The 144,179-nt window shown below is 35.3% G+C and overlaps 8 protein-coding genes and 1 long non-coding RNA gene across 9 annotated transcripts; 2 read left to right on the plus strand and 7 right to left on the minus strand.

Annotated features, from left to right (window-relative positions):
• The first annotated feature begins 16,751 nt into the window (after nt 1–16,751).
• LOC145004986 (protein SUPPRESSOR OF GENE SILENCING 3-like) lies at nt 16,752–19,390 on the plus strand. Its single transcript, XM_078964017.1, has 6 exons — nt 16,752–16,864; nt 17,238–17,942; nt 18,015–18,312; nt 18,555–18,799; nt 18,947–19,059; nt 19,129–19,390. Exons 2-6 carry the CDS (start codon nt 17,238–17,240, stop codon nt 19,184–19,186), a joined length of 1,419 nt encoding a protein of 472 aa, XP_078820143.1. The 5' UTR covers nt 16,752–16,864; the 3' UTR covers nt 19,187–19,390.
• A 177-nt stretch (nt 19,391–19,567) lies between these two features.
• Nucleotides 19,568–20,447, minus strand: LOC145004987 (uncharacterized). Its single transcript, XR_013662475.1, has 2 exons — nt 20,161–20,447; nt 19,568–20,083 (listed from the first exon to the last, which is right to left on the minus strand). It is a non-coding gene; the product is annotated as an uncharacterized LOC145004987 (long non-coding RNA).
• A 191-nt stretch (nt 20,448–20,638) lies between these two features.
• On the minus strand, nt 20,639–23,425 carry LOC145005647 (2-alkenal reductase (NADP(+)-dependent)-like). The gene is made up of 5 exons (XM_078964761.1): nt 22,929–23,425; nt 22,415–22,589; nt 21,969–22,135; nt 21,232–21,314; nt 20,639–21,154 (listed from the first exon to the last, which is right to left on the minus strand). The coding sequence occupies exons 1-5, from the start codon at nt 23,142–23,144 to the stop codon at nt 20,776–20,778; spliced, it is 1,020 nt and encodes a 339-aa protein (XP_078820887.1). The 5' UTR covers nt 23,145–23,425; the 3' UTR covers nt 20,639–20,775.
• Nucleotides 23,426–28,088: 4,663 nt separating this feature from the next.
• LOC145006907 (uncharacterized) lies at nt 28,089–30,314 on the minus strand. Its single transcript, XM_078965929.1, has 3 exons — nt 29,163–30,314; nt 28,625–28,854; nt 28,089–28,542 (listed from the first exon to the last, which is right to left on the minus strand). The coding sequence occupies exons 1-3, from the start codon at nt 30,312–30,314 to the stop codon at nt 28,089–28,091; spliced, it is 1,836 nt and encodes a 611-aa protein (XP_078822055.1).
• Nucleotides 30,315–30,818: 504 nt separating this feature from the next.
• On the minus strand, nt 30,819–32,653 carry LOC145004159 (pentatricopeptide repeat-containing protein At5g61800-like). Its single transcript, XM_078963050.1, has one exon. The coding sequence runs from the start codon at nt 32,604–32,606 to the stop codon at nt 30,999–31,001; it is 1,608 nt and encodes a 535-aa protein (XP_078819176.1). The 5' UTR covers nt 32,607–32,653; the 3' UTR covers nt 30,819–30,998.
• A 198-nt stretch (nt 32,654–32,851) lies between these two features.
• On the minus strand, nt 32,852–34,764 carry LOC145006462 (2-alkenal reductase (NADP(+)-dependent)-like). Its single transcript, XM_078965546.1, has 5 exons — nt 34,479–34,764; nt 34,180–34,354; nt 33,639–33,805; nt 33,437–33,519; nt 32,852–33,361 (listed from the first exon to the last, which is right to left on the minus strand). Exons 1-5 carry the CDS (start codon nt 34,710–34,712, stop codon nt 32,983–32,985), a joined length of 1,038 nt encoding a protein of 345 aa, XP_078821672.1. The 5' UTR covers nt 34,713–34,764; the 3' UTR covers nt 32,852–32,982.
• Nucleotides 34,765–43,740: 8,976 nt separating this feature from the next.
• On the plus strand, nt 43,741–45,553 carry LOC145006370 (protein BUNDLE SHEATH DEFECTIVE 2, chloroplastic-like). Its single transcript, XM_078965457.1, has 5 exons — nt 43,741–43,924; nt 44,292–44,392; nt 44,736–44,802; nt 45,025–45,121; nt 45,305–45,553. Exons 1-5 carry the CDS (start codon nt 43,867–43,869, stop codon nt 45,381–45,383), a joined length of 402 nt encoding a protein of 133 aa, XP_078821583.1. The 5' UTR covers nt 43,741–43,866; the 3' UTR covers nt 45,384–45,553.
• A 1,737-nt stretch (nt 45,554–47,290) lies between these two features.
• Nucleotides 47,291–49,475, minus strand: LOC145004996 (heme oxygenase 1, chloroplastic-like). The gene is made up of 4 exons (XM_078964025.1): nt 48,762–49,475; nt 47,928–48,151; nt 47,725–47,832; nt 47,291–47,589 (listed from the first exon to the last, which is right to left on the minus strand). The coding sequence occupies exons 1-4, from the start codon at nt 49,171–49,173 to the stop codon at nt 47,497–47,499; spliced, it is 837 nt and encodes a 278-aa protein (XP_078820151.1). The 5' UTR covers nt 49,174–49,475; the 3' UTR covers nt 47,291–47,496.
• Nucleotides 49,476–123,758: 74,283 nt separating this feature from the next.
• On the minus strand, nt 123,759–125,705 carry LOC145005970 (SPX domain-containing protein 1-like). The gene is made up of 3 exons (XM_078965068.1): nt 125,268–125,705; nt 124,510–124,636; nt 123,759–124,409 (listed from the first exon to the last, which is right to left on the minus strand). Exons 1-3 carry the CDS (start codon nt 125,571–125,573, stop codon nt 123,964–123,966), a joined length of 879 nt encoding a protein of 292 aa, XP_078821194.1. The 5' UTR covers nt 125,574–125,705; the 3' UTR covers nt 123,759–123,963.
• Between the last annotated feature and the right edge of the window lie 18,474 nt (nt 125,706–144,179).

The raw sequence follows: 144,179 nt of genomic DNA on the forward strand, positions 1-144,179 counted from the left end.
GAGAATAAGGAACTTAAATAGTGCCCAAAGTCCCAAATTTAGGGTTTTCTTCACACAGACCAGACTCGCCGAGTCCACTTGGCCGACTCGCCGAGTTGGCCACTTACACCTTGACCCGGATCCCGCTCGGACTCGCCGAGTCGACCCTTAAATTAGGTCTTTTCTTACCTTTCTTGGCCTTTGAAACTTTGGGTGTTACAACTCTCCCCCACTTAAACTAAACTTCGTCCTCGAAGTTTACTATACTCTACTGCCGGCGATCTGCCTCCAAAGCCCCACCATCCATTCTAACACCAGCTGCCTAACTTTGCTGGCCTTCCGTTCAATCATTCAGACCAACGCCAATCCTTACAGATAATAATCTCGGGTCCATCCTGAGCCTAAACATCCTGTAACACAACTTACTCAACCGACAATCTTTTTGGTAATCTCCAAATACTGCACTGACCCCGTAGGGGTTCACCCTTTCTTTCCTTATGCGCTTTCCTTGCCTCTCCCAAGGCAATGCTCCATAACCATATATCCCTTCTGCCGCGGTGAAGACCCTTTCCTCACCAAATCTATTACTCCCGCCACTCCCAGTACGGGCCATCGTTGCCAGTACCCTCTGGGCATTCTTCCTACTATCATTCGGTGTCGAGCACCCCACGATCGACTAACTGAATTCCACCATACTCTGCATCCCCGCACTGCTACTGACTAGAAATCATGCTATTCTTATCTGGCTTCCGAATAAACTGAGACCATCCTGGTCCCTACCATCCTATCAATATCTGGATTACCGACTCTCACCGATTACTGACCCAGCACAACCACTAGTCGCTCCCAGCGACATTCGAAGATACTTCCGCCACCTATACTGCTCAATCTATTCTACCATGCTGGCACTACAATTTCCTGGGATCCCCGATCCCCTTGTCTAGACGCTAAGATCCTTACCAGGTCCCACCTGTGTTGCTAAAACTCACGGGCCTTGCCCACGGGTCTCACCCAACCATACTACTGAGCCACCTTGCTCTCAGGTCTCACCTATACTGCTATCCTCATACGGGCCTCGCCCACGGGTCTCATCCGACTATATCCTAGAGCGGCCTCTTCCAAGGTCTCATCTCTCAAAGGCTATACAGGCAACTCCATACCATTCTCATTCATTCCCTATTCCCGATCCCTATCTGAATGCTAGGATATAAGGGTCTCGCCCCGACTCCGCCAACGAAGCTACTACAAAATCATTGTTTTGAAAACCGGACCGGACCGGCCGGTTGAACCGGTTTAACCGGGAACCGGCTGTGGTACCGGTTTTTTAAGGCCATAAAACCGCTTGTAAGCCAAACCGGAAAAAACCGGCGGTTCAACCAAAAACCGGTGAAAACCGGTGTGGTCTAACCCGAAAAAACCGGTGGTTTTAAAAAGATAGATATAAAACTTGTACTGAGTGAAAACCAAGGGAAGGGTCCCATTTTTATTTGAGAAGTCCACTCTTTGTTTCCATGCATCGTTAGTGCTCGCCTTCTTTATATAGACTCTAAAAGCCCCAGCTTCAGTTTTTTGGCGATGTGGGACGTGGGAGCAAAGTAAATAAACATATAACAATTACAATGGAGTCTCCGTATTCCACTCTACACTCAATACTAGGATAGCTTTTTTCTTTTTTCTTTTTATTTTTTTATTATCTTTATAACAAACATTTAAGAAAGAATCATATAAATTATTAAAACACAAACTTAAAAATGTCTTGTTTTATTTTAAATCGTAATATATATATGACGTCATCCGGTTCATCCGGTTTTTGGGACTGGTTCGACCGGTCGAACCAATTGAACCATCGACCCGGTGGGACGGCCGATTCGACGTCCGGTCCGGTTTTCAAAACATTGTACAAAATGCTACGGCTGCCCCGTAGTCTGACAACACTTCCACCACTGACTGCTAGTGAATTCTACGGCCGCCCCGTAGTCTTACATCACTTTCCACCACTGACTGCTAACACGAAAACATCTCCTGCTATCTGACCTCAAGATCTCCATTCCGACTCACACGAGTCCTACATGCGACCCTTTAACCTGAATCACATACCCACCATTACCCTTTACACACACGCACTAATGGGAAGTTCTCAAACTCCCCACCCTGAACCTCTCAATCCGTCAAACGCTGAACTACCTCCTTTCCTTCTCAGAAATCATCTACCCGATCTGGATTTGCGTGCCCTTACCCTTATGCACTCGGAGGATTCTCCCCCACTTCGATCCCGCTCACGCCTTGATGCTTAATGAAGAGAAATCCCAATCCTTGCTACCATAATCAATCCGCTGAGGAATCCCAAGCTTACCATAGCTAAGGATCTAACCTGTCCATTTTAAAACTTATACGACTCCGAACTAGCAAGACACACCGAGTCTCTCCAAGGCATGCTACAGATACTGCACCCTAAGTAACCTTCTTCGATACAACACACCCCTTAACTACTAACCCAAATATCCAAGGTATGCAAATGGCATATAACTCGATCACAATGAACCCGCTCGAAAATAAAATGCTCAACCGCTAATGATGCAGAACCATAACAATATAATCATGCACAAAATAAAAGAACTGAAAACGAAGTCGCATACCTGCAATGTCCGGCACTGCTCGCATCTCCAGAGTAGCCATCTGAAAAGCCCGGCCTCCTACCGCAGGTGCCTCCGCACGGCCCTGACGGCCGTCTGTGATCCTCAAAGTTGCAGGGGCGGGTGCCATCACCCGTCTTGCTGAAAGCAAACTGGGGCACTGGGCCTTCTTGTGGCCCCGCTGATTGTAGTGAAAACATATCAAGTCTGATCCCTGAGTGATGGTAGCAGTACAATCTCTGCTAAAATGACCAGTCCGACCGCACCTGAAACAACCAGACTCACCACCACTACCACTCCTGCACGCGCCCCCATGCGTCCTGCCACACCTTCCGCATCGACTGCGGTCCTGATAATCCCTCGACCTCGAATCCGATTCCTTGGGCCTTTTTCCCGAACTCGCAGCTACCTGAACCTCATCCGGCTTCCTCTTCCGGATCTGCTCCAAATCAATTTCCCTCTCCCTGGCCCGAGAAATCATATCTTCCAGCGTCTTACAACCGGACCTGCTCACGAACTCCCTGATGTCATCCCTCAGCATCTCGTGATATCGTGCCTTCTTCATCTCCTCATCCGCGACATACTGCGGAACAAGAAGGGCTCTCTCCCTGAACTTGGCGGTGATCTCCGCCACAGTCTCAGTAGTCTGCGTCAAATCCTGAAACTCCCGGGCTAACTGTTGCACCTCAATAATCGGCGAAAACTCCGCTCTAAACCTTGCTGAGAAATCACTCCAAGTCATCGCGTCCAACGCGGCATCATCACCCAAAGCGTGACCAATCTCCTCCCACCAATCCCTCGCTCTGTCCTTCAGAAGACAGGAAGCGAGTCTGACCTTGTCCTCCTCAGGACACCGGCTCGTATGGAATGCGTTGGCAACATCAGCCAACCATCTGCTGCTAGCGATGGGGTCCCTAGCCCCATGATAATCTAGTGCCCCGCAAGCCATGAACTCCCGAAATGTCAAGGTACGCGCTCCCAACAAAGCCATCGTCTCAGTACGGAAGGCTCCCAGTCTCTCATCCAAAATCTCCAATATACCCTCCTTGACCGTGCCAAAGATCACAAGAGTCTGAGCTAGAACACTGCGCGTAACCTCCGCTGATATCAACTCTCTCATCCGCTCCTCGAGCTGCTCAGCCCCTAAACCCGAGCCCAATCCCTCTCCGGCGCCTGATCCGCCTGCTGGTCCCTCTTGCAATGTCACCATACTGAAACATATAACATAACCATTATCAGAATACTCCTCACTGCTGCGAGACCAAACATACCCACTACCAGGTTCCCGGCCTTGTCTCGGCCTTTCCCGAATCGAGTACGAATCCTCTGCTTTCAGTAGTACGGGCCCATAATACCTTCCACATCTATCCGTACTTTCTTCAATAACTGCTTTGACTCCACCAGGTCCCTTTTCTACTTCTACTGCTCCCAGAACTACCTCATCCTAGGCTTACCCTAGGGAGACCTCTGACTCCACTCAAACCAGTCCTCAGCTGCTGAAGGCCTCTTTACAATGCCAATTAGCCATCACCTGGATACCATCACATGTGACGAGGCTCAGATAATCCTTCAAGTAAAAGACTCGTGCCTACAACGGTTGGACTCAAACAAGAGCTGCGCAATAGGACCAAATCCAACACTCTGAGATTATTCAACCCTGATCACATGTGACGTGACGTATCCACCTAATGGCTAACTCCCATCACTTAGAATCCCACAATGCACAAAGCAAGCAGCATTCAGAAAAGGGAAAATCTAACCATAACATACTCAAGCAATCATATCTACATAGCAAGAATCTAAACTAGCATGCAACACAACTCATAAACTCAGGCATAACCTAATCAGGCTATCCTACTACTGACTATTCAGCACTATCATGCAGATCAAAAGCACATATAACACGCACATAAGGCATCCTCCCTAGATCTTTAGTCCTAATCTAGCATGCTGTTCTATTAACTGATAATCAAAACATAGACTTGTATGGTTATTTTGGGGTACTTACTTGAGCTCGGTTGATTTCATGCACCACACCTCTTTTCTCTTTTCAAAGTTTTTATCTTTCCGAATTCTTTTTGCTTTTCTAAAACTATTTTCTTTATCAAAACTCCCTTTTTAAAAAACTGTCTTTTCATTTTGAAAACTTCTTTACCAATTCCTCAGTTTGAGTTCAGACACCCCCGAGGGCATGTCCGAATCGCTCAAACCAAGGCTCTGATACCAACTTGTAACGACCCAAAATTTAAGACCAAAAATTTCTTTTAATAAATCATTACTTAAATAAAGTCATCATTCCAAAACACAATACGAGTATAAGTTTTCAAAACACATGTTCATTATCAGAGTAAACATTCCCAGGCTGTCAAATCTATGGTGTGTGCCATGCGATCACCCCGAGCTCTGCCTTCCGCTACCGGAAGTACCTGAAACCAAAACTGAAAACCGTAAGCACGAAGCTTAGTGAGTTTCCCACCCTACCACATACCATGCATAACCACATACTGCACATACTGGGCCACGCCCACTATCTTGGGTCTCGCCCGCTACAACGGCCCCGCCGCTCCAGGCCCCACCTGGCTTCGAGCCCCGCTCGGATACAGATCTGTTTTACTTAGGCCTCGCCTGTCACAGGGCCTCGCCCGCCAACAAATAATAACACATAGACATTTCACAACACATAACTAACACATGCAACTGGTTCTGTCCTAAGGCCTCGCCTATCCTGGGCCTCGCCCGTGTCCTGCTACTGATGAGTCATGGGACCCCGTCCACGCTCCTAATGGTAGTGAGGTACGGGCCTAGCCCACTCTCACTCCTGTTCTAGTTTGGGCCTCGCCCCTATTCTGCTACTAATGAGATATGGAACCCCATCCACACTCTACTATTGGTGAGATACGGGACCTCGCCCACACTCACCTCCCTACCAGGCACATACATGTATCACACAAACAACAAGTATAACTATCATATAAACAATTCCCTGGGCACCTGCCCGCTATTACTGGAACTCGTCCTGAAAATAATACTAGCATACTGTGCCTAGGGCTAACCCCCGGGTCTTCTACTCATAATTACAAGGGCTGGCATTGTGGCCTTAGACCCATTCACACAAAGGGAAACTCACCTGCACTGGCTGAACTTGCTGATGATCTCACTAGTTGTTGCCTGATAACTCACGAAACTCCTGCTCCCCTTGCTCCCCGAACTACCAATATCAATGCAACACTGAGTCTAACTGACCCCCGAAAGACAACCAAGTCCACCCTGGTCCAAAGTCAAAGTCCTGGTCAAGGTCAACCTTCCAGGTCAACCCTACTCGCCGAGTCACCCTACTGACTCGCCGAGTTCAAAATGATCAGATTCCTTCCATTCGCGACTTGACTCGCCGAGTCAGTCCATGACTCGCCAAGTCTACCGATATCTGAGTCCAGACCTGTCCAACTCACTGAGTCTCCACCCGACTCACTGATTCGAGTCACAACCCGAAGGGTTTGGGGTTTCGCGACCTGACTCGTCGAGTCCAAGAACAGACTCGCCGAGTACAAGGCAATATTCATACAACCCGACGAGTTGTTCATCCCACTCGTCGAGTTTCTCTACAACTTCATGCTACTCGCTGAGTCCACTCAAAGGACTCGCCGAGTCTCTTCAGTTCTCCTTACATGCAGAGGACTTTTGAGTCATGCATGGACCCTAAACTGTAGATCTACCCTTCCCAAGCCTATTCCCTACGTAAAGTTGCAATCTTTACATGTAGAGAAGGAGATCTAGGCAAAACATGCCAATAACTAGGGTTTAAGGCCAAGGGGCTTCAAAATCGACTTAATGGCTGATACTTTATGCTTCTCCAGACCATAACACACTTGGATTTGAAGTAGCAACTCCAGATCCGGCTTCTAACCCATAAGGGTGGCTAATCATGGCTTAAAAGCCCCAAAACTCACAACCAAAATTAGATCTAAGGGAAGGAAATGACTTAATACCTTCAATACTTCAGAAAGGTTCCACAAACTCCAGATCTGAAGCAAATCCTTGAAGCTTCACTGATTCCCCTCCTTCTTCTTCCTTCAAATCACCCAAAAATGGCTTGGAAGCTTGAATGCACAACAATGGAGGCTTAGGCTTCGTTTTCTGAACAAGGGGGGCTCTAAGGAACCCTAATGGAGAGAATAAGGAGCTTAAATAGTGCCCAAAGTCCCAAATTTATGGTTTTCTTCGCACAAACCAGACTCGCCGAGTCCACTTGGCCGACTCGCCGAGTTGGCCACTTACACCTTGACCCGGATCCCGCTCGGACTCGCCGAGTCGACCCTTAAATTAGGGCTTTTCTTTCCTTTCTTGGCCTTTGAAACTTTGGGTGTTACATATGTGGTTGAAGAAGGTTTTATGGGTGTTCTTGAGGCTAAGAGTCCTCCAACCAACCTTTAAATTTAACATTATTTTTCTGTTAGCTCCATTTTAACATCAAATATGAAAGTAAAAAATGAAGCCTCTAAAAAACACTATTTTAGGAATTGGCTGAAGTTCACTAATTATTTCAGTGTTAAAGAATCACTATATTAGTGTTATGTCGTTGGAGAAGCTTTTATGGGTAAGCACAGTGCAGTTTTGGGACCAAACCGAACCACAAACTGAAAGTTGTGGTCTTCAATAGGAAAAAACTAATATGTGTGGTTTTATGGTTTTGATTTGGTGCGGTTTTGTGGTTTCGGGTTTTAACCGAAAAATAAGTTGGTACGGTTTTTCATGTCAAACTAGATTTTTTGGGTAACTTTCTTTTATTTGCATAATTTTGTTGACTTCATTTATTTCTAAATTTTTGTTGCAAATAATCTATCATTTTGGCCCATTTTATTCTTGCAAGTTGTGTTTTATTATATATATAATAAATAAATATTGTGGTTATTTTATGGTGCGGTTATATGGATTAAAACTGAGCCGTACTGAAATTTGTGCTTTTTTTAGTTTAAAATTGTACCATCGGTTTTATGTTTGGCTTCGGTTTTTCAGTTATTTTGCGGTTTTTGGTTTGATTTTCGCTAACCCATATTGATAACTTTATTGAAACTAGCAAGATACGTAACAAACATATAAATTAATATCCAAAATATGATTTTTTTTTAAATCGGAAAACTTATTTAACTTTAAGGCCCCGTTTGATACGCATATTTCCAGATCCAAACAGATCTTTCTGATTGAATGGACCGAAAAGACTGTTTGATTTGCACAAAAGAATGAGTCGTTCTTAGTAAAATATATCTTTTTTCAGAAAGCCCCAAAATCATATTTTTCTGGCTGAATGGGCTGGAAAGACAATTACACACCAAACCTCGTCTCTTTCTTTCTTTATTGGATTATTAATTTTTTTTAACTAACTTTTTTTAAATTTATTTTTTATTGAATTATTACTTTTTTTCATTATTCAGCACAGTCAATCAGATCTCAGTGAGAAACTTTCGCAAACAACACTTTACCAGACAATACTCTTCAAAACAGAAACTATCAAACGGGACCTAAGTCTTACTACTTAATCTTCTCAAAATACAATTAGAACCGATAGCCAATAAATTACGATAGGTCCAAATAAGATAAACGATCATCATACAAACAACATCGAAAGCTTGTTTTTTATAGCCGATAGAAAACTTGTAGCAACCCACATAAACAAACATGTGTAGTCTGAATGACAACCCAAGAAAATAAAATTCACCATCTATCAACCATCTCAATGTTTTTTTGCTCGCCACCTCAGTCGATAAGGTCTCTCAGAACATATCTAAATGTATATAGTCTAGTAGTCTACTACATCATGTAAATTAGTAACATAATATTAATGGTTTAATAATTATTTTTGTAATCATATTTGTGATTTTATTTACTGATTTTTATAAACTTTTTTTTAAATGGAAGTAAAGTAGCATAGAAAAGGACAAAAGGTCAAAGCAACCTTTATGAACTTTCCACATTCGAAGGTATTATTGGAGGCAGGTTTGGAAGGGCCCCATCCACAGGTCACGTGACCTTTACAATCTTCTGCGTATAGCCAAGACTATCACGTGCTTTGTTTTTACTTTCTCTAAATTTTAGTAACTGAAGTATTTATATATGATTTTTAAAGAGAAAAAAAAAACATCTAAACTAGCCAAAAATTTAAATTATTTATCTATTTTTAGCTTAAAAAATATCATTTATTCCAAAGTAGCGACTTAAACCGTAGACGATTAGGATCGTCTATAGTCAACAACCATTTGACTATTGTAAACGAAAAAAAATTAACTGCTCTTTCAAAACAATGAGTTATGAGCTACTTTTTCGTGGTTTGTCTATTCGTTCTTCGTTCTAGATACATCGGACCATAATATATAAAGATATATTTTCCAGCTTATGTCATTTCTCCTATTTTTTTTCTACTCTTTTCTCTCAATGAAACCTTCAAAGAACACCATAATATTGTTGATTATTAATAGGTTTTATACATAGTTTTTTTTTTTTTTTTTTTTTAACAAAAAAAAAAAAGGAAACCGTAAGCTTCGTACGAAACCTACGGTGTACAAGTAGACAATGCACATAAAAAATACGGTTTCGACAAGCAACCTACGGTGTACAAGTAGACAATGCACCATAGGTTTCTTGCCGAAACCGTTTTTTTTATATACCTATAGTTTAGGAAACCGTTGGCCATCGAGAGCATGCCATAGGTTTCTAAAAACCTACTATTTTAATTTCAAAAATGATTTTTTTTATATTAAAACTAAAATCATAGGTTTTAGAGCGAAAGAGTAGGCGATCCCAATCGTCTACTGTTTTGGTGGCTATTTTAGAATAATTGCTAATTTTTAGCTAAAAATAAATAAATAAATAGTGTTTTAGGCTAGCTTAATAATTTTTTCATTTTCAAATAGTTGTTTGTTAAAATAACAATGAGCTAATATATATTCCAATAACCACTTTTTTTAAACAATATTAGAAAATACTATTTATCTTGTTAAATTTACGAATATACGTGGCTATATATATGTCACACCCCCAAACCAGAACGGCGGAAACGTTCGGGGGCGGAGGACGTCATATTCAGTATCATAACAGTTCATAGAAAGGAAAGTACACACCACCATATATATATTAAAAATTCCAAAATGTTTACATAATTGTATTCGTTACATGTTCAAAAGTTAAATACATAAACATCTTTCAAAAGAAGTAATTAACGTCAGTACGTTAATCCCCAAAAGTTGATTTCCAAATCTGCTTAGCGGTTCCCTGAGAATACAAGTTATTTCAAAGAAAAAGTCTCAACAATTAAGTTGGTGAGTTCATGAGTAGTGTTTTGAGAAATGTACGCCATTCGAAAGTTCGTGTATGTTTTCCAGAAAACGCAGTATTTCAAATGTAAAGAGTTGTGATTTGTTGTGTTGAAAGTGAATGTATTAGATCCAGAAAATCCCATATTTTCCCTAATGGTTGAGATATGAATTGTTGTGTTTTCCAAGAAAAACCCTTATTTTCTTATAAAAGTATGAAGTGCATATGAATGTTCGTGTTATAAGTTGTAAATAATTGCACCAGGAAAATCCCTTATTTTCTTATTAGTTGCTTGGTTTGTATACAGGAAAAACCCTTTTTTTCCTAACATAACTAGCAGTCTCTAAGACCGAAAATCGCAAGAAACCGACGTTCTTAAAAGTTGTGTCATAGTTTTATATAATAAAGCTATACGAAGATCGCATTTGTTAGATGAAGAATAGTTTTAATAGCTACTCGTTCATAAAAGCATAATACCATAATAATTGTATATCCGATTAGTTTTATAACCATACTAAACATAATATGCCTGTAGCGACGTTGTTCAGGCGTCGCAGCGTTATGACAACTATCACCCCAAAGGACAGACTGTAGCTAACAGTCAGGGCGCGGGATCATGACTTCCCGTATAGATCTATACACATTTAACACGTTCTCCTAACGGGAGACTCTGGTTATAGACATGACTTGCGGCATTACTTTCTAATAAGAAAGTAGTTTTTGAAGATATACACGACTCATGGATTCTCAACTAAGTCTGTATTAAAGTGATAGTTTTGTATGCAAAGTTTATCCTTTTTCACAATGTTTGACAAGGCATAATCATAAGTTTTTAGAATGTATAAAACGACTTAGCAACGAAGGTACTTTGAAATCACTATATACTTTGTATAGGTCTAATGCACGCAAAGTATGACAAGAGTTTTCCATAGTAGTAAGGAATTACAAGTGATTTATTCGATAAAAACAAGTGAAGTGAAACTTTATAAAATACACGATAATAACCGTATGTTTACTTGTATTCCCCCCTTATAGAGTATAAAAGCATTTAAAATGTATTTAAATTGTGTTTGAAAGGGGTATGAACGCACTTGATTGATTAAAGAAGGTGTGACGAAAATCGAGCAGAACTTTGGCTTGAAAAGGCGGATTTTCTCGGGAGTAAAATCGACCTTCGGGACTTGCACAAAATGACCAGGGCTTCGGGGTAGTGCGAGCACGGAAAACGAGGCAAAACGCAAGAAAAGTGAGAGAGAATGAGCAATTTTTCCGGGAACCCTCGCATCCCTTTTATAGGAGGCTAGAACCGCCTCGGTACGCGGGGCGTACGCGTACGTCACGCATGACCGAGTCCTCGACTGCCTCGGACTTCGGATGGAACGAGGGGGTAGGCTCGCATAGGGGCGACGTGGACGATCCGAGGCCAAGGCCTTGAGTACGCTGGGCGTACTCGTGTACGCGGGGCGTACTTGTGTGACTCAGACTTCGGATAATACCGAAGTTTTGAATAAAAATATATATTAATTATTTATCAAACTTCAAAAATTCATATCTCCTTCATACGAACTCCGTTTTCGACGTTCTTTATTTATTAAAATGACGTGATTAAGGAATTTCTTTAAAAATTCATAACTTTTTCATACGATGTCCGATTTGAGCGTTCTTTTTATGCACGTTTGTAGTTTAACGATATCTATGGCTTTCATTTAGACACCTAAGGTCAGAAAGTGTTTTATTGAAACTTTGCATTTTTACGTAACCTCGTATCGCCGATTTTTGTCGGAAAAACTTAGAATGGTCATAACTTCTTCATTATAACTCGGATTTTTGTGTTATTTATATGTTTGGAAACCTTAAGACGATATTTACTACATAGCGTACTCCAAACAGAGTTTTTGAATACTTCATTTTTCGATGATATTCTAATCCCTTTTTCAAAGAGGTTATAAGACTCGATCTTTGATGACCTGAAATGACGGGTTGTTACAATATATATATATATATATATATATATATATATATATATATATATATATATATATATATATATATATATATATATATATACTTTTCTTTATATAATAGAACGTAAATTTATTGATATTTGTAAATAGAAGTTGGATCAACTAATAATTTGTTTTTTTTTTTCTTTTTATGCTGAAAGATGTGTGTTCGAATCTGCTAAAGTCCAACATAAAAACCAAAGGGTTAACTCAATGGGAGCTTAGAGGGTCACAATTTTCCTATTTTTTGGCTTCCAAAATATCAATATAATATGAATCTAATTCTTAAAAATATCAAAATATCAAAATAGTCGGGTTTCTATTCTAAACAGGTGCGCATCAGAAGACTTCATAAATCGCGTCACGCCAAAGGAAGACGTGTCACGTCCAGGCTTTAATCACAAGGGAGACTTGACTTAATCCATTAAGTCAATGCTCAATCTTCCAGATTTGGTCCTTAGCAAGGTATTAATGGCTAAAGTTTTAACTTTATCCATTAAGACCTTCCAAACATTCAATATCTAAACTTTGATACACCAAAATGATTTAATGATCAATATAACTTGCATGGCTTATTGAGAAGACACAATAACATAACTTTCCTAGTCCCAAAGGTCCAAGAAACATTCTAAATTGCTTAAAAGATGTTGGAGTCCCCAAGACACAATAACATAACTTTCCTAGTCCCTAAGGCCAACTTGAGAGACAAGTTATATCACGAAAATCAGGGTTCATAAGGGAATTCAAAGTTGAAGAACACAATTGGGGCGTTGTTTTGAAAATTGCAGCATGAAAACATCAATTAGTCATCTGGGTTGCTTTAATAAAATGTTTTTCACTTCCTTTTTGGTTTTATTTGCTTTCGCTTAGATGTAGATGTAACCATTAAAACTATGGTTTGATTTGTTAGTTTGGATTTATAAACTTTATTATTAAAAATGTTTATTTGATTTCAAATCCTTATATATTAAAGTTTTGATTTTTATCATCTAAAACTAAGTTTTATATAATTTAGAGGATCAATCTAATTATATTAACTTGTATCTTAACTAAAATTTGAACAATAAACTATTAGGACTAGGGTTAAGTGGTATAATTTATGATCAATCCTAGGGTTAGGTGATATGATTAAGAACTTTAATGTGGGAGATAACATTAGATAATCATTCTATTCTTAAATTGATTTTCATAGCCATTGAGACTAATCATTAGATAAATATTTTATAATTCAAATGTTTAATTAATTATTTAGTTAGCCAATTGCATGATCATTGTGCTAGTTGCTTTATAATTAATGGTATTGGTTAATTGGATCAAGATAGCTAATAATTTGCACATCTAATAAATCAATTATAGAAAAATAAGAGGATTCAGGAATCTAAATGGAAGTAATTTAAAATTACCGATTTAATGAACTTCTTTGCTTTTGTCAGTTTAGTTTGCTAATTAAATTCAAGTTTGAATTTATTTAAACCCCCCTCCCCCCCCCCCCCCCCCCCCCTTTTTTTTTTTTTTTTTACGTTTTTGTTCTTAGTTTAATTATTAGTTTAAAATCATACTCGTTTCTCTTGTGTTTGATACATGGTCTTGTCACAACTATACGACTATACGATTAGGTACACTGCATACTGCATATTGTGTGTTATAGTTCAGTTGCATTAAAATCACTTTTATAAGTTGTAAATCACATATCAGTTATATTTCTAGTATACATACATAAGGTAGAGTATAAAAGTAATTTATGCAAATAAATCGACTTATTACAAGAATTGCACATGTGGAACAAGTTAGTCATAATATCTTACCGTCCCTCACAAGCATATTACTTACTAAGCATACAGTCTTCCAAAGAAAGAACAAGAAATAAAACTTTGCTATTTTGAGATCTTTTATATTTGGCTTTTGCATTCCATACTATCATGCTTTATGATCTAGACACAATCCGGTCTTGATCTCAAGTTAGTTTTTGCTTAGCTTAATAGTTTAGCTTTGTTAGGTCTCGTTTTTGTTAGTTATGTACTTATGTAGCTTGTATCTAGTTTTGCCTTGTAATTTTATTTCATGTAATTTTGTAAAAGTCTTTGGTAAATTAAAAAAAAAAAAAAAAGAGCTTATAGAAAATAAATATATAAATAAATAAAATGAGAAAAAAACGAAAACTACCCTTTTACTATTATCCATGTAAATAAGAATCTTGGTAGTTATTTTTGTGTTTGTTGATCAAAAGCTAAATGTCTCAATGCTTAAGGCCAAATCAAAAAATTTCACCCATGAATAGCAAAATGATGTTGCTTTGATAATTTTTTAGCCATTACAAAACAATGTCTTTTTGACAATTTCGCTTGGTCTTGCCGTATTTACCATGATGCAAGAAATTATTTTTTTATTTTTATTTATTTATTTATTTATTGTAATTTTTGACGTTTTTAATAATAACAAAAATCAATGTTTTGAATTTATCTTTTATTATAATCTTGTTTTGTTCGTATTCGTTCATAAGTTAGCCGAATAAACGAACGAATACCAACAGATAAATGAACAAGTTTTCTTGTTCATGTTTATTCGTTTAACAAATTAAATTATTCATGTTCGCTCGTTTATGTTCATGAACACATTTAATGAATATAAAGTATAAACAATGAAAACGATAAACAAACATAAATGAACATATAATATATTAATGTAATCAAACACAATTAAACATATATGAACATAACATATAAACGAACAACATAAACCAACATTCACGAACATAATTAAACAAACATGACAATTGTTAATATTCGTTCATTTATTAAATAAAAGAACTTTCCGTCGAACAGTTCATAAACAGTTCGGTGAACGTTCACTCAGGATCGGTCCAAAGATATAACGAACCTAGGACAAAAAAGAAAAAATGGGTTCTCAAAATCATAAATATAATAAAAATTGACAAAAAAAAGAAAAAATGGGTTCTCAAAATCATAAATATAATAAAAATTAGAACAAATTACACGAATGGTCCTTTAGCTTTATAGTTTTTCCCTGATATGGTCCCTACGAAACTTTTTTCCCTGAGATGGTCATTACGGAGCAAACCTTGCACGTAAAAGGCCCTTATGACTAACTGTGTTAATGGATTCTGTTAAATAATTGTAAATGATGAAAATACCCTTTGTTTTTTGTACACAAATGCCCCCCCTTTTTTCTCTCTCTCTCTCTCTCTCTCTCTCTCTCTCTCTCTCCTTAGCTCACACATCAATTGTAGATCCACTAGAGGTCCGACACCACAAATGTTGGGGAAATGCTCCTCGTTTAGTCTGATCGGAGATATAGAAAAAGAAACGCGAATGGAAAGCGACGATTGAGAAGCTCCGGTGGTCAAGCAAATCGCGAGGAGGAGCAGCAGACCTCCGACGACCCTTTGTGGTTCTTTTCTTGTCGCCGGCGACTACCAATCGAGGAGAAAATGAAGCAGCTGGATCGAAGGGTCAAGGAGCCGACGAGAAAATGGAAGGAATGGTCGTTGGTGCTTTTGTCGATCAGCGTAGGCAGAGGGAAAGGTGAATTGGTGGTTTTCACATCGATGGCAGTGCTAGCAAGGGGCTGCTCCGGCAGCTCCCTCATCGGTTATTCTTTCTTTATTAGACAATATCATGCAAGGAGAAGGGGAGGCGGGGATCGAGCAAAATAGAAACATAGGGTGTTTGGGGTGATGCTACTCGACTGGAGAAGGAGGTGGAGGGGGCCAGATCTGAGGCAATCACCTCCTTTCTTCTGGTTCATTTTTCCGACAACCAAGCCTTCTGGTAGGGCTTCGAAGATCAAGGGGGATAACAACAGCTGTAGGGAGTGTTTGTGGAGTTGGATTGCGACAAAAAGAGGATGGAAGGGGTAGTTCCGGTGGTTGGCAGCCTTTTCCTTGGCCGGTGGTGAATTAAAATGGAAAGGGGAGACAAGTGAAGGTAGACAAAGGAGTGATATATAGAGAGAGAGAGAGAGAGAAGGCCCTATTTTTATTTCAATTTAACAACATATTAAAATAAATATAAAAAATAAAAACAAAGGGCATTTTCATCTTTTCACATATACTTAACATGATCTTTTAACAAAGTTAGTTATAAGGACTTTTTGTGTGCAAAGTTTACTCCGTAGGGACCATCTCAGGAAAAAAAGTTTCGTAGGGACCATATGAAAGAAAAACTAGAAAGCTAAAGGACCATCCGTGTAATTTGTTCCGAAAATTACCGTATATATATGTGTTCATTTCATTTACATTCCGAACTAAAATAATAATAATAATAATTTCAAGGAACATATGGCAAAATTATAATTGACACACAACTTATGGGTATTCTAGTCATTTCAATAGAGCTCAGAATCGTGGTTTTAGTTTTACGGTTTTAGTCATTTCATAATTCATATTCGAGTAAATTACACGGATGGTCCCTATGGTTTATGGTAATTTGCGTGTTTGGTTCCTAACTTATTTTTTTAACTCAGAAGGTCCCTACTGTTTGTTTTTGTTACGCACTTGGTCCCTGTCTTACCTAAAGATACTATTTTTCCTTTGATATTTTAATTTATTTAAGTAAACACACCCCAACCCCACCCCACTCACCTTATCTTACCTACCCCACCATTTTTTCTTATTTAAATAATAGTCGTTTTAGGTAAGATAGAGACCAAATGTGTAACAAAAACAAATTGTAGGGACTAAGCACGTAACAAAAACAAACTGTAGGGTCCTTCCGAGTTAAAAAAATAAATTAGGGATCAAACGTGCAAATTACCCCAAACCATGGGGATCATTGGTGTAATTTACTCTTCATAGTCCCCTTGTAAGTTGTAACAGACACACTATTCAACACTCCCCTTTTTTGTTTCGGCTCACACTGTTATTCCACACGGTGATCGTGTTTTCTCCTCCGTCGTTTCCCGTCGAGCTACGGATATCTCCTTCAGGTAATCTTCTGATTCCTCAATATGTCTATCGATCGTTGCATTTCAACGTTGTTTCTTCATGTGTCGCTTCAATGTATGTGTTTTTACACACTCAAAACCCCTGTAGGGTTTTACATTCATGAAACAAAAACCTCCAAATCGAAAGAGCTAGAACCTTATTCTTTATCTATAAATGTATTTATGATGTTCCCGAAACAATTTTTCGTTGTCTGTTGCCTGTTTTACTTAATTTATCGGTCTTAATTTAGGGTTTTACCAATTTATGCTTTATTTTACTAATTTGTTCCGCAATAATTCTGTAACTTCGTCGCATAAGCAAAGTAATCAGCCTTTAAAGATTGAGAAAATGAACACGAAATCTGAATGCATGCAGATGACTACCAGCGGAGGCAGTAGAGGCGACAGCAATGAGTCTTCACAGAAGGGTACAACCATGGCTGTCTCTCCTAACTCTGACGTTGACCAATTGAACCAGGGTTTTGTAGATATGAGCCTGAATTCCAACCAAGACAACAGTTGGGACCTCTTTTTGGGAAACAAAAATGGAGATGGAGGTGGTTGGCGTTCATGGGTTCAACCTGATACCAAGAAAACTGATGAATCAGCTAACAATCAAATTTCTGGGGATTACAATTATGTATCTGAAGATGAACTTTTAAGTGATGATTATGATTCAGATGACAGTCAAGAGAGCCATGACACCCGTAAAAAGAACCCATGGTTTTCTGAATTCTTTGGAACTCTAGATGATCTGACACCTCAGCAAATCAACGAGCCAGTTAGACAATGGCATTGTCCAGCTTGTCAGAATGGCCCTTGTTCTATAAAGTGGTATCGAGGTATGAAATCATTTCTCACACATATCAAAACCAAAGGGACACGAAGGCCAAAGCTTCATAGAGATCTTGCTAAACTTTTGGATGAAGAACTTTGTAGAAGAGGGGCTATGGTGATTCAAAGTGGCGAGTCTTATGGAAAATGGAAAGGACTTGATAAAGATGTTAAAGATCATGAAATTGTCTGGCCTCCAATGGTGATTGTCATGAATACACAGCTTCAACAAGATGAAAATGAAAAGGTATGTCTTATATCTTAGACCCTTATTTCTTTCTTTTAAGTTTTTGATTGTGAAAATGAATGTGAGTTTCAGTGGATTGGAATCGGAACTCAAGAGCTTCTTAGTTACTTTGATTCATATGAAGCTGTGAGAGCCCGAAGCTCATTTGGGCCTGAAGGGCATAGAGGGATGAGTGTGTTGATATTTGACACATCAGCAGTTGGGTATCTTGAGGCTGAGCGTTTAAGCAAGGAGTTTGAAAGTGAAGGTTTAGGTAGAGATGCGTGGGATCATTACCCAAATGTTTTCCATCTTGAGGGTAATAAGAGGCAATTATACGGTTTCATGGCTACAAAAGAAGACTTGGAAATCTTTAACCAATACTCACATGGTATGCAACTACATACACTTTTTTCTTTCTCTTGGACTTATAAAAATTGCAACTTTTTGATGTCAATAACCTCAAAAGGTGGGAGAGACATGTAGTAACTTTTGATCTCTTGTCTGTGCAAAAGACATAAATTCCCTCCTCATCCTGATCATGAGAAATATTGTCTTTTGTAACAAACAAGAAAAGGGGTGTTAGTTTTAGTGCAATATCATGATTTTGAGTTTTGGAATGTGTTTATTTAGCAAAATTAAAGATGAAGTTTGAGTTGGTTTCATATCAAGAGAAGGTTGTGAAAAGGTTAAAACAAATGAATGAGGATAGCCAACAGTTGCATTGGTATAAGAAAAAAGTAGCTAAACAAGAGATAAGTTTAAAAGCACTTGAAGAAAGCTTCTGGATAGTGTCTCAAAAGCTGAAAAAACTTGAAGAAGAAAGCCGCATTGTGAGAGAAAGAACACAACTTTACCATGAACAAAACAAAGAAGAGGTAAAAAAGTTAGGGCTTTAATGAGAAAGCCTCATTTAAGTTGTTCTTTCTGTATTAAGTCTATTAAGTCAAAAAGAAATAGAGAACTAAAATACACCCACAAAGCTAATTGGTTACATTTTCATGTAATTGTATTTTTTTTATTAGATGGACTTTCAAGAAAAGTTCTTTAAGGACCAATTGAAAGTGATTCAAGATGCACGAAATGCATACAAAAAGGAAGAAAGCAAGAGGATTGAGAAATCTTGTGTAGATGAAAGGTATTTGTTAATGGTAGTTTGGTAATTTCATATTTATCTTGTGTAATTGATTTTCTTAAACATGTATAGGAAGGAGAAGGTTGAAAGTTCAAAAGAAATGAAGGGAAAAGTTGATGAAATTGCATGAAGAAGAGATGATGGAAATGAAAAGAGTAAAGCTAGTTGATTAGCACTACTAGGTCCTAATTAATGTTTTAAAAAAACTATTTAGTGTCGTTTTAAACCTTCTAATGGTTATAGTTTTGTGGAGGTGGTTATGTAAGTATTTTGATTTCAAGGTTTAATATGTAAAACTTTGACCCCATTAGGTTTATGTGTCTTGTTTACTTCATTATTGCCTTTTATTTGTAAAAGTTAATATTTGCATTCGCATTTTTATGAAGGGATAGATAGGGCGTCAAGCTAGTTGAGTCAAACTCCATCTTGATTCAATGGTTTGGGTAGTCTTCTTGTTGTCAACTTCTTAGAAATAGTTATATAGGTAGAAGTAAATAAAAAAAAAATCTAGTTGAAAAAGATCTTAATAGTAAACACCAATACAAATCATCTCTTTATCAACATACAACAAGTGTCACATGAAACAATTTATGACAAAACATCTTGACGATTGGATTTGGTAATAAGAAATAACTTATGTTTCTATCCTTAATCATCGGAAATCTTAACTATTCTTTTCCCGACATTATTCCCATGAAACACTCCAACAAAAGCCGAAGGAACACTCTCTATACCAATCATAACATCTTCAAGCACATGTATTTTTCCAGCGCGAATGTAATCAACGGTTTTGGAAACAAACTCGGGAAACAAATTCATGTAATCAGGAGTTATGAATCCTTGAATTGTGATTCTTCTGTATATAATGCTTAACATATCTAGTTTTACGTGTTTTTTACTGTCTGTATATTCTGAAATGGCTCCACAGACTGCAACCCTACCATACAAGTTCATGTTTGATATTGCTGCCTCTAGCATCTCAGCTCCCACGTTATCGAAGTATATGTCTATCCCATTAGGGAAATACCTAGAATAAAAATATATTTTTATTAAACATGTGTCTTTTTTTTTCCGATAACTCAAGATTTCGGTAATGTCAAATACCTTTGGAGAGCTAAATTTAAATCAGTTTCTTCTTTATAGTTGAAGGCTTCATCAAAACCAAGCTTTTCTTTAATCAATTGAACCTAAATGTGACATATTAGAATATAATTACAAGAATCTAATGACACAAAACATATAATAGATGGGACAAAGGGGCTATTTCTTGTTTTCTTTTTCTATTAGATTCTCTACAGGTAAAATGATAATGATGTCTAGTGTTCTTTCCTAATGTATACCGAATAACTCGTCTGAATTAGGGTTTGTTTCTTTATGACTTAATGAACTTAATGAGTTTACTTCATTATTGCCTTTTATTTGTAAAAGTTAATATTTGCATTCGCATTTTTATGAAGGGATAGATAGGGCGTCAAGCTAGTTGAGTCAAACTCCATCTTGATTCAATGGTTTGGGTAGTCTTCTTGTTGTCAACTTCTTAGAAATAGTTATATAGGTAGAAGTAAATAAAAAAAAAATCTAGTTGAAAAAGATCTTAATAGTAAACACCAATACAAATCATCTCTTTATCAACATACAACAAGTGTCACATGAAACAATTTATGACAAAACATCTTGACGATTGGATTTGGTAATAAGAAATAACTTATGTTTCTATCCTTAATCATCGGAAATCTTAACTATTCTTTTCCCGACATTATTCCCATGAAACACTCCAACAAAAGCCGAAGGAACACTCTCTATACCAATCATAACATCTTCAAGCACATGTATTTTTCCAGCGCGAATGTAATCAACGGTTTTGGAAACAAACTCGGGAAACAAATTCATGTAATCAGGAGTTATGAATCCTTGAATTGTGATTCTTCTGTATATAATGCTTAACATATCTAGTTTTACGTGTTTTTTACTGTCTGTATATTCTGAAATGGCTCCACAGACTGCAACCCTACCATACAAGTTCATGTTTGATATTGCTGCCTCTAGCATCTCAGCTCCCACGTTATCGAAGTATATGTCTATCCCATTAGGGAAATACCTAGAATAAAAATATATTTTTATTAAACATGTGTCTTTTTTTTTCCAATAACTCAAGATTTCGGTAATGTCAAATACCTTTGGAGAGCTAAATTTAAATCAGTTTCTTCTTTATAGTTGAAGGCTTCATCAAAACCAAGCTTTTCTTTAATCAATTGAACCTAAATGTGACATATTAGAATATAATTACAAGAATCTAATGACACAAAACATATAATAGATGGGACAAAGGGGCTATTTCTTGTTTTCTTTTTCTATTAGATTCTCTACAGGTAAAATGATAATGATGTCTAGTGTTCTTTCCTAATGTATACCGAATAACTCGTCTGAATTAGGGTTTGTTTCTTTATGACTTAATGAACTTAATGAGTTAAACACCAATCCTTTATCTATTTCCCTTCTTTTTTCCTTTTAACTTCTTTCATATTAAAAGTGATGAATATTGTAAAATTTTGTATTTTTGAATCTAAAGGTAAAATGATCATTATACAGACAATTTATTTATTTTTAAAAAAGAAATGGACCTTACGTATATAACACTTTATCCAAACATTCATCTTACCAATATGAGAAAAAAAAAACAAAAAACAACAATTTTACCCTTACATTCCAACAAATAGTTTTCACAATATTCATCAAGGGCAAGTAGTTAAATAGTTGGTATCTTAATAAATCAGCCAATTTTTCTAGCTTAACCCATTAAGTTATTTTGTCTGGATTGAATAAAAAAAACCATGTTTAAGATTAAGTGATTAACTTAATAAAAAAACACCCCAAAGTTTAAAATAAATGAATTAATAGAACAAAAAAAAAACCTTTTCTGGGCTACCGGCACAGCCCACAACATAACAACCTAAAAGTTTTGCATATTGGCCCACCAAATTCCCAATGGATCCAGAAGCCGCCGAAACAAATACGTTTTCACCCCTCTTGGGCTTACAAATATCAAAGAATCCCACATAAGCACTCAGCCCACTAAGCCCTGTATTTCACATTTAATATACAATAAAACCATATTTATGTTTATGTTTTTTGTTTTCTATCAAGTCTTATAGAATAAACATTAAAACCCGAATTTTACCCTTTTCAAAAACTCTAAATTCATTTGAATACTTAAATGCGAGTTTTATCATTCTTAATTTTGCTAAAAACAAATAATTTTACTCTTTTCAAAATCTGTAAATACTAAATACAATATAATCCAAAATCGACTTATTCATTAAAACGGGATCAAAACTAGATTGATTAAAAATGAAATTACCTAAAACCCCAATATGGTATGATAATGGTAAACCCATCGGATCCAATTTTCTTAGAAAAAAGCCCTTTGATATGGAATACTCTCCCCAACTTATATTGCCCACAACGTAATCACCTTTTGCGAATCTAGGATTCCCCGAAGCTATTACTTTTCCCACACCATAACTACTAATCACCTGAAACAAAAACATTATATATATATATATATATATATATATATATATATATATATATATATATATATATATATATATATATATATATATATATATACACACACAAATAACATACATCGATTTGTCCAAAAAAAAGTTTAAACATTTGTGTTACATTTTTTGTTACAATGATTTTATAAATTATAAACATTTATAACCAAATAAACTATTCATATCATCATATGTAACTAATTTGAATAATGTGGTCAATTTTGTGAATATCTGATTTATGAGGTATTATAAGGGAAGTTATTTTAGAAAAAAAAAAAAAGCTGATTGATTACTGAGTTGAGATCTAACCTCTCCAGGAACGATGGTTCTACCTAAAGTACCGGTGGTCTTCATTTGGTTGACGTGATACGGATCAATTGATACATAAAGGTTCTTGATGATGATGTCTTTGGATCCACGCTTAATCGATAGCGAAAACTTTTGGTTCTTCAGTTCGAAATCGCTCTCTTTTGGTACGCCATCGATTTGGGCCTTTATGGCGACATATCTGTTTATGACCTCCATTAACGAGCGTTAGAATGCTTGAAAGTAGAGAAAATCAGGAAACGGAATCAGTATACTATACTAGCACTTCGATGCGTTATGGGTGTTGCTGTTATATTTCATCTCCGATTGAATCATCGATAAACAGGTGAAGGCGGAGCTTATAGAAACCAGGAACCAGATCAAAGGGATAATGAAAGTTGAAAGGATCCCAATGAAACCCCTTTCCTTTGTTTTTGGGGTTCTTTTGTCAATGGATTAAAGTGTTTTGCTCCTTTAGTGAGTGTAAAGAAGGAGTCGTTTTTTGACTTCTTTGATTTTTTTATTCTTTTTCTTTCAAGTATGTAAAGTGAATGTGAAGAATGGAATAAAGGAGATGGTATGTGGTAGTGAGTTCAATTTTATTTGTTTACGAGTAAATTGTAAAATTGGTCGACATGATTTATCAGAAATTGTAGTTTGAGTTTTATTTATTTATTATTATTTTTTTGTATGATCATCTACAACTAAAATTTTAATACAAATTTGTCTCTTGATCTAACTGTTTATCCAAAACATACATTACTTCTTATATGTCTCTAAAAGTCGATGTATTTTCGCCATTTCTTTGTTGCTTTATTTTTTCTTCTTGTTAATTGATTTTTTTGTGATTATATTTGGGGATTTTACATTTAAGGTTGTATCTTCGGTTTTTTGCATCAAGGTTTTTGGGTTTGGATTTGAGTTCAAGCTGCAGGTTAAATTTTGGATGTGAATCGTGTTAGTATATGTCTCACATCGGTGTGACACGGTCTTATATATTTATATGGTATCAGAGTTGAAGTTCCATACCCTCATCGCTCAGCACATGCATGTCTATCATCATTAAACCGAAGTGATAGTATATCCCACATCGCTGCGACACAGACTTATAAATGACTATATATGTTGGAGTTCCTCTCTTCTTCACAATGACTCTTTTGGAAACACAATCTTGGCTCTACATATATCTACAAATCAAAGGTTCAATTTTGGTTTTGGATTTGAGTTGCACATTGGATCTTGGTTTTGTATTTGAGTTGTTGAGTTGATTTTGAACATTTAGGTAGATTTGTTATGAGTTAGAGGCGTTTTCCTTGGTACTAGGTGGTCAGAAATGCTGAGTGAAGTTGTTGTCGAGAACTAGGTTCAGCCATTTGGAGAAGGAAAAACGATAAGGGTGAGATAAGCCTAGGAATTTAAATAAAAAAAGGAACAAATACCTAAAAGAACGAAAATGCCCAAGACTTTTAGAGACATGTAAGAGTTGATAGATTTTTTGGATGGACAGTTAACTCTCGAGTGGCTAAATCTACATTAATTGATGTTTCGATTTTGGAGTGACCATCCCATAAAAATAAGACAAAATTGCAAAAATGGTCCCTGTGGTATGCATTTTTTTGGAGTTGTAGTCCAAACCCCGACTTTTTTTGGCTTTGTGGTCCTTTTGGCCATGTTTGTACGCATATTTGGTCCCTCGTAAAATTGAAATGACTAAATTACCCTTGTTAGATTTATTTTCCATTTTCTTTTTTCGTATAAGTATTTTTGTATATTAAATAAAGATATGGGCCCTCTCTCTCAATTCGTCTTCCACCTCCACAGACAAAATAAATTTGGCCTCCAATCAGAAATGTGTTCCTCTCGTCCCTCCTCTCGCTGGAAACCCCTACACATAAGAATCCGACAATATTCAACGCCTCCCCACTCCGCCACCATCACCTTCGTTTATATAGTCGAAGATGGAGGGGAATCTGCATCTGATTCAACTCAGCGATGAAAAATACATTAGTGACCTGTGTTTCTCCATCGATGGAGTGAGTTGAAGTTTGGTTTGGCTGATGAAGGATGATCGAACGATGTTCCAAAAATCACAAGATCCAAAATCACACCACCCACCAGCACCTTCATCCATCTCTATCTCCATACACACAAAATCAGAAAGCCCGATATAACCCATCTACCACTAAAATCAATGCAATCCAGATGAAATCAATGAAAATCCAGGTGAAATTGGACAAAGAAATCAACCAAATCGAACATAGAAATCGACAAACTAGAGCCATCTTGACAGAAAACCTTACCCACTTCAGTTTGCTGGAGGTGGAGGTGAGGATTTAGGTCTTTGAACGTGTGAGAAGAAAGTCTTGGATGCCCTTCTAGTGGCTTGGAATTTAAATAAACAGATAGGGGATTATTGATGAGGATTGTGGTTGGAAGATTGAACCAGGTGTTGAAATTGATTTTAGAGAAGGAGGAGGTTCACCAACAGAGGGAAGGGAGAGGGACTTCTTGATAGTCACTGAAATGGGTCTTCTTCACCTCGATCTAGTATATGTATGCGTGTTCATAGTGAAAGTTGGTGAAGATCTTTATTTTTGTGGGTTAATCCAAGTTGCTAGAATCTGATGTTTAAATGGATAACGAACGATGTTTGGATCGTTGGTGGGTTTTCAGAGAGAGAGAGAGAGAGAGAGAGGACCAAATTAATTATTTATTTTCTTTTTCATTTAAATTAAATAGAAAAAAAATAAAAAAAACATAAGGGTATTATAGTCAATTCAATTTTACGAGGGACCAAATCTACGTACAAACATGGCCAAAATGACCAGCAATCCAAAAAAGTTATGATTTGAACTAAAACCCCAAAAAAATGCATACCACAGGACCATTTTTGCAATTTTGTCTAAAAATAATTTGGACTCAACCTATACATTTTGGTAGATCAATTTTACAATTTACTCTTCATTTATTTATTATTATCTATTAGGGAAAACTACAATAAAGTTCCTATGTATTGCTCGTATAATCGATTTAGCCCGTATATATATATATATATATATATATATATATATATATATATATATATATATATATATATATATATATATTAATTTAGTCCTAAATACCTGTAAACGTAATCAAAACCGGATATTTAATGGGTTAGCCGGTATCTAACTGATGTGGCAGCTTACCTGGAAGTCATCATGTTAAATAACATCCTACGTGCCATTATAGAGGGCTAAATCATTGAATCGAGCTCGTCTTCTTCATTCTCCAGTCAAATGAGCGAACGATTAGGGAAAATTGGAAACATGAAACCGATGTCGAGTTTGTCAAGCACCAACATTAGAATGTGCTATTGTGGAGATAGGGCTGGTATGTGGACATCATGGACTCGAAAGAATACAGGTCGGAGGTTTTTTGGTTGCCCAAATTACATGGTATAGAATCTTCAAATCTCACCCAAATTCTTCTAATCCTCTAAAATTCCCATTTTTCTGTGTTAAAAACATGCATCTTGCTATGTTATGTAGGATGAAGAGAAGGATTGTGGGTATTTTCGTTGGATTGACCCACCACTATTGAATAAGTGGTATAAAGAAAGAATGTATGAATAAGGAGCTGTTGCTAATGGGGGTGTAGCTATTTCTTTCAATAACCCTGTTAATGAAGGTGAAATACCTATTGATGGCCCTATTGCCCCTATGAATGTTGATGTCCCTATTTCCCCTGTGAATGCTCTTGAACATGATAATCAAATTACAATGCGTGAGAATACACATGTGCCCGGTAATGAATTTGGATTTTGCAAGTGGATGGTGGTTTGTTTCGTTTGTTTCATTGTAGGGATGATGTATGCTTAGTTTAGTGTAAGTTGTAAGGTATTATGGTATGGTAGGGATGATGTAGTCTTTTGGTTTGTTATCATGATGTAATAGATGGAGGAGGGTTTACTGTAATAGATAAATGTTCTTGTGGATCATGTAATATTTTGGTTAATGAAATGGCAATATGTTATTATGGTTTGCATAAATGGTGTACACTTGTGAAATATAACCATGATTTAACAATTGGTGTTGAATTTGGGGCTAGAATGATCACCATTGACAACAAACCAATGAAGTATGCACACTTGTGGCTAAAATAATTAAACAACAAACTCCAATATGTCATTACCAACCATGTTAAGGGCATTCACAATGTTTCAATGTGTAATTTAAGGGCATTCACAAAAGATGTACAAAATATGGCTATCAGTAATTTAAGGGCATTCACAAAAGATGTACAAAAGTAGCATTCACAAAAGATTCACAAAAATAGCATTCACAAAATATGTACCAAAATACCCTTACTACCCTTAACACCCTAATGCAACTCCAATGCTGAACTTGCAGAAGTCCCAACACATCCCATCTTCTTCAGCTTGTTTTCAACAATCCTCTAAGAGGCCTTCTTCTTTTTATAATCCTAAGGTGTACTGGTAATTCCTGGGTGTCATTAACACCTTCTTCTTCTTCTTCTTCACTTTCTGGTTGTGTCTCATGGATAATTTCTTCACCCCCATCTTGTGTCTCAGTCTGAGGTGGATACCCCTCTTCCTATAAAACATCAAGAAATTAATAACATAAATGAATGTAAACATTAAGGTTATATAGAGGGTTTACCATAGACATAGGAAGAACTTGTTCAATAGTGTCATTGTAATCATTAAGTTGTTTCATACGTGAATCTGTCAGACTAAGTGAATTTTTAATTTCTTCAATTGAATACCCTGATTGTTTCAAATCTTGCATTGACTTCCATAAATGGACTAAATATTTTTCAGGAATAGTGTCATCCTCATTTTCAACTGTATCACCTTCAACTTCAGCACCTCCACCACCTTCAACTCTAACAGATGTCTTACTGCCCCTACCACCTCTTTTACTACCCCTACCACCTCTCTTACTACCCCTACCACCTCTGTTAGCCACTACACCACCTATGTTACCCACTGCACCACCTCTATTACCCCCTCTACCACCTCTACTACCCATTGCACCACCTCTACTACCTCTGACACCACCTCTTACACCACCTCTAGTCCAATGACTGATATCAGGATCCAATCTTGGTCTACCCATTTTTTTTCTTGGGTTTGGGTTCTGGTGTGACCTTGGGATTCTAACAGGATGCCTTGTTATGACCCATTTGAAGACAATTTTTGCATTGGACTATCCTTCCTATTCCAGTAACCTTCATCTTGTTTTGGGAGTATTTATCTTGAGATTCAGTGACATGCCTCTTTCTTTTCAGAGTTGGTCTCCCTGGCATTCTTCTAGCTAAAGGGGGTAGAGGCTTTATGTATGATGTTCTAGGCCATAAATTTCTACCATTCACAGGCAGTATATTGTTTGCATATATGGCCTTGAACCTGTCCACATTAAACCACTCACTTATGAAATGAACAGGATCTTGTCCAGTGAATAGTACTGCACACTGTGCATGTACACATGGAATTCCTGAGATATCCCAAAGCTTACAGCTGCACACTCTGCTTTGTAAGTTGACCACGTACCCTTTTAATCCATTCATGGCTTCAAAAATAGATGGTCCACTTGGATTCACATTCCAATTCCTACAATAGCATTACTAAATGAAATAATAACAATGAAATTAGAATAATGATAACAAGGAACAATAAAAATGCTAAGACAAACCTCAAATCCTCTCCAAACTTGTTCATTTTCTTGATAGCAGCTGGACAAACCACTGATTCCCACTTTTCTGCCTTTTGTAACATATGGTAGAACCTATCCATCATGTACAACCTAATTTCTTCAAACATTGCTAGAAGGGGTTTCTTTCTAGCATCCAATATGATGGCGTTGAAGCACTCAGCTATGCCATTTTCAACTGCCTCACATGCTATATCAGTCCTAAAAATGCCCTGCACCATGTCTGAGGATGTCTTGCAATCAAATGTTCATAAGCATTTGGATTAACCTCTTTATCATCCATTTTCCTCAGAAATTCACTCTCTACAGTTGATAAGGAAGCTGCCCAGAACATATTCTTGAACTCCACTCCAGAATAGGTCTTCCTAAAGTTAGCATATATGTGTCTTGCACACTGTCTATGCTACACATTTGGTAGGACTTCCTTGGTTGCTTCAAGCAATCCCTACAATTTAATGAATACATAAACATATAAGATGATGTTAAGGAAAAATCATAAATATGCTAAGAAATTACAAACCTTATGTTGATCAGAAATTACAGTAAACCCTTCTCCATCTAGCAGATTAAGATCCTCTGTGAGCAGTTCCAGAAACCATTTCCAATTAGCTTTGTTTTCAATGTCAACAACTGCCCAAGCAATTGGATAAACTTGGTTGTTTGCATCCCTCCCTATTGCTGTGAGTAATTCTCCTTTACATGTCCCTTTCAAGAAAGATCCATCTAGACCAATTACCCTACGACACCTTATTTTCCAACCTTCCTTGATTGCTTTAAAACACAAATACATCCTGTGAAAGTATGTTGTTTGATTTGGATTTACAGTGACACCAACTTGGACAGTGCTACCAGGATTTGACCTTAGTAACTCATGACAATAGTCCCACACCCTAGCATAATGTTCTGTGAGTTTACTATCTATAATGGTCATTGCTCTACACCTTGTTCTGTAAGCCTTAGACCAAGACACACCACAATGAAATTTGGTCCTAATTATTGATTGCATCTCCTTACACTTTAAGTTAGGTTTCATTATCAACTCCTTCAAAAAGTGTCTTGCTAGCCATCTGGGACTCAGTAAATTTGAAATATTGAAATTTCTAACACATTTGTGCTCATCGACTAAGGTTTTAATCTGAAAAGACCTTTCTTGAGTCATCCAGGAAGCATGAACTCTGAATGGGCAGGGTTGAGACTTCATCTTAGAACCACATTTGGCAGTTAATCTCACAGTGTCACACTTCGCAAATTTAATGTTATACCCTGACTTAATAGCATAATTAGTGAGACATTGTTGCAACTGATGTGGTGATTCATACCTTTCACCAAGAAGGGGCTTCATCTTATTCCACTTAACTGATGGGTCGTGAATGGGGAAGCCTGCACCAACCGCATCTCCCAAATCAAGATCATTAGCCCCTGCAGTGTCATCGATTTCCTCTTCTGAACCAAACCCTTCTTCATCTTCATCAACTAAGTCATTGTCTTCATCAGCTTCATTATCTTCATAATCATAACTGAAGTTAAGGAAAGCATCCTTGCATCTCTCTTTACCTTGTGTCTTGAAATCAACTTCTTCCATTTCCACATCTATGTGCTCAGTATCAAGCACCTCTTCATCATCTTCGTATTCTTCAGATGACTCATGGTGAACCTCTGATTCGACAGCCATTGGGTTTTACCTTCGTTTCTCTCAGTAAAACCCTACTTCCTTCGTGTATCACTCTGTAAAAACCCTAACTTTTTCTCTCAATCGATCTACCAGACGTCGAATGCAGTAGAAATGGAAGGGTAAAAGTCACTTGTACACGTAAGGTGCCACATGCGCATAGTACCGGTGGGATACCGGCTAACCCATTAAATTTCCCGTTTTGATTACGTTTACAGGTATTTAGGATTAAATTGCAAAAAAAAAAAAAATATAGGGGCTAAATCGATTATACGGGCAATACATAGGGACTTTATTACAGTTTTCCCTATCTATTATCTTCCTAATTTTTCCAAATCACATGAAAACATTGTTTCTTTTCACCTTTCCACAATTATTTTAAATAAAATATATACAATTAATAAAAATATATAATAAACATTCATCAAATTCAAATAAGAATTTATTAAAATTCTAAAACATAAATTAACTTAAAAAAAAAAAAAAAAAAAAAAAAAACTACCCGACTACGTTTGAAATATTTTCCACAAGATACGATTAAAGATTATGGTGCGTTTCTTTGTCTCATAATTTTGGGAGAATATTTGCAATTACTTATTGATAGACTTGTGTAATATGTTACACACACATATAATTTTCTTAATTTTTCTAGGATGCATTGCGCATTCATGATCTTTTTGTTAAAGTTTATGACAACATAAGAGCATCCACATTAAACAACAAATCAAGCATTTTACTTATTTCCAATCCCTTATGATGATAACAAACACCACCGGAAACAAACTCTTCAACAACACCATCAACCTCCACCACGCTACACCCCGGAGTTTTCCTAATTCCCATCTCCCTAATCCGATTCCGAACCTCTTCCGCCTCCCGTTTCCACCCCGCTTCCACATACATCTTATAACAAACAACACAAACCCCGTAATCACTCATTCCGATTCCCATCTCCATCATCCTCCGCCACACTCCATTCCCAACCACCACATTCCCATAACTCCTACAACCACCAAGCAACGCCCCCCACACATTCACATCTCTCCCACCAACACCCCCTAATTTCACCTCAATAAACTCCATTGCTTCCTTCAACATCCCGGCTCTTGCATACAAATCAACCACACACGCGTAATGCTCGAATTTTCTCTCAACTTTATAAACCTTTTCCATTCGGTCAAACAAGTCAACCCCTTCTTTCACCATTTTCACATGTGCACAACCGGAAAGTATAGCCACAAACGTGGGCCCACTTGGTTGGATCCCGATTGACACCATTTGATCTAAAAGTTTTAAGGAAGTTCTTGCTTCACCATTCATGGCCATTCCGGAAATTATCGAGTTCCATGCTCCTGTATCTTTGAAAGAAATTGTTTCGAAAACTGATAATGCTAAATTTGTACACCCACATTTTGAGTACATGTCAACTAATGATGTCGATAAAATTGGGTTTGAAAGAAGGTGGTGTTTTTTAGCGTATAGATGGATCCATGAACCTTGTGTGAGTGCACCCAAGTTAGCACAGGCTGTGAGAACAGTGACAAGAATGGAGTCGTTTGGTTTTATATTGAGATTTTGCATCTTTGTAAACAGGGAAATCACCTCGTGGAAGTCGTTGACACGTGAATATGCAGCCATTATTGCACTCCAAGAGATTACTGTTCTCTCAGGCATTTCATCGAACAGCTTTCGGGCATTGCTAATGTCTTCGTTTTTACCATACCCATCGATTAAAGCTGTCCATAGAACCACGTCCTTGATGGGAATTTCATCGAATAACATTCTTGCATTACCAATTTCTGAATTTGCAGAATAGAAGTCAACCAACGAGCTACCCACAAACTGGTCGTCTTCAAATCCCAATTTCAGAACATGCCCATGAACTGAACAACCGATCAATTTAGCATTTCGAAAACTCGAACAAGAACAACAAGCCTTAATTAAGGGTGGGAAAGTATAATTATTAGCTACAAGACCCAACCTTAACATATCTATATAACAGAAAAACGCAAAAACTTGACCGTTGTTCTGTAAATAACCTCGGATCATGGTGTTGTACATGAAAGTGTTTCGAAATCGAAGGTGTTGAAAGATCAAACGAGCGTAGGAGAATAAAGAAGCATTGTTGGAGGTCGCCAGGACTGAGAGAAGAGGTCCGATGATAACAGGGTTTTCCGGCAGGTGACATATGATAAGGTGGGCATGGATTTCTTTGAATTGGTTTAGGGTTTTGCATTTTTCTGAAAGCGTTTTTAGGGTGGCGTTAGAAAAGATTTCAAGGGTTTTCCTGATCATTTGAAAGATGGCGGGATACGATCAAAAGGTTCCTACCATTATATACGACTCCGATGCAACATTTAATAACATGTAACAACGTGTTTGTAACCCAATTTATTTAAATCTTATCATTTATTTAATTCTGATGATTATATAATTTGTTGCTTATTGTTAATAAAATTAACAGCTACGATATAAACTAGTTATCATTAGTATTATGTATTTTGTGGTTTGTAACATTTGCATAACATTATCAAAAACCCTTTTCAGCATCAAATATCTCAATGACGTATAATTAGGAATGTCATATGAAGCAATTCGTGAAGAAACATGTTGCCACATGCATTTGGTACAAGTTTATATATAGAAATAACTCGTATGTATGTTTGTGTCCTTAATCATTGGAAACCTGAACTATTCTTTTCCCGACATTATCACCACGAAAGAGTCCAACAAAAGCCGAAGGAACACCTTCTAGACCGAATGATACATCTTCAAGCACTTGCATTTTTCCTGTGTTGAGATGATCAATGGTTTTGGAGAAGAACTCGGGAAACATGCCCATATGATCACCAGCTAAGAAACCACGTATTGTGATTCTCTTGTATATAACACTTAACATATCTGGCACTGCACGTTTTCCGTTATCAGTGTATTCTGAAATGACCCCACACACTGCAACCCTACCGTGCAAGTTCATGTTTAATATTGCTGCCTCTAGCATCTCAGCTCCCACGTTATCAAAGTATATGTCGATCCCATCAGGGAAATACCTAGAATAAAAAAAAATGTCTATCAAGAAATCGATATCTTATTTATTAAGTCATTATTTTATTAAATGTTGGTACCTTTTGAGAGCTAAATTTAGATCAGTCTCTTCTTTATAGTTGAAGACTTCATCAAAACCAAGCTTTTCTTTAAGCAATTTCACCTAAAAAAATCAAACTATAAAGGTAAATTATATGGTTTCAAACTATGCTACACTCATTACCTTTATAAAGAAACAAAAAGTCCAAATTTAAATTAAATTAAATTTAAAAAATAAAAAACCTTTTTTGGGCTACCAGCACAGCCCACTACATAACACCCAAACTGTTTTGCATATTGGCCCACCAAATTTCCTACAGAACCCGAAGCGGCAGAGACAAAGACTTTTTCACCCTTTTTGGGCTTACAAATTTCAAAGAACCCAGCATAAGCAGTGAGCCCACTAAGCCCTGTATATTACGAACGTAAAGCCCATTTTCGCTTATATGAAGAAGATACATATAATTCTACTAAAAGAAAGACTGGCTTATTTGTAAAATTCGTATTTAATCTTAAATCGGCAATATCAAATGCAATACATACTTTGTAATATCATAAAATTTATCGACTATAGTCTTAGTCTTTCCTTTCGCTATGTAGAAAGGAACATTTAATCCGGAAATGTATCTTTATAAATAGCTAAATATGTTATACATTGTTAAGAAAACGAATATTTTACATTAAACGTACAACCATTTTGTTTAATTGATTTAGTAGCTTTTAACTTTTGTATATTTGAATTCAGTTTTATGAATTTGACAAAATTGCCTAAAAATGGACTTACCTAAGGCCCCAACATAGTATGACAATGGTAAGCCCATTGCATCCAATTTATTCAAGTAAGGCCCATTATATACACAATACTCTCCCCAACTTAAAAGCCCAACAACATAGTCATCCTTTTCAAATTCAGGATTCCCTGAAGCTATTACTATCCCCACACCATAAGCATCAATCACCTGAACAAAAAAAATATAATTGTTTGTTTTTTAGAAAAACTAAAAACATAATCATAAAATCGAAACTAATAAACCATACATGGAAGTTTTATGAGAAACACTATTGAGTTAAGATCAAACAAACCTTTCCAGGATCAATCATGGTAGCAAAAACTGAAGTGGTTTGAGATTCACTAGCAGTCTTCATTCGGTTAATCTGATACGGGTCGATTGATACATACAAATTCTTGATGATGACATCTTTGGATCCGGGTTTAACCAGTAGAGAAAATGACCCGTTTTTTAGCTCGAAATCAGACTCTTGAGGTGCTCCATCTATGTTAGCCTTAATGGCCACGTATTTGTTTGTAACTTCCATTCACAAAGAGCACTTAGTTATTTGATGTTGATACAACTTATGTAAGCTTTTCAATGGGGAAAGTTATATATAATAACCACAGAAGCAAATGATGTGATATCAAACAAACCCTACAAGAGAAAGAAGACAAAATGGTACAAAAAGATTCTCTATGAGTTACATCTATAGTATCGAATTAATAATTGTTAATATAAGTCAAGAACTTTAAATAGTATAAAAACTAAATCCAAAAACCAGTTGTATTATTATTCTTTATTTCAAAACTGTAGAGAAGAGATATTATTTTATGTTTCTTATTAGTTAAATATGTTAAAAAAATGTTTATGAAATATTATTTTCTCCCTAGACTATCATTTTATTTAGATTTAAATATTACTCTTAATTTTCTTTTTTAATAAAATCCGATACTATTTCGAAATCATACAAGTATGCTTAAATTTTGAATAGTTTTTAATTATATTTATCATAACTTTGTTTATTGTCCAACTGCTTATAATTAATATAGCATGTAATTTTCAAATAAAATTTTAACACACAAATCTTAATATATATTAGTTTCAATTAAAATATAATAAATAACGAAAAGATTATTTGTAATTTATTGTAATCCACAAGGATTATATTTAATAATTCAATAAAATACTTCTATTAATTTTGGAAAAAAACACCAACCATCATCATATGTTATAATATAAAGTTTAAAAAATCTTGAATTAAATAAAAAACTTGTTGAATAAAAAATTTTACCATTGCCGGCCTAAATCGAATAAATTTTATGTCATGTAACTACCATCCAAATTTTGTATTTTCTAGTTATGAATATTTTGTTTTTATTTTTATTTTTATTTTTTTGGTATTTTATGATGAACCTTTTGGAAACGATATAATGAGAAACAATTATAAGGCCGACAGCCGATAGAAATATGCGAAACCAATTTGAATAGACAAAACTTAAAAAGAGAAAACCAATTGGATTTAAATGAAATATGTTCGGTATTATCTGAAGTTAAACAAAATAAATATTCCTTTTCTTTGTAATCTAAATATTTCCAAAGAAAAACCTAAGTAAAGAAAAGTCACATACTTATCCAACTTTTTTTCTTTTTGGTTTGTCGATATCTATTTTTATACGTGACACGTGTCACAGACATGAACTCAATTTTTCAAATTCAAATCAAAACTGTTAGAAAAAAACACTTTGGTTTCTAAGATTGGTTTTGAAAAGGTGTATGACTCTTTTGGGTGAGATTAGTTTGCCTTGTATAAATAAGCTTATTTTTCGTTTTGTTAGAAATCATGGTTGAAAGATTCTTAGGATTCTTTAAAAGTCGTGAAATCACTATTAGCCGAAAGTATTTCGATTGTATATATCGCAAGTTCAATTGGATAAAATTCAATGGTGTGGCCGTACAACGTATAACGACAAAGGTGGGCCTTGGCTCACCCTTATAATTTTGAGTTTCATATACTTTGAATGTGTTCGATACAGAGTGTTTCAGAGCGTTTGAGAGCTTTTAACTTCTAGTGTTTGATAAAACGTTTCGTTTTGAACAGAAAGGCTCGTTCGCTACATTAAGTAGTATTTGGATTTTGGATCGTTTTATTTAAATTAAACATTAGAAGCTTGTAGTAGAAGTTAAAAACGAAACACTAGAAACTATAAGTTACCCACTACCAGTTAATTTTATCAAACACACCCTATGTATATTTTTGTTAAGTAAAAAATTGCCCTTTCATATGGCCTAATCTCACAACAACCCTTAAAATTCCATATAAGAGAATAGATTCTACCGATTAAAGATTTGATAGGTGCCACTTTTTGAATTATTACTTACTATTTGATATTTCATTCATTATTCGTCGGCATCATTATTCATCACACATTACGTTAGTATATTAATTTTTTTCTATTATTTTAATACTTAAATATTTGTTTTTATTTTTATCAGATAATTTTTAGTTGAATTATTTTTTACCAATTTAAGTTTGCATATTATTTTTTACCAATTTAAGTTTGCATTGATTTTATACTTCTATCGTACATTTCTAATAAATTAGATTACTACTTCTTGCTATGAATTAATTATTTGTATTATCATATTATAAATACGTTTATTTTTTATAAGAATAAAAGAGCATGTTTGTAATTTATATTGTTAAGCTTTTTCAGTTTAGATTCTATTATATATGATTTTAATGATATAAGAGAACATCGTGTCCTACTTAAATAAACAATTTACTTTAGAATGCATATATGATTAGTTGATTACATTTTGTTATCAACTAAAGTACTTTGCTATTCGTTCATATTTTATACATTATTTGGTTTACACTAAAACAAAATCTTAGTTATGCTACTCATAAAATTCAAAAATTTCAAACATAAAGATTGTGTTAAGATATGTTCTTGATGTTCTACCATAAATATGACAAAAATCGGATTAGTAATCTTTATGTCTGAAAGCTGTCACACAACAACTTTCCAAACTGTCACAAAACCACCATAATCTGTCACTAAAACCAGGTTCTAGATTAGTGTAAAAAATCCAGTCAATTTTATTAAATTCAAATTTGCATGCATTTTTAACAAAACAAAATTAACCCAAATAAATATGACCAAAAAACACTCAAACCCAGCCAAGGGCTCTGCCCCTTGGATCCTGCTACTAAAGGGGTTGCCTCGGGATCCTCGTCGGCTCAGGGGCTTCGCCCCTAAATGACAGTGTACTTTGAATTTTGAAAAAACTCAAACAAGTGTGCACTCTGCACCACTCTCATTTGTTCAATGTTTATCAAAATTGTTTTTGGTCAACAAATTAGTTCCATTACACTTAAATAATATTACTGAAACAAATCATCAACATGGTTTGAGACATAGAGATCTAACATCTTATTTCTTTTAATTTATTATAATTATAGAGGGTCTGCACATAACTAAGGATGAGGTTTCGAAATGGTTGATTACAATTGCTCAAGTGGGTAATAGTGAGTTTAATTTCCTAGAAAAGCTAACATTCTCTCGGTTTCTCACTTTTCAATACGGGTAATGCTCTTTTTTCTGGGTGAGTGGTCAAAGGACAACATTTCCAACATTGTAAACGATATTAACTACTTTTACTTCACTTTTGGTCTTTGTTTGAATCTTCATAAGTATGGTCTTTTTGGATTTGGGGTTTAGTTTAATGAAGTTCACGAGTAGTCAAACGTGGTGGTTTTTAAAGTGGAAAACTTTCATTTCATGTACTTAGGTATTCCAAATGGCTCTAATATGTCTCGGGTTCAAGGTTGGCAAAAAATGATTGATAGATTTGATAAGAATATGTCGAAACGGAAAGCCAACATGCTTTCCTGGGTGACCGCTCAATGTTGTTGTCTTCGATGTTTGGATGTTACAGATTTATTATATGCCCTTTCTTGGATGTCGGTTCAGTTGAATCAGTTGGAGTCTCTTACAATAAAGTTCTTTTGGGGAGGGGATGTCACTTCTAGAAAAATGCATTGGTTAAAGTTGGGATATTGTGTTAGCTTATAAGTAAAATAGTTATCTTGGGGTTGGAAGCTATTAATTATGTGTTACTTCAACAATAAAGGTTGATACTTGTTAAAGCAAATCATTGATTATAAAATCCTAATTTTACATTATGGTGTTTGATTTTATATGTAGAGCACTAATCTAGTGATAAAATCCTATTCCTTTTGTGAATCTGAGTTTATGAAGCTTTAATGGAGGTTTTGAACCCTAACTTCTTGGAACTATCACTAGATTTTGAATCTAAATAACAAATAAGGTAATTATGTGGTATGGATGTGAATTTATTGATTCAAATTCTAAACATAACATTGGAACCTTCAATTAGATCAATGGTGATATTAGGAGTTTTAATGGAGTTTTTAGAGTTCATAATTAGGCAAATCTCTCATAAACTCCTCAAGTTATGACTAAATGTTGGTTACAAGATCTAAATATGTTTTCGAGTTAGGTTTTTCCATGCTAATTGCAAGTCATAGTAACGATCTAGTCTAGAAGTCATTAATGGAGTTCAGAGTTGAAAAAAATGGAATTTACAGAGTTTTGAAGTTATAAATCATTTTCTTCTTATCTAAATAGTTAATTAATGGTTTAGGATGATTATTAAGATATTAATTAGGGTTTGGAACATGTATTTGAATGTTAAATAATCATGCAATGTCATTAGGAATTGAATGGAATAGGTTAGGATGTTTTTGGACATGAAATGGAGTTTTAAAAGTAGAGATGAGCATAGGCGGATACTCGACTATATTTGATGGAACTGGAACTGGCGGTTCCTAAGATGTTGGAACTGGAACCGGAACCAGAACCTGTTGTATCGGTTCTCAATATTTTGGAACCAGAACCGAAACCGCCAGTTCCGGTTCTGGATACACACTTTAAAAAAAATAATTACAAAGACAAATAAGTTATAAAACAATTTACATTGATGTATTGGGATACGGTAAAACAAAGAAATTATTGATGGGTTACCTTTATTTACATTTGAATTTTGTATCTATTTGGATATAAAAATCCATATATTTAAGTGAGAACATTATTATGGATGTATATATGTATGTACTAGTTTATAACCCATGGAAACCACAATTATAAAGTTAATTAAACTTTAATAGTGAGAGCTTAAAATTATTAATAAATTATTTTAAATAAATTATTAATTAAGATAAAAAAATTTTAGTTATATAAAATTATAATCGTTAATTTAAATAAATATGTGAAATTATATCACCTTATAATTTGTATTAAATTTATTCTAATTTTTATTCTAATGTTATTAATTTAATGTAATTAGATTGAAATTTAAAATTTAAAATTTGAAATTAAGAATTAATAGGTTGACAAGTAGCATGCATTAATTAGGAGACCTAATAGAGTTGTACATGACAAAAAAAGAATAAAATATACATTAATTAGAAGACCTATTAGGATGACACATATCAAAAGGAGATTAAAACTATACTTTTATTATAATAGAAAGATTTATTTGGATGTGGATCCAATATGGATATAATAAGTGTACTAGAATGTAAAGTGGTTACACACAATGATGTACAACCAAAAGAAAAGTAATATATTGATTTGGAAATGGAAAAGAATTCATGATGTTAAAATAGAATTTAAAATAATATTATGATCTCGTAAACATTACTAACAGGTTTCGTTTGATTTGAATTTAAAATATATACATGCAAATTATATATATATATATATATATATATATATATATATATATATATATATATATATATATATATATATATATCAAGGATGTAAAAATCGTTCGATGTTAGCTAGTCGGTGGACTGGGGTTAAGGGATTAATCGGCTAGGCGGAGGTTAATCGAGGACCATTAATTACTAATTTGTTAAATTTTAAAAAATTAAATATAACTAATATCATATAAAAGTTCGTAAATGTCACTAATATCATAATAAAATAGGTTAATATGATAAATACAACATTAATCATACCTCAAATAGTTTTTATTGAGATATAAATTCCTTAAATTGTTAAAATTCCATTGGATTTTACTGTTTTCAGTAATTGTGTATGCATGGATTAATCGCTAGACGCTCTCTAATCGGTCGAGTAGCACCTAAGGATTAATCGGAAAAATTGAGAATCGGAACCGAAATCGCTTAAGGCGGTTTCAAAACTTTAGGAACCGGAACTGCATAAGGCAGTTCCGAGGCGGTTCCGGTTCCGAAAGCTTGTACCCTGTTCCCTAGCTCATCCCTACTTAAAAGTGCAAAAATCTTAAAATAGGGTAATAGTAGCTCCACTTGACTGAATGGAAAATCAAAGACCGATTCCACTCAAACGAGTAATGTTCTGGTTAGAAAATTGGTATCTTATATAACTTTTGCATGTAAGGTCCGAATCATATAACATCATGTTTTCACTTTTGGAGATAAAAAGATATAAACCATTGTTTATTAAAATTTAAAATGAAAATATATTAGTTTTTAGGTAAAATGATTAACATGAAAGTTGTAGTAGATGTAAATATGAACACATGGATATAATGAACTTTGGAAACGAAGTTTGTATGCGAAGGTTATGATTTTTATAAGTTTTGGCAGATTTTATAAAAGTCTTCACGTCACGGACCCTGAGAAACCCCGATGTGGTGCCCTTAATGTACTGACTCCACCAGTCTGACGTTATGTACAAGTGAGATGAAGTTTTTTCGGATGCGGACCGTGGCATGGTGGCCAAATTTGGCCCTATAAATAGAGGGCTCCCCACTCCTTTTTTTCTACCACTTTCTCTTCAAATCTCTCTCACTTTCTCTCTCTCTCTCTCTCTCTCTCTCTCCCTCATTATCTCTCTCTATATCCAATGGCGAATATAGAACCAAAATCAACGTGGTTCCTTATATAGATGAAATAGAAAAAAGTATGAAAATGTAGGTTTTTTTTTTGGCAAAAATAAGATAGTTCCTTATGTTTTTTTATATAAAGTTATTGTATTAAAAAGGAAAAAAGGTAGGTCCTAGGACCTACCTTAAGTGTATGTAGCTACGCCCCTGTCTATATCTCTCTCTCTATCGGTCCCTTGTGTTTCGATTTCTCGGTCTATAGTATCATTAGTGAAGCGTTATAAGTTTCAGAAGGTTCCTTAAGAAAAGGATCGGGGGGTCGAAGTTACACTCATCAATTTCTGAGTTATCTGTCAATGAGGTAAGTTACACTTTCACTTAAGTATAACTTGATATAAAGTATACCCATTGTCGTTATTATGAACTGGTGTAATAGATTATTATTAATCCCAATTATTATACTTATTGATATGCTTATGAGAGTGTTGACCTGGTTGTTGGATTTCAAAAAGGTTATACGTTAAAATTGTCCTACCTTATTTGATAATTTTAGTGTTAATGGGATTGGTGAAAGATCTAGATACTAGTTACCAGATTTCCATAGGTATTGATCAGTTCTAGTATTATAGGTTAAAACATGATTCACGTACCTCTTCGCTAGTTGGATAGCTGATAGTTGTCCGAGTAACTGTTTGTGTGAGTTTTCTCACTATACTATATATTACAGTATGTATCCACTAGATGTTAGGATGTAGTTTTGTTGTAATATGTGTAAGGCAAGTAGACTAGTTTAGTTAGTTAATAGTTGACGTTGGATTGTTGTTTGTTAGTTTATTATATATGTCGGCATATCATGTTGTGAGTTGAGGACAATTTAGTTTTTTTGCTGAAGGCTAAAGGGGCGGCCCAACTTTATGCTAAAGGCCAAAGGAGCGGACCGACTTTATGCTAAAGATCATTATGTGTATGCATTACATGTATGTTGTTGTGTGTGATATTTTGGGAAATTCAATAAACTTTGGCTTACATTTGTTGATTAAATGATTTCATGTACTTCTTCATATCATGGGAAGACCAATACTTGACTATACATGCGTATCGACATCATGTTTTGAGATTTCCACATGTTTTATTTTATACTCTGAGTTAAATAATTGGGTCTATGTTTTGACAATGATTGAACAAAAAAGTTTTTTTATATTACATTTGGAAATTATATTTTATAATGTTGTACAAATGAGTTTTTATATTAATTTTGGAAACAAAATATTATCAGTTTAATCTACTATGGAAAAAAAAATTCTTCGGAAAATGGGATGTGACAAATCAAGTATAGTTTCTTCTAGTGTTTTCCTACTATCTCAAGGATGTTATGTAATGATTAGATGAGATGTTAAAGATTAGGAGCTTATATTAGAATGATTCGAGTTCAACTAGTTGCTAATTACTCAAGATATGCTTAATTAGAGTGTAACTAATTGCTAATTACTCAATATATGCTTAATTAGAGTGCAACTAGTTGCTAACATATGCTTAGATGGGTAGGAAGTGGAATAGAAGGATTGTAACTTTAAGTTATTAACCATTAATATATACCCTTATTTATTTTGATGATTTTCATTTTTAAATGATAACGTATATCTATGCTATGTGAATACTATGAATATAGAGATATACTATGTGAATACTATGAATATAGCGTGTTAATTTATGAAATGAATTTTAAATGAGTTATTTATAAATGAGAACATTTCCTTTACAATTGTTTCTTTTTTGGTTATTATGATATTGTAAATTGAAGTTTGGTAGACTCTTTCATTTACCATTGTTTTTGTATGAAATGATGAATTTCTTTTTAATTTAAAATCATTATAAGATAAATATATTAAGAAAACGATGTATTGACTTTTTTTTTTAGTAATCCATGATGTTTATAAATTACTAATCTTAGATAATGTGTATATAAAATCAGACTAGCCATACCGACTAGATCGAACAAATCTAAGTAGGATGAGATCTTAGATTAAACTAACTTTTCCCCAACCGAGAAAAATTAAACCAAATTTGGACTAGAATTTGACCACATTTTTTTTTTTAACATCAGGAGGTATTTAGGTCATGGGGAATGGGGTGTGCCAATCCTCACGCCAAGACACACCAAGTTCGCCAAACATCATCCCTTGACGCGCGCCAATGTGTCGGTTCAACAAACGGAGGGAAAAGGGAAGAGAAAGTGGGAATGTGAGTTCAGATTGATTGTATTTATTTTGTTTTTTTTTTGTTTTTTAGTTTTTTCAAAATCAAACTTAATAGACACCCCACCACTTCTCAATTTTTACATGGCAGACATGGTAACTCATGTTGTTTCAAAAAATATCAAAAAAACTTGTGACTAACATATTAAGTATACACCATTCCTTCCGGTCTCCGTGATAATTTTGGTAAGCAATTACAATCTCTCTTCTTGGAAGAAAAATTATACTTGTAGTAAGAAAAGGATCCGTCGAAATTCTCTTTAAATTCTCACTTTTTAAAGGAAAAAGATGAAATGAAATGACACTTATACCCCCATAGTCGTTCTTCCAACATAAATATCCTAAGGGTATTTCTGGCGAAGTACTAAAATCCCTCTTCTTGGAAGAAAGAGGGGCTTATCTACTTGTAGGAAGAAACGGGACCTCAAATTCTCTTAAAACTCGCATTTTGCAGACCAAAAATTTCCTATCTTTTCTCATACCTATCAAAATCTTAAAACCTTCAATTATCACATATTTTACCCTTAAAAATCTCTTCACACAATGTCTTGTGCTCTGAGTTTTACACCTATCTCCTCCTTCAGTTCCCCGAGCAAAACAAGTACTACCCTCCACTCTCTATATTTATATGTATATATGTATATATTGTATACGTACATTAAAAAAAGAGGTTTTGAGTTTGAATATGAAATTGTTGTATGATAACTTATTATTTGAGGATAATTGTAAATTTATTTATCAACAAATCATTCTAAAAGTACACATTCAAACACCCTCTAAATGTATATGTATACACTAATTGACTACAATATCTATCCTCCGAAAACTTTTTACAAAAGAGGACACAATATTTGATTTTTATAAATGTATAAATTATAGAAATAGGATATGTAAGTAAGTAAGATGTAGCATTACTGTTTGATGAATGACTATTTGGAGGTTCTAACGGATTGATGATAATGTTTCAGGGCTCATTAGTGGAAACCCCAATGCCCCGAAAGTGATTTTGATCAACAATTTGACTAATCAGAAGTCAAAATTCGAAAGATTTCAATCTTTGGAAGTCCAGGTCAGATTCTAAAATTTACCTTAATTTGATCACAAAACCCTGCAAAATCTTGTTTGAACTGTTCTACTGTCTTCGTTTTCCACTAAAAGTTTGATACTTTGGTGTATAATAAGCTCAAGAATTGTGTTTTAGATGCCAAAGCTCTCATGAACTAGAAAAACTCAAACGTCGTACATTCAGGGATTGAATATTTGAATTCATTCAAGATATATTACCTTTTTAGCAAAATAAAAATTGGGTCATTATTAAAATCACCCAAAAGAAAAAGGGTTTAATGAATCTTTAAAAGAAACTAGAAAATGTTTTATAGTTTTTGATTTAAATTTCATGTTACATCTTGTAGGCTACAGATGGCACAAGCAGCACCACAAAAGTGAACAGCATAGTTTGTGCTGACTGTGAAGGGAATGGTGAGTAAACACACAATACAGTTACGCATGATATAACAGGTTGTACTGTGTTGTGTTTAACTTTGTTTCTTGAACTGATAAATAAGATAAAAATTGTAACTTTTTTTGTTGCACCTAAAAAGGCGAGACATGTCGCCTCATCTATGCTTCGAATTGGTTATAATCTTTCTTTGGGTAAAGGAGGAATGGAATTTACTAATTTGCCCTCTTGTGCAATATTAGGTTGTATACAATGTAAACAATGCAAAGGAAATGGAGTGAACTCCGAAGATCACTTTGGTGGACGTTTCAAAGCTGGTGGATTGTGTTGGCTTTGCAGGTTTTATTATTCTCATATTTATTTAAAATTTTAATAAAGAAAAATGTATCGTATTATCTTATGCTTTGTTTTCATACCCAATTTGGGATTTGATTATTTTATTGAAGAAATCTTGTTGGTTGACCAAAACGATTGCAAAGAGTTGACCTTTTTTGAACAAGTGTTTGTTTGAATTATGTGTAGGGGTAAAAAGGAGATTCTTTGTGGTGGTTGCAATGGAGCTGGATTTAGAGGTGGGTTCATGAGCTCTTCTGATGATTAGGGAAATCTCTAGCCACCACCTTCCGCCACCTTGATCGTGGTGGTTCCGGCGAAACAATGAGTCTATGTTTTTATTCGATTTTGTAAGTTAGTTCTTAATGGAAAATGGTTGTAAGTGCTGAATGCAAAAAAATAAAAATAAATAATGATCTACTTTTGTTTATTTGTTTATTGAAACATCGTAGTACTTTTATTTCTCTATATTACAACATTGTAACTTAAAAATCTACTTAACTATAGTAATGATTTTAAACTTATTTTTTTTAATCTTATTACAACAACTTTAACAATAGCAAAACCTAAATCTCATAATATGGTAAGTTGGAGTTAAAGATGTTGGTAATCATGCCAGCAAGACTGCTTCCAAAGATGACTATGAAATACAAGCCAACAATGGTGATATAAAACAGATACTAGTAATAAAGCTGAAAACATTAAAGGACAAGATTAGAATATAAATATGGTATGGAAAATACAAACAATGAAAAAGAAAACTACAACTTAGGGTGTTTTGAGGTTCCTTTTTAAACAACTTTTGGATTTTTAACTTCTTCACAAAATCAAAACGTCTCAAAACTTGTTTGGTAAATGAAAAAGTTCTTCTGCAAACAACTTTTACATCAGAAGAAAAAGATAGTTGGGTAAAAGACACGTTTTTGTATCTTTTCGTGACTTTTGGACCTGAAAAAAAGTAAATTACATTAATGCCCTTACAACTAACATATTCGATTCACACCCACCTCCACCTATCTTCCTTTTTAGTCATTTTATAGGTAAAAATTAAGGCAAACACTTTTTTAAAAACAACTTTTGAATGTTTTCATTGGTGTCCTATCTAACAATATTCTACGAATTGTCCACCTCATCGCCTAACATTGTGATCCTTACAACATATTTGGCCTGACTTCAACCTTATGAAAATTTCCTTCAGTTTTAGTAACATTTTTTTTGTTGTACAAAACTCTTGTGTTTGTCATCAATTTTTTAACCGTTTCACTTTTATGTTGTAAATAATATCATCATCAATATCCCCTGTTTTATGGATCATAGATAACAAGTGTTTCCGGTTTAGTAGAATCATACAAATTTGTTTTTGTACTTAAAAAAGGAAACAAAAAATACATAGAAATATACATGTATTATCATCGTTTAACCGTTTTACCCATTTAATTCTATGCGGTTGCATCAAACCATTATTTTTCCCTTCTAACCTTTTAAAAGAAATCATCTTCCACAATTATCCGGTTTTGATATTAGTGCAATATTTATAAAAAAACATATATTTTATCGATTTAACCACTAAACTGTTATGTTTTTTGGTTTAGCCATTAAAATGTAATCTTTTTTTTTATTATTTTTTTTTTATTTTTTTTATCGATTTAACCATTAAACTGATATTATCTTCCTATTCTAATAAAATAATAGTTTTAATCTCTTTTTTCTATATTTCACTCTCATACAACTCCTCATTAGTATTATGACAAATATTATGGATATATATTAGACAAATCACTTCAAAATTCAAATTTATTTTTCCTAACTATATGTTAAATTTGAAGTTATATTAACTTTAAAATTTTGATATATCTCTTAATTAATAATTTATTTAAAATAATTGATTAATAATTATGAATCTTTACTATAAAAGTTTAATTAATTTTGGTTTTTACGGGTTATAAACTAGTATGATCATACAAAGAGTAGCTTAGTGCTTAATCGATATGTTGCTTCATTTTCTATTTTAACCCCTTTCAAGACCATGTAATCTTGAAACTTGATTTTTGTAAAAGGTCAAAAAAGTATAATGTTAAGCAACTAAACCAATAAAATGGTAAAATTACATTGTGTTTTTCTGTATTCAACACCCTCACAGGAATCTAAACAAAGAACACACATATAAAGAGAATATGAAAGACAAAAGCATTTGAGCATGTTAACACATTATATGCAATTCAAGAAAGTCAAGACACCTTTTTTCTTCACTTTCATGTTCAACATTTCATATAAAAGTACAGATTATGCACAGAAAACAACGATTCATGCCAAAAACAAACAACAAAGATAATGTATCAAGGAGATTTTTTTAAAGATTACATTTCATGTGTTTTTCAACATCATGACAATATCAAACGCAGGATTTCCCCAGAAAACTTGAATGATTTCTCTGTTTCTTCAAGACAATGATTCTTCTCCTCTCTAGTCCAGTTCTGGTTATAACATAACACATAACAAACATGTTACAACATAGAATAAATCTTATTTATACTTTGTACTTTCAAGAATCTACTTAATAATTATTATAACAATTCAAGTATCCGTTTTTTAAAGTGAAAATCTTTTACCTCTGCAACTACATTCAACTTATCCCTAACATTCTGCAAGAGTTGAGAAAGATCACCATCCCATTTGTAAAACTCCAATTCCTTTCCATTCAATACCTCCTTGGCTACCTACAATTGAGACATGTAAACTCATATCCATAAATCATAATAAGTAATTAAGTCGTTCTTTCTGCATTAAATCTTGTTCCTGATAAATCGATTACCTTTTTCCCTATCATTCGACCTCCGGCTGAATGAGCAAAGTAGGTGTTGTAAAAGTGACAAATAAAGGCTTGTGGATCTTTCTTTGATAACTCTTCAACATAAGCCGAGTAATTAAGCCCGGGTGATGATGGTTCGGGTATAGAATGGCCTTGTTCTTTGAACCATGCCAAATCTTTTTCAAGACTTTCCGCCCTTTCCAATCCCGTGTTCCTAAATTCAGCGTCTGCAAAGAAACAACAAATAACAGTACATGACATGACAGGACAGACTGTACTATGTTTGACCTCCACTAGATTTTAGACTGACGTATAACATGACATGACAGACTGTACTATATATAACATGATAACATGACATGACAGACTGTACTATGTTTGACCTGTATTAGAGACTTTAGACTGAGATTGATGTATATGGGACATAAACTATTGTCCCACCTTTTGTCAAAAGCTCAATAAGTTGCAATAAACACTTTGGACACAAATTAGAACTCTCAAGCCACAATAGATGTATTCAAGGAAAGGGGGTTAAAAACCAAATTTAAATCGTAATTAGATCCTAGAAGAGTTGACCATAAAAGTCAAAGTGTATCTCTGACTTCTACAACATGGGGGTAAAGATGGTAAGCACAAAATTTGAAAATAAACACCCGATAAACGTTTACCACATATTGTATATGTGTATAAGATCATTCTACAAGGTTTCTAATGATAAAGTTGGACAATTATATGAGGATTTCTAACTTTCACAACACACGAAAAGCATGATTCTTTTATACACTTTATCACAATCTTATAATTAAAGTATGAAACAAAACAATAAGGAAAACTTACATTCAGGGAAATCAGCTTTATCGACAATCTTCTCAAGAGTATCATACACCAATTTACTATCCACCAAGAACTTCAAGTACCCATCAATGGTGGGTTCCCATTTAGGCAAAGGTTTCTCTTGAGCTTCTTTTTCTCCTTCTTTCGATTGATCTTTAGTATGCAATTTCATAGCCACAAACCTCATCTCCTCCACAAACCCTTTTCCCTCACCTGGATACCTCTTCTTCGACTTCTCCTCCGCTGCCGCCGTCGTCCCCGCTGCCGCCATAACCATTTTTTTGGACTTCAAGACAAACCGATTCGAGGGATTGAAGCTGGTTGTGATTGGGAATATCGAAGTTTTCTGGGTGGATATGAATTGGGGTTTCTTAGAAAACAGTTGTGATTGGGAAATTGAATGGATTGAAGCCATATTTGAAGTGAAAAGTTCTGTGTAAGAGTTGGATTGTGGAAGATGATGACAAGATAAGGGTGTGTATGAATCGGAATTAAAATTAAAATAAAGGATTAGATTGTGAATGATTGTTGGTTTGTTTTGTAATCTTGAAGACAAAGAAAAGCATTTAATAGTTATTTAAGGAAAAGTTAATGATGTTCTATGTGGCTATGGAGTCTTCAAGAATTCAGTGAAGGAAGAAAGAGAAAATAAGCGGTACGTATCTCTGTGTGCGGATGAATGTATGGCCTCCGTATGGCTGTTTCGAGATGGGCAATATTTCGATTATTGGATTTAAATAATATCATTTACCATATTGGAAGGAGAAAAAATAACATAAAATGATAATCTTTCTATATTTAGACCCCACAAAATAAATTATCATATAAACTCTTTTACTATAACTACTGTCGGTTAAACTATAAAATTTAGTTTATTAAACTAATTTATAAGTTAAGTTTCTATAAGTTATTTTAAGACAATCTTTGCTAAAACTAAAAAAAAATTAATTTATAAGTTAGTTTGTTAATAAGCTAGCTTTTGATAAGTTTGTAATTTTTTTTAAACATAATCTAAGTATATCATGAAGTATAATTTTTTTTAGCTATATATCTAATTGTTCATGTATAAAGTTTCATTTTATATTTATAATATAGCTTATAAGTTATTTTTTTAATTTTTATTAAACATTATTAATCTATTAACTAATAAGATAACTTATCATCTTAGATAATTCATTAACAACTAGTTTTTCTACTAAAAACTAAATTTTCAATTAGCTTCTCAAACATGCTTAGTTTTATCTTCAAAAATACATTAATATTTATACCATCATTAATGATTTAACATCTCAATAAATGAATTTTTAATTACTATAAATATGAATACATTGTGAATAGATATGTTGTTATTTCCATGAAAGTTATAATAACACGTTTTTTTTCATTGAATGAACAAATCCTTTACAATAATGTAGTTTCATGTTTATTGGAATATATAGATGACAAATAAAGTTAAATAATTTTGAATATATATATATATATATATATATATATATGTGTGTGTGTGTGTGTGTGTGTGTTCAAATGAGAATATTTCTTAATTTGAGAACATTCGAGAACAATTTAAACCTTCAAACATATAAAAAAGTTCAACTTCATCCACACCCACCCGCTCTACTGTAAGTCCATTTCTCTTGTTTGAAGATGGAACACCTGAGACCAGCGGACCATCGCCTGATGATGGAACACCTGAGACCAACGAACCATCGCCCTAGTCACCAGAATGTTGTTGGAATAACTGATCGCTGCCACACCTCCCTCCCCTACTCCTTCCATAGTCGGAAACAATGTATGTTTCTCTCTAGTGAGTATGCTTCTCGATCTGGTTCTAATGGCAATCATATCCTTATGATTTGGTGGTACCAAATCATCGACTAACTGAAGTCGATTTCTTTATTTCAAAGGCGTATAACACAAATTCTTCATCTTCTTCCTCTACAATCCACCATCTCGCCACAGAAATCGGAAGCAAGTAACCCTATTTAACCAGGCCACCACAGTGAAGTTGATGTCTACAAACACAATCTATGAGAGCTTTCAAGTAGTATTTTTTTCAAGTCTATACACTTGCATTTTTCAACCTAAATTGACTAAGTTTATCATGAAATTCATGAAATTAAGCTTACCATGAACGACTAATCGAGTGTATAATACTTGATTTCACGTAAGAAGATGTTCTATTTGAAAATTTTTGGTATGTTTTCCTGTTGTTGATGTATTACGAACTTACTTGTTCATTTGCTTGCTTTTGTGAGGAGTTATGTGTACAGTTGGATTGTTTTTATTGAGAATAGTACGCTCTAAGGTATGGATTGGAGTCTATTGGAGAGCTGATTATCACTGTAGGATTTCATGCACAAAAGGTGTTTGTCATATTGTCTGAAAGAACCTAATAAGTGTAAAAGTAGCATTTTATGTGAAAATCCATAACTTTGAACCCTTATCAAGCCAATCATTAAGGCCATTATGTTAAATTGAATTTCACATTCCAACAGCCTAATACAATCATGTTAAAAGTGATAAACTCAAGGTTTAAACATTAAGTCCTTAATAAAATACAAAAAGTGATTTAAAAGCTATTATGATCAATTTTCCCAAATTTGTCCTCCAACTTCTAAAATTCGTGCAATTCAATAAGGACACCTAAAAATCATGAGACTTAGTTTTCTAAAAATCTTAATGTGTCTAGTTTCTTCAAACTTTGAATCGCAATTCAAAATTCCAACTCTTTAAGTGGTAAAATTGGCAATCTTCTCAGGCTGGTCTATGATGTCACAGATTTCATGCATTGTCTTCAAAAAATCATAATAAATTCATCAAAACTCCAAATGCCAAAATTCCAAAGCCTATAGTTAGATTTTGATGTATAGTTTCCCACATATAAAGGGACTGATGTAATTGTTAGTAGATTGGTATATTTTATTCCAATAAGGTGATAGCTAAAAGTTACTAACTTGTAAATTTAATATAAAATAAGCCAAAAATCATTAGAATGAGATCTTTATATTTCTGAAAAGATAAAAGGGGAACTTTACCAATATAATCTTATCAAATTTTATGTAACATCCCAAAATTTAGACCCAAAAAATTTCATTTTTTAATTAAGTAATTATAAAAACCATTAGTACGAAACATCAATAGTGTCAACTCATTTCATAATCAAAAACTAGTATTTAAAATAAACCAAAATATGTCATAGAAAAGCAATATCAGAGTACAACCCTCAAAGATCTCATAATGCAGAAATCATAGTGTGATGCGTTGCGATCATGCCAACTCCTTTCCTTTTGAAGAAGAAGTGCCTGGAACTAAAACTGAAAATTATAAGCACGAAGCTTAGTGAGTTCCCCCATCATTCTACATACCATACAATAAACATACTGTCAGACATATCTAGATGTCCGAACTACCCCGCTGAGCATACTTGGATGCTCAACCTACCCATGTCAGACATACCAAGGTGTCCGACCTACACGTGTCAGGTAGACGTGGGTGCCCGACCTACCCATGTCAGGCATATATGGGTGCCCGACCTACCTTACGGTTTATTAAAACCAGTTACGAGGTCTATTTCACCCCTACCACTACCACATATATCATATCATAAACATATTGTCAGATATATTTGGGTGCCCGACCTACCGTTCGGTTTATTTCAACCGGTTACGAGGTCTATTTCGCCCTCCTACCAGTATCACATAATCATATAACATAATTATATTGTCAGGAGTATATGGGTGCCCAACCTACCTTCCGGTTTATTCCAACGGGCTACGGGGTCTATTTCACCCCTACCACTATCACATAATAACATAACATACTGGCATAAAATCATAACAGATAGTGGCATAACAGAAAATTATCACAAAGACACTCATCTAACTACAAACAACTACTAGTGGGTCGGCCTTGGTGCCTTAAACCCACTCCTACCAGGAAGGTATGTCACCTCACACTGCTGAAGTCCCACGGATAAAACTCTAGCTACTGGATGACAGATTCTCGAACTGCCAAGCTCAAAAGAACACCCAATTAATAATTAGGTTCCAACACATCACCATAAGTCAATACTTGGGGTAAAAAGACTACTTTACCCCCAACCTAGCTTGATTCAAGCCCAAGGCCCAAACTCACACTCCAAAGGCCCAAAAGTCAAACAATGAACCAAACCCAACATACGGCCCAATTTTCCAAATTGGGCCCAAACCCCTCATATGAGCCTTACCCTAAAGCACATCCAATTTCCTAGTCCATATAATTCAATTCCAATAGTCTAAAATGTGACAACCCGAACCTTTTTCCATTAAAGTTAGCCGTTTTCTGTTAAATAAATTTCACATTTTTATTTGTTCCGTTAAATTTCTATGGTTTGGAAAATCATTTAAGTTTTATATAATTAAATTTATATACGAGTCGGAACCAAAAGTCGCGCAAAAAACCCAAGTTTCCTTCGAAAACCAACAGTTTCCGGCCTAACTGGTGTTCACGACCGTAAACCTGGTCATGGCTGGTGGACCCCACCACCGACCATGAACCCCCCTATATATACGTGATTCCTACACTCATTTACACTTTTCTGGCTGAAAATTCACCCATTCTCTCTCTAACCTCTCAACTGCAAACACCAAAATACCATTTTTTTTTCAAAAATCATCAAGAATCACCTTTAGGCATTATTGTGGAACATCTAAAATGCGTTTTTCGTCGGATCAAGCATCGTTGTTCTTGAGTTCAACACCAAGAACCCTTCAAATCTTCAAGCCTTCAAGGGCCGCAAACCGTTCACGGCCGTAAACCCTTAAAAAATTCATAATTCCTTCAAGAACATAGTTCACGGTCGTAAACCCTTCAAGAGGTTGTTCATGGCCGAGAACAGTTCACGGCCGTAAACCCTCCCTAAGTGGTGAACTTGACTGAAAACCCGCTTTCTGCGATTCAATCTGTAACATCCATAAAATTCAAACCAAATTTAAACTTTTTCATTCATAAATAAAAACCACATAACATTGTTTACAAAATATTTTCAAATCATTTTCCATCAGAGTGTCCCAAAAATCATAACATAAGTATGAGGAGCGATACGGTCACGCCTTCACCTTTCCACGATCTCCTGAAGTACCTGAAACAGTAAACTGAAAATGTAAACCCGAGGGCTTAGTGAGCTACCCCCAAAATTCCAACACCACACTGACAATACCATAACAGTAATAATCAATCAATCAATCAACATGCATACTGGGCCATCGACCTGACTGAACCGCCCGACCGGGCCTATAGTCTGTCTAGATCTATCCCGAGCCTTCGGCATGACTGGTCTGCCACGTGGGCCTACAGTCTCCCCAAACCGATCACAGGGGATGATGGCCTACAACACAAAGCAGGACCGCCTCAACCCAACCATAAGCAAATAACCATGTGCACATACTATCATATACATGCATATATAAACATCAAACATATTTGTCACATTGATCATCAATTATAAAATTCTCTTGTAACTAGAGTACCGACCTAGTAGGTCACTAATACACAAATCCCTACGGATCATATGAGCATAACATACTGTCTACCTCGATTTCGAACTAACAGATCATAACTACATGCAACATACCATAACAATAACAACTAAAGGGCCGACCTTGGTGTAGTAGACCCTATCGATATAGTGAGGATAACTCACCTCACAGATGTCGACTCAGAAGGTAAACTCCAACTCTCGGATCACTTGACACCAACCCCACCACCTATAACCATAGTTCAATATACGCATAAGTCTTTATCCTTATAAGGTACTCCATAACCCAATAGTCAACCCCTGATCAAGGTCAAAGTCCTCAGTCATGTTCAATAATCCATGTTGATCTCAACTCGCCGAGTACACCCAGCTACTCGCCGAGTCCCTTGAAGCACAATCCAACTCGCCGAGTCATCGAGGTGACTCGTCGAGTTCCTTCGAATCCTGATCAGACCTTAAGGCCACCCGTCGAGTTCCCTCCCTGCGACTCGACGGATATACTCGTGAACATATTCTTCGTTACAACTCATCCGACTCATCGAGTTGTTCTTCAACTCATCGAGTCTCATGACAATCTTCATCTGACTCACTGAGTTGTTCAACCAACTCGTCGAGTTCAATGGCCATCTTCATGCGACTCGCCGAGTCGACCCTACGACTCGTCGAGTCCATTCTGTCCTCTTTCCATATAGATCCATTTTGAGCCATGCAGCGGCTCCAAATTACAGATCCAAGCTTCTAGGGCATGCTTATCATGTAAAGTTGCAAACTTTACGTGCATGCATGACTTTAAAGGCTCAAAATGGCAAATCTAAGCTATTGATGGGTCTTTATGCACAAAGGGGACCTCAATCACGACTAAAGATGCAACTTTATGCTTCTAGAATCCAAAGAGAGTTCAGATCTGAAGTTACAACTTCATATCTGGCCCATAGCTCATCATACCAACTTGATATTCCATGAAAACCCTAAAACTCACCCAATAAAAGATATCTACAAGGAGAATGACGGATTGGGTACCTTTTAAAGTTGATATTTAAGATGAGTGTTGATTCCCACACTCCAATTGCTTCAATCTCCTTCTCCTCCAAGTCTTCTCCCTCTAACAACTTTCTTTCAAGCTTCAAACACACACACACAAGGCACATACACACGAATAAGGCTCTCAAGGATTCTTTGGAACTGTAAGGAGGTCCAAGGGAGGCTAAGGTCCCTTTAAATAGGGGTGAAAACCCTGGGAATTAGGGTTTCACTTGCCAGCTCCTACTCGCCGAGTCCCTTTATGGACTCATCGAGTAGGTCACTTAACCCGCGATCCTTCACACTGCTACTCGATGAGTAGGTAAACCAACTCGTCGAGTAGGGACTAATCAAAAAATTCACATTAACAATACCTGAGAATCGGGGCGTTACACAATCAAGTCCCTGTAACATTCCTAAGCAACAATCGTCATATGTTGTGAAGCCAAAATCTGTGAAGCAAATTTGGGTTCCAAAGCAACAATCTCTAAAGGTTGCATTGAATTTGAAGTCAAAACCCAAAAGTGTTGGTGGTTCTTTTGAAGATGTTCTTGGATCATTGAAGAACACGAAGAACACGAAAAACGAGTTGTACATCTCGCATGGTGGGTGGTACAATGTTCGATTTGGAGATTTTCTCATTCCGACAAAAGAACGAAGATCTTCCAAATTTGATTTGTTCATTGAAAATGGATCCCGATTCGTGAAAAATGTAACTCAAATTCTCAAATGGATTCCAAAACCTCCATGATTTCGATTCGTGCTTTGTGTTTTTCATTTTTGATCGATTTGTTTCGTTGGATCTAATCCGTTTTAACCTCTTTGTTGATCCAATAATTTTTTTTTTAAAAAAAAGATCAAACCCAAACCAAAATCAAAATTAAATTCTATCTGTTTACTGTTCATTATTCCTCTTTAGGCCCAAAATTAAGCATTCGATCCACTTCAATTCATAATCCGTTTATTAAACCAAAGATGTCTATCCAGTTCGCACTTCTCGATTGAATCCATTATTCGCATCTCTTAATTGATTTTTTTTTCGCATCTGCTCAAAGGCGTATCTTATCAAATCGATTTGAGAAATTTCTTGTTCCATCTGATGTTTTATCTCAATGTGTCTTTACGATTCAATTTATGAATTGGAAGTATTACTTGTTAAAATCAATCAACGTTCTTATGCTTGTTCATCTGATCGCTTTTTTAATCTTCTGTGATCTCGAATGTTATGTTTTTTGGTAATTAGTCATCGATTTGAAGATGTTATGAAATTTATTCAATGAATTGATGATTCTTGGTTTCGAGATTTTGATTGAACTCGGAAATTGTTGTTTTGGATCGACATTGATTTTCGTTGGTTTGATTTGGTTATGAAATTGGAAGTATTGACGGATTGCTGGTTAAGATCGAAGTCCAAAATGTCTTTGATTTAAATTGATTGGGTGTCGATGATCATCACAATGGTTTGCTGTGGATTGAAAAACAAAAAGCGAAATCTGCAAATTGGATGGTTTGTCTAGGTCGATTGTCAAATGGAAGATGGTTGATTGATTTTGAAATCGAACTGTTTGAAGTTATTGAATTCGCTTTTGGAGTCGTCGACTGTTTTGGATGGAAATCAATCGTATATGGTACCGATTTTGAGAAATTGATGATTTGGTGTTTGTCGATTTCGAAAGTTTGGGTTATGGATTTATTTTGAGGAATCGATCTCTTGATTTTGGGTTGGTGATTGAAAAACGAAAGAGTGAAAATTCGTAATTTGGATGATTTGTTTTTTTTTTTTTAGCTTTAGCTGTCGGTGTTAAAGAACTAGAAGAATTGGTGTTCGCATATGCAATCAAATTGTATTCGCATCTGGATTTCAAACATAAATTCGCATTTGGTGAGAAAAATGTGTGGTTAATGGTAAAACAAGATTCGCACATAAGGTTGTAATACTGTTCGCATTTGGGAGCAGTTCCATATAAAAGCAAAATCGGGTTCGCATCTATTGAGTTCGCATATAAGGAAAACAAGGTTCGCATTTGGTGAGATAAAGATGCGAAAATTGTGCAAATAAAAATGCGAAGGAATTGACAGGAATATGCGAAGTTTTAACTGCATATGGTGATTCGGGGAAGAACACAAAAAGTTTCAGTTTGCACCCCTTCTCTTTTCACGAAATGCCACAAGTAGACCAACTTCGCAAGTTTGAAGAACATGCAGAAATTTTCGAAAACAGTCCCTGCAGTTTCGCATTTTTGGAAATAAATACTCAACTTTGCAAATAGCAATAAAAGTTGAGAAATTGCAACATTTTCAGTTTTGGTCCTTGCAGTTTGTGAGAATTTTCACTTTATGCTCGGTTTCACAAATGGGCTAGAGTTTCACATATTTGGATATTTTTGGCACAATGGGTCCCTGCAAGTTTCAGAAAGTGACAATATCTACCCGATTTTTGAAAAATCTTGCAACTTTCACCCAAAAAGTCAAAATTTTTCATAAATTGAAAATATTTGTGGTTTTTTCGTGATTGTTTTTCCGTGCAAGATTTTTGGTGATTCATTTTTGGTACACATCAAGGGGGAGTATCGTGAAGACTATTCCTCGGGCGCTTCTCATCCTTAGTAGGTTTTATAATCATTTTTTGATTATAAAAAGGGGGAGAATGATGGGTATTCGGAGCTTCTCGGGTTTGTCGAATATTCATTTGCGGATTTGAAGACCGGTGTTACTTCGAGGGGGAGTTTGGTCTTCATCGTGCTAGCTCGTTGGAGATTAAAGCCGGACATCCAATCCTAACTTTGAGGGGGAGAATGTTAGGGTGCAAAGTCATGCTTGGATGTAATGTTTTAGGCTTTCCTCTTTGTATGTGTAAATGGGTTGAGTCTTTTCCTATAAATAGGAAGTGAGTGACTCCCATTATGTAAGAGTCCATTTTGGAGTGTTAGACTAGAGAGAGAAATTGTATACAAACCCATTTGTATAATCTTTCTAGATCTAATAAGAGCTTACAAAGATTTATTTACTCCTTGTGTTCTTGAATTTTACATGATGATTCACTAGATCTTTCTAATTCCGCACATGCCATCATAATCAACTCCACTACACACGGCCGTGAACTCATGTGGTTATGGTCATTAGGGCCGAAAACTCTTATATGAGTTTACTCTTGAAGAGTAAACTCCATATCCAAGCCACATGTGTCCTTAAATGCCACCCGGGTCCCTCCAAACGCTTGTAATGGAGTGTTTTCGCGATTAGAAGTGTTTATCCCTAACAAATAAATAATTCAAGTCCTAATTAGATACAAATGTGTATCTTGTCATAATACATAGGAATCTTGTGCGTTTGCAAACCCAGAACTTACGTTTAGGATGCCAACCGACGCGTTCCTCAACCGGTGAGTTCATACCCCTACCCTTTTTCAAATGCTTTTCAAATGTTTTCAGGGGGGAATACAAGCAAAAGTACAAGGAAATCTTGTACTTAAACTTATTATTTTCTGTATAATGTTTCATATTTTGAGTACTTTTAATACCGAAAACCATACTAACCATTTGTTCAAATTGCATAGTGAATTGTCAAACTAAATGTAGATTCCTTTAATAGATGTTATAACCTAAGTTTCATATTATGTTTTGTATAAGGAAACATACTAATCATAAACTAAGATTAATACTAATAGGATTGTCCGAATACGAATACGAATACGAATACGAATACGAATACGAATATAACTAATAGGATAGAACGAATACGAATACGAATATAACTAATAGGATAGTACGAATACAAATACGAATACGAATATAACTAATAGGATAGAACGAATACGAATAGAAATATAACTAATAGGATAGTACGAATACGAATACGAATACGAATACGAATACGAATATAACTAATAGGATAGAACGAATACAAATACGAATATAACTAATAGGATAGAACGAATATGAATACGAATATAACTAATAGGATAGAACGAATACGAATACAAATGCGAATGAGAATACGAATACGAATATAAGTAATAGGATAGAAAGAATACGAATACGAATACAAATACAAATACGAATACGAATAGGATTAGGAATACGAATACAAATACGAAATAACGCCTTCGGATGACGCCAAGACTTCGAATATACAGCTAGTGTACTCCCTTGGGTATCACCAGAGTTTCAAAATTAATTTGACAGTACGCCTATGGACATCGATTATCGACAGAGTTTCGAAAATACGTCTAAGGTACCCTTTTGGAAATCACCAGAACTTCGAAAACACTATTAATGTACACTTCTGAGTGAATCCAAATATTCGAAAATACCTTTAAGTATAGCAGATAATCAACAATCGAATGTAGGATAACTAAGATATCAGATTACTTAACTAATACTATTAGTAAGGTAGCTACTAGCTCATTGAAATCTAAACTACGAATTAAGTATAAAAAGGACAACTAAACACTTAGGAAAATATGGGATTTTCCTGGTATAACGTAACAACTCGTAAATGAATTAAGTAACGAAATGATAACTAAACTGCTTTTACATAAGAAAATATGGGATTTTCTTGGATAACAACGTTTTCAGAAACCAAAAAGGGAACTCATTCTTTTCAAAACTAAACCGCTTATGAACTCATCAGCTTTATGTTGATTTTCAAACTGCTTGTATTCTCAGGTTAGCATTAGACAGGTACACCGCCACGTTTTGGAGAAGACAGAGCGTTTGAAGACTCGTCTTTGCTTTTGTTCATATGATATATGTATATAACACTTTTGTAACTTTTCTTTCAAACAGATGTAAACAATTCTATGTAATGTAATGTTTTGTGTTTACTGTGTTACTATGTACATTGGATTTGATACTCAACGTGGAGTGCGCCCCGGAAATGTTTCCGCCTTCAGTTATCGGGGTGTGACAGATTGATATCAGAGCCATTGTTTATAGTGAACTAGTATACCAAAGCTTGCATGGTATAAGACTATAAACATTAAGGGGCCTAAGTGCTCTGAACTAAAAGTATACTTCAAAGTATAAGTATTTTCAAAAGTATACAAGTATACCTAACCGTCGGGATCCGTAACTACAAGTAGAACAAAACATAAGTAAATGGGTGTTGTATGCTGCGGTTAAACCTGGGCAGTTATGTAGTCGTGTCTAGGATAAATATAGCCTGGCCAACTATATTCATTCGAGACACGGCCAACATGTGCTTGGGAGTGACTGTGGTGTGCGGCATGCCTAAAACTTACCCAATACCCAAACAATGAGCCATCATTGCAGCGAGACAAGAAATACTATGGGAGTATTTCTCGAGCCAAATCCGTTATAGAAGTCCTCATTTTAGCATTGCTCCTCAGTCATTTCTTTAGCAATAATTTATCTGTTTTGATAATTCTTTCCTGCTTTATCGCTTAATAGAATTCTATGCTTGTCGTAAAGAGATATCCCTTATTTCATATCTCTTGATTCAATTCGGAGGACTTACCATCCTCTCTTTCCTGATCTTATTAGATCAATATTCCTCCAAGAAAGAGACCCAACTCAAAGACCAACAACAACCCTCCTCCGCCATCACCTTCTCTTCAAATCGATATGGTAACCCTTCAGACAGTTTTTACTGCTGCAGTGGCAGCAGCCATATCGCAAGCGAACTCCGGTAGTTCAGGAGGTGGTCCCTAGCCTCAAAACTAGGAAGGTAGCCAGGGACACCGAAAGGAGTGTTCCTATAAAGACTTTATGAACGCAAAACCTACATTCTTCGATGGCACATGAGGTGTCATTGCTCTAACTCGATGGTTAGAGAAGATCAAATCTATCTTCGAGATCTGTGCTTGTTCAGAATCCAACAAGGTGAAGTTTGCCGCCTGCACTCTCACCAATGAAGCTCTGACTTGGTGGAACGGTCGAGTCAAATCCCTAACTTTACCTGTAGCTAATGCTATGGGTTGGGAAGTTATGAAGGAACTTCTGCACCCAGAGTATTGCCCTCGGGGTGAAATTCAGAAGTTGGAGCATGAACTCAGGAACCTGAAGATGAAGGGTTCCGATATCGCTGCCTACACATCCAGATTTGATGACTTGGCGCTTCTTTGTCCAGGGATGGTTACCCCGGAAAGTAAGAAGATTGATAGGTTTATCTGGGGATTAACCCAGCCAACCAAAGGGAACGTTATAGCTGCGAAGCCGGATACCTATGACAGTGCCAAATGCCTAGCGCAAACCCTGATCGACCACAATGATGTACAAGAAGAAACAGCCACCACTCTTGAGACAACAGAGAAGAGTGGCGAGAAAAGAAAGTTTTGGAAAAAGAAGAAGAATAGTCAATCTTCCCCGGAGCCCTCGAAGAAACAACAGATAGTGGCAGTCCCCGCTGCCACTACCCCTGTTGATGTTTCTGTTGTCGGTTCCTCGACCTAAGGACCTATCACCAGGTATGCCGGTATCCTCCCGTGGTGTAACCAATGCATTTACCACCATCGTATCCCTGACCCTTGTCGTGCAAAGTTTTGTAAAACCTGTGGCCAGGAAGGTCACCTCGCGCGAAGCTGTAGAGCACCAACCCAATCAGCTAGTCAAGCTTCTGGAGCTGGTATCGGTCGGACCTGTTACAATTGTGGAGAAGTTGGACATTACAAACGAAACTGCACTAAGGCAGTAACAGCTGGCAACACCGGGAGAGCTTTAACTATGGGACAAGAAAGGACAGCCGTCGACCCCACCGTTGCCACAGGTATATTTCCTCTCGGTGACTTTTATGCCTGTGATCCTTTTCGATTCTAATGCTGAAAGAAATTTGCAAACTATCCATGCAAACACCTTTCTAAACTTAGTCCTTCGCTAAAAATCGAAAACGTGTACCGTCGAGTGGTTAGCAAGTGAGAAGAGAACGCTAACGTCATACCCACAAGTTGTATCCTTGATCCGGACGATTATTCTGTTTCATTCCATTAAATGGTAAACTTTTCATGAAAAGCTTTGATGCGATCCTTAGCGTGGAATGACTGAGTCTCATTCATGCTGTTATTCTTGAATCGTCCGTCTAAATCTTCCCTTTGACCCGACTCTCATAATCTTCGGAATCAAACCTGAATCCAACCTTCGCATCATTTCGTGCATCAAGTCTTAAAAAGTATTTCCCATGCACTCCTTGTACGTGTAGTCATCGGGAAACGGAAAGTCTGCAACTCTTTCCTTAATGTCTTTCCCGAGAATTCCTTCCGAACGTCTAGTAAAGTCTCGCATCGACCTAATCCCAGGAACTACCTCGTAACCAGACCTCCGTGAGGATGATGTGTCCAAGACAATGACCAAGGCTTGATATGATCACTGCGAGTTAGTAGTGATGCCCTTCGGTCAAACCATTTTCCCTAGTCATGTAGATGAGCAAAGCAGTCATACCTGTGGACCTTTCCGAAAACTAAGGCGATAGGGAATTAGTCGGCACCGGAGATACCCATAGAAGCCCGTCAATTCTTGGGTCCCGTCGACTATTATCACAAACCCACCCAAAAATTTCTTGTAGAACCATCAGACCCTTAGCTACTCCGCTACATGAAGGTGTACCTTCGTGTTGGAGCCTGTGTCCTGTTGAAGGCCTTATCCCCAAAGAGAAAGATATGCCTTGGGAAGCGCGAAATACTTCTCCTATGATACACCAAACTTTTTGAAATCCCCGCCAGAATCGGAACCGTGAACTACAGACTTCGACTATCTCAAGGGCATAGCAGTATCCATTCTGTCGCCCACGTCTCGAATCCTTAGAAACGCCTACCCAACAATACCTTAGTAATCCTTTCGATGAGACCGACATCAGCAAAAGTTTGAGCCTCCATGGGAGAACAGGTTGAGATCATGGACGAAGAGATCAAATGTACGAAACAAAACCGCATCCTGATAGTGAGGGTTCGCAGGAAATTGTCAAGCGGAGACCCGATTCCACTTGGGAGCGTGAAGACCCGAAGCAGTAGATCCATCCCCATCTCTTTTCATTTCATGATATGTATCTTAATCTTTGAATTTCGGGACGAAATTCCCTCTAACGGGGGGATAATGTGACAACCTGAAGTTGTCCATCGCCGAAACCCATTTTGTCCGTAAAACCCATCTATTAGCGGTTCATTTTTATTTCCGTTTTTGGGCTAAGTTATTTAAACTTATATGTTTATTATAATGTCATGAGTGTTCAAATCCCTTAAAAACCCATGAACATGGCCCAAAATAATTAAATTGAAAAATTCAAAATTCTATCCCGCCGGATTACGATAGTTTAATCGGGTGCGACCAAAAGCCCCGTTTAACGTCGGTATCGGGTATAATTTCACTGTGTCCCGAACTTACGACCTATTTAAAGCTAAAAAGACTTCATTTGAAGCCTTTTCTCTCTCTCTCACTACTCTCTCTCTAACCTTTCTCCTCAAATCAAATCTAAGGGTCCAAAAACATCAATTTCAAGCCCCAAATCTTCAAGGTATCTTCCCTAACTCCTAGTATAGCATCTTAGACCTTCAAATTCGAGTTCAAATCATGGAATAGGACCATAATCATGTGTTTACGGCCCTGGAACACCCTTGGGCCGTGAACACATATAAAATGGGTTTTTGAGCCTTTAAACCCTTCCAATCGACCTTTGGGGCTTAGATATGACTTAGGGGCTTACCAAAATGGACTTAGAACACCTTGAGCTTAAATTTTGGAGAGTAAACATGAGTTTACTGCCCAAGAACATGCTTGGGCTGTAAACTCCATATCATGGGAGTAAACTCATTTTTAAGTGTTAAATTGCCATTTAAACACACCAATAGCCTTGGAATAAATTCTAGAATCAACCACAAACGAATTGGAAGCCTTAAACATGATGAAAACCCTCCTTTTAGGAGTTCATGGCCGTAAACCCCCCTAGAATGGGTTCCTAGGCCGTAAACTCACATACACAAATGATGCCCTAAATTCATTCTAAGGCTTGTAAAATTGGTTTGAATCACATATGATTAATCTAGGGACACCAAATCATTAAAAGAAGGAATGTATAAGAGCTTACGGCCGTAAACTCCTAGTTTACGGCCGTAAACTCCCTTTGATGATACCTTTGGTGGTTTAACTCATTCCTATGCCTTAGATTAAATCATAGCGACCTTCCCTAAGTGTTATTTGACCATTTAACACCATAAAACCCCAATCATGAGTTCACGACCGTGAACTCATGTGGTTATGGTCATTAGGGCCGAAAAATCTTATATGAGTTTACTCTTGAAGAGTAAACTCCATATCCAAGCCATATGTGTCCTTAAATGCCACCCGGATCCCTCCAAACGCTTGTAATGGAGTGTTTTCGCAATTAGAAGTGTGTGTCCCTAACAAATAAATAATTCAAGTCCTAATTAGATACAAATGTGTATCTTGTCATAATACATAGGAATCTTGTGCGTTTGCAAACCCAGAATTGACGTTTAGGATCCCAACCGACGCGTTCCTCAACCGGTGAGTTCATACCCCTACCCTTTTTCAAATGCTTTTCAAATGTTTCCAGGGGGAATACAAGCAAAAGTACAAGGAAATATTGTACTTAAACTTATTATTTTCTGTTCAAATGTTTCATATTTTGAATACTTTTAATACCGAAAACCATACTAACCATTTGTTCGAATTGCATAGTGAATTGTCAAACTAAATGTAGATTCCTTTAATAGATGTTATAACCTAAGTTTCATATTATGTTTTTTATAAGGAAACATACTAATCATAAACTAAGATTAATACTAATAGGATAGTCCGCATACGAATACGAATACGAATACGGATATAACTAATAGGATAGAACAAATACGAATACGAATATAACTAATAGGATAGTACGAATACGAATACGAATACGAATATAACTAATAGGATAGAATGAATATGAATACGAATATAACTAATAGGATAGTACGAATAAGAATACGAATACGAATATAACTAATAGGATAGAACGAATACAAATACGAATACGAATATAACTAATAGGATAGAACGAATACGAATACGAATATAACTAATAGGATAGAACGAATACGAATACGAATATGAATGCGAATACGAATAGGAGTAGGAATAGGATTAGGAATACGAATACGAATACGAAATAACGCCTTTGGATGACGCCATGACTTCGAATATACAGCTAGTGTACTCCCTTGGGTATCACCAGAGTTTCGAAATTAATTTGACAGTACGCCTCTGGACATTGATTGTCGACAAAGTTTCGAAAATATGTCTAAGGTACCCTTTTGGAAATCACCAAAACTTCGAAAACACTGTTAATGTACACTTCTAAGTGAATCCAAATATTCGAAAATACCTTTAAGTATAGCAGATAATCAACAATCGAATGTAGGATAACTAAGATATCAGATTACTTAACTAATACTATTAGTAAGGTAGCTACTAGCACATTGAAATCTAAACTACGAATTAAGTATAAAAAGGAGAACTAAACACTTAGGAAAATATGGGATTTTCCTGGTATAACGTAACAACTCGTAAACGAATTAAGTAACGAAATGATAACTAAACTGTTTTTACATAAGAAAATATGGGATTTTCTTGGATAACAACGTTTCAGAAACCAAAAAGGGAACTCATTCTTTTCAAAACTAAACCGCTTATGAACTCACCAGCTTTATGCTAATTTTCAAACTGCTTGTATTCTCAGGAAAGCATTAGACAGGTACACCGCCACCTTTTAGAGAAGACGGAGCGTTAGAAGACTCGTCTTTGCTTTTGTTCATATGATATATGTATATAACACTTGTGTAACTTTTCTTTCAAACAGATGTAAACAATTCTATGTAATGTAATGTTTTGTGTTTACTGTGTTACTATGTACATTGGATTGATACTCAATGTAGAGTCCGCCGCGGAAATGTTTCCGCCTTCGGTTTTCGGGGTGTGACACGGTTGACTAGGAAAGTCGTGGTCTTTCGATGGGGGCCTAAGTAGCAGGCAGTGTTCGAGACTCTGAGCCAGAGATTGTGCGAGGCGCCGATCTTAGCCCTGCCCGAGGGTGTGGAGGATTTTGTGGTATATTGCAATGCGTCGATCTCAGGCTTGGGCGCATTATTGATGCAGGCGGGGCATGTCATTGCTTATGCCTCGAGGCAGCTGAAGCCTCACGAGGCGAACTGTGACATCCCCAAAATCACGGCCAGAAAAGACCGGTTTGTTTATGCTTTGTTTAAAAATCAGAGTAACATTTTAAATAAAAGTGTTGCGGAATTTGTCCCAAAACAATAATATGATAAAGATTTATCAAAAGCATTTCCATAGAAATGTATTTCATTAAAAGACTCGGGATGTCATGTTCGTACAGATCAAAAGCATAAACAGTACAATACAAGCCTTACTACATTATTTCATATCTACAGGCCTATATCCGTAATCCCTCGTCCAAACATCATATATATGCTCAAGCGCCACTACCTGTAATAGATAGAACTGAGTGGGTCAGGCTTGGGAGCCTGGTGAGCACATAGGGTTTTCAACCCACAATAAATAGTTTATTAATTTCATCAATCAACAATAACCCGATTACCCGTTCCCGTTATCCTCACTTTACGTCCCTAAACACCTATCATAAGGGACCTAGCCTAAGGATCATCATCGGGAAGGACACTGGTACTAAGGGGATTCCTCAGCAATAAATGTCCTAATAGGCAACCATGTGGGGGATGGAGTACATCTGGTGAGCACACAGTTCAAATAAACACACAGTTCAAATAAACACCTACAGGTTGCGAGCCTGCTAGTGTTCCACTGGACTGTCTAGAATAGTCCGTGGTCGTCATCTATACTCCGCTAGATGACTGGATCATTAATAACATCTATAACGAGGCCTCTCATTATTTTATTTTGTTACACAGCAACTATTACATCTACCCACGTTTTACCCAACACATTTTGTAGATATAAAATACATATACAGTTTAAATCTTTGAAAACATGTATAAAACGTTCATCCAGCATAGATAGCAAGTATTCAGATAATATGCACAAATAGCACGTAATTTATATTAAATAATTCATATCTATGTGTAAGTTGAAAGTAAATATGCACTCACCTGAAAAGGTGGTGATTCCGAACTCAGACAGCGCTTCGCTTTTTAAAAAGAATTTTCTTCGACGAAACCTAGTATTATTACCACTAGAGTTTAGTTTATTATTCGTCGAGACTAATTAATAGTCTAGCTATTATTATTATTATTATATAAGCGTCAAAAAAATACTTATATAACCCATAATAATAGCCCAAGTATTTATTATAAGTTCCTAATAACGTTACTACAATTAAATAAAAGCTATATTAAAAATAGTGTAGGCGTAGCTCACTTACAGCGGGTTTTATAGAAAACCGGGCTTTGCTTGGAGCAGCGTTCCCGAGCCGAAAAGCTCTTCTTCTCGGAGCCTTCGAGCACTCCGGGGCTTCCGCCTCGTGCTAGGGAGGTTCCCTAGGCTTTTCGGGGGATTTCGGGGCTAGAGAGAGGTTCTAGAGAGAGAGAGAGAGAGTAAAGAGAAGAAAGAATGGGAAAGGTGTGAAGAAAATGAGGGTGGGAGAGGTGGTATTTATAGGGTGAAATGTGGCTGAACTTGGTGCCACATGTCACCATCTGGTGGCAAGCCTTGGGGAGAAAGCAATGGCCAAGATTGTACCACATCACCCATTTTCGCACAGCACACTTCCGACTTCTAAAATCCGTAACTTTCACATACGACCTCCGTTTTTGACGTTCTTTATATCCACGCGTAGGTAATAATAAGATCTACAACTTTCATTTTGACACCGTCAGCTAATTCTCGACTGATCTTAAATTTAACAGTACAAGGAGATTATACTGTTAAACGTCTGCGTAAAATTAATAACTTCTACATACGGACTCTGTTTTTGTCTGTCTTTTTACCGTTGATTTCCTATTAATGAGATCTTCAACTCTCATTTACGTTGCGTAAGCCAAAAACCGCTCGAACTAAAATTCGAGTTTCAGGCCGTGCACTGCTAAGCCGAATCTTAGAAAAATCATAACTTCTTCATACGAAGTCAGATTTGGGCGTTCTTTTTATCGATGTTCTTAGTTTAACATATTCTACGACTTTTGTTTAGATTGATAAGGCTAAAAAGTCTTCTATCGTAAATTCACTATTTACGTCTCCCGGTGCCGTGCCGGTTTTGCCGTAAAACTTCGGCGGGCCATAACTTCTTCGTTATAGCTCGGATTTCGGCATTCTTTATATGTACGGAAACCTTGAGACGTATTCTACAACTTTATGTAGAGATATAGGGATTATCTCACACTTTAATTTTGACGCTCATTTTTATTCTTTATTAATTATACATTTATAATTAAATAATAAACACATAAACACACATAATTCACATAATACTCAAATATTTTATATTTATTACTTCAAAAAGAGTTACAATAGTTGACCTAGACTATTACATTGACAAAAATGCTTAGCCCTGAAAACCCGGGCGTTACACGAACTACCCGACACATGATTTGGAGTTTGGGGCAGTGGTCTTCGCGCTCAAGATATGGAGGCATTACCTTTACGAGGTTCGTTGTACCATTTACATGGAACACAAGAGTTTGAGGTACCTCATGGATCAGTCGAAGCCTCACGGGGTTCGTTGTACCATTTACACGGACCACAAGAGCATCGGTAGTTGGACGTGGTGAAGGATTATGATTGCGAGATCCTTTACCACCCGGGGAAGGCCAATGTGGTGGCCGATGCGCTTAGCCGCAAGGCGACGCTGATAAGGGATGTTTGCATGAGGATGACCGTGGTAACTCCTCTGTTGGAGCAGATTCGGGAGGCTCAACAGGAGGCTATGAAGGAGGAGCATCGGAAGAGTGAGCGAATAGTGGGACAAGTCACCTCCTTCGATTATGATAGCCGGGGATTATTGACACTACACCGTAGGGTGTAGGTCCCGTATCATGGAGGCTTGCGCTAGATCTTGATGGAGGAAGCGCACAAATCCCAATTCTCCATTCACCCCGGGGCGATGAAGATGTGTAGGGATCTTCATCTGGACTATTGGTGGCCCTGCATGAAGCGGGATGTGGCCTGGTACGTCGAGCGTTGCTTGACCTGCAGGAAGGTCAAGGCCGAGCATCAGAGACCGCACGACAAGATGCAACCGTTGGATATCACGTTGTGGAAATGGGAGGATATTACGATGGATTTTATCACAAAGCTTCCCAGGACTGTGCGAGGAGTGGATTCTATATGGGTCATCGTGGATCGATTGACCAAGAGCGCCCATTTTATTCCGATTCAGGAGAGCATCTCGACCGAGAAGTTGGCCGATATCTATATCTGGGAGATAGTGGCGTGGCATGGGGTGCCAGTATCAGTGATTTCAGACAGAGATGTGCGTTTTACTTCCAGGTTCGGAAGAAGTTTCATGATGATTTGGGCACTCGTCTGCATTTTAGCACTGCCTTTCACCCGCAGACGGATGGCTAGAGTGAGCGGACCATCCAGACCCTTGAGGATATGTTGCGGGCATGCATGCTGGATTTTGGTGGTAGTTGGGATACCTATCTTCCTTTAGCTGAGTTCTCATACAACAACAGCTACCACGCGAGTATTGACCGTCCTCCCTTCAAGATGTTATACGGACGGAGATGCAAGACCCCGATATGTTGGGGCGAGGTTGGCCAGAGGGTCATGGGAAGCACTGAAGTGGTGCTCCAGACGATAGAGAAGATTCAGCAGGTCCGAAGCAGGCTTCAGACTGCTCAGAGTCGGCAGAAAAGTTACGCCGACAAGTGCCATTCAGACTTGGAATTACAAGTTAGGGATATGGTTCTTCTGACAGTGTCGCCATGGAAAGGCGTCATCTGATTCAGAAAGCGGGGTAAGTTAGGCCCAAGGTACATCGGGCCATTCAGGGTTGTAGCCTGGGTGGGCAAGGTGGCGTATAGGTTGGATCTACCTGCCGAACTCAACCAGATCCATAACACTTTCCACGTCTCTCAGTTGCGGAAGTGTTTGGTAGACGACTCGGCAGTGGTGCCTTTGGAAGATATTCAGGTCGACGACAGTCTAAATTACATCGAGTGGCCTGTGGCAATCCTCGACAGGAAGTCAAGGATCTGAGGAACAAAAAGGTGGAACTCGTGAAGGTGCAGTGGCCGCACCGGAAGGGTTCGAAGTGGACTTGGGAGTCGGTGGAAGAGATGATGGAGCACTACCCCGAGCTAGGGGTGTAAGTGAGTCGAGCTACTCGTGAGCTACTCGGGATCGACTCATTAAAAGCTCGACTCGAGATCGAATTAAACGAGCTCGAGCCGAGCTCGAGCCTAAATATGAGGCTCGTTTATTAAATGAGCTCGAGCCGAGCTTCAATTAATGGGCTCGCGAGCCTAAACGAGCTTAAACGAGCCTCTATATATATACACACACACACACATACATACATACATACACACACGCACACACACACATATATATATATATATATACACACACACACACACACACATAGAGGCTCGTTTAGGCTCAATTAGGCTCGCGAGCCCAATAAATTGTTCATGAGCCGAGCTCGAGCTTCATTTTAAGGCTCGGATCGAGCTCGAGCTCGAGCTCGAGCTTCCTCAAATTAAACGAGCCGAGCTCGAGCTTTGTCAGGCTCGGGCTCGGCTCGGCTTGTTTACACCCCTACCCCGAGCTGTTTCGGGATCAAGCAGCAGACTTCAAGGACGAAGTCTAAGATAAGTGGGGGAGATTTGTAGCACCTGGTTCCCGGTACGTACTCCTTGATATTTATTTTCTTAATATATATATATATATATATATATATATATATATATATATATATATATATATATATATATATATATATATATATATATGGCCTTTGACTCGGCGAGTTGATGGGCCAACTCACCGAGTAGGAGTGGGTCAAGGAGCGGGATTTGGACTCTGGACTCGGCGAGTAGGCCCTAGTTGGGTAAAAACCCTAATACGGTTGTTTGCACCCTATTTAAACACTCTATCTTGGCCTCCTTTGTCCCTGACACTTCCAGAGAGCATTAGAGTGAGACCCTAGCCCCCTTATTGATCTAGAGAGAGTTTTTGGCCTTGTGAAGGAGATTGGAGCTTAGAAGAAGAAAGAGGTGGTTGAAGAGTGCAAGGAAAGGAGTAGATCCGAACTCTACTCAGGGAGAAGCTTCCATTCAGGTAGAAAAGTCTCTACCTTGATCTTTAGATCATTAGTTTCCATTTTTGTCCCAAATTGGTGGTTTTCAAGCCCTAAAACACCAAGCTCCATGTGTGGTGCTTAATGATCCGAAAGGACTTCTGATCTGGACTTATTGGATGAATCAGTAGCATAAAATTCCTGTGGTTGAAGTGATTAAGGTCTCCATTGAGTCTATGACCTCTTGAAGAGCTTGGTTTTGGCCTTTTTAGCTTATAGGGCCATGCGTGCACGTAAAATTTGCAACTTTACGTGATAAGCATGCTCAAGGGACATGGATCTATGGTTTTGAAGCGTTGCATGTCTCAGATTGGCCTATATGGGAAATGGGTCATAGGGACTCGACGAGTTCCATGAAGATGGCCTTAGACTCAGCGAGTTGGATGAACAACTCGGCGAGTCCTATGAAGATTGCCTGGAACTCGGCGAGTCAGGTCACGAGTCAGTTCAATCGTCCCAAGGCATGAATGAAGAGTGATTCAGTGAGTGGGAAGAAGGACTGGTTGGATAGGATCGGGTTACTATGAAAAGGACTCGACGAGTCCATACCATGACTCGGTGAGTCCAGTCAAACGGACATTGACTTTGACCAAGGGGTTGACCTTGGGCCAAGGGAGGGTTAGTCTTTTGACCTAATGGTATTTATGGGTGTCTAACCTATGTTTATGGTTTATAGCCGGAGGATTTGCGATCCAGCAGTCAGACGCTCAGCAAGCAGATTTCAGCAGCTACTTTCGAGGTGAGTTACCTTCGAGTAGCGGTGGGTCTAAGTCCACAATGCCAACCCACCAGTAGGAGACGTATGATAGATGATTGTCTTTGTGATATCATCTAGGTTGTTACTACCTTATATGTTATATGCTAGCATGATATGTTGTATGTGATAGTAGTAGAGTTTGGTTGTTAGGACCAAAGGGTAGTCAGACACCCCAGATACGTCTGACAGTATATGATGATATGTTTGCATGCTGGCTTTCTATGTTATATGCGATAGAGGTAGTAGGAGGGGACTAGTCCCCGAGTTCGGTTGCTAGGACCGAAGGGTAGTTCAGGAACCCCAAATATGTCTGATAATATGTTATGTTATGATATATGTGATAGTAGCAGTAAGGGGTGAAATAGTCCCCGAGGTTCAGTCGCCAGGACCGAAGGGTATTCAGCACCCCAGAATGGCTTGACATTGGTAGTCAGCACCCCAGAATGGCTTGACACGGGTAGGTCGGCACCCCAGAATGACCGTACCGGGTAGGTCGGGCACCCCAGAAATGTCTGACAATATGTATGATATGTGACTGTATGGTATGCGGTATGATGGGGGAACTCACTAAGCTTTGCGCTTACAGTTTCCAATTTTGGTTTCAGGTACCTCTTCTTCGAAGGTGAAAGAGCTGGCGCGGTAGCGGCCCATCACACACACGCTTTGTATTTTGCACTATGAGATCTTCCTGGGGATTTGTACTCTGACTTTATTATGTTTTTTTTATAAACTGGTTTCCAGACACGCACATCTTTTATGTAATGATATGATCGGTGAATGTTTTATTTTAATGTTTTGCTAAGTATGTGTATTTAAAAATGAAATTTTTTGGCTCGTATTTTTGGGGTGTTACAATTTATAGAGAACATAAAATATTTTCGAAAAATATAAAACCAATGTCTTAGAAGAGCTCGATGAAGAACTTCTACTATAAAGGCAAAATAGGGAATCACAAAACCATTAACCCTAAAAAGGCTTCCCTAAATAACCAAACATGCCAAATCAGTTTCAATATCTCAAATACTCAACATGAGTATGCACCTACTCGTATTTTGTTTTATGAATTTGGGAAAACTTTGATATTAAACGTGTTTTGAAAACTATATTGTAAACAAATATGATTTCTGGTTGTTTTTAAAAGTTTAAAATTTTCATGATTTTTTATGGATGAGAGAGAGAGAGAGAGAAAGAGAGAGAGAGAGAGAGAGTGTGTGTGTGTGTGTATGTGTGTGTGTGAGTGAATGTGTGTGTGTGTTTCATGTGTTCTAAGTATATATTATATGGATGTAAAAATCAATGTATGTTAATCATTTAAAAAAATAATTATGTAATCTTATATTTAATTAATAATTTTTATTTAATTAATTTAATATTTATCCCAAATCAAATCATTTATGAATATGTTTACATAATCTGTTTACATAATCTTTCTATAGCAACTATATCAAACGGGGAAAATGATTTATTAAGGTAACTAACTATTCCAGTTGTTCATATATAGGTAATGTTCTTTTTTTTTTTTGTGCACATTAAGGTAACTAACTTGTTTTGTTTGTTCACATTTAGGTAATATGACCGACTATCACCTGTTTTTGCTTATGTGGCATCTACCTAGCATATGACTTGAATACGTTGCACTTACGTGGCATGGTGCATATATTGTCTTTATTCGATTACACTATAATTGTGTCATACGATTCCACCCCTAATTCTAAACCCTAGATCGATCGACGATGGCTTCTTCTTCCTCATCTTATTCTTCAAAATGACAAGATGAATTTCAAGTTGATCATCCATGTGATTGCGGTTTACCATCTCGTGTGAAGATTTCAAGAACTCTTGCAACATATTCAACAATATTGATTTACCATCGAGTTTTGACAAACTCTAAATTTTCTTCCAGAGTTGTTAGGAGTTCTTGAAATCTTCACACGAGATGGTAAGCCACAATCACATGGATGATCAGCTTGAAATTCATCTTGTCGTTTTGAAAAATAAGATGAGGAAGAAGAAACAAAACAAGTCATATGCCAGGTGGATGCCACGTAGGTGCAACGTATTCAAGTCATATGCTAGGTGGATGCCAAATAAGCAAAAACAGGTGATAGCCGGTCATATTACCTAAATGTGAACAAACAGAATAAATTAGTTACCTTAATATGTACAAAAAAAAAGAACATTACCTATATATGGACAACTGAAATAGTTAGTTATCTTAATAAGTCATTTTACCATATATGCACAATGCCACGTAGGTGCAACGTATTCAAGTAATATGTCAGGTGGATGCCACATAAGCAAAAACAGGTGATAGCCGGTCATATTACCTAAATGTAAACAAACAAAACAAGTTAGTTACATTAATGTATTAAAAAAAAAACATTACCTATATATGAACAACTGAAATAGTTAGTTACCTTAATAAGTCATTTTCTCTATCAAACGTATCTTCTTCTTCGTCTAGTGGTACTTCGACCACAAAAGAAAAAGAAATCCTTGTCGTTGCTTCACCCATAATCGCCATGTTGGCGTTGGTCCCTTCCCCGGCATCATCGCTAGAGTAATTCTCACCGGTAAAATCTTTGACTCGTCCATTCTTTATATGTTTGGACCTAATAAGTATTTGGGTTTTATTTCTCATATTTGGTCGTTTCTTTAGTTTTGTGAATTTCTATATGAAATCAAGTCACATAATATCTATTCATCAATACGTAAATTTTCCCTACATATTTTATTTTGTTAAATAAAAAATGGTTCTTGAATTTATGTCTTTTATGAATTTGGAAGCGAGTTTCAAAGCTTTTTATATGATTTTTTTTTTCTTCAGGTATTCGTGAAATATTTTTTTATTAATGTCAATAAAAAGCATGAACTTTGGATGAACTTGGCCGCCAAAAGTTTATTAACAATTTATTTTGTATGAACTTCCAACAATTTATGTCCTTTTAGTTTTAATTTTTTAAAGCAAAGAAGCGAAGAAGTAGAAAACTTGCGACCATCACCATACATACTCAAAATTGTGTTAATAAAAATCCATACCCTTCTGTTTGAATAAAGTTAAACGGTTAAAAAAAAACTTGTAGGATATTTACTATTATAACTTAGCTACATGCTTGCTTCATAGATGTGACTATTAAATACCATTTTGTAGTCTAAAAAAACTTTGGAGCTTTTACCATAAAACTAAACGTTTTGATGTCCATTCAACATAAGTTATTTGAATCAATTTTATAATCATAGTTTGCATTTTGATAGAAATAGATGATGAATTCAAGGATGATGATAATGAAGCAAAGAACAATGTAATGTTCACTTTTACGCATGTAATGAAGTTTTAATATTTGAAAGTTCATTAGGTTTTCTTTGTGGCTTTAGGTTTTCTTTGTGGTGTATTTTAACAGATGTATTCTGTCAGAATGTATAAATCGATTCTTAACAATAATATTTTAGAGTTTCTTTTAATATTTTCTATATAAAAATATTCTCATGTAATGTTATTATTACATAATCCGATATCATAGTAGTTACTTTCATAAAATGCTCGATTTCATGACAATTATTATCATAGAATGCGTGAAGGAAACATAATGATTAAGGTCATGAAGGTTGGATGATGATGTGTAGGATGGAGGTAAATAATGGTCACCAAAGAAAACACTATTCATCATTATATTCTGAGAGAATAATATAAAACAGAATGATAAAACTATATGTAACGATATATTTTAGTAGAATAATCTTCAAATTGTGATTGCTAGTTATTAATGAGTGTTTCATTATTATAGAATAGTATATAAAGTTTTATTTGTTATTTTTTAAAGACTATTTATTAGTTTATAGCTTGCATTCTAGCATAATGTCATTCTGACAGATTAAAATCAGGTATGATTAAAAATTATACCCTCTCCGCCCCAAAATTATAGTCCATCTTCCTTTTTTGGTTTGTTCCAAAATAATAAGTCCACTTCCTAAAATAAATAATATTTTTACTAAAATACCCCTCATTACTACTTAACTAACTAAGCATTTAATAGAGCATTAAATGCAAGTAAAGATAAAACTGTTATTTTATTATATAAAGTTAGGGGAAAATGACTCTTAGGGGTAACTAACTGTTGCATTTGTTTTCATTTGGTCCCTTTTCTTTTTTTGTACTCAATATAGCATCGAACTTGTTGTTTGTGTTCATCATAACCATTTTGACCGAATTTTGACTTGTGATAGTCGGTCAAAGGGTTATGGTGAATACAAACAACAAGTTCGATGGTATATTGAGTACACAAAAAAGGAAAGGGACCAAATGAGAACAAACTTAACAATTGGTTACCCTCCTAAGTCATTTTCCCAAAAAAGTTAAATGAAATTAAAGTTGCAAAATTATCAAAAGCCGCAACCTTCTTTGGCCATAAGGTATATGAAGAGCGTTTCGGAGGGGTAACTTCATTAAAACATGGTCTATGCTATGCTTAATGTGGTTAGTTGTCAACACTTCTCTGCAAAAGGATATGACTGTGTATGAGAGGTATATTTATTAACATAAATGTTTACCTCAACATATATTATGGTGATGTATCTGCAAAAGATGCATGATATTGTACATATTGATGTTGTATCTTATCAATGAATTCGATCTTAACGTTAAGTAAACTCAAAAATCACAGCACTTGTGATTCCACTCATTTGTAGACTTGTCTAGAATCCATGATACGATAATTCATTTGAGTGGAAATATAAATGTAGTCATGAAATTCACCTGATTAGTCAAGATACCTCTACTAAATATTTAAGTGCGTTACAAAGTTGTACATGTATGAATAATATTCTTTCGTGGGTTATGTTTTGAAGAGAAGCAAGAATGAATCTCATTATGTCATTAATATCAGCAGAAGATGCGTGAGATTTGTTGTAAATGAGTAAAGGGAAAATGACCAAGGAGGGTAACCAACTGTTGAGTTTGTTCTCATTTGTTTTTTGTTTTTTGTTTTTTGTTTTTTTTTGTACTCAATATACCATCAAACTTGTTGTTTTTGTGTTCACCATAATCCTTTGACCGACTATCACAGGTCAAAAGCCGTTCAAAAGCGTTATGATGAACACAAATAACAAGTTCGATGGAATATTGAGTATCAAAAAAAGGAAAGTGACCAAATGAAAAAAAACGCAACAATTAGTTACCATCAATAGTCATTTTCCCTTAAGTTAGTGGTAACTAATGTTTTTCTAAATCCGTGTGTTTTTTGTCTGTGGACAATAATTTTGGAACGAAGTGAGTATTACAATTAAAATTGAATTAAATAAAAACCAGTTATTAAAATTTTTTGACAATCTTGTTTAAAATGGGAAAAACAAAAGAGCATTCAAATAAAGCTAGGGATTTCACACATGACACTCTGACATGCTATAAAATAACAAATCTTCTGAAAAAGGGCTAATGCCATAAAAACCCTCAAGTTTTCAGGGTTTTGTCGGTTTTGCCAAAAGTTGAACTTTATGTCCGTTTTTACCCTAACATTTTCCAAAAAATGTTCGGTTTTACCCTTTTACCGGTGATAACAGGTTACCATTATATTAGCTTCGCAAAAAAACCCTTAAGTTTATAGTTTTTTTACGTTTTTACCCTTAAGTTTATATTTTTTTTTTACATTTTTACCCTTTGTATTTTTTTCATATTATATGTATTCATGCAGAAAATTTATATTTATATACAAGAAAATTTTAATTAAGTATTGTATTTACATTTTTTTAATGTTATTTCTTCATATATATATATATATATATATATATATATATATATGTGTGTGTGTGTGTGTGTGTGTGTGTGTGTGTGTGTGTGTGTGAGTTTTTTCTTGGATAAACCATTTTAGATGTAAAAAAAACGCAAATTAATATGTTTTTAGAACTACAAGTACATATTTTTATGCATTTAAAAATATACATGTCATTAAAAAAACTTGTTGAATCATAAACATGTTTATATAAGTATATACATATAATCTTAGAAGTGTAAATATGTATTTTGATATATGTTTTTTTTAAGTATAAATATATTTTTAGAAGTATATATACATATTTAGATATAATAATGTAAAAATATGTATTTATACTTCTAAAAACTATATCTATAAAACACATATTCATAATTCTAAAAATATTCTTTATCTTTTTAAATGGTATAACCTTGCAAACACACAAACAAACAAACACATATATATATATATATATATATATATATATATATATATATATATATATATATATATAACATTAAAAAAATATAAATACAATATTTAATTAAACATTTTTTCGTATATAAATACGATTTTTCTACATGAATACGTATATTATGAAAAAAAATACTTAGGGTAAAAGTGTAAAAAAATTATAAACTTAAGGGTAAAAACGCAAAAAAGGGTAAACTTAAGGGTTTTTTTTACGAATTTAATATAATGGTAACTTGGAAAACCTGTTATTACCGGTAAAAGGGTAAAACCGCACATTTTTTCGAAAATGTTAGGGTAAAAACGAACATAAAATTCAACTTTGGGTAAAACCAGCAAAATCCTGTAAACTTGAGGCTTTTTATGACATTAACCATTCTGAAAAATGAAGAAAACCCATTTTTTATTGTCATTGCCACATGTCGAAACTACACTATCAACTTTTCTTTTGCTATCACATTATCTTTGAAGTTATTAACACAATAAAACTTAAAAAAATAATTGTTTGCATAAAAATCTAATATCTTCGTGTTTTGTAAAGAATAAACAGATCGGATTTGCAAAATTATCTGATGGTATTGTCATTTTCACAGATTAAAACTATAACTCAAGCTTTATTATGTTGTGGAAATGGTTGTCCAAGATTTCAACACAAAAAATAACTACACTTTTTTTGTGCATTTTTGTATGTTAAACCAAACAAAAAGATATTTTTTTCAAATGATATTGTTTTATGATTTTGCAGATATTATGAGATTTTCGTAGATAACATCTACAAAATTAATGATCATTTTAGTCAACTCTTTAATTTTGGTTTAACTCTTGATATTAAAAAAAAACTAAATTGATTTATCTTTATTTTTTAGATTTAATATAAAATTAATGGCAATTTAGATTAATTTTCTAGAAGATGTGGTATATTTTGAAATTTAAAAATACTATTTCTTTCGTTCTTGTATTGAATTTCATCAAAGACTCATTTAATTTTAAGAAATTATTATTTTTATAACTATAAAAAATCTTTCTAAATCGAATGATTAAAAGTACTACTGATAATAATGATACATAAAAAAGAGCCGCATAGCTTAATATCATCTTACTTACATGCATTATTAATCACTCTAATTGTAGAGTAGCTACTAATATTGTGGGTTTACGTATTTCAAAAGTAGAAAGACTTAAGTAAAAATAATACTTGAAACAGTTATTACGGTTAAATAATTTTTTCTTGTTTTGAAATAAAGAAATACATAAATAAGGGAGAAACTCTAGGCAAGAAATATTAATAATTAATATAAATCACTAAGGTTATCAAATGAATTATAGTTACAATTGAAACAATAAAAAAAGAAATATGAATGTATATATACTCTAAAGTAGATAAGCCAAAGTTGAGAGTTTCTTCGAGAGTTGTATATGAAGAGAATATTCCAAAAAGAGAGATTATATTCATTTTTTCTTTTGTTTATGTATCTAGTAAATGAGAATATTCGAAAATGAGGTTATATTCACTTTTTCTTTTTTTGATTGTGTATTTATAAGTAATAGAATGAAAAAGAAGAAAATAGAACAAGAACTCTAGTTTTCAGTTATGGTTATAATTATGGCTTGAAATTTATTGATAGTTGAATACATATATTACATATGTGCATGATTGTAATAATTTGGCTAAACTACAAAAATTGGGTGGTTTCATAAAAGTTGTGGATAGAGTTCAAAATGTTTCCGATTTGTATAGAAGATCTAAAATCAAAAATTTCTTGTGGTTTTAGTTGTTAAAAAGTTTAAAGGACAATATTTCCCTTATTATTTCTTTTATATATTTCCTTCATTTATTTAAGTATTTCAATAATTATGAAAAAAATGAAATTCCCCTTAACCCAACATACCCACTCACCCCACTCCATATTTATGTTTCTCTTTTGCTAACTTCTCTCTTCTTCGGCTTCCCCATACGATGTATCAATTGCCCAAACTTCTCTTCTCTGCTTTCATCTTCATCTGGTTCATTCACTGACTTGCCTGCGTATTCAGGAAAATCAATTTAGAGATAATAAACGTTAAAAATGATTTTTAATAGAAGATTATTTATGATAAATAATCTTAACCAAAGTTATAGTATATGTTATAAGGATTCAGTACATATAAAGAACGCTAAAATCCAACTTATAACGAACAAGTTATGACTCGTTGAAGTTTCACGATTTAAACCGACACGACTCTACGTAACGTAAAAAGTAAATTTTTAATAAAGTAATTTTTAACCTTATAGATCTAAATGGAAGACGTAGTAGGCGTTAAACCGAGAGTGTTTATATAGAGAACGTCCGAATCTGACTTCATTAGAAGAATGTATAATTTTTTAAAGATTCAACATAGTAGTATACAACTCAGAAATCGAATTTTAGATCGATCGATTTTTAGCCGTAACAATCTAAACGAAAATTGAAGACCTTGCTAATAGAAGTTCAACGATATAAAGACAGTCAAAAACGGATGTCGGATGACAAAGTTATGAATTATTAACGAACTTTAACTTTCTAAGCTTGTTAAAATATAACTTTACAGCTAAATTCAAAATTAGCCAACAATGTCTAATAGAAAATTATAGATCTCATTGATAGCTATGTGTGGATATAAAGAACGTCAAAAATGGAGCTCATATGCGAAAGTTATGGATTTTACAAGATAATTACTTTTTAGATTAACAAGAGGGCGACACGTGTCGCGATCTAGCACACTCCTTCCTCCCCAAGGCTTGCGATATGATGGCGACGCCTGGCCCCCAGTACGCTCAACGTAAGTTGAGTACATCTAACATACTGGGCCATTAGCAGCCTATAAATAGAACACGATTTTCACTATTTTATTTACACCTTTTCATCTAGAGTAAATTACGCGAATGGTCCCTGTGGTTTAGTGTAAATTACACGCTTGATCCCTAACTTATTTTTCTAACTCGGACTGTCCTCAACTTTTAATTATGTAACCCGCCACGTCCCTATTCTCACATTCCGTCAATTGTTTCCGTTAGACACCCCACGTGCCTTGCACGTTGGGGGTATAAAAGTCTTTTCACATATCCAATGTTATACCGCCAAGAAAAAAAAGGACGTATCGTTGATCAACGTGATCAGACACAAGCTTCACAGACAAAACCTTTGAAAACCCTTTGAAAACCCTTGATCGAAAGAACCCTACATTTGAAAACGACGATGGCGCCTTGGAGGATACGTGCTACCATGGACGAGATTGACGTTGCTCGTAGATATGGTAAGTGTTTACTCCCTCAATCAGTTAGTAACTTAAAAAGAAAAATGTGACTAACCAATCTTTCCGTGAATATACAGCCGGACATCCGACGATATTCTCTGTCCGATTACACCATGGTGGACAGTTTACAAAGTTCCCTGGAAGAAAGTACATCAAAGGCAAGCAAAATTATGTTGATTTACTAGACATTGACACCTTTTCCATTCACGACATTGACGAGATGATGGAGGAACTTGGGCATATTGATTCAGACGAAACACTACTCTATTATCATTTCCTGAGACCATTTGGCGATTTGGATTTTGGGTTATTTGCTTTGGGTTCAGATCAGGATGTTCATCATCTGGGTACGTATGTTGCTAACCATAAGGTAATAGATGTATATATTGAGCATGGGAAAACAAATTTACATACTTATTCTATGTCCCCCAACCCTAGTAAGGTTAAAATTGTTGAAATTAAAGAGCCACCAGCTTGCTCCAAACAGTTGTTCTTGGAGTGGAATGACTCTCCAATTGAGCATGAGAGTGTTCCAGACCTAACAGAAGTTGAGAATGATAGTCATTTGGAAAAAGAACCATCTTTGGTGGACCATATTGAATTTGAAATGAATGTAGAGAATGAGGATGATTATGATGGTAGTGGACACAACAATGGCAGTGGAAATGATGAGTTTGATGATGATAGTGAGAGTGAAGATAGTGATTTTTTTATTGATGAGGACAATCTCATACACGATGTTGATGTGGATATGAAAGATTTCCATATGAACATTGACAAGGATGTAGAATGGGTTGGAGGTTCTTTTGAAAGTAATGTACCTGAAGATACACAACAAGGTGACTTAGAAGTGATCAACACAGAGGTTTTGTTGTCTGGGTCTTCATCAGATGAGGCAAATGATGGTAAGCGAAGGAAAACTATTAGGGCCATCATAGGGCTTATGAAAATGATGCAGCTTTGGTTAGTGAGCCCTTCTACATTTTTCAAACTTTCAGTTCATCTAAGGACTTTAAGACACAAGTGAAACTACATTCCATAAGGACAAGAAGGGAAATACAATTAGAGAAAAATGATAAGAATAGGGTTAGGTTTGTGTGTAAGGGCACTATACCAAATCTTGCTACTAATGAAGAAGAGAAATGCCCATGGATTATATATTGTAGTAAGTGGAAGCGTGGCATAGATTGGATCGTTAAGACATACACGAAGGAGCATCGATGTCTACAAACAAGGAAAGTCAAAGCATGTGACTATAAGTTCCTTTCAGAGCATATAGTACAAGTTATTGAGACAAACCCAAAGATTCCTATTAGGGCTTTACAAGAGCAAATCCAACATGAGTACCAGATGGACATTTCGCATATGAAAACTTTTAGGGCAAAGCAGAAAGCTTTAAAGCATGTTCAAGGAGATTATGCCAGCCAATACAGGTTGTTAAGGGATTAGGTTTTAGAGGTACAAGCACGTAACCCAGATACTACGGTTAAAATTGATGTTGAAAGTGAAGCGAATCCAACTGTCGAGACAAGAACATTCAGGCGTATCTATGTTTGCATTGGAGCTTTGAAGCGAGGTTTTGAAGCGGGAAGAAGGGACTTTCTTGGACTTGATGGAGCCTTCGTGAAAGGTCCATATCCAGGCCAAGTTTTGTCTGCTGTGGTAAGATCTTCTTATTTCTTTTTGTATTGTATGTTCTTTATTTTAAGTAGTGTTAACTGACCAATGTTTTCTGGTAATTTATGTTTCTTATCAAAGGCATTGGATGGTAATAATGGGATATATCCTTTAGCCTATGCTGTGGTTGAATCAGAAACATTGAATTCTTGGACTTGGTTTTTAAGTAATTTGGGTGATGACTTAGGTTTGGGAACAAATTCCAATTTCACATTTATGAGTGACAGGCAAAAGGTATTGGAACCTATCCAAACTAGGTTTTATAGTTTTATACTATTGATGCAGTTATACTAACATACAAACATGTTACTATTGCTAGGGTTTGTTGCCTGCGATTGCAACACTATTTCCATGTGCAGAGCATCGCTATTGTCTTCGTCACATACACGACAACATGAAAAAGAACTGGAGGGGAAAGGTGTTCAAGGATCTTCTTTGGGAATGTGCCACGACCTCTAATGTACAACACTTTCATCAAGCAATGGAAAAACTAAAGAAGCTTAACAATGATGCTTATGAGTGGCTGAAACAAATACCTCCTGAAAGTTGGGCTCGCTCCCACTTTACTGGTATAATGACTTTCGATCTCTACTTAATAATTTTAAAAGAAGGTATATTGAATACTGACATAGAATTTGTTTATGTTCAGGGAGAGCACATTGTGATGCTCTAACTAATAACCTGTGTGAAGCATTCAACAGCAAGATAGAAGATGGTCGTGATGCACCAATTATTAACTGCATTGAGTTCATCAGAGAGTACATTATGAAGAAGATAGTCAAAGTTGACAAGGAAATTCAGAAAGTTGTAGGTCCTTTGACTCCTACAGCTACAACAATATTGGATAACATAAAGAGTAAGGCAGAACAGTATGTTGCAACATTTTGTGGTGCTGGAAAATATCAAGTTGTTGGACCATGGCAAGATCCGTGTATTGTGGATGTAGGTCAACAAAGTTGCACGTGCAAAAGGTGGGAATTAACAAGAATTCCGTGCAAACATGGTGTGGCTACTATTTGGGACATGGGGAGGAATGACAAAGATGTGGGAATCCCAGAATCATTTGTGCATCCATGTTACTGGTTATCAAGCTGGAAAGAGATGTATTCTTTTAAGGTTAGTCCAATCAATGGAAGGTCCACGTGGGAGAAGTCAGCTATACCAACAACTCTGTTGCCTCCAAAACATCGTGTTCCCATAGGAAGACCAAAGAAGAAGAGAACAATATCAATTGTGGAAACGGAGGACTTTGTTAGAGGAAACACAGCATCAAGGGCCCATAGATCAGTAACATGTACGAAGTGTAACAATATTGGTCACAATGCAAGAACCTGCAAAGGGCAAAGACCAATTGTTGGTGGGGGTGGTGGACAATCACAAGTCAAAGGAAAATGGGGAAAGGGAAGGCAACCACTTGATGGTTTGTAATAGGGCTAGTCTTTTGTTACTTTAAATATGAATGGATTGTGTTATGTTGCTGCTTGTAATAGGGCTAATATTTTGGTACATTATTTATGAATAGTTTGTAATAGGGGCAGTATTTTGATACTTGTTTTAGCCAATATGTTGGCACTTTTGGATGAACTAGTTTGTCACCCTCATTGCCCAGTAATAGTTTGGTACTAATTAATGGAATGTTTTCTTCTTATGATACACCATTGGGTAGATAATAATTTGGTTTATATTGATTTTTATATTTATATTTTCCATAATAGTTTGGTACTAAATTAGATTGTTATATTCTTCTTATGATGTCACACTTATTGCCCTGTTATAGTTTGGTACTAATTAATGGTCAATATGTTGCTTATACATCACTTTAAAACATAATCAATACAACACTGCTACAACCATTACAGTACATTTGCATTACAATACATAGACAACCTAACCAATACATAACACTATTTTCATTGATCTTAAAAATCTTAACCATCTGCATTACAATACATAGACAACTTAACCATTACAGAAAAGGATACCTTCACATTCACTGCTACAACCTAACCATTACAGATAATGATACCATCACATACATTGCTACAACCTAACCATTACAGAAGACTTTACCATTACAATAACAACTCATACCCAACTTACAACTTGTAAACAAGTATCACCAAGAACAATACCCAACTAATAAATAAACATATTTTCAAGAAAAGATTTTCATTTTTCAGCTTCTTGTTCAACCTCACAAGCCATGAGATTGTCAATCTGTCACCATGATCCTTTTCATCATCATCTACCCAAGCAATAAATCCTTTACGTGGTTCCTGTAAATTTCAAAAGCCACGGTTACAATACCTATAATCGCATACAGTGATATCCCCATCTAGGGTTACGATTACAAAATTCTCAACTACAACATACCTTAATTGGACATGTGTAAAAGGGTCTTCCTGGATTATTGTTAGTAGTTGAAGTTCGAATTACAGCAGCACGCCCACAAATCGCATTGAACCATCCTTGATTTGAAGGAGATTAGGTGTAACCGCTTCAAACGATGGAGGATTGAAAGAAATTCTAAATTAGGTTCGATCCTGATGAAAAATTAGTATTTGAAGATCGTTGGAAATGTGAAAAGACTTTTATACCCCCAACGTGCAAGGCACGTGGGGTGTCTAACGGAAACAATTGATGGAATGTGAGAATAGGGACTAGGAGGGTTACATAATTAAAAGTTGAGGATAGTCCGAGTTAGAAAAATAAGTTAGGGACCAAGCGTGTAATTTACACTAAACCACAGGGCCCATTCGCGTAATTTACTCTTTCATCTAATATCTTCTAAAACCCTCCCAAGGTCCCTTAGGCCTTGTTTTAGTAGTTCCTAAGGGTTAGTAGCGAAGTTTCAGAGTGCCAAAAAGCTCCAAGAACCTAGGGCTTTGGATTCAGAAGTTTTGCTCGCGGTTTTTCGCTAAACCACCTGTAAGTTGAGTTATGTTACCGTGTTTTAAGTATAAAGTATGTTTAAGTACATTATCATTATTCTGAACCTATAAAGAAGATTTATCAGTGATTTCAAGTCGTCATACTGATTGATCTACTTACGAGGATGATTACGAGGCTAGATTTAATGAGGTGTTTAAAGTGGGGTTTCCAAACAGTATATTATGTATCCCAAACGGACCCTATGTAACATACACGTTTTAAAATCGTGTTTTGTAATGAATAAAATTGTGAAATATTATGTAAAATTGATTGTTGAGTTCTAACAGATGGTTTTTACTAGAAATGAAGTAAAACTATGTTTAGAATCACTCAGAAAATATTAGAAGTCTTATGACATTCCAATTAAAAGCCAAATAGTGAAATTTAACGAAAATATGAAATTTTAAATAAGTTAAATTTTATTATTTGATGTTGTAGAGAATCTCGTTAGAAATTTATAAGCGAAAACCTCGTCAAAATCCGAGTTATAACGAAGAAGTTATGACCAACCGAAGATCCGCGACAAAACCGGCACGACGCCGAATGACGTAAAAAGTGAGTTTTTAATAAACTACTTTTTATCCTTAGTAATCTAAATGAAAGTCGTAGTATTCGTTAAACCGAGAAATTCGATAAAAAGAACGCCAAAATCTGACTTCGTATGAGGAAGTTATGATTTTTTGAAGTTTCAATTTAGCAGTAGACAGCTAAAACCTTGAATTTTAGATTGAGCGATATTTTACCGATACATCCTAAACGAGAATCGAAGGTCTCATCATATGTAGTACAACGGTAAAAAGTCTGACGAAAACGGATGTCGGATGAAGAAGTTATGAATTTTTAACGGATTTTCTTGTCCCGGTCTGTTAAAAATAATAATATTAAAATTAAATTCAAAATTAGCCGACGAAGTCTAAATGAAAGTTGTAGAGCGTTATTCTACCTACGCGTGCATATAAAGAACGTCAAAAACGAAGCTCGTATGCGAAATTTATGGATTTTAGAAGTTCGGGGCAAGAAAATCGAAAATTTTCGCATGAATAGTAACCGGCCACGTCACCTCGCACGAAGCAGGTGCGTCACCGGAGACATGGCCCGGACCGAACTGCCTCGCTACTTGCTTCCGGAGTCTAACGCATGCCACTCAACGATTCGACCGAAGTGCGAGCCAATTGGCTTCCGACGCGCCTCGCCCTCGTGTCCGAGTCTCGCATCTCCACGTCGCGCCTACCAGCTTCGCAGCCGAGCCTCCCTCTCGCGCCACCTGCTTCGCTCCGCTGCTTCCACCGTGCTTCGCTTCTTAGCCGACTTCCGAACCTCGGCCCTATATAAAGGAACCTGCGAGATCTTCCGACTAACTTTGAAAATTTGACACTTTTAGGCCCTTTTTCCATATTTTCTTTATATTAACTTTCCCCGAAGCCCCGAAATCAATTTTTGGCACCCGAAACACGTCCCGAGACCCCCGAGAATCCCGGAAATTTTATCTTTTCGGTTTTGAAGCGCTACCTTCGCAGAGTCTGGTTTTCAATCAAGCTCCCGGTTTTCAACATAGAAATGCATATTTAAAGCCGAAGTGTTGTCCAAATTACTATTTTAACCCCCGGTTAACTTAAGGTGAGTTCAATATATAGGAACAATTGTATGTTATCTGTTATATGTGCTATATGCTTTTCAGTATTATCATTCTGAGTTATTTTCTCGTGTAATTCGCTATGTTTACAGCAATTGTAATACCTTTGACCATGTGATCAGTGAAAGGACTTAGATTCACATTGGTACTGGTACATAGCCTCTGGCCATGTAGAGCATGTCTCCGTAAGAGAATGACTTCTACTCTATGGCATTGGCAAATGGTTAGACAGGACTATAAGCCTGAAGTCTAAGAAGATGTTAATCAGAAATTGCATGTCTTCTATGCCAATTGGGCCAAAGCTTTGTTGATGTATATCAAGAATTGAAAAGAATATCTTTGAATAATGTCTTTGATATAAACGCTTGTCACATGATCTCACATACTTCTTGTTGTTCCTCTTTGCTTTGCCACATTGAAGTGTGTATATATATATATATATATATATATATATATATATATATATATATATATATATATATATGGCATAACATTATATTGTATCTATTTTTGAACTCACTAGGTGTCACCGCTTACCCTATCAATGTTTAACAATTGCAGGTGATAAATAATTAGTATGTTTACATACTATTGAAAGATGTAGAATAGTTTGTAATAGTACTTTTGTACTACTTTTTATGTTTGTATAAATTACAATATCCTGGGTAGTTATGTAATATATATAATACTTTGTAATAGAAGGTTTGTATCCAATAGTTTGTAAATCCTTTATATCAATGTAAAATATTGCTTTTATGAATATGCAAATAGCATGTTTTGGAGTAATGATAATGTGAAATATGAAAGTTTGGGTATTTCAAAAATACGAAAGTTGGGGTCTTTCACCCTACCTCCAATATGATCTTACCTAATTGTCCCTTATCAGTTATAAATAAGTGGACTTTGAATTAATGATGAATCTAGACTAATAATTAGTCGTAATGAATATTAGACTGGGCTTAGTGATAATGATACTAGGTTACATCAAAGGAAAAGATAGTTGCTAGGAGCGAATCAATGTTCGAGTTTCGAGTCATCACTTTAACAAGTGAGTGTATAGTTCCTTTCATGAACATGATTTTTATACAATTATTAATGAAAATATTAAATATCCATTAAAGAGTTTATGTGTGAGATATTTTATATTGTCTGGAATATGTGTTAAAAACATATCTGATAATATATGATGATTTAAGACTTATAGTGTGACATCCCCATTTTCACGGCCAGAAAAGTCCAATTTTGTTTATGCTTTATAAAAATCAGAGTACCTCTTTTAATAAAAATGTTGCGAAATTTGTTCCCAGTAAAACATGATAAATACTTTATCAAGGCATGTCCGAAGAAAATTATTTTTATTCATTTTAAAACATTTGGGAAGTCATCGTCAATACATCTCCTTAATCTCTCAGTGTAATGTGACTTCATATCAACACCTGTGATATAAATAAACTGAGTGGGTCAGGTTGGGAAACCTGGTGAGTACATAGGATTTTCAACCCACAATAATATAATTATTATATTTAGTCATCAAACAACTAACCCAATTACCCATCCCCATTATCTTCTTTACTCTTAAAGGATTTACCCTGAGAATTATTTATTCCTCGTTCATTCTTTCCTAAGGATTATTCTAAGGAATAGGCACGAAATCCATCATTGCCCGGGTTTACTCAACAGGCACTAAATCCGTAGTTGCCAGGGTTTGCTTATTAGGCACTAAATCCATAGATGTCAGGGTTATCTTGTTTATCGACAGTATCATTTCCGAGAATCCACTCGAAATACATGTCAATGGGTTTTTATAGTACACCTGGTGAATACACAGTTCAAATAACACCTACAGGTTGCGAGCCTGCTAGTGTTCCACTGGATTTTCTAGCATAGTCTGTGGTTGTCATCCATACTCTGCTAGATGACGGGGCCAAAACTTGGGTAAAAGGCTTCTCTCATGGTTCACCGCTCACCCTTATCTCATGGTCTATATCACCTCTTGTCATTTTTTGTCACACAACAACTATTTCATCTACTCATGTTTTACCCAACATATTTTGTAGATATAAAATACATATACAGTTTAAATCATGTAAAACATGTATAAAAAATATTTTACCTAGCATAGACAAAAAGTATACAGACAATATGCACACATAGCATGTAATTTATATCAAATACTTCATATCTATGTGTAAGATGAAAGTAACTATGCACTTACTTGAAAAGGTGGTGACTCAGCACTCGGACAACACTTCGTTACTCTTAACACAATTTTTCTTTGACAAAACCTAGTATCCTTACCACTAGAGTTTTAGTCTAATATTCATCGAGACTAATTAATAGTCTTGTTATTATTACTATTATATAAGCACGAAACAATATTTCTTAACCACTATATACAGACAGGGGGTAGACATAAAACACTGGAGGGCAGGACCATTTTGGCATATAGCACTTCTGAAATCCAACAACCCTACACGACCCTTTAAACCAGATTCTCCGTACCGTGAGTGGTTAAAAAGATATTATAACAACACTTATATAACTCATAATAATAGCCCAAATATTTATTATAAGGTCCTAATAACATTACTATATTGAATCATAAGTTATACTAAAGATAGGTTAGGTGTAGCTCACTTACAGCGGGTTTTTTTCTCAAAACCGGGCTCCGCTGGAGCAGTGTTCCCGAGCTAAAAGGCTCTTCTTCTCGAAGCCTTCGGGCGCTTTGGGGATTCCGCCTCGTGCTAGGGAGGTTCCCTAGGCTTTTCGGGGGGTTTCGGGGCTAGAGAGAGGTTCTAGAGAGAGAGAGAGTGAGATAGAGAGAGAGAGAGAGAGAGAAGTTATGGGAGGTGTGAGGAAGAATGAAGGCTTAACCTATACTACAACTTTTGGGCGTGCACTACTATGTCAAATCTTAGAAAATTCATAACTTCCTCATACGAAGTCACATTTAGGCGTTCTTTTTTTGTATGTTCTCGGTTTAACGTATACTACAACTTTTGTTTAGATTTATAAGGCTAAAAAGTCCTCCATCATAAATTCACTATTTACGTCTCCCGGCGCCGTGTCGGTTTTGCTGAAAAACTTCGACGGGTCATAACTTCTTCGTTATAACTCGGATTTCAGCGTTCTTTATATGTACGGAACCCTTGATACACATTCTACAGCTTGGTTAAGATTATTTATTCTAAATAATCTTTTGTAGAAAAGTCATTTTCGACCCTATTATCTCTAAATTGACTAGCCTGGATCTACAGGCGTTACATACAGAATGGACCTAAATTAATTAAGAAGAATATCAAGCAGTATCTCCTTAAGAGTAAGGGTGAGATATACACAGAGTGTAGAAATCTAACATTTTTGTTTGATCCGAGAGCATGAATTAGACATAGTCATTCGTCCCTAGTTTGAGAGTATGGATTGGTGATAGTCATTTGTCATTGATCCGAGAGCATGGATTATACATAGTCATTCATACATAATCCGGGAGTATGTAATAGATAAAGCCATTCATTTTAGATCCCTATGAACCTATAAACAAGATTTACCCGTGATTTCAAGTCTTTATACTGATTGACCTACTTACAATGATGATAACAGGTCTAGATTTAGTGAGGTGTTTAAAGTGGGCTTTCCAAATAGTATACTATGTATGCCAAATGGACCCTGCCTCCGATATGATCTTACCTGGTTGTCCCTTATCAACTATAGATCAATAGACTTTAAATTAATGATTAATCTAAACTAATAATTAGGCACAAGAAATATTAGATTGAGACTTAGTGATGATGATAATAGGTTACACCAAAGGAAAAGATAGTTTCTAGGAGCGAAGCACTATCCGAGTGTCGAGTCATCACTTTATCAAGTGAGCGCATAGTCCCTTTCATGAACATGGCTTTAATAAAATTATTAATTAAAGTATTAAATATCTATTAAAGAGTTTATATGTGTGATATTTTCTATTTCCTGGAATACATGTTAAGAACATATATGATAATATATGCTGATTTAGGACTTACAGAATGGACCTAAATTAATTAAGATGAATATTAGGTAGTATCTCCTTAAGAGTATGGGTGAGATATACACAGAGGGTAGAACTCTAACATTTGTCTTTAATCGGAGAGCATGGATTAAACATAGTCATTTGTCCCTAGTCGGAGAGTATGGATTGAGCATAGTCAATTGTCATTGATCCAAGAGCACGGATTAAACATAATCATTCATACATGATCCATGAGTATGGATTAGGTAAAGTCGTTCATTTTAGACCCGAAAGTAGGGATCGTGTCGTTGTGAGGATTGACGGGGTGGGGTAAATTGCTTATACGAGGTGAAATTGTATCTTGCGAGTTCTAATATATATATATATATATATATATATATATATATATATATATATATATATATATATATATATATATATATATATATATATATAAGATTGTGGGATTGAAATCCCTATGTACTTACCAGGTTTTCAAATATGACCCACTCAGTTTGTTGTATCATAGGTAGTGATATAAAAGATACATTTTGATGAGAGATTCAAGTAGTCTTAGGCCACTAGTTTAATTACTGTAAGACTTGTAATATTTCGTTATGCTTATGTTTATGTATTGATGCTGACATCCCAACGTTTTAATATAAATAAAATACATTTTTTCAGAAATGCTTTGATAATATCATTATCATGATTTTGGGAACAAATTCCGCAATATTATTCCTCAAAGATGATACTCTAATTTTAAATAACCATAAACATATCGGTCTTTTCTGACCATGTAATTAGGGATGTCACATTCACCTTGAATCATGTTGATTCCTAAAATTATTTCAAAATGGAGTTTACCTCTTTCCTTGAAAATTAACAATATAATATTTAAATCCTCACAACTAACAAAAAGTGATGGACTAATGTCTTATGGTTTCAATCCCACACCCAACAAGACTTCGGTAATGTTTTTAAGTAATTTTGGTATTGGTTTGTTGATTTGTTGTATTTTGTTAGTGATTATCTAATAGGGATGAGATTAAATGCTAAATCAAGAATAGTATTTATAAATTCTAATAAATATATGTTGTAGTGTTGGAATAAATTATTCATATACGATTGTATTCATTGAATTTATTTTAATTGATATATTGTATTTTGTTCGTGACATGGAGAAGGTTCGTGTTTGATATCTTTCTTCTTCACTAGCTTTCATCTGATCCGTTTGCAATTGTTAAGGTTTTAAAATTTATTCTGCTTTTTGTGTATATATTTTGAGTTGCAGGTATCTGTAGGTTTTTGTGACATGTTTGTATGCATGTGTGTTTTAATTTTCAGGAAGAAATTTGAGTTGGAAGGAGGAAGAGATAGGATGAAGAAGATAGATAGAGAGAAAGTCAAAGAGATAGGGAAATAGAAGTGATACGAGTGGAGAGGGTGGGTTGGGATGTTATTCTATTTTATAATTTTTTTGAATACTAAATAAATAAAGGAAAACTAAAAAAAACAGATAGTTGGGTTAAAGTAGTCATTTCAAAGTTGTTAGGACTAAATTAATGAGAAATTTTTATTTTGGATTTTCTATGCAACTTGAAATTTCTTGGACCCTATCTATATATTTTAACTAGTGTTGTTAAAATCGGCCACGACGATCGATTAATCGTTTGACAGTCTTGAACCGATTATGATTAGGGTGTTTAACGAAAATTGGCAAAAATCGGTGAACCTCGGGCTTGGCGGTTACACCAAAAAATTTAAAATTTAAAATTTTCAAGTTTTCAAATTTAAAAATATTATACCAAAATTTTCAAAAATTCAAAATTTTAAAATTTAAAATCTTCAAATACTTACTTTTTTAGGATTTATTAATTATTTAAATAATTTATTAGTAATTTAGGGTCACCGATCAATCAAGAACGTACATAAAAAGAACGTCCCAATATAACTTTGTATGAGGAACTTATATTTTTTCTAAAATTTAGCATAACCATGCACAACCCAAAAATCGAATTTTAGATAGATCGATTTTTAGCCGACACAACCTAAATGAGAATTGAATATCTCATTAATAGGAACTCAATGATATAAAGACAGTCAAAAACGAACATCAGATGACAAAATTATGAATTTTTAACGGACTTTAACTGTCTAAGCTTGTTAAAATATAACTTTAAAAATAAAGTCAAAATTAGCCGACGGAGTCTAAACGAAAGTTGTAGATGTTGGATTAGTGTCTAAGTACATAACTATTTTGGTATGTACTTGATCCGATTATGAGCATGGTCCTTTTGGGTTGCCTTCACCATAACAATATGTAGGATGAATTAACGAGAGAATGGTTTAATTATGATTTATTAATATATTATAAGAATAATATATTAAAGGAGAAATCATAATGTTTAATTAATATTAGTCAATAATTAATTAAAAATTAATTTTGTGGCTAAAAGAGATTAATTAAACTTAAGGAACTAAAATTATAATTATAAGATAATTGCAAGAGTGGGCTAATGGACTCCATAAAGTGGAGTGGACGAAATTTATGGGGAAGCCCATAAGATTTCGTCCATGACTCCAAAGAAAGGGATCCATGGGCTGCTTAGGGCCTAGGTAGTCAAATTAGGGTTTGCTAGTTGAAAACCCTAATAGCTTACATGTATATAAAGGTCCCTTAAGCCCTAAAAACGTGGACAAGTCTTCCTCTAGGGTTTCTAGACGTTTTGGGCAACCTCCTCTCTTCTCCTTTTCATCCAAGTTGCTTAGTTGTGTTTGTGACTCCATTAGAGGTGCAACACTTGAGGCACTAAGCTTTCTAAAGCTAAGGATTGATTGTTATTTCTATATAACAATCTAAGGTAATATCTAAACCCTAGTTTTATGTTAATATGATTAATTGTATGCTAGATCTAGGGTTTATAAGTCTTGGAAGTTTATTACGTGTTCAAAGTAGAAAAACTAGATCCAAGCAATTAGGGTTGCATGAACACCATAGGATTGTTGTTATGCTCAAATCCCATCAGTGGTATCAGAGCCTAGGTCGTTTTTCTATTGAATTGATGCATAATTGAACTGCAAAGACCTGAAAATTGAAATTTATTGTTGTCTGCCTGATGAACTCGCCGATTTGCTCCTAGAACTCGACGAGTAGCTTGAACTCGACGAGTTCCAAAGAGGACTCGACGAGTTGGTTGTTCAGTAGTCGGGTTTTTCGATTTTTTGGTCAGATTTTGATGTGGATAATTACCAAAACTCGTTTTTATTGCCTAAAATCGATTTTTTATGTTTGGAATGTTTATCCTTATCAATATTGATGGATTTGGTTAAATTTGGATAATATAGGATTATTATTAGATAAATATTTAACTTAGTAAGTTTGAAAAGTTTGAAATTGCACCCTTTAGGTTTTATAGTTTAAATTTGAACTTAAAAGTTTTGTTTTTGAAATTTAAATAAGTTAAACCCTAATGTTTTTGAAAAGTTTCAAAACTTGCCCTCAAGTTTTGGAATTTAATTTTTTTTATTAAAAGTTTAATTTTGAAATATTTAAATTCTAAACCCTAATGTTTTGAAATGTTTCAAAACTTACCCTCAAGTTTTGGAATTTAAAAGTTGATTAAAAGTTTAATTTTGAAATGTTAAATTCTAAAAACCCTAGTAATTTGAATAGATCAAATCACACCCTTATGGTTTTATTAATTAATTAAAGTGTACAATTAAAGGTGATTTAATAAACCCATAAAGTTTTGGTTTACATTTAATTAAAATTATAATTTACTAAATTGAACCACCTAGTATTTTAAATGTGTAAAATACACCCTATAACATTAAAAGTCTAATATTATATATATGTATGAGTAAACAGTCAGTCTTACCGTTAGTAGGCCTCATTCACGAAGCTGGTCTATAAGGGGTGTTTAAGGAAATTGCCTATAAAATGGTGATTGAATATGTATCCACTCTTACCCACCGCACTCTTGACTAGTGGAGGGTCGTTAGTCGAACGGGTAGAATAGGACAAAAACCTTCCATTATAAGTATAATGAAGTACAAAGTAACTAAATGCTTATACAAATTCCCAAATCATAGTTACTTTAGGCAAAATGTGAAATTGTATGCTAACCTATGGAATTACACTTTGTACCCTTGTCAAACTTTAGTGGAGCATGTGTGGTTAACCGGCACACTAATTTGGGGATGACATTGGTGGCGAAGGGTGGCTCGATGTTTATCATAGATCAATGGAGCGTGTGTGGGTAACCGGCACATTGATTAGGTGATAATAGCATTGGGTGCACCACGTGATTCGTATGGTTATTCACACCTTGTTTGTGATCCTCGACATCCCAGTCAAAAATAGTAGGGCATAATAGAGAATAAACATGCCATTGAAAAGTTCAATGAATCTCAAAAGATCTAGGAGTTTCAATTCATTTAAAACTTAAACTTCTTTTTCGTTTTTCATGGTGGAAATTGGTAAATTGTCATTTACCTACCTTCAAATATTCTGCAACTAGATTACGGAATCCCTCTTCTAGGTTGTAGAATATTGTTTTGGATCCTAGCCTTAATAACTCATTTGGGTGTTTTATTAAGGACTAAATCAACTTAACTTGATTTTTCTCCCGTTTTGTAGATGTCTGAATCTTACACTAGTCTTCCCAAATCCTTTGGAACAAGCTTTCCAAATGAAGATGACGTTCCGAGATACGATCAAGGAACTGAGAGTCATGCTTCACTTCCTCCACCTCCTCCAAATGTTATCCCTGACCCACAAGTTCAAAGTCTTGAAAAGTTCAAGCTCACTCAAGCCCTTTTGGTAAGTAAACACGAAGATGGGAAACCTGTGTGTACACACATCTTAGAGATGAAGTCACACATTGATAGGTTAAGCATGTTGGGTGTCGAGATTTCAAGTGAGTTGGCAATTGACTGGGTTCTTCAATCACTTACTGAATCATATAGTGAGTTAATTAGAGAGTAATATATGATGGATCACGACGTGACCCTCATTGATCTCACCTATTTGCTTATAGTTGTTGAATCAACAATGATTTGGCGTGCTGGTCTAGCAAATTTTTCTGGTGAATCAAACTCCCAAACTTCAATGGATACTGGCAACATTGGAAGTCCAGAAAGAAGTAAGTCTGTGATTGTCCGATATGTTGTGCCAAAGGAATCCATTTGCTTTTATTTCCAAGAGAAGGGACATTAGAGATGAAGCTGCCCTGTTTACCTGAGAGATCTAAGAGATGGGAGAGTCAAGACGTATGGCTCTGCTTCAGGTAAAATCCACTAACTCTTTTAAGTTCCTATTCTAGATTCTTAATACATGATGCGATAAGATTACATTTTGATGTTTTGTAGGATCGAAGAAAGAGAGGAAGCTTAAGGGAAGAAGTGAGCTGAATCTAATCATGAAGAAATGGATTTCGATCGCATTGCTTGAAGATTGGATTTTTAAGCTACTACTTGGATTTAGAATAGATTGTTAAAAAAATATGTAATAACATAGTTTTTCAATTGAATTGCATTGTAAGGACAAGTTTTTCCGCAATAAAATAAATTTTGATTTTGTTTTATTTATTTATCCTTACAATGGCGTGTATGAAAAATTGATGTTTGAAGGTTTCTATTATTATTAATAATGAATTTGATTCTTAATTATGTTATTTGTGGAAATGTCGAGAATTTACCAAATAGAGAGAGTTTCTCATCGCCCAAGTTTCAATTGGACAGTGACTTGGAATCATACAACTTGGTTGCGTGATGAATGAGAAATTTTATATTTGGAAATTAGATTAATTCTTTGACAAAGTGTCAAGTGAAGGACTATGAAATCAAGTACATTAGGTTGTGCGTTGATTTAGTTCACAACAAGAGTGATAAAAAATTATTCGCCATGATTTACTAAAGTTTAGTAAATATGATTATACTTATAAGAATAAGTGTAATTATGAGTTAATTGAAAGAGTTTCAATGAATAGCAGAACGAATAAAGAAGAATCAAGTAGGCAGAAAGATAAAAGTTTCTCTATTCTAAAAAGAAGGGAGAGTACCTTTTATTGTGTTTTATGATAGGTCTTAATTATTAAGAACCATGTCTCAATTGATGCTTTAATTGAGTCTTAGTGCAATTGCATGTCTAAGAAAAGGAATCATGAATTGTAGAAATGGTTAAAATCAAAAAGTCAATCATACTTCGTTCCAATATCAAGTCTTAGAGTCAAGATTGTGACTTGAGTGAAAAAGTCTTAAGTAGGTTTGTAACACTTATTAAATTTAGAATAAGAAAAGTTCTTATTCTTGTACATTTGAAATTGGTAAGTTGTGATGTTTTGGATAAGACAAAGACCAACTAGTACCAATTTGTGAAGTGTTTTTTGTCTTGATAATAACTACACTAACTCTTAAATATTTGATTGTCAAGAAATGTTTCTTAACAAAGAGAATCATATATGTCAAGAGGTCAGTGGGAGTTTTAATGTTTTTGAAAAGGTTTCGAGAACAAATCAAGAATAAACCTTATCGATCATCACTAGCACACGACTTGAGGTTTACAACCTATCGTGTTAACATTATTTTGTTTCTATGTCGTTCCAATTGAGTAAATTATGCATGTGAGTTATCTAAGGCAAAGGTGTATAAGTTTGAGAAGCTTAGATAAAGGATTATCGAAGCATCTAGTATTAGAAATATGAATTTTGTGGAATTCAATTAGCATTGTTTTTCTAGAAGTTTAGCTGTTTTGTGAATGCATGTCAAAGCTAGTGGGAGCATAAGTGTTATGTTTATATAATAATAATCATCATGATAGTGGGAGCATAAGTGTCATGCTTGTATGATTATTATGGCAAGTATTGCAAGTTAGCAATATTAATTATAGAAAAAAAAAGATTCAATTTGCAAAGTTGCATGGGTTCAAAAGTTGTTTTGGTATAATTAAGGGAGAGAATATTATACTTCGTTTCAAAATCTAAAGCTTAGATTGAGAAATTTTAATAAATTTAGTCAAAGAATACATAGTGTGTTCTTAAATTTCGATTATGATTACGGCATCCCTCTTCATAGTTCGAATTGTGAGAACGTAACACATAAAATATTATGGCAAAAGATTGGTAAAATATCATATCTTTATGTAAGACATTATGCATCGTGTCCCATACGCTTCGGGTATAGGATCGATTGCAAATGCTATAATATTTGACCATTCTTAAAATTTCCAAATGTCTTGCGCATTAAGAGGGAAAAAGGACTAGAATCGGTTTTGACTAAAATAATTATCAAAGGACGATCCAAAGTTCATTAAGGATTGGTCGCTTGTGGGCAATTGGAAGTATGGTATTGGATGGATCATATTGACATTATTATGAATAGATAAGATTCTATTAAGAATGAGTTGTCATATGGAAAATGTGGAGATGTTTTCATATTGGGAGTTGGATATTGAGAATCTATGTCTAGATTATAAAATTTTATGCAAGAAGGATGTTCAAAGGAATGTACTTTAAATGTGAGACTTCACATCTATGGAATTGTCATGTAACAATTTCAGATAGAGTACTTTGTGATTTCATTTGGCCAAGTCTTGGTGACTTTTGTACTATGCCTTTGCGAAAGGATCGTTGAATAAAATGTTAGAATCTAGCATATTCTAGTAGTGGCAAGAACCTTGTGTTCTAACACTAATGATAAGGATTGAGAATTGTGAAATGAGCATCATTGGAAAAGTTTTCAATTGATCTATTTCACAAAGTAGGGACCATAGTAAACATAGTGTGCATGCTTTATGCATGGGACAACTATTGTTGTAATTTGAGTAATAAGTTGATTTTCTGAAACAGTAAACGATAAATAATGAGTAATCAATATGGTGGTTAAATCAAAGTGTTTTATTTACTCTCACAAGTTTGGGGCCATATATGATTAAGTATTATTGTTGTGTTTCAGTTTGCATTTTTGACTTTCAGAATAACTGGGTTATATGAACCTCCACAGTCGTTTATACGTTAGAAGTAGGTATGAAAGAAGACTGTCATGAATCTATCTGTAGATTTTCTAAAGTGTTTAGACATAGCACAAGTTTGTTGCAGGGTTCATGAGTGCTTTGATAAGATTAGAGTATTGGATTAAACCCACGCTCACTTGGATCACTTCATGAATTTTCCACGAGTGATTAGTGAGTCGATAATATTGTATATTCTTGAAACCAAGACATGTGAGTTGTTATTTGTTGGTCGGTTGCACATTGATAATAACTAAACGCACCAGTAACTTGGTGTTATAAAACTTATTGTTCTATGTGATTTGATCAGTGTATGCAAGCGAGCATTTGAGTTGAACATTATCCATTCCTTTTACCCAAGGTGGATAAAAGTGATATCCGTGGGCCCCTCGATGATTTAGTGATGACACCTAAGCGCGTGGCCAAGCCGGGACTAAGTTGATGTGTTCAATTATAGTCTGTTGTTAGTCATCATCAATCGGAAGTCGGGAAACAATATACAGAGAATGATTAAAATTCATGTATTATGTCTATACGATATCTTGAGAATGGAGGAATATATAATCCCTTATCTAAAGGACACGCGTATCTGATAAGATCGGAGTTGACAACGACTTTTGAAAGCTACGATTGCTGATCAGGCTCTAAAGTCATACGGAAAATAGTTATTAGACTTATCCAAGTGGGAGACTGTTGGATTAGTGTCTAAGTCCATAACTATTTTGGTATGTACTTGACCCGATTATGAGCATGGTCCTTTTGGGTTGCCTTCACCATAGCAATATGTAGGATGAATTAAGGAGAGAAAGGTTTAATTATGATTTATTAATATATTATAAGAATAATATATTAAAGGAGAAATCATAATGTTTAATTAATATTAGTCAAGAATTAATTAAGAATTAATTTTGTAGCTAAAAGAGATTAATTAAACTTAAGCTACGGAAATTATAATTATAAGATAATTGCAAGAGTGGGCTAATGGACTCCATAAAGTGGAGTGGACGAAATTTATGGGGGAACCCATAAGATTTTGTCCATGACTCCAAAGAAAGGGATCCATGGGCTTCTTAGGGCTTAAGCAGTCAAATTAGGGTTTCCTAGTTGAAAACCCTAATAGCCTACATGTATATAAAGGACCCTTAAGCCCCAAAAACGTGGACAAGTCTTCCTCTAGGGTTTCTAGACGTTTTGGGCAGCCTCCTCTCTTCTCCTCTTCATCCAAGTTGCTTAGTGGTGTTTATGACTCCATTAGAGGTACAACACTTGAGGCACTAAGCTTTCTAAAGCTAAGGAGTGATTGTTATTGCTATATAACAATCTAAGGTAATATCTAAACCCTATTTTTATGCTAATATGATTAATTGTATGTTAGATCTAGGGTTTATAAGTCTTGGAAGTTTATTGCATGTTCTAAGTAGAAAAACTAGATCCAAGAAATTAGGGTTGCATGAACACCATAGGATTGTTGTTATGCTCAAATCCCATCAGTAGATCCCATCAATACCTACCCGCCGATATAAAGAACGTCAAAAAAACAGAGCTCGTATGCAAAACTTACGAATTTTAGAAGATAACTAGTTTTTGGAGTAATCTGCGAGTGACACGTGGCACGATCTGAGCCACAACTTCTTCCCCACGCCTTGCCACCAAATGGTGACACTTGGCACCCCAACACGACGTTTTGGGATCAATAACACGCCATGTTGCTTGGTTTAAAACTTATAAATAGAGCCACGAATCACCTCATTTCCTCAAACCTTCTCTCAACTTCTCTCCCAAACCTCCCCAAAGCCTCAAGGCTTTTCTCTAGTCCTTCTTAGGAGTTAGTAGCGAGTCCCAAAGCGGAAGAAGGCTTCGAGAAGAAGAGCTCTCGGCTCAGAAGTTCTACTTGTGTAGAGCCCGGTTCCTCGCTAAATCCCCTTGTAAGTAAGTTATGCTTACCCTACATTAAGTATAACTTATGTTTAAGTTCATTATCATTATTATGAACCTATAAACAAGATTTATCAGTGATTCATATTCTTTATACTGATTGAACTAATTATGGGAGAGGTTTCTAGAATGGTCACGGTGGCTTGGTTGTTGGATTTTCAGAAAAGCTATATGCCTAAATGGTCTTGCCTCCTAACTGTCCTACCTGACTGATCCTTACTTGATAGATCATGATGTTGACCTTGAGTTAATGATAAATCTAGACTAATAATTAGTCACAATAAATATTAGACTAAAATCTAGTGATAATAATACCAGGTTTCGTTAACGGAAAAGATGATTATTAGAAGCAAAGCGCTGCCCGAATTACAAGTCATCACTTTAACAAGTGATTGCATAGTTACTTTCATCTTAAAAATAGATATGAAGTATTTAGTATTACTACATGCTATATTTGCGTATTATCTGTGTTCCTGATATCTATGGTAGATGAATAGTTTATACATGTTTTACATGATTTAAACTGTATATGTGTTTTACACCTCTAAATATATTGGATAAAGATGGGTAGATGAGTGATGAGAGATAGGTGATGATAGAAAGGTGATCATAATTAGGTGATGATAGATGTGCAATGATGAATAGGTGATGCGAGATAAGAGATGATTATGAGATGTCATAATCTTGACCTGCGATGTTGCGATGTAGTCATCTACCAGAGTATACATGGTGACCATTGACTAATCTAAACAAGTCATGTGGAAACACCAATAGGCTCATAACCTGTAGGTGATGAATTATGAGTTTAGGCAATGGAGTAACTATGTATTAATGCGGTGATACTCTAACCCTTACTGGGTGCGTATTGGGGGATTAATTCCTGAATCAGTACTGTCTATGTGATGTAGGCGATGATCCTTAGGAACAAACATATAAGAAAATGCGATGTAAGGCGATGAAAGGTATATACGATATAGGAGATGACCCTTATGGAAGAATAAATAAAGATAATGGGGATGGGTAATAGGGTTAATTGTTTTCCATGAAGTATGTGAAGAAACAAATTAACTATATTATTGTGGATTGAAAACCCTATGTACTCACCAGGTTTCCTAACCTGACCCACTCAGTTTATTTGAATCACATGTATCGATGCGAAGATACCTTACACTGAGAGATTAAAGGAGATGTAAATCATTAGTGTAAATGAATGTAAGGTATGTTTATGCTTATGTTTCTGTATTGATGATGACATCCCAATGTTTTAATACAAATATAATACATTTCATCGAAAATGCTTTGATAATATCTTTATCATGTTTTATGGGAAAAAATTCCGCAATATTATGCTTTAAAATGGATACTCTGATTCTTGAATAAGCATAAATAAAAATTTTAAAATGACCGTGAATTTGGGGATGTCACAGATTGAGCAGATCCTTAGCCCTAACTACCACGTGATTCACATATTCGCAGATCAAAGCATATCAAATAACATGTATGAGTATTTTGGGAAAACTTACTTGAGCTCGGCTAATTGCATGCACCACACCTTTTCTTATTTTAGAAAAGCTTGTTTCTTTAAAAATATATTATTTTTTGAAAAACCTTTACCCAATCCTCAGTTTGAGTTCAGACACACCTAAGAGTGTGCCCAAATCCCTTAAACCAAGGTTGTGATACCAATTTGTAATGTCCCAAAAATATGATCCAAAATTTTCATTTTTAATTTAAATAAAAACATTATTCCAAAAAAAATATCCATACAACCCAAGTGAAAATAAGTCTATCAAACATTGTAACAATCAGAGTAATATCTCAAAAGCGGAATCCGTGTGGTGTGTGATGCAATTAACCCGAGCTCTTCCCCTTGGAACCGGAAGTACCTGAAACATAAATTGAAAACCGTAAGCACAAATCTTAGTGAATTCCCCAAAATACCACATACCATAGATAAATAACATATAATAGGCTCCGCCTGTCATTGGGCCCTGCCCGGCATTGGGCCCGCCCAGCATACATAAAACATTTAACAAATAAACACATACACATGTAATAAACACAAAGATACATAGCATACAACATGGTCATTGGGCCCCGCCCGATAAGCATATAAGTACATAACACATACAAGGGTCATGTAGACAACTAGCATAATCATGGGTCGGTATTGGTACCTTTGGCCCGCTAAACACAGGGAGGAAACTCACCTCGCACTGCTGAATCACACTGATAAATCCTGGTTGTTGGTCCAACAAATCCCCGAGCTAAAACAATACCAAAATAGCACCTAATTAACATTTAGGTTACAATCCATAACCATAAATCCATGCTTGGGGGTAGAAAGTCCATTTTACCCCTAACCAACCTTGTTCCAAGACTAACGCCCAAACTCACAATCTAAAAGTCCCAAAAGCCTAATAATCAACCAAAGCCGAATTATGGTCCAATGTAACATACACGTTCTGAAATTGTGTATTGTTATTATTAAAAGTGAATAAAATTGATTGTTGAGTTCTAACAGCTAGTTTTTACTAGAAATGAAGTAAACTATGTTTAGAATCACTCATAAAATATTGGAAGTCTTATGAGATTCCAATTAATAGCCAAATAGTGAAATTTAGCGAAAATATAAAATTCGAAATAAGTAAGATTTTATTATTTGATGTTTTAGATCATCTCGTTAGAAACTTGTAGGCGAAAACTTCGTCAAAATCCGAGTTATAACGAAAAAGTTATGACCAATCGAATATCCGCGACAAAACCGGCACGGTGCCAAATGACGTAAAAAGTGAGTTTTTGATAAACTACTTTTTAGCCTTAGTAATCTGAATGAAAGTCGTAGTATTCGTGAAACCAAGAAATTCAATTAAAAGAAAACAAAAATCTGACTTCGTATGAGGAAGTTATGATTTTTCGAAGTTTCAACTTAGCAGTAGACGGCTAAAAATTCAAATTTTAGATCGAGCGATATTTTACCGATACATCCTAAACGAGAATCGAAGGTCTCGTCATATGTAGTACAACGGTAAAAATTCTGACGAAAACGGATGTCGGATGAAGAAGTTATGAATTTTTAACAGATTTTCCTGTCCCGGTCTGTTAAAAATAATAATATTAAAAATAAAGTCAAAACTAGCCTACGAAGTCTAAATGAAAGTTGTAGAGCGTAATTTTAACTACGCGTGCATATAAAGAACGTCAAAAACGGAGCTCGTATGCGAAAGTTATGGATTTTAGAAGTTCGGGGCTCAAAAAAAAACCGAGAAATCTCGCATGAATAGTAACCGGCCACGTCACCTCGCACGAAGCAGGTGCGTCACCGGAGACGTGGCCTCGCCTCACAGCGACACCTGTCTCTATACGTGTCCGAACCTCGCTTCGCCACCGCCGCACCCATCTCCCATGCGAGCCACGTGCTCGGTTTCGCAGACGCCACGTCCGAGCCTCGCAACGGCCTCGTGGCCTTCACTCTTCCTGCCAGATGTCCGAAGCTCGCAGGTACCACGTCTTCTCCCTCTTGACCGAACCTCGTGGGCACGACGCGTTTCCTTCTCAGCCACAGGATCCGAACCTCGCCCCTATAAATAGGAGGGTGCGAACCCTCCCCGCTAGAATTTGAAAATTTCCAATTTTAGCCCCTTTTCCATATTTTCACTATTTTGACTTTTCCCAAAGCCCCGGTATCTATTTTAGCACCCGAAACACGTCCAGAGACCCCCGAGAAGCCAAAAATTTGATCTTTTCAGTTTTGAAGCCCTACCTTCGCAGAGCCTGGTTTTCAATTAAGCTCCCGGTTTTCAACATAGAAAGACATATTTAAAGCCGAAATGCTGTCCAAATTACTATTTTAACCCCCAGTTAACTTAAGGTGAGTTCAATATATAGGAACAATTGTATGTTATGTGTTATATGTGTTATATGCTTCTCAGTGTTATTATTCTGAGTTATTCTCCTATGTTATTTTATTCGCTATGTTTATAACAATTATAATACCTTTGACCATGTGATCAGTGAAAGGACTTAGATTCACATTGGTACTGGTACGTAGCCTCTGGCCATGTAGAGCATGTCTCCGTAAGAGAATGACTTATATTCTATGGCATTGGCAGAAGGTTAGATAAGAATGGTATGTAGCCTCTGACCATGTAGAGCATGACTCCGTAAGAGAATGAACTCTATTCTATGGTATTGGCAAATGGCTAGACAGGGCTATAAGCCTGAAATCTACCAAAATGTTAATCAGAAATTATATGTCTTCTGTGCCAATTGGGCCAAAGCTTTATTGATGCATATCAAATATTGAAATCGTTATGTCTCATTGAAAAGTATATCTTTGAATAAAGTCTTTGATTGATATGAACACTTGTCACATGATTTCACATATGTCTTCTTGTTCCCTTCTGCTTCTGTCATATTGGTATATGTAAGGCATAAGATTATATTATATCTATTTATTGAATTCACTAAGCATTATCGCTTATTCCTCTCAATATTTAACAATTGCAGGTGATGAGTATTCCAATATAGCTTTATACTACTGAAAGATTTAGAATAATTAATAGTATTTCTCTATATTTTTAATATTCATGTATGTATATGAATAGTAGATTCCTGGGTAGACATGAAATTGTAATAAAACTTAGTCGGTTTGTATCCAATCCTTTGTAATCACTTTATTAATATAAAATATTGTTTTATAAATATACATGTAGCATGTTTTGAGGAAGTAACTTAAGAAATCTTTTGAAATAGTATGAAAGTTTGGGTCTTTCATAAATGCGAAAGTTGGGGTCTTTCATCCAATTTTCCAAATTAGGCCCAAACCCCTTACATGGGTGTACGCCTCGTACGCTGGGCGTACTGGGTGGATAAGACCGGAGGCTTTCGAGGCTGCGACGTGGCTCATTTGTGGCCAAGAACATGAGTACACTGGGCGTACTCTGTATTTCCAAACTTCAAAAATTCATAAGTTTCACATGCGTGCTCCATTTTTGACGATCTTTATATCCATGCGTAGGTGAGACTATGCTCTACAACTTTCATTTAGACTCCGTCGGCTAATTCATAACTTCTTCATCTGACATCCGTTTTCATCTGTCTTTCTTCCGTTGCACTACTATCAACAAGATCTTCGATTCTCGTTTAGATTGTTTCGGTTAGAAATCACTCGATCTCAAATCTGAACTTCGAGCTGCATACTGCTAAGCTGAAACTTAGAAAAATCATAAAATCCTCATACGAAGTCAGATATAGACCGTCTTTTTATGCACACTCTTGGTTTAACGAACTCTACAATTTTCATTTGGATCATTAAGGCTAAATATCGTTCTATCATAAATTTACTATTTTCATCACGTAGCGTCGTACCGGTTCTGTGGCGAAACTTCGACAAGTCATAACTTCTTCGTTATAACTCAGATTTCGGTATTCTTTATATATTCGAAAACCTTATCACGGCCACTACAACTTCCTTCATGGATATTGGGTTTATCTAACATTTTATTTTACCGCTTATTTTTATCCTTAATTTGTTTAAGTCACACAATTAAGCATAAAACACAGAATACTCAAATAATATATTTTTATTATTTCAAAATGAGTTACAAATGTTAACCTAGACTATTACATCGTCATTAATGCCTATCCCAGAAACACGGGTGTTACAATTCTCTCCACCTTAGGATGATTTCGTCGCCAGAATCACACATCAACAAACAAATGCGGATAGCGACTCTTCATGTCACTCTCCGTCTCCTATGTGAGATTTTACCCATTCGTATATTTCCAACGGACAAGCACTAACTTGACCATCTTGCATCGCAACTTCTTAGTCTTTCGATCAACTTCTTATTCATTTAACCTCTTTTTCTCATCAAGTCTTAATTCCAAAATTGGAATTATGCCGGGAACTTCTCCCGTGAACTTCCTTAAATAACACACATGGAAAGTGTTATGAATTCAATTCAGTTCTTCGGGTAATTCGAGCTTGTAAGCTTGATTCCCAATCCTCTAAAGAACTTTAAATGGTCCAATAAACCTTGGACTTAACTTTCCCCTTTTACCAAATCTTATAAGTCCTTTCCATGGTGAGACTTTAAGTAACACCGAATCTCCAACTTCAAAAGTCATCAGTCTTTGCTTTTTGTTAGCATAGCTCTTTTGATGATCCTGAGCTGCTAACATTCTCTCCCTAATTATTTTCAACTTTTTAGCGGTTTGATGGACTATCTCAGGTCCCATAAACTGCTTTTCCCCAGTCTCAAGCCAACAAGACGGCATACGACATTTTTGTCCGTACATAGCTTGATAAGGTGACATCTTTATGCTCGAATGGAAACTATTATTGTAGGAGAATTCTACCAAAGGTAAATGTTCATCCCATTTACCTTGGAATTCCATGGTACATGCTCTCAGCATATCTTCAAGAATTTGTATCATTTGTTCACTTTGACCATCAGTCTGTGGATAGTAAGTTGTACTCAAACACAACTTGGTACCCAATTTCTCTTGTAGACTCCTCCAAAATCTTGAGGTGAAACAGCTATCACGATCTGACACAATCGTTAATGGAACACCGTGAAGCCTCACAATTTGTTTCACGTAAGAAGTTGCAAGCTTATCCATAGACCATTTCTCATTGGATGCTATGAAATGCGCACTCTTAGTGAAGCGATCAACGACCACCCAAATCATGTTGTGACCGTTCTTTTTTCTGGGCAGTTTAGTGACCAAATCCATAGCAATGTCTTCCCATTAACCCATAGGCACAGGTAAAGGTTCTAAAATCCCGTATGGTTTCTGATGTTGTTCATTGACTCTTGCACAAGTCACACACTCGGCCACATACTTTGCAATATCAAGCTTCATCGTCGGCCACTAGTAATAGGGTTTCAGGTCCCTATACATTTTAGTGCTACCAGGATGAATTGAGTACATGGTTTTGTGAGCTTCTTCCATCAGAAGATCTCTAATTCTTCCTGACTTAGGTACCCAAATACGATCTTGGAATACCTTCAGTCCATGACTGTTTGTACCAAACACCAATATTTTGCCCAAACGTTCCTCCTTCCAGTTATTCTTTTCAAAAGCTTCCTCTTGAGCTTTCTTTATACTCTTTACAATTGTCGAGACAATTTCTATTCCCAACGCCCTTGGCCTTTTTCTCTCAAGATTGACTTTTCGACTGAGAGCATCAGCGACAACATTAGCTTTACGGGGGTGGTAAAGTATCTCACAGTCGTAGTCCTTAAGTAACTCTAGTCAGCGTCGTTGCCTCATATTGAATTATTTCTGATAAAAGAGATATTGAAGACTCTTATGATCAGTGAAAAGTTTGCACTTTGTGCCATAGAGGTAATGCCTCCATATCTTTAGAGCAAAAACTACCGCTGCCAAATCCAGATCATGAGTAGGGTAGTTCTTTTCATGCTCTTTCAGCTATCGAGACACATATGCTATCACCTTTTTTCTTTGGGTCAAAACACAACCCAACCCAACCCCATACGCATCGCTATAGACAGTGAAGTCCTCAACTGCATCGTGTAGAGAAAGAATCGGTGCCTCACATAGCTTCTTCTTTAGCTTCTCGAATGCTTATTTATGCTTATCACTCCAAGCATAAGTAGCTCCTTTGTGGGTCAAAGCTGTTAATGGAGTAGCAATCAAAGAAAAGTCTTGGATAAACCTTTGGTAATATCCGGCTAATCCCAGAAAGCTTCGGATCTCCGTGGGACTTTTTGATTGTTCCCACTTCATCACAGCTTCAATCTTCGCTGGATCAACCATTATCCCTTCTTGGTTGACCACGTGACCCAAGAATTGGACTTATCGAATACAAAAATTACATTTGGAGAATTTTGCATATAGATTCTCCCTCTTAAAGACTTCCAACACTTCTTGCAAGTGTCTGCCATGCTCCTCTTGGCTTTTCAAGTAAATCAGAATGTCATCTATGAACACTATCATAGATTTATCAAGGAACGGTTTGTAAACCCTGTTCATTAAATCCATGAATGTTGCTGGAGCATTGGTTAGTCCAAACAACATAACCAAAATCTCGTAGTGTCCATATCGTGTTCTGAATGCAATCTTCTCAATATTCTGCTCTCTCACCTTCAGCTGATGATATCCTGACCTTAGGTCGATCTTTGAAAAATAAATTGAACCTAGTAGTTGATCGAACAGGTCATCAATCCTTGGAAATGGATATCTATTCTTTATCGTTGCTTTATTCAGCTCTCTGTAATCGATGCACATTCTCATACTTCCATCTTTCTTTTTCACGAATAACACTGGAGCTCCCCAGGGTGATGGACTAGGTCTAATGAAACTATTGTCCAACAACTCCTGAAGTTGCATCATCAGCTCCTTCATCTCCGTTGGTGCTAGTCTATAAGGTGATTTTGCTATCGGCGTGCTTCCTGGTAACAAGTCTATTCTGAACTCCACTTGTCTATCAGGCGGTAATCCAGGAAGATTTTTGGGAAATACTTCTAGATAATCACACACCATTGGAATACTCTACACCTCCTTTTTCTCCTTCTTTGCATCTATCACAAATGCCAAATATGATGTACATCCTTTGGCCAACCACTTTGTAGCTTTTATTAGAGAAATGATTCCAGAATTTACTTAGTGTTTGTCCCCGTACACCATAGACGACTCCTTCCCTGGTGGGTTTACTTTTACTATCTTCTTCTTGCATAATATTTCGGCGTCATTGGCACTAAGCCAATCCATTCCCAGCACGATGTCGAAACCATTCAACTTGATAGGTAATAACTCCTCGTGGAACTTATTCCTATTCAGATTGATCAAGATGTTTTCATAAGATAGCTAATAGGTGCAAATTTGCCACTAACAACCTCGACTAATAAAGCATTATCTAGTCCATCGACAGGCAAAACTAGTTTCTACCGAATTCATGCGAAATAAAGGAGTAGTTGGCTCCAAAATAAAATAATATTTGGGAAGGCAATTTGTTTACGAGAAAGGTACCTGAAGCGTCATCAGTTTCTTCTTTAGCAGCTTCCAGTGTCATCTGGAAGGCTCTCGCCTTCGGCTTTGGCGGAATGTTGGGTTTAGCTGCTTCCTTCTTTTTCGGACAATCCCTCAAGATGTGCCCCTCCTCACCACACCCATAACAAACTTTCTTGGTGAGGGTGCATTCGTTGGCATAATGCCCTGGCTTTCCACATTTGAAGCATGTGACTTCCCCATCACATTTCCCATGATGCTTCTTCTTGCATTTGTCGCACCATTTCACTTCGCCTCCTCCACCTCCCCGTGAACCGGATTTCGAGAATTTATTTTTCTTGCTGGACCCTGAGGGTTCATTGAACTTCCTTTTCTCTCCAACCTCTGACCTCTCCAGACCCTTCTCCCTGATCTGAGTCTCAACATTCTTAGCAGCCCAGATGGTGGCTCTCAAATTTGTTGCTTGCTTAACCATTGGACCAAAGTCCGCTGGTAATCCACGGGAAAACTTGTTTACCTTTGAGAGTTCAGTTGGAACTAGATATGGAATAAGCTTCATCTTTTCCGTAAAGCTTGTAGCGTATTCAGTAACGCTCATCCTTCCCTTCTTTAAATTCTAAAACTCATTACTGATTTCTAGAAGGTCCTGCTTTGAGTAGTATTGCAATTTCAATTGCACCACAAAGTCTTCCAAAGACATCTTGCTAGCTTCCCCCTTGGGCATTCAGTCAGCTAACAACTTCCACCAACTCAATACTCCAGATTTTAATAAAGGGATCGCAAGAGCGGTCTTGTGTATGTTGCTACATTCGCAACTTTCAAGCATTGTCTCCATTTTGGAGATCTAGTTTATAAATTCAGTCGACGTCGGGCTTACGGATAGACATGGTGGTTTGGATGTCATGAAATCCTTGTACTTACACCCATGACCATTGTTTCCTCCATCCTGGTTGTTTTGCCTAACAATCAGTGGGTTGGTTTAACCAATAATCCCACTGAAGTTTCCCCCATCCGATGGCCCTCCATTCACTTCGAGCTCTTCAATAGGAATTGAAATTTCTTCAAGATTCTGTTGAAGCAGACGTCTAGTTTCTTCCATTTGACAATCCAACATCATTTAGATCGTTGCTTGTACCCCATCCAATGTCATTGGATTAGGTGTTGTTGCTACAATTGGCGCTTGCTCAATCACAGGTGGTTGATTCTTGTTTTCGTTCGTTTTTCCAACTCCGCTTCTAGTTCTTGCCATTTTCTATCCATACACTGAGTAATGTGAAATTTCATCCTCATCCATGATAGATAATTAAATCATCTTTATCACTCCGAAACGTTTACATGCTAGTTCTGATACCATAATCATACGCTTAGAATCCTAAACATATCATATATGGCAATCATATAACATTTAACACATAAAAGTGTTTTAGGCAACTTTCCTAAAATAACTAGTGCTCGTGTCTGAAATACAACAGACACTCATCTCACAATCTTCACTTAGCATTCTAAGTTTAAGTCTAGAAATCCTTCAAATTCCTAGTTCGCTTAAACTAATGCTCTGATACCAACTGTGACATCCCCAAAATCACGTCAAGAAAAGACCGATTTAATTTATGCTTTAAAAATAAATTTCAGAGTAATCCATTGATTTAAAAGAGTTGCAGAATTTGTTCCCAAAACAAAATATGATAAATAAAATTTATCAAAGCATTCCTTAAAGAAATGTATTTTTATATATAACAAAACTCGGGATATCATGTTCCGATACAGACACAAAAGCATAAACAACATATTATAAGTCTTACAACAGTTATACACAACTATTGGCCTATAAACAAATTATCTTCACAAGTTATCCAACTTATGCTCTCGCGCCACTACATGTAATACAAATAAACCTGAGTGGGTCGGGCTTGGGAGCCTGGTGAGCATATAGGGTTTTCAACCCACAATAAATAATTATATTTAATTTCACCAACTAACAATAACCCGATTACTCATTCCCGTTATCCTCACTTTATGTCCCTATGACAACAATTATTACAAGGGACCTAATCTAAGATTTTCATCGGGACGAACATTACTGTAAAGTGGTTTCCTCGACAATAGATGTCCTAAAGGAAACTATGAGGGGGATAGAGTACACCGGTGAACACATCGTTCACAACACCTACAGGTTATGAACTTGCCAACGTTCCACTGGACTGTCTAGAAAGAGCCTGTGGTCGTCGTCCATACTCCGCTAAATGACTAGATCAACAACAACATCGAGACCTCTCATCATTTTATTTCATCACACATCCACTATCTACCCATGTTCTACCCAACATCTTTGTAGATAAAAATATAAATATATATACAACGTGAAACATGTATAAAACATTCAACCGATACTCATTTCAAATAACACATAACATATAAACACATAGCACATATTTTATGGAAATACTTTGTATTTATGTGTTAGAAGAAAGTAACTACACACTCACTTGATAAGATGATTGTCGGACAACACTACGACTCTACAATTAGAAATTCTTTGATGAAACTGAGAGACCTTCACAAAAACTGGGCTTCTCGCAGGCAGAGCTTCGGCTTGAAACTCTTTTCTTCTCAGGATCTTCAGAGCGTCGGGACTTGATTCAGGTCTCGGGATGATACCGGGGCTTTGCGGGTATAACTTGCACGTAAAACGAGGTAATATGGGAGAGAGAGAGAGAGAGAGAAGAAATTTGGCAACCAAACTCGGTTGCCTTCATGTTCTATTTATAGGGTGTTGAACCCCTGATTACGTTGGGTGTAACCAAGAGTACACTGGGCGTACTCCCTTGTCAACATGTATGTTGGGCGTACTTGGCAGATAAGATCGGAGGCTTTCGAGGCTGCGACGTGGCTCATCCGTGGCCAAGAACACTTGTACGCTGGGCGTACTCCACATTTCCAAACTTCAAAAATTCGTAACTTTCGCATACGAGCTCCATTTTTGATGATCTTTTTATCCACGTGTAGGTGAGACTATGCTCTACAACTTTGATTTAGACTCTGTCGGCTAATTCTGATTTTATTTTTATTATATTATTTTTAGTAGTTCGGGACAGGAAAACTCCGTTAGAAATTCATAACTTCTTCATCTGACGTCCGTTTTCTTCTGTCTTTCTTCCGTTGCACTACTATCGACATAATCTTCGATTCTCGTTTAGATTGTTTCGGTTAGAAATCACCCGATCTCAAATCTGAACTTCGGGCTGCATACTGCTAAGCTGAACTTTAGAAAAATCATAACTTCCTCATACGAAGTCAGATATAGACCTTTATATGCACGCTCTTGGTTTAACGAACTCTACAATTTTCATTTGGATCATTAAGGCTAAATATCGTGCTATCATAAATTTACTATTTTCGTCATGTAGCGTCGTACCAGTTCTGTCGCGAAACTTCGACAAGTCATAACTTCTTCGTTATAACTCAGATTTCGGTATTCTTTATATATTCGAAAATCTTGTCACAACCACTACAACTTCCTTCATAGCTATTGGGTTTATCTAACATTTTATTTTATCTCTTATTTTTATCCTTAATCCATTTAAGTCACACAATTAAGCATAAAACAGATAATACTCAAATAATATATTTTTATTATTTAAAAATGAGTTACAAAGGTTAACCTAGACCATTACATTTTCATTAATGTCTAGCCCAGAAACACGTGTTACATATATCACTTAGGCTAAAAAGTAATTTATCAAAAATTCACTTTTTACGATACGTAGAGTTATGATGGTTAAATCATAAAACTTCGAAAAAACATAACTTCTTCATACGAAGTCGGATTTCAGTGTTCTTTATATGTACGAAATCCTCATCACCTATTCTATGACTTTGGTTCAGATTATTTATTCTAATAATCTTCTATTAAAATTTCAGTATTATGGATTATAATAACTTATTTTCTTAATCTTCTATTAAAAATTCATTATTATGGCTTATAATAACTTATTTGCCTAGCCTGAATTTACAGGTGTTACATTCAGTTATACCCTAAGACTTAAAATAGATTCTTAGTTCAATTAAGAGTGAATATTGGGTAGCATCTTATCAAGGGTCTGTGAGATGGGAATGAAGACTAGAACTCTATTCGATGATATTGATAATTGGCGGGGTACATTTTACGTACATGAGTATTATATTTGTATTCCACCTCCTAAAATTATATTCGATGACATTAATGATTGGTGGCGTACGTTTCATTTACATGAGTGTTATATTAGTAGTCTCCCTCCTTTTCTTTTGATGAGCTTCATGTGTCAGCGTTCCATTTTTGAGATCATCGAATGAGCTTCATGACTCGAGCCACTACTACTTATGTCTGAGTCATCTTTATAGCTGTTGGATATGGTGGTTCTGAGGGTAGAACTTTGTTCAATAATACTTAGGATCAGATCACTGTTAGGCATGCGTAAGCCATTTAGCGGAGTATTGATGACCACACCTAACTTAACTGTTTTTGTGGTGTAATGAATCATAGTAATCCTATGATGAGGATTGTATGTTCATTTGAGTACTCCATTTTCCCCTCGTATGTTGTCCTTGCTGATCGTCGTCTGCCGTCAGGGAATCCCCGAAGCAGTATAGTCAACTTGTTGTTCACATTGATCCTTCTAGTTAGATTTTGTAAGGTCGTTGTATAGGACCAGTATGTGAGGATCAACAGGATGGGGTAGATTATCTTATAAATATGATATATATATATATATATATATGTGTGTGTGTATGTGTGTGTGTGTGTTGGTGATAACAATTGGTTTTGTAGGTATGAGATATATGAATAATTATCATTAAAACATCATCAAATTGAAAACCCTATGTATCTCACCAGATTTCCTAACCTGACTCACTCCTTTATATGTATCATAGGTAGCAGTGTTAAGACAATTGGAGGAGTGATTGGAGAGAAGACCTACAATAGTGTTCAGGACTGTTAGGTCTTTACACTATAACATATGTTATGTATGAATTATGAAATCCTAAGAGTTTTATTTATTTTGAAATCAAAATATTGTATAATAATGGTAATTTCCGCAAATAAAAGATACCATGATTTTGAAAGCATAAAGAAAATTTTTTCGGTTATGAAAATGGGGGATGCCATAGTTTGAGAGGTCGGTTACTACGAAAGAGGTAAAACAATATGTATGGGAGTATGGTAGTGTTAAAGCATTGGGATCGAATGGTTTTAAATTTGCTTTTGTAAAAAACAATTAGGAGATTCTTAAGTTTGATATACTTGATTTTATGAAGGAGGTGTTACAGAAATCGAGAATTCCCTCGTATTGTAATTCCTCTGTGATTACAGGAACTGACAAAATCATTGATATTGGTGGTGGAAGAAAGAAGTAATGTTAGAGCTAGTCTTTTATTTTTGGAGAAAAAAGAATTGATGGATGTTTCTCAAAAAGCAAAAATCAAATGGCTAATAAAGGGGATGAGAACTCAAAGTTTTACCATGGTGATCTTAATAAAAAAAATGACAACTCATATAAAGGGTGTTAAGGTGGATGGTGAGTGGATTACAGGTCCTTCATGTGTTCAAAAATATTTTTTTAGGGGTATGATACAAAATTTAAAAAGATTGATGGTGTCTCAATTATTCATAAAAGCTCTCGATTTAGAGAGTTTTGTATGTCTTCTTCGTTAGAGCTTGAGAGGTCGGTTGCTATGAAAGAGGTAAAACAAGTTGTATGGGAGTGTGGTAGTGATAAGTCATTGGGAACAAATGGTTTTAATTTTTCTTTTGTAAAAAAGTATTGAGTGATTCTTAAGGTTGATATCCTTGATTTTTTGAAGGATGTATTACAAAAATCGAGAATTCCCTAGGGTTGTATTTCCTTTGTCATTACACTGATTCCAAAGGTGGCGAGCCCAGTGGTGATTAATGATTTTCGCCTGATCAGTCATATTGGTATTCAGTACAAAACTGTTGTAAAAATCCTTGCTATTTTTCTTTCCAAGGTAATTGGAGACCTGGTTAGTAGTGAACATACTACATTTATTAAAGATAGAAAAATTTTGGATGAGCCATTAATGGTAAACAAAATTATTGAGTGATATAAGAAGAGAAAGAAAAAAATAATGATCTTTAAGATTGATTTTTCTAAAGCATATGACTCGGTCACCTGAGATTTTTTGGAAAGGATAATGGAGTTTGGTAAAAAAAAATGGTGTTTTTTGGATTCATGAATGTTGATTTCTATGAGAGCTTCGGTACTTCTTAATGAAAATCTTTTTAATGACTCCCCTCTTCAGAGAGCTCTTAGGCAATGAGATCCTCTCTCTCATTTTCTTTTCATTTTGGTGATGGAAGGATTACACATTGTTATTCAAGATGTTATTGGAGAATGTTTGTTTTAAGGGGTCAATATTGGCTCATATGATTTCAATATTTCTCATTTTTTATGATGATGATGTCATAAGTGTTGGTGATTGGGATAGAAGTAATATGATCAATATGGTGACTATTCTGCAATGCTTTTCTCTTGTTTCCGGATTGAACATAAGTTTAGAAAAATCTAACATTTTTGGTATTGGGTTAGGTGGGAAAAGGTGGTTAATTTTGCTCAATTTGTTGGATGTAAATCTGATAAATTGCCTTTTATATATCCCGGGATTCCATTCGGTCAAATATGAACAATATTATTTGTTGGAAGCCAATTCTCCAAAAAGGTAAGAAGAAGATGTCTATGTGGAAGGTTGCTACATTTTCGATTGGAGGTCAATCAGTTTTATTAAGATCTATTTTGGGTGTGGTATGAAATAGTCTCATCTTCGTCTCTCCGAGTTTCTACTACTAAGTAGCCCTTATGATATTCAATCATAGAATCGATTCCTGAAAAATCCCTATAGAACTCATTACATGTCATTTTCCTAATGTCGGTCATAGTTGCTAAAAATTTGAAAGCTTGTCGGGATAAGATTTTTTTGGGTGGAGATGATGATCACCATAAATTTCCTTGGGTGAAATGGGATTTGGTTCTTGCTGATATGTCTCAATGAGGTCTTAATATTGGAAGTTTGAATGCTTTCAATTTCTCCTTTATTAAAAAATAGAAATGGCGTTTCTTGAATTTTGATGATTTAATATGGGTGAAAGTTATGTAAGAAATTTATGGTAATCAAGGAGATCTTGATTCTAAGTATAGATCAAACCGAGGACAAGGTCCTTGGGCTTAGATTATTTCCTCTATTTCACATCTTGAAGATTATGGTATCCTCCCTTATTCAATAGCTAAAAGAAAACTAGGAAATGAGACTACAATTCAGTTTTAGAATGATGTTTGGCTTGGAGTTCAAAAGTTGTCTACTAGTTTTGAAATGATGTTTGACTTGGAGATCAAAAATTGTCTACGAGTTGTCCTCATCCTTTTCATTGAGAATTAATTTAAATTTTTTTTATTTCTGATTGAAAATCAACTTTAGGTTGGCAGAGGTGTTGGCATCGTGATATTCGTGGAGAGGAAAGTTCTCAGTTAAATTTGAATATAGCTCTTTTGGATGTAAATCTGACAGATAATGTGGATACTAGGTGTTGGAGTATATAGTGGCGGAACCAAAAATTTTGATATGGGGGTACAAACATTGTCAATATATTATATGTAGTTATCCAATATCAGGTTTTAAAAAACATGTTATAATCTCTTTAGTTTGGGGTACAATAACATAAAACATGTTTACAAATAATATTTTTTATATGTATAAAACAATTTTTTGAGGGTATTGTAGTACCCCCAACGCCCCATCTAGCTCCACCACTGGGAGTATAGGATAAGAATGAAACTTCTCATTAGCGAATACTAGAAGATGGATTGCTAAAAAGATCTTACCAAGTGTTAATAATTCTACTAGATAGAACCCGTTCATCGTTCATTTATAGTAAAGTTAACATTTTGGTGTGAGGAATATTCTGAGTAGATTATTGATTCCTTATAACCTTGATGCTCGTGGAATTGATGTATTGTGTACTTTGTGCCTGATATGTAATTTGAAAGCAGAACAATTTGATTTTATTACGCAACTTTTCGAGCAAGCGGATAACTTACAAATACAATATGATACTTGTGAAGGTTTCAGATAAAGTTTTTGGTGGTGGTAACATCAGAAAAGATATTAGTTTTGATTCTACCAGACAATTCTTTTCTCTTGATCAACAATAAGTTTAGAAAACATACTTTTCTTTGGAATTGTTGGTTGCATTTTCCTTTAAACAATTTGTAATGGTTTTTGTTTGTTCTCTAGCTTCTTGCTAGAGTTTTTTTTTCTTTTGATAATATGGTTGACAAAAAAACGTGACATACAAGAGGGAATAAGGGAATTAAACCCTTTATAGTTTCTTGTTGGCAAAAAAACGTGACATACAATAGGTGAAACATCCCAAAATACGACCCAAAAATTTTTGTTTAATAATTACTAAAAACACCATGATAATATCATAAGGTAAAACTCGTACGTCAATATCTCAAAAACAATAGCAAAGTGTTATGAGTAAACTGTATCAATACTGTATCAAATCCCATCTATGAAAAACTAAAAACAACTCCCAGGACAACTGAAGTTGTGGTGTGTGCGATGCCATCAACCTGAGCTCTTCCCTTTGCTTGCGGAAGTACCTGAAACCAAAACTGAAACTGTAAGCACGAAGCTTAGTGAGCTCCCCCAAACTACCACATACCATACAATACATATAAACACATACTGGGCCTTGCCCACTGCATCGGACCGAAGTCCGGAAACTGCATTGGACCAAAGTCCGGAACTAACCAGGGCCTTGCCCTCTGCATCGGATCGAAATTCGGAACTACTGAGGCCTTGCCTCCTGCATCGGACCAAAGTCCGGAACTAACTGCATCGGACCGAAGTCCGGAACTGACTGCATCGGACAGAAGTCCGGAACTACTGAACATAGCATAACATAAGCATATCAACTAACATGAGCACATAAATAGCATACTACATCGGGCTGTAACCCGAAACACATAACACAGAAATCCTGTCTGAGCCACGAAGGCATCAAACATAATAAAATCTGCATCGGACCGAAGTCCGGAAACTACTACTAGCTAAACGGGCCGACATTGTCGCCTTAGACCCGTTCCTACTGAAAGGAAACTCACCTCGTGATCTGGCTGCTGAGTGTGTGGCTCTGGAAACTATCTGTTGCTGCTCCGGTATCTCCCCGGCTACAATTCCACAAATATATTCAATCAAATACTAATAACTGCATTGGGGTAAAATGACTCTTTTACCCCTGGCTAAAGTCAACTCTCCTGGTCAAAGTCAACTTTCAGTTGACCTGACTCGCCGAGTTGGGCCGCCAACTCGCCGAGTCTCTACTCTCATTTATCAACCCTGCTCGCTGCTACTCGTCGAGTATGGCATATACTCGACGAGTTCCCATTCTATTCCAACACTCAGGTCATTTGCATCCGTCTCGCCAAGTTGTTCTTGAATCTTAAGAAGATTGCCTTGGACTCGCCGAGTTGTATGAACAACTCGTCGAGTCCTTCCATTACTGAGTCTAACCTCTAACTCACTGAGTCCATTTCACTATTCACTGGTTCCCACTCGGAATCACTCAAAGCGGAAGAATCGGGGACTCGCGACTCGACTCACCGAGTCCGAAGAACGACTCGCCGAGTCCCATGTATGCAATCACTAAAAACTCGATTCTGCTCAAAACCAATGCATACAATATATAGATCTGAGTTCCTAAGGCTGGTTTACCACATAAAGTTCCCAACTTTACGTGTACAAATGCATACAAAAGGATATAAAGGCTAAAAAGGCACTTGGAAGAGTAGATCTAGGGCTAACATGCAAAATGGCTCCACAAAGTTAATAGATCTACGTTTTTGGAACTAAAACATGGCTAGATTCGGAAGCTAACCCATCCAACATGGTTTCTCTACTATGAACAAGCTAAAGAATGGGCTAAATATGCTTATAAAGGAGAATCAATCATCAAAACAGGAAGAAACCGATTATTACCTCAAAATACTCTGAAATGGGTGCAAAGACTTGGATATTCTTCTTCTTCTTTGAATCTAGCCTTCTCCTTCTCTTCAAAACTTCAAGGTTGCACAAAGAATGCTCAAATACTCAATGAAATGATTAGGGTTTGTTAAATAGTGCTTTGAGGGTAAAGGAGACGAGTTTGGGGCTCATAAGATGGTTTAAATAGGATGCAAACCCGGGGATTTAGGGTTTCTACCTGGCAGGCCGACTCACCGAGTCCCGAATATGGACTCGCCGAGTCGCCGATCTATTAGCTGATCAAGATCACGACCCTACTCGACGAGTCGGGACATAGACTCGTCGAATCCCTCTACAAACTTCTAAAATAAATACTATAAAAGCAACATACCAGAGACGGGTCATTACAATAGGGAATAAGGGAACGCGATTCTTGCTGCTTGCTAGAGTCCAAGGAGGAAGAAACTTCTTTGAATATAAAGGATCATATATCGTAGAGACGATGATCACACAAATCATCAAAAAAAATTATAATTTGGTAAATAATCATTGTATTAAATATGATTAAATTAAAAACTATATCATTCTAACAATATAAAACATTTTGAGTGACTTTCAATCCGTTTGACCCACATTTTAGTTTTAGCTGTTTTTTAAAATGTATATTTGACCTAGTAATATTACCTCTGGTTAGAAGAGTAGAAGACAGTCCTCCTGTTACTACAAATCATTAGGGACTGAAAGTGTAATTAGTCGAACATAGAAGGGCCAGTCAATCACTTGAAAGGAAGAAAGTCCGTAACGACACTGTGAGTGTAATTTGAAGTCGTGAAGAAATCATGTATGCTATGATGTAAAGCATTTTGTATTCTTAGGGAGAAAAAATATTACATCACATCTTGGCATCTTATATTTTCTTTTTTTCCTTTTTAAGAAGATGCCATGTTTAGAGATGACAATGAAAGGGCTAAAACCCAAAGGGGTATGACACGGGTATTCGTGTATTGGTGAGCGGTGAGCCTGAAGCTTATACATATATTGTAAAATGTAAAATAATATTTCTAACTCGGTTATGTCTTCACTGTATGGTATGAGGTTAGTAAATAACTATCGGTTTGTAAATATAGCTCATTGTTTATAATTTTAATCGGTTAAAATTTACTCAATGGAATTTTTATTACTTAAAACAAGATAATAATCATATCCAAAAAATAAATCAATTTCTTTTAATAATTATAGTTTTTAACGGCGTCAAGAAGTTTAATATCTAATAAAATGTTACATAAATATAATCCCACATCATCCAAAAGGTTAATATTATAAATTAAGATGTAAGTAGTAATTACATAAACTTCTTAAGTTATGTTTGACGTACTAGCTGAAAAACTATATGTTAGTTGAAAGCTAGTTGTTAAAAAAAAAAAAAGTTAGCTGATAAAAAATAATGTTTGGTAAAACTAACTGAAATATATAAAATTACATAAAAAAAACATGTAAGAGTATGTGTTTCTATAATTAATTAAAGGGTGTATTTGAAAAAAAATTTAAAAACTTATAAAAAACTAGTCAAAGTAGCTTTTCAAAAAGCTAGCTTATAAGCTACTTTTTAGTTTACCAAATACGACAACATAAAAAAGCTCAAAAAATAAGTTAGCTGTGACGCGCCAAACACAGCCTTAGCTATAATATATTATTTATAATATTAAAATCAAATGACATTTGCAATAATATACTTTTATGCTTTGAGGCTTTGGCCACATCGATTTTGGCTTTGAGAATTTAATATGTTTCTTATTTTGGCCACAAGATTTTCATATCCAAGATTTGGTCATTAGATCTTTTGGGTTTTAAGGCCACATGACTTTCGTATATTGACAACTTTGGTCCCTATTATTTCATATATTGACAAGTCTGGTCTTTAAACTTTTTGGGTTTCAGGCTTTAGCCAGAAAACTTTCCTATATTAGCAAGTTTGGTCATATATTTTTGTATATTGGCAGGTTTTTTGTTGCCCTGCAAAGCGAGGATAACATCACTCAAGTTATAAGTATATAAAAAATAAAAGTGTTCATCGTTTTGTTCCCACACAATGTTTAGAAGAAAAAAATCCAATACCTGTCTCATAACCATTACCAGGCCCAAAACTCATCCCAAAAGTTTCCGATTCGGGTATTTTCGTCTTCTTTCTAGGGTTGGCATGGGCAACTACTCGATATCGACCTAGAAGTATAAAATTTTGTAAAAAAAATGTGTGTATTAATGTGCAACTACAAAAAATATTATGTGCAACTATAGGTTCAAAAACAAACAAATATGATGCTACAAATGATAGCAAAAATCTGCTAAAAAAAAGCCCAATATTTATCTAATAAGTAACAATCCAATTAAATAAGTAATAATTCAATGCACCTAGCTCAAATGTGTGTTTGTATAATCCGATTATCATAAAGAAAGAGCTAGGGAGGCCACAAGCCCACAAATTATTAAAAGAAAAACAACACTATAGTCGACCCTCTCTCTAAAACTGCTGTCGACAATCGATTTTAATTTTTTTTTTTTTATGTTACTATATTTGATCGAAATTCTTTTTAAACTTCTTGCCTCCATCCCTATTCTCTAACCATAGCCATGCTATTCAATAGTTTATTACTGTTAGTTTATATGGTCAATATAAAGCGTTCATCTTTTTGTTAAATAAAGTTTATTCTGTATCATCCGACCTCACCTTATAGTCTCTAGAAAACAAATAATTACTTTAGTCGTTAAAGTATCCCACATAAAATTATAACATAACCAAAACGTAAGCTCAAAATGCGATATACACAAAAGTATACGAATTTAGTGTTCAACGTATCAATCATAACGGAAAAATTCCGTGTGTTCTTTATATCTATGCATTTTACTATCGTAGTCAATATCTATTATCTAATACCCACTCACAAACTTTAATTAAAAAAAAAAAAAAAAAAAAAAAAAAAACACATCAAAGTATAAAAACTCCCCTTCCTACTTTGCTAACTGTTCAAGCACCGGAAACTTGTTCCAAGTCTCCTCCAACACGCTCACTTGCATCGGTGGCAATGAAAATACACTGACAGTCGAGCTCCTACTTCTTATTTCTTTCAAAACCCGTAAAGCAGAAATCGTGCTTTTTGTATATAAACTCTTCATGTACTCAAGCTCAGCATATTCTCTAGCGCTCAACTGTCCTGCGCTTCCCGAGGTGCTGGCGACATCAGTGTCGCCAGCACCAGTACTGTCAGCTTCCTCTTCTGATGAAGCTGACGGTTCAGTTAGAGGGAAGAGCAGGTCTAGCAGCGCCTCACATTCTTTCACGAGCTTGAAAAGCAAGTCCGTGGTGAAGAATGGTTGTTGCAGGACTTTTTGAATGTAGGGTAAACGAAGAACGGCTCCGGTTCTTTTATCGTATTTCTTCAAAATCTTAGCTACTCCTGTTCGATTAAATCATAATTATTAGATTGTTAAATTCGGAGAAAAAAGATTTCCAAATAAAAAATATAATTTTTTTTAAAGAAAAATATATATATTTACCTGTGTAGTTTAGCGCGCTATAATTCTCCAATAAAACCATTTCTCCATGGAAATCAACCATTTCTTTTCGAATTTTTATCATCTCATCACTTGAATCCTTTGCTTTTGCCACATGATCTTGGAGTTCCTGATGTAAAAAGTTGGGTGTCATTTTTTGCAATTTGACATAATAAAGTTTTTGAAAAATGTTGGTAAGTTAATGTTGTGGACCTAAATAATAGTAACGTTTGATTTAATATAAAGCATCAAAAAAGTATAAAAGGTTGCAATATTCATGGGCCGAAAAGTAATATATATTCTAATCTAAGGATAATATTGTCAAGGAATCTTTCTTGTGGTTCAAATTGAAAGAATCTGTGGAAAAGAGACATCCACTCAAGAGGAATCTCTCTCTCTCTCTTTAATACCCAAAAGAGAAAATTCACATTCTATTATGCATTAAATGATTGTAACCAATGCATGAAGACATGGACATGATTAACAAATGTACAATATCATAATGCAGAGAATATAGAACTTGCTTCACGTGGCTACGCGAGGTTATGTTTTTATGCATAATCATGTTGTACATTAAAACTCATGGATCACGATTAATATGCTCAAAGAGTGACAAGAACAGGGTTAGGGATTTGTACTTGTGCAGTGGAAAGTTGTACCTTAATGTACTATTATATCTGCATCATGTACAAACATGGAATACTATAGGCGTTCCATCGGAAAACAAGTTCATAGCAGGAAAACTTGATGAAGAAATTTACCTTTAATTTGATGATATACTCTTCCTCTTTCTCAACGAAGAACGAGTTAAATTTCTCAATCTCCTTCTCCAACAAATCAACGAAATCAATCTCCTCCTTCGACATTCCTCCAATTCCGGCATCACCCGCCGTCCAATCTCCGGAAACCCGCTGTCTTTTAGCTTCCCTGTTACAAACATCGCCGGATTTCCCTTGTGGGTTGATTAGCTTCAATTGCTTCTTGAGGTCCTTGTAAGACAAGAACTTATCTCTCCATTCAGGCAATGTTTGTTCGATCTGATTGCTCAGACTCTTGCCGAATTTCATGTCGCTCTTCAAATGGGTATGATTTTTTTCTTGATTACGTGAAATGGGTTTTGAGTTTTGTGGGGATTTGGGGAGATGGGTATCGATTTTTTGGGATTTATTGAATTGGGTGTGCGAATTAAGTTGAGGTTATGGAGGGGAAGGTAGTGGGTGAAGGTTGATATGAAGGGGAAGCATATGCGGAGGGGCGGAATTGGAATATTCTTTTGGTTTATACGAGAATATCTCTGGTTTAATTCCTTCTCTAGAGACAAAAAAAAGGGTATTTTTGGAATAAACAATTATTCACACATTTTTTTATCGAATTGGGTATAAATTATAAACAGTAAATTTGATTTATGTTACACATTAAAAAAAATTATTAACAGTTTTTTCCTATTCATAATAAGTTTATTTAATAACAAAAATATTATTTACATGCTTCATTTCCAAAATCATTTACATTGAAAATGACTATTAGAGTTCATGTATAACTTTAGCTCCTAATGTGTATTAAAATGTTAAAAAATAAAAATATAGATCATAGACTGCTATAAAATTATTTAAATTAATTACGTATTATTAGTTTATAAAGTTGAAGTTTCTCTGAGAACCCTTCTTAAGAATAAGTATTCTAGAGGAAATATTATGATATGATTAAATGATCCTTTTCCGTCTAACGTTGTTTGTTATCGTGTAATGCAATTTTTTATATTTTTAAATAATAATAATAGCTAGTTTGCAATAGAAAATAATATAATATTCTAAAAGGAGATAAGATTTTGTATATGTATTTGCAATTTAAAATATGTAATATAAAGAAAGATTGACTAATGTTATTTTGACAGATTGGGATCGAGTATCCGGATCTTCTAATGGATATGCTAAAAGTAAAGAAGACTCTGAAGATAGTGAAACGCTAAAAGTAAAGAAGACTCTTAAAGATAGTGAAACGCTTTAATGTATATTACACTTATTTTAAGAAACTAGTATTTTACCTTGATATTAATTTATAAAGGTAATTAGTTTTATTTGCGTAAATAGTTTACTATAACTAAACAAATATCAAACAATGTGTGTCGATAAATTTTTTCAGAGATTAGTTTCATATGTTGGATCTATTTGTCGAAAATAAATCATTTATATTTCATGATAACATATTTGATTCCAAAAATCACAAAATGCATTATTAATATCTAAGTCAAAAACTCAAAAGTCTATAGTTTACATTTATTTATTTTATTATGTTACAACAATGTCTAAAATCCTAAAACCAGAGTTTCCTTTTAAAGAAAATAACAAACTATTTATTACTCAAATTTGTCAAGAGGTGGACACTATAAATTACACATTAAAAAAAGAAAATTCTTATGTTTACTAATGTAATTTTCATAAAAAATAGTTAAATTTAAAATTGGGAATGTATAGTTAGAATATAAATGAAATTTTATAACGTAGAGTTGCAAGAAATAAATAATGAAAGTATATAGCTATTAAATATATGCATAGTAAATCTTACAATGTACAAGTAAAAAGATATGTTCACTCAACAAAAATCATATAAAACTTTAAATTCAATTCATCATTTTATTCTTTTCTAAAATAATACATGTTATCATTTAATTTAATAGGAAAATTTGTAGGAACAAAAATAAAAGGATATTTAATTTCTCTTTTTTTATTAGGACGGTTGACTCAAACCTCAAAATGTCTTGATTATTTAGACAAAACATAGGTTACCGCAATTAACAAAGATGGCACATGTATTTTTTTATGTTATTGCTTATGAACTTTGAATTTTGTTATGATCATAGTGTACACTATTTTTCTTGCAAATTCGGCCACAAAATTAGTTTTTGTTTTTTTGACAAATTTATTTTTAAATATTTTATTCTTTTTACAATAGTTTTTTTAAAAAAAACTTTTTTACAACATTTTAAAACTTTTTTTACAACATTTTGAAACTATTTTACAACTTTTTTTAGAGCGTTTTAAACCTCTTTTACAACTTTGTTTAAACTTTATTTTTACACTTTGATACAACTTTTTTTATCTTTTTTTCAACAATAATGTTTCTAAAAGTTATAAATAAGTGAGATTCGTAAAAAGTTATAGGAACTTTTACTAAATATTGTAAAATTTTTTTTGAGAAAGTTCTAAAAAGTTAAAATGTAAAGAGCTTGTAATTTTTAAAAAATAGGTTATAAAAAAGTATTTAAACTTGATTTTTTCTTTGTTATTTTCCAAATATGAACACATCAACAAAATACATCTTAAAAATACATAAAAATTCCAATAACACATAACACAAACTCATCATATGGATAAAATCAAAGCAAACTAATCACATAAGAATTCCATTCATCACATAGATCCAATGTTAGAGAAGCTTAACAACTTTGTTTAAGTAGATGTGTGAACAAAAAATTACTCATGGAGATGCAAAGTTCATCTTGTTCTGTGTATTCTTCAAAGTATCCTTTTGCAAGGTTATACTTTTTTCCTATATCAAATGACACCCACATGCAACCAAAAGATAATTAAAACATCAAAAACCCAAAATAACTTGTAATATAACCTGTTTATATAGTATGGCAAACCATAACAAAAATTACCTTCATTTTTTGCTCCATAACCTATTAAAATCAATGATTAGTTGAAATTTTGAACAAATTAACATACGTTTCATATTTTTGCTTCATACCTTCATTCTAAAAGTGTCCAATGATACCTGTTGTTGCTTGCTAGTGAAACTTTGTTTCCCTTCGCATACAAGCTAGAAACTCAACTGTAAAACACACAAAGACACAATTAAAAAAACACATACACCAAAAGTAAAGAATCATTTAAGTAGATAACCACATAAAACTTGAAATAACTTATAAAGTGAACAGAAAAAAAATCAAACAAACTAACCAAAAAAATCAAACATAGATGTAAAAAGTCACAAAACAATTTAAGTGGTTCCAGATTTGTTACTGTTGTTTTTTGTAAATTGGCCCTTCTTTTGTCTTATGGTTGTTGTTCTTGTAAGTGTTGCTCATGTTACAATTTCAAATATTCCCTTGTTCTTCACCTTTAAATGATCAAAAGACTACAATTTGAAAGTAAAAAAATTAAGAATGATCAAAAGACTACAATAGAAGAAATGGTGTTATTTTTTTCGTGGCCAACCGACAATTTGAATCAATTTTAACTTCAAAAATACCTATTTCAACAAACACATATAAACCCTTTTGTTTATTTGATTAGGGTTCTAACATGTTTTTTTCAAGTTAGTTGGACTGGAAAATAAAAAAATAAATAAAAAAATAAATAACTTTGAAGTTAGTGTGATGAATCCAGAACTACCTTTTATGACCAAAAACGAAAACCAGCCAACTAAATACATGTCAGCTGGAAAGGTTGTCAACCTTTTATGACCAAAACATAAATGGTAGGTTATAGTTTAAAGATAAATGTCAAAAGATAAAATTTTGGCTAGTTTAAGCACAATCGTGGATTCAACCCTAGGAAGCATAAAATTTTAGCTAGTTTAAGCACAATCGTGGATTCATGAGCATGAGGACCTTTGATGAAGCTAGCACTAGGGGCAAACTCGTACAATGTCTTTGACATGGTGAAAATTTTAAGGAAGATGACAGTTTGAAGTTCTTTTGAGAGAGAGAGAGAGAGAGAGAGAGAGAGAAAGAGAGATGGAGAGAGTTTAATTGATTTAATTTGTTGTAAAAGGGACTAGGGATGAAGAATTCTCAATATATACCCAAAAAGTTTCTTCCATGTACGTAATCATGAGTGACGATATATACACCATAAATATATTGTATCCCAAGATAATGGCGGATCTTTTAGACGTTATCCAAAAAGTTACCGTTGAGACAAAGTAGTTACTTCAGTGAGACAGGTCATCAACAGCAATGAGCATCAGCTTAAGCGGTCAACGAGTGAATTGATGATGATCATATAGTTAGTTTATGATGTCTCCTAATAGTGCAGGCTAAAACTACCATTTATTGACATAGTATTGCGAGAACTCATCATCGCGTGGATTCATACGCTGATTCATAAATCACTTTTATTAGAATAAAAATGGCAAGAGTGGATAGGTGTGTGTACTATATCACATACAATGATATACCCATCGGTACATATTTTTAAAGCTCTCATTATGGTACTTACGTTGAATCATAAAACTTTAAAGAAGAATATAAAGGCAAGAATGGATTGGTGCATGTGATAGCCTACGGTACATAGAGTAACCATCGGCACAGAGTTACAAACTTTTATCAGTTTGTGGTGTAACATAGTGAATCGTTAAGTTTTATTAAGGAGATAACAGAGAGAATGGATTGTTTCAGTCATGTTGAGGTGAAATCAACATGAATTATTAACAGTTTAACTCAACAACAAGAAGTGGTTTAAACTTCTGTATCATAGATTAAAGTGCAATCTATAATCAAATATTCATCGTTAATTCATAAAGGTACCATGTCACACCTCAGACTAGGAGGTCAGGGACATGAACAACCCTTTGTCATAAAAGGAACAAACAAGCATCTCTTATGTTGATGACTATGCAATCAGGGTAAGCCATTTGGTTTTGCTCAATGTTTTAGTAGAACATGAGACTTGATGCATATGACAAGCATGCTTCCAGGGATAAGGTTAGGTGAGAGATAATTGAATAAAAAATTAACTCCCTAGCATTTTATCGATTTTTTATTTGGATCATACAATCTCACTTAGAAAGTTTAGACAATGCTAGACAGTCAGCGTGAGGGGGTGACTCAATGTTCTCAGCATATGGTCTCGCTAATGAGAAATTTACAGAGATTTAGTCACATACAACAACATGCTTCTAGGAACAATGATGTGTCAAAAGTTGCATATTAGGCTTAGAGTTTCCACCGTCAGATTCCCTTTAAAAGTGATACAAAAGAATAAACAATATAAGAAAACAAATAAAAGAGTTAATCAAACAAGAAAATAGTTTAGACAGTGAAATATGTGCAACTTTTTCAGAAAGGTGATTAAGAATCGTTCCATCAAATCTTTAGAATTGAATGGTCATTAATGTACTTCCATATTCCAAGATATCTACCTCTGGAAATTTTAGCTTTATTCATGACATTATGTAGATTGATTCCAAGCTTCATGTTCACCAAGAACAAAAGAATAACATGAACTAGTCTTTGTAACCAACGAGATAGAGGGATCTAATCTTTGTAATCTTCGAGCTTTAAGAGTTACCAAGACAATACTTGATGGTTCCATTTCTTGTGATCCATGAAGGAAGGGAAGGTGGGATCACTGTCTTATTGAAGATGCCTTTGGATCTTTGAGGTGATGAAGTGATAATGACAACGTCAACATAAATTAGATGTGCTATGTCAGCTAATATTACTTCATCTCATAGCAATAGAGATAATTTGTTCAAGACAGAAGATATATATGTCCAGAAGAACACTTGTTGGCACATTTATCCCCCATATGGACTTATCAACATGAAGCAACATGTCAATCATCATGTGCATCAGCATCAGTGAGAGGGCAGTTGGTGCAGAAGAAAAGGTGCAGAGTCAGCATCAACTACCTCTTACAATAAAGGTGATTCATTCAGGTAATGACATGTTGATCTTTTCAGTTAAGACCATTATTGAGATGGAGATGGAAGGTCCTAACACATATAGAGAAAAGAGAAGAACGAACATTGGTAATGTTAGTAGCAAAATATGTATTCACAATGTATACTCTTTCGGTAAAATAAAAAAAAAATAATGCACAAAAGATAGAGTAAATAAAGAAAGAATCTAGCAGCTTGTGTTCAGAATTTTTAAAAGTAGCAAAGCATAAAACAAAAATAAAATACTAGTGTCTAAACCAATAAAACAAACCATATAAATATTGTTCTCCCTGAGAACTGTACTTATAATTTCATTCTCTTAATCAAACACCTGTCCCTCACGACGATCAAAAGAACTTTATAACCAACATCACAAAGTTGACTAATGGAGATGAAGTTGCCTTTCCGACCCTCAACATAAAACACATTATCTAACTTGATTGTCCTGCATTCAAACGTTTCAACACCTGTAACAACTCTTCCATTATTGTCACCAAAGATCACCATTGGACCATCCTTCTCTGTGAAATCTATTAAGAGTGACTTGTAACCTGTCAAGTGTTTAGAACTTCCAATGTCAAGGTACCAAGTTTGTCCTAGGTTAGGACTTGATCCTTTGCAACATGAGAACTATCAACATCACATATTTCATCAGGGGAATCATTTATAATAACCATAAGACCCTTGACATTCAGCCCCTCATTTTCAGAAGTATCCTCTTCTTCTACCCAATCTTAATCATCCTCTTATTTTGCAATGAAGGCTTTCGGCAGAGACATGTTTTCCTTCTTCATGTGAGCTACCGACTTCTTGTATAAGACTTCATAGTTCTCAGGGCTTTGGGCTTCTTTCTTATCCTTGCAATCCCTGGAAAAATAGTCAGGGCTACCACAATTAAAGAAATTACCTAAGTTTCTCTTTTCGGAAGTGGATCTCCTTGTTGAACTGCTTCCCTTGAACTCAACTCTTCTAACCCCGTTTGTCATGCTTTCTTCATAGTGTATGACAATAAGTGTAGCGTTGGCAACAAGCTTATCGGTGAGATCTTCATCACTCTCTTCACACTAATCTAAGTTATCCGAGTTGCTGATGTGCTTCATTTCTTCCTTTCGAGACACCAGTGCAACAAACTTTTCTTTGTTCAAGTCCTTTATGATTTCTTTACAAAGACCTTTGGTCTCTTCATAATTTCACAGATTAACAAACAATAAACATAGATCCATGGTATCGATTTTTTCACCATTCTTGAGAACATCAACGTAATGTTCCTAGATTTTTCTAAGAGAATCGAGAAATTTTAGAACCAACTGATATGAATGCTTGACGATTCCCAGCCTACGCATATCATTAACCAAGCAGTTAAACCTATTGAAGGTTTGGGTGAAAGGCTCACCGTGTTGAGCAAAGAAATGCTTGTATCTCTAATTAAGGCTGTTGATGGTCGTAGCCTGGACTTCCACGGTGCCTTCATAAGTGTAACACCCGTAGATCCGAGCTAGTCAATTTAGAGATGATAAGCGTCAAAAATGACTTTTTGGTAGAAGATTATTTAGGGTGGATAATCTTAACTAAGTTTTAGTGGTCGTGACAAGGATTCTAGAGATATAAAGAACACCGAAATTCGAGTTATAACGAAGAAGTTATGACCTGCCGAAGTTTCGCGATAGAACCGACACGACGCTAAATGACGTAAAAAGTGAATTTACGTTAGAGTGATATTTATCCTTAGTGATCTAAACGAAAGTCGTAGAGTTCGTTAAACCGAGAGTGTGCATAAAAAGAACGCCCAAATCTGACTTCATATGAGGAAGTTATGATTTTCCGAAGTTTCGACTTAGCAGTATGCAGCCCGAATACTCGATTTGAGATCGAGTGGTTTTTTAGCCAAAACAATCTAAACAAGACACTAAGATCTCTTCGATAGTAGTCCAACTACAAAAAGACAGGCGAAAACGGAGTTCAGATGAAGGAGTTATGAATTTCGAACGAAGTTTTCCTGTCCCGGCCTACTAAAAATAATATATAAGTAACATATTTATAATATATTAAAAATAAAGTCAAATTAGCCAACAGAGTCTAAACGAGAGTTGTAGAGAATAATCTCACATACGCGTCAATATAAAGAACGTCGAAAACGGAGTTCGTATGCGAAAGTTATGAATCTCTGAGGTTCGGGGCGTGAAACCCCAAAACTGTCAGATACCACGACGTGGCAAGTCTTTTGACACCTCCTGGAGTACCCCAGACGCAACTTGCGATGGCGCATGCAGTGACGACCAATCCCACATCGTGGAAAAGGTGCCACGACGTGGCAAGGGCAAATTTTGCCTTATAAATAGATTTGAAGGGCCAACCGATTATGGTTGCTCCATCCCTTTTCTCCCACTTCCGATACACCCTCTAAGCCCTATTTTAACCCCCCGAAGCCTCGATATCATCCCGAGACCCGAAGCAAGTCCCGAAGTCCAAAGACCCCGAAAAGAAAAGAGTTTTTGAGCTGAAGCTCTACCCGCGAGAAACTCGGTGTGTGAAGTGATCCCGGTTTCACCAAAGAATACTACCATTGCAAGCCGTAGTATTGTCCGATCATCTTCTGATCATGTGAGTGTATAGTTACTTTCTTCTAACACATTAATATTAATTATTTGCTATGAAATACGTGTTATGTGTGTGTGTCTATATATATATATATATATATATATATATATATATATATATATATATATATATATATATATATTGTTGTTTATTTGAGATGTTTGTGGGATGGATAAATTATATAGGTTTTAATGAGTTAAACTGTATATGTATTTTGTATTTGCAAATATGTTGGGTAGAACATGGGTAGATAAGATTGTTGGTATGTGATAAAAGATGACTTGGAACACGAGATAAAAGGATAAAGAGATAAACTTGTTTTAGATCTGGATGTATGGATCAGATCAGGAAGTTAGTTTTAGATCCGAGAGTATGGATCAGATCAAGAGGTTAGTTTTAGATCCGGGAATATAGATTAGGTAATGAGGAAAATTTTAGATCCGGGAGTACGGATCATGTATTTTTGAACTACGTGTTCTTTCGATAAGGTATCATGAGTATAGTCCCTTTCAGGAATATGAGTATTGATTAAAGTACGAAATGTACATATGTATGTGAAGTATTTGTCATTGTCCGAAATACGTGTTAGATATATTTTATGATATACAACGTGCGAATCAGTTATGGTTCAATATGTGTTAAGATGTGAATATATGATATTATTACTTAAAAACTCTGTGTTAAGTATACACTAGTTAGCATTGCCTAAACGGAGTTAGTATCGAAAATTGATTATAAGCATTGTAGGCTTGCCTAGTGATGGGTTAAGAGTTAAATAGGGATGTTTAGTTCCATTAAGTTTGGACATTGGGTAGCCTCATATTAAGAGTACGTGTGTTGTGAGATTGATGATCGGTGGAGTACGTCCTACGTATAGAAGTATATTTTATGTACTAAGTCCTTTTCAAAGCTCTGTGTCTTGGGTGCTGGTTGTGCCAGGGTACTATTATGTTCTCGGGTACAAGTCTTTCGCATACTAGAGTACTATAATGTGCCAAAAGTACTATCATGTACAAAGTCTTTTTGATAATTGTGTGTGTCTGTTACGGGAGCGTACGGGAGTACTCTAGTAGTATTTCCCCATACTTTTATTTTGAGAGAGCTTTGGAGTCAGTGTTTCTTTTATGAAGTGATCGACCGAGCTTCATATGTCAGCGTTTTCTTTCACGAAGTAATTAAGGGAACTTCGTAGACTGCCTAATAAAGTGTGTCGGTAACAGACCACTTCTAGGTATGTCTGGTGTTATATTGTTGGATAGGGTGCATCTGGGGGTGAAATACCTCATGTATTCAGGCCACTGCTAGGCAAAGTTCAATGCTAGGATAGGTAGAGTCTGGGGGTATAATACCTTATGATAGCCAGACCACGCCTAGGCATTGTTATCTAGATAAGTACCCCTGACTTAAAATGTCTTGTGGTTCTTTCTTTTATGAACGAAGGTTCGTGGTGAAACTTATTCCATTCCCCTCATTTGATGTCATTATTGATCCTCGTTTGCTGCAAGGGAATTTTCGAAGCAGCTTTGTCAGTTTGTGGTTCATATCGATTCTTAGGCTAGATCTCGTAAGATCATTATATAGGGTCAGTATGTGGGGATCGACGGGATGGGATATATTGTTTTAGAAATATGATTTATATGTGTTTATAATATTAGTGGTTTTGTAGGATCGAGATGTAGATTATTATTACATTGTTTGAACTAAGAGCTTTCGTACTCTATGTTCCTTAGGTGATTGGGTTCACTAGGGATATTCGAACCAAGTGTTCATTAGATATTTGAACTTAGTGTTCATCATAGATATTTGAACTAAGCGTTCATTAAGTGTTTTTGAACTAGGTGTTCATTGGGTAGTATTTGAACTAAGCATTCATCAAGTGTTTTTGAACTAAGTGTTTACTGGGTAATACTGGAACTAAGTGTCTATTAGGTGTTCTTGAACTAGGTGCTCATTAATTATTGTGAACTGCGTGTTCACCAGAGGTAATTTAAGAACCTTGACAGCACTAGACATTGTGCCAGTTCCTTAGGGCAATCCTTATGAATGAATGGGAGAAGGGTAATCGGTTCTTAGGATAAATATTTAAGAAATAAATGGAGATAAAGGGTGTGGGTAATTGGATTGATTATTTGATAATTAAATATAATAATTATATTATTGTGGGTTGAAAACCCTATATGCTCACCAAGCTCCCAAACCTGACCCTCTTAGTTTTCTTTGTATTACATGTTATGGCACGAGAGCATAAGTTGGCTGACATAACGAGAGATTTTGAATTATAGGCCAGTAGTTATGAATAATTGTTGTAAGGTCTATTTTGTTTTGTTTATGCTTTTGGTCTGTATTGAACATGACATCCCGAGATTTTGTTATAAAATGAAAATACATTTCTTTAAAGAAATGCTTTGATAAATCTTTATCATATTTTGGGAACAAATTCCGCAACTGTTTTCTTTAAAAGATCACTCTTATTTTAAAAACAAAGCATAAACAAATCGGTCTTTTCTGGCCGTGAAATTGGGGATGTCACAGTTGGTATCAGAGCATTAGTTTAAGCGAACTAGGAATTTGTAGGAAATTTCTAGACTTAAACTTATAATGGTAAGTAATGATTGTGAGGAGTGTGTCTAAAATATGTTAGGTAGTACACCTAAATTGACACAAGCACTAGTTTACTTTAGGAATGATGCCTAAAATGTTTTAATGTGCTAAATGTTTTGTATGATAGCTATTTTGATGCTATTATTTGTTCGGATCTATGGTCTGTTGCCGACCGGATCTGGAAACCTTATGTGTTTAGGATTCTAAGCGTATGACTACGATATTAGAACTAGCATGTAAACGTTTCGGGGTGATAAGGAGATTTATACGTTTATCGTAATTAAATCTTTCTTATCTTAAAATTCTCGCTTGGTACACCGAATGTCTGCTTGGATGTACAAGAGGTCATGGTGAAGACTCGTAGAGAAATTGAGTAAATGGAGGAAATGAAGAAGGCTTATGATAGTGGATGACACCTATCGGAAGATATCGTAAGAGTGGTATCTTGCCTTTAGAGTATGTCTTATGAAATAAAAGTACGTTTAGATGAGTACGGTACGTCTAAAGTACACCTTCGATTGGCAGGATGATGGAACGATTGGTTAAATTTTTGAAGTTGTCTCATCTTCTGGTATTTCCATCACCAATCGAGTTGAAGTAGAGGTTATGATTGAAGATTGAGCAATGAAGAAGTCCTAGTAGAGTCTAGGGAAATTGTTTATGATTACTTGGACACAGTCATATGTGTTAAATTGTTCTGTGATTTTCTTGTATGGTGACTTGGTCGACTGTGGGACAATACTTGAGATGAGTATGAGTAGGTGTGAAAGGTAGTAGATGCATATACTAGTGGAAGCACAGGACTCGCACTTGGATTAGGGAAAGTCACAAGGTTACCAAGAAACTAGTCATTGATTCCATTTTATTCTGGTATGTCATTACCATTGTTTCGGTAATGACTAGTAAGATGGTTCTTGTTCCGACCCTAGTGGTCATATCCAGTTGGAGTCCGACTACGGTGAGTATGTTACGTGGTTCGGAGAACCTAGTTCGAAGTAACATCGGACGTAAGTCAGAAGATTGAAGTTAATGCGATCATTGGTATCGCACACGTTGTTCATAAATTTTGTAGCTAGAAATGCTACATGCTAAAATCTGATTATACCACATTAGAATATGAAGGAAGGTATATTCTATTCTGGAATTTAACTTTAAAAAAACCGAGTCTAAGCGTCGCATCGTGCGATGAGAGGTCAGTAGAGCAGGACCCATCGGTCTGTTACAATAGATAAAGGAAAGTATTTATCTTAATAATAATAAGGAGTCCACAATAAGGACTTATTTGGTAACTTGAAGGTTACGATTGAAAGTACAACATAGTACGATAAGCAGATGCAAGATTGGGCATCGTCTGCGGTCAAGAAAGCCACAAAGTTAAATACTCTTTCGAGGAAACATAGAAGTTACGGTTATTACCTAGGATGAAGAAATAACGTGTGGAAAAATTATGCAAGTCCTATTTTGTTGATGATTCCGGGACGTAATCATCCAAAGTGGGAGATAATTGTAACGCCCGTAGATCCTGGCTAGTCAATTTAGAGACGATAAGTGTCAAAAATGACTTTTTGGTAGAAGATTATTTAGGGTGGATAATATTAACTAAGTTTTAGTGGTCGTGACAAGGATTCCGTAGATATAAAGAACGCCGAAATCCGAGTTATAACGAAGAAGTTATGACTTGCCGGAGTTTCGCGATAGAACCGATACTACGCTGAATGACGTAAAAAGTGAATTTACGTTAGAGTGATATTTATCCTTAGTGATCTAAACGAAATTCGTAGAGTTTGGTAAACCGAGAGCGTGCATAAAAAGAACGCCCAAATCTGACTTCGTATGAGGAAGTTATGATTTTACGAAGTTTCGACTTAGTAGTATGCAGCCCGAATACTCGATTTGAGATCGATCGGTTTTTTAGCCGAAACAATCTAAACGAGAGTTGAATATCTAGTCGATAGTAGTCCAAGTACAAAAAGACAGACGAAAACGGAGTTCAGATTAAGGAGTTATGAATTTCGAACGGAGTTTTCCTGTCTCGGCCTACTAAAATAATATATAAGTAATATATTTATAATATATTAAAAATAAGTTCAAAATTAGCCAACAGAGTCTAAACAAGAGTTGTAGAGCATAATCTCACCTACGCGTCGATATAAAGAACGTCGAAAACGGAGTTCGTATGCGAAAGTTATGAATTTCTAAAGTTCGGGGCGCGAAATCTCAAAACTATCAGATACCACGACGTGGAAAGTAGTGTCACGACGTGGCAAGTCTTTTGACGCCTCCTGGAGTCCCCCAGATGCAACTTGCGATGACGCATGCAGTGACGACCAAGCCCACGACGTGGCAAGGGCAAATTTTGCCCTATAAATAGATTTGAAGGGCCAGCCGATTATGGTTGCTCCATCCCTTCTCTCCCACTTTCGATACACCCTCTAAGCCCTATTTTAACCCCTCGAAGCCCCAATATCATCGCGAGACCCGAAGTAAGTCCCGAAGTCCGAAGATCCCGAGAAGAAAAGTGTTTCTGAGCCGAAGCTCTGCCCGCGAGAAACTTGGTGTGTGAAGTGATCCCGGTTTCACCGAAGAATACTACCATTGCAAGCCGTAGTGCTATCCGATCATCTTCTGATCATGTGAGTGTATAGTTACTTTCTTCTAACACATTAATATTAAGTATTTGCTATGAAATACGTGCTCTGTGTGTATATGTATTGTTGTTTATTACATTGTTTGAACTAAGAGCTTTCGTACTCTGTGTTCCTTAGGTGATTGGGTTCACTAGGGATATTCGAACCAAGTGTTCATTAGATATTTGAACTTATTGTTCATCATAGATATTTGAACTAAGCGTTCATTAAGTGTTTTTGAACTAGGTGTTCATTGGGTAGTATTTGAACTAAGCATTCATTAAGTGTTTTTGAATTAAGTGTTCACTGGGTAATATTGGAACTAAGTGTCTATTAGGTGTTCTTGAACAAGGTGTTCATTAATTATTGTGAACTGCGTGTTTATCAGAGGTAATCTAAGAACATTGGCAACACTAAACTTTGTGCCAGTTCCTTAGGGCAATCCTTAGGAATGAATGGGAGAAGGGTAATCGGTTCTTAGGATAAATATTTAAGAAATAAATGGAGATAAAGGGGGTGGGTAATTGGATTGATTATTTCATAATTAAATATAATAATTATATTATTGTGGGTTGAAAACCCTATATGCTCACCAGGCTCCCAAGCCTGACCCTCTCAGTTTTCTTTGTATTACAGGTTATGGCACGAGAGCATAAGTTGGCTGATATAACGAGAGATTTTGGATTATAGGCCCGCAGTTATGAATAACTGTTGTAAGGTCTATTTTGTTCTGTTTATGCTATTGGTCTGTATTGAACGTGACATCCCGAGATTTTATTATAAAATGAAAATACATTTCTTTAAAGAAATGCTTTGATAAATCTTTATCATATTTTTGGGAACAAATTTCGCAACTGTTTTCTTCAAAATATCACTCTGATTTTAAAAACAAAACATAAACAAATCGGTCTTTTCTGGCCGTGAAATTGGGGATGTCACAATAAGCCACTGTTAGCGTATCCATCATCTCTTATGCTAACTCACAATTTTGTACGAGATAATACATGTGGTTGGGAAGAGAGTTTCCATTAACATCCTAGCTTTCACATCAAAACTGGGCAGTCACTTGTCATCGTCATCATAACTCATTTTTGGTTGTTGCTTCAGAGCGTCAACGTGAGCATTTTTTACCATGGGTTGGTACATAGGAACATGAAGGCCCTTTTCAACAATATTTCTCATCTCATAGTTAATAGTTTCAAGAACAACCATGGTCTTTGTCTTCCTCATTGCAAAAGTGTGTTTATCAAAGGGAGGAATTTTGTGACACCAAAGGATTTAGGATTCAACATGATTACTTGAGTGTATCACAAACCCGCTCTGATACTAATTGAATGTTTTTATTGATCGAATACACTTCAAGTATAAAGATGAAAAAGAAACTTAATCAAAGAAAATAAAGAACAAAAATTAAATGACACAAAGAGTTCTCCTAATTGTTCTTTCACCAAGAAAGAGTTTTTGTTTTCACCAAGAAGACGGTTTGTCACAAATACGGTCACCAAGACAAACTCTGTAGATTAGGGTTTATATGTAGATTATATACTAATCTATAGAAGTACATCCCTTGATTGAAGAGATTGTGTCTAGTCTATACTAAGAACGGATAGTATCACAAAGATATCGGATTTGTGATCTATTCTATATTTATCTATATCATTGCCTATTATACAAAAGATTACATAGAATAACTACGCTATACATTGACGCTAATAAGCTTGATACACTGACGTTGTTGATGTAGTTGATGTTGATGTTGACAGACGATGTAGAGTATTTGAATCATCAGATCATAAGGTGTGATCTTAGATTTTTTGCTTATAATTATGGATTAAATGTTTTTAGGTACTTCTTCTGATCATGGGAGGGCAGAGGCGTCGGTGCGTGGTGGCCAAACTCTAATAATATGCAAATTCAAAGCACAATCGTTGCGACCATATCTAAGGTATGACTCCAACTTAGATCTATCGCCATTGTTACCGAATTGCTCTCTTTTTTTGACCCTCATTCCACCATTGGAGACTTTCGCCTCAAACCTGTAACTAGATTAAAAAAATCCCACAATTTCTTATCCAAAATCAATTTTCACTAGATAAAAACTACCATACAATCACCACCGTTGGGACTCAGATTTGGACATTATTGCTCACCTCATCAACACCGCCATTCTCATCGGTGCTCTTGAAGCTCTTAAAAATTTTCAGATCTCGTTTGCCATTCGGAAACCCTAACCCTAGCACAAATCTAGAAAAATTCTCCGATCTAAAATCCTCGAACCAGGCGGCATGCTTGATGGTGACACACGGTGGTGATGGTGGAAGTTTGTAGTGATGGTGGCAACGAGTAGGGATGATATGTTCTTGAGTGTGTGTGTGTTTGTTTTATTGAGTATGTATATTTTTAGGTGTGTGTTTTGGAGAACAAAACCAGAAAATCTGACGTGTGGATGTGTTCATGAAGATGTTCATGCTATTAATTATGTATGTTTTGTGTTCGTAAAGATGATCTTAAGTGTTTAAGAGAGAGAGAGAGAGAGAGAGAGAGAGAGAGAGAGATGAGAGAGATGTAGGTGCGTAGGTTTTCTTTTATTTTTAATTAATTAAAACAGTTAACATACAATATATTAAAAAAACAAATATAGGGGGTATAACAGTATTTTTAAGTTGATATTGACTAAAATCACTAAAAAGATCCAAAATTAGACTACTAATACATCATCAAACGTTTGTAGACTAAAACCAAATGTTTTTTACAATCACATGGACCATTTTTACAATTTTGTCTTAGTAGTATTTTAAAACACTTTTCACTTTTTCATATGAATAAAAATATAAATAAAAAGAAAAACACCAATATATTTAATTTCTCTACAAGAAGACTTAATTCAAATCTTATGATATACAAATTCTCATGTACAATGTCATTCGCATGCACAACATACCCCCATTATTTGCAGCCCGTGATAAACTTTTGACTCCTCGCCTATTAAGGATTTCTTCTATGTTAATCCAAATCAATCTCTCATTGACAATAACATCTCATGTATAAGAAATAAGCTATTGGAACAAAGAACGTAGATTTTCCATGGACCAAAATCTTGTTGCAAGTATTCTTGTGTATTATTATTATTATTAATTAATAAATAACAAAACATTGAATCAATGTTTATAAAATCAAACCAAAAAATCACCGGAAGGAAAATTATGAAAACTGAAGCGAGAAAGCAAGATTGTTTTCTTTCACCAAAAGAATAAATCAAAATACTATAAAATCAAAGACCAAGAATGTCAAGTCCGCGCATGGCTTTTATGGGCTGGGCCACACACAATTAAATTAGATTGGGAAGCAAGGCTCACATAAATTCTTGAGAATTGGGAGCAGACATATATATTTTTTATTATTTATTGGATTAATTTACAAAATTTAACAAATTAATTTATAACTTTGAGTATTAGTATTTATTTCGTAAAAAAATTGTCATACAGAGTAAGGGTGTATTCGGCATATAGTTTTTTAGAGGTTGTAACTTTTATCTTTAAAAAAAAAACTTGAAAAAAAATTATTCATAAATAAAAGCATCCAACTTTTAGCTATAAACAAAAGTTACACCAAATAGCATTTTAACAAAAAACTTTTATAATTTCGTAATTGACTTAATTACCTTTTTTTTTTTTTTTTTTTTAAATCAATGACATGTTTTAGATAAGTTAATTTATACAATTTCATATGTTTTAAAAACTTACAGTTAATTTTGTTGAACACCCGTATACAAATAAAAACTATAGTTTCCAACTATAAACTATTTTTACCGAACATGTTCTAAATCATTGTATTGTCTGTTAGTTTAGATAATAAAAACATCTTATCAAATCAATATCTAGACGTTTGATATGGATAGAATGTATAAATATGTGATGTTTATTGATCTCCCGTAAATTTATATATATACCTAATTCTCAAACGTAAAATAACGAAAGTATAATTAGATTAAACGTTAATATGTATCTCTAAATTAATATTTAATAATAAATGTCCAGTAGTCCCCCATAAGTGAAGCTGGAGGTTAACGAATGTTAAGATTGTTGTGTAATTCATTAAACAAAATGCAGGAAAGATCTCTATTGAAGACTTCAACTAGGGATAAGATTTAGAACCGGAAAACAGGATCGGAACCGGAATATGTAGAACCGGATCGGGTCCTAAGTTTAAAGAATGACTTTATCCGGGTTCCCGTAATCTGGATTTCAGGTCCTTCGAGTTCAGGTAAACTTGGTTTAAGAACCGGAACCGTGTTAGGAACTGGAACCAGTTTTAGGGGTCGGAACCGGTTTATGTGAAAAGTTTAAAACATGCATATTTCATTCGTTTGAAGTCGGATTGGCATGATTTTTTTTTCAGAATATAGATTATAGTTTGTACATGATTTTAGTTTATATTTTTGTTATTTTTTGGTTCATATTTATTGACTTAAAGTCCCTCAAAAACCGGATATTAAAGGTGAAAATTTTATGTTTTTAGTTTTATTTATTTATTTATTTATTTATTTATTTATTTATTTGTATTCTGTAAAAGTTTTAAAACATTCATATATAATTAAATTGAAGTCGGAATAACATGTGGTTTTTTTCCAAAGTGTATGATTTTAAACTATAATTTTGTCATTTTTGCTTTCATATTCATTGACTTACAGTTCTCCAAAGTCGGGATATCAAAGCTGCAAATTTTATACTTTTTAGTTTTCTTTTCGTATTCTGTAAAATTTTAAAACATGCATATCTAATTCGTTTGACGTTGTATTATCATTAGGTTTTTTGCAACATGTAGTTTAGAGTTTTTACATGATTTTTGACTATAAATTTATCACTTTTTGTTTAATATTCATTGACTTAGGTGCTGTTTGTTTTTTGGAAAAAACCTCTTCAAACCTCTTACTGCTGCGCGGCGCAGCACTTTTCATTTCGCAGTTGTTTGTTTTTTAGAAGTCTTCTTAGTCAAAAACCTCTGCGCGTGCTCTGTTTGACGCAGCACTTGTACTGCCTCTTCCAACCTCTTATTCTTCTTATTTTATTGCTGAAATTATGATTATATGTTATTAAAATTTTATTTCATATTTTTTTCCCTTTTTTTCGTTTATTCTTATTGAATTTATTTTTCATTTTTTTTATATTCAATAATAAT

The sequence above is a fragment of the Lactuca saligna genome, chromosome 7 (assembly GCF_052625555.1).
Source record: "Lactuca saligna cultivar CGN05327 chromosome 7, ASM5262555v1, whole genome shotgun sequence".
In the NCBI taxonomy this organism is placed as follows: domain Eukaryota; kingdom Viridiplantae; phylum Streptophyta; class Magnoliopsida; order Asterales; family Asteraceae; genus Lactuca; species Lactuca saligna.

Bases quoted from the DNA above. Each gene is read 5' to 3' on its own strand.
- LOC145004986 (XM_078964017.1), top strand. From the start codon at position 17,238: ATGACTACCAGCGGAGGCAGTAGAGGCGACAGCAATGAGTCTTCACAG. The intron at 17,943-18,014 runs GTATGTCTTATA...TGTGAGTTTCAG, and splicing joins AACAAGATGAAAATGAAAAG to TGGATTGGAATCGGAACTCA. The intron at 18,800-18,946 runs GTAAAAAAGTTA...TTTTTTTATTAG, and splicing joins ATGAACAAAACAAAGAAGAG to ATGGACTTTCAAGAAAAGTT.
- LOC145005647 (XM_078964761.1), bottom strand. From the start codon at position 23,144: ATGGAGGTCATAAACAGATATGTCGCCATAAAGGCCCAAATCGATGGC. The intron at 22,590-22,928 runs GTTAGATCTCAA...TTTTTGTTTCAG, and splicing joins GAACCATCGTTCCTGGAGAG to GTGATTAGTAGTTATGGTGT. The intron at 21,155-21,231 runs GTATTTGACATT...TTTTTATTCTAG, and splicing joins TTAAATTTAGCTCTCCAAAG to GTATTTCCCTAATGGGATAG.
- LOC145006907 (XM_078965929.1), bottom strand. From the start codon at position 30,314: ATGGCTGTCGAATCAGAGGTTCACCATGAGTCATCTGAAGAATACGAA. The intron at 28,855-29,162 runs GTTTGTAATTTC...GACATGGTGCAG, and splicing joins TAATTTCTGATCAACATAAG to GGCATTTTTAGGACTGATAT. The intron at 28,543-28,624 runs GTTTGTCTTAGC...ATGCTATTGTAG, and splicing joins AAGTTTGGAGAGGATTTGAG to GAATTGGAATGTGAATCCAA.
- LOC145004159 (XM_078963050.1), bottom strand. From the start codon at position 32,606: ATGATCAGGAAAACCCTTGAAATCTTTTCTAACGCCACCCTAAAAACG.
- LOC145006462 (XM_078965546.1), bottom strand. From the start codon at position 34,712: ATGGAAGTTACAAACAAATACGTGGCCATTAAGGCTAACATAGATGGA. The intron at 33,520-33,638 runs GTTTTTTATTTT...TGATTTTTTTAG, and splicing joins GTGCTGGTAGCCCAAAAAAG to GTGAAATTGCTTAAAGAAAA. The intron at 33,362-33,436 runs GTACCAACATTT...TTTTTATTCTAG, and splicing joins CTAAATTTAGCTCTCAAAAG to GTATTTCCCTGATGGGATCG.
- LOC145006370 (XM_078965457.1), top strand. From the start codon at position 43,867: ATGTCTTGTGCTCTGAGTTTTACACCTATCTCCTCCTTCAGTTCCCCG. The intron at 44,393-44,735 runs GTCAGATTCTAA...TACATCTTGTAG, and splicing joins TTCAATCTTTGGAAGTCCAG to GCTACAGATGGCACAAGCAG. The intron at 45,122-45,304 runs GTTTTATTATTC...AATTATGTGTAG, and splicing joins GGATTGTGTTGGCTTTGCAG to GGGTAAAAAGGAGATTCTTT.
- LOC145004996 (XM_078964025.1), bottom strand. From the start codon at position 49,173: ATGGCTTCAATCCATTCAATTTCCCAATCACAACTGTTTTCTAAGAAA. The intron at 47,833-47,927 runs GTAATCGATTTA...TCTCAATTGTAG, and splicing joins GTCGAATGATAGGGAAAAAG to GTAGCCAAGGAGGTATTGAA. The intron at 47,590-47,724 runs GTAAAAGATTTT...TGTTATAACCAG, and splicing joins AGTTGAATGTAGTTGCAGAG to AACTGGACTAGAGAGGAGAA.
- LOC145005970 (XM_078965068.1), bottom strand. From the start codon at position 125,573: ATGAAATTCGGCAAGAGTCTGAGCAATCAGATCGAACAAACATTGCCT. The intron at 124,637-125,267 runs GTAAATTTCTTC...TTTTTACATCAG, and splicing joins AGTATATCATCAAATTAAAG to GAACTCCAAGATCATGTGGC. The intron at 124,410-124,509 runs GTAAATATATAT...TTAATCGAACAG, and splicing joins TAGCGCGCTAAACTACACAG to GAGTAGCTAAGATTTTGAAG.